We start from the raw sequence: 144,179 nt of genomic DNA, 5'->3' as shown, positions 1-144,179 counted from the left end.
TTTTATTCAAATAATGGTCCTTTGTTTAAAGAAAATCAGACTTAAACTTGTGTATTAAGTGATTAAAGTAAAAGCTCATTATTATGTTTTCCCTTTTACTTCACCTCTGATCTTTCAACTATGACCTTTGCTTCTGATCCATTTCCAAAGTATTAAAATATAACCACTATAAAGAACTTGCCTTTTAATAGCACAATCACTAACATGGCTCTTGGCTATTTCTGATTATTCAGGCCTTGTTATTCAGTTTTGAGACTACCTAGTATTTTTTTGATTCACTTCGTATCAGTGGTTACCCAACTTTCTCTTTCAAGGGGCTCTTTCAGCATTCACCTTACTACTTTGAACATTACAGTCATTAAAACATTGTAAAATTCTGTTTTTTGCCACCATGCTTATAAAAGGAAATAAGTGAAAAATGAAAAAATATATTAAGATAGAAGGTGATAAGTGATTATTTCCAGAATATTCTTGAATATTGTTGCTATGTCAGCAGTAACTAATATATACACAGAAATTAAATTACTAACATGGATTAAAAATATCAACTATGTCGAAATCTCTGAGTAAATATTTATATTTTAGAGTCATCTTTCACTGATCATTCTTGGTAACCAAATCATTATTCTGAAACTTATCTATAAAGGTAAAGAGGAAAAGAAATATTCTATTTTTTAAGTCTTAAAAATTTTAAAATACTATCTATTACTTTCCACCAAATATTTAGAAATTACCATTTCCTCCATCTTTGGCCTCCAGATTGATTTTGTGTCTGCCACATTTGCAGTATCACATGTGCTGGGATTGCAGGGTTTTGCATGATAAATTTTGCAAAATTTAGGGACTAACTGAGTAATGTTTTTCAATGTTAGATGTCAACAAAAAATTAGCAGTGCTATTTTTAAATCAAAGATGAAATTATTTTTTTTCAAGGCTATGCATTCATGGGTTAAAAGGAGAGGGTCAAATGTGGGAGAATGAAGATTTCACTGTTATTTTCTGCCAGCACTTGTTAGACTCTCTACAGACCTTTTTCAGGAAGAACCTTCCTAGAAGCTGGGTGCCAGCTCAAAATAAAAAAGCTCAAGAACTCCATAGCTTTTTATGGAGCCATGCATTTTAGCTTGAGTTTATGGTGGCTCAATGGTAAAGAATCTGCCTGCCAATGTAAGAGACAAGGGTTCGATCTCTGGATCAGGAAGATCCCCTGGAGAAGGAAATGGCAACCTGCTCCAGTATTCATGCCTGGAGAATGTAATGGACAGAGGAGTCTGGCAGGCTACAGTCCATAGGATCACAAAGAGTTGGATATGACTGAGCAACTCGGTTATATGCATAACAACTCTGAAACATCAAATGAGTAGCTTTGGGCTCCATAATTCCACGACTCCAGGTAATTGTTCTATACCTTTTTTACTTTTGTAGATGTGTGACATTGACATTTTTTTCCCTTAAGGTCAAACCACATGTTTGGATGAATCCTGACCCAGAACATATGTCCTAATCTACTCAGCTACCTGTCGTTGCCATGTATTGTTCTCCTTGTGGTTTTGGCTCTCATTTCGGTGGAAATTCTATGACAAACTTCTTTTAGGGCACATCTCTTCTTCTAAAGGGAAAAGACAAACTCCTGTGTTAACCTTTCTCCTTAGCTTGGCTGTAATCACATTCACTCCTATTCAGCAAACATGTTCACTTAAAATAGTCACTTCTGAAAAACTTCCAGATGCAGTTGAAATATTCCTGTCTTCACAAGGTCTTCCTCAATCTCCTCAGATGGAGTTAACATCTCCATTCTCTTGAATAGTCATGGAACTTGATATCCAACTTTGCTGTAACATTTACTGTGTCTTCTGGTCATAGTGTGGGTTTCACTAGACGTGAATTTTTCAGAGGCCATGACTTATTTACCTTTTCCTCTAGCACAGTTCCTGACCCTTAGTGATTATTTAGTAAACATTTGATGAAAGACTAAAAGAATTGATGGACAGCTAAATAAGTGAATGGTCATGTGCATTTTTGTTGTCTGTCTGTCAAATAATTTCTTCCTGGGTTTATGGCAGTTTTTTTGTTTCATGACTGCTACGCCTTTATATTTATTAAGTGGAAATGTGGTCTTCAATCTAAATAAGTAACCCTAATTCTCAATTTCCCCCTAAGTCCAACTTGAATAGTACATGCATTAGTAAAGTACTAGGGGAACTTCATTTTATGTTTGTCTATACTGGAAAAATTGTGACTGAATTCCTACAAAAAAGCAAAAATTAAGATTGGTCAGGAGAATGAGAAAATCATTTGATTTGTGTATTAGAGGTTGTCATCAACATAGCATTTGATTTCCGATTCACTTGCCACAACATTTCTTTCTTCTTAGTTGATGTTGATACTCAGAGAGAAAGCAGCAGTCCTCTAAGATAAGTTTCAAAATGTTTTCTACCAACTTGCTAGAAGGGAAGTCTTGAGCCAAAGGACGGTATTTATATCTTGGTAACCTCATCTCAACTCTGTCCCTCCTTCCATACTGCTCTGCTCATGCTTTATCTAGCCCTCCATTTCCCGTTTCCCTTATAAAAGAGTTTTGGCTTAATGATAGTGTGGGCTAGGAAATATCTGCAATTATGTGAGTCACAGTTTCCTCATCTTTAAAGGGGTGATAATAGATCTAGATGCTTATGAAGATCAAGTATGAAATGCACATGAAAGTTCTCTGTGAATTTTAAGAAATTATGTAGACCTAAGGACTGCTGTTTTTAATTTATTAGAGGGATCACCTGTGGCACCATACTTTAGTACATAATTGCATCTCTGTGTCTTTTAAATTGACAACTAAGTAATGCAGTAACTCAGTCTTGTTACAATCAGGATGTGCTTGGGATGTACCCTTTAGGCATTTTAACAGCAGCCATCTGGAGAGGATGTCTCTGTAGTTTAACCCTGAAGAGCCACGCATACAGGTGGGGCTTGGGGGCAGGTGGATGAGACTGACAGAGGGGCAGGCGAGGACAGGCAGTGAGGGCTCAGGGACATCAGGCAGGAAGCCAGAGAACACGTCTTCACCCTGAGATGGCTGTATGATCAAAGGACCAAGAGAGTAATTGGACAGTTTTCTTTAAAAAAATCACTGTATGCAGATTACAAAGGAGATTTATGTTGTAAACTAAGCCGTGGAAAAGTGTAGACCATCAGAGTAGGGAACCTCCCAAATTAATAGAAGGGTGATTTTTACCTACATCTAGCTTTATTAATTGGAGAAGGCAATGGCACCCCACTCCAGTACTCTTACCTGGAAAATCCCATGTATGGAGGAGCCTGGTAGGCTGCAGTCTATGGGATCGCGAAGAGTCGGACACGACTGAGTGACTTCACTTTCACTTTTCACTTTCATGCACTGGAGAAGGAAATGGCAACCCACTCCAGTGTTCTTGCCTGGAGAATCCCAGGGACGGGGGAGCCTGGTGGGCTGCCGTCTGTGGGGTCGCACAGAGTCGGACACAACTGAAGTGACTTAGCAGCAGCAGCAGCAGCTTTGTTAATAGTATTCCAAACCAGTGCATTTGAAAATAGGTGCTGTTGTAGGTTACCTTTCAAGACTGTTTATGGAAAGCCAGGGTTGAAAGCTAATATATTAAGCAGTATGTCTACTAGAGTATATAGTGTGCTATTTTCACTTTTAGGGGAGAAACTATATGATTAAAGAAATATATTAAAGAGAGCCGTGCTGAGTGTGTGTGCACGTGTGCACACACACATGCTATGTACTTGTCAATGAATATGAAGATGAATGAAATTTTATGTTAATGAAGTCTGTCTTTTATGATCATTCAGATGATTTTAATTACTTATGTATTGTAAAGTTCACAATAATTCTTGTTAATTTTAAAACAAAAATTTTGCAGATAGCAAAATCACTGCAGATGGTGATTGCAGCCATGAAATTAAAAGACGCTTACTCCTTGGAAGGAAAGTTATGACCAACCTAGATAGCATATTCAAAAGCAGAGACATTACTTTGCCAACAAAGGTTTGTCTAGTCAAGGCTATGGTTTTTCCTGTGGTCATGTATGGATGTGAGAGTTGGACTGTGAAGAAAGCTGAGCACCAAAGAATTGATGGTTTTGAACTATGGTGCTGGAGAAGACTCTTGAGAGTCCCTTGGACTGCAAGGAGATCCAACCAGTCCATTCTAAAGATCAGCCCTGGGATTTCTTTGGAAGGAATGATGCTAAAGCTGAAACTCCAGTACTTTGGCCACCTCATGTGAAGAGTTGACTCATTGGAAAAGACTCTGATGCTGGGAGGGATTGGGGGCAGGAGGAGAAGGGGACGACAGAGGATGAGATGTTTGGATGGCATCACCGACTCGATGGATGTGAGTTTGAGTGAACTCCAGGAGTTGGTGATGGACAGGGAGGCCTGGCGTGCTGCAATTCATGGGGTCGCAAAGAGTTGGACATGACTGAGCGACTGAACTGAACTGAACTGAACTAGGGGAGATTGTGGAATATCATGGAAAAGACATTAATGAAACTTCAGTACACTGGACAGTTCCAGAGAAATGAAAAATAGTAAGACAGTATAAAGAATAAGTCCAAAAAGAGAATCAGGGAACTCTGATTTTCAGTCTTTGCTATTTTGTCAAAAAAACTATTTCTTTAACTACAAAAATGTCCCCTTAGCTAGCTAGGCCATGAATGCTTTAAGTGGTAAGCAGTATATTTTCTAGTATGTTTATTTTAACTTTGCCCTCCTCAAAAATGGGCCCTATATAAAGAGTTTGGTTTGGACAAATGAAAAGGAAGTGGAAAAAGTAGGAGAAATCCCTCAAAAAAATTTCTTCCTAAGTGAGATCTGGGATAATTTGCTTATTCCAGTGTTGTCATTCTTTAATTTTATTGCATTGTAGCTCATTGTCTTGTTAAATTATTTTGCTCAAAACACTCTCTCAGATGATGAATGGTGAGCTATTATTCATCGGTTTATTATTCATTTTTTATTCAGATCATTTTGCCTGATATGTAGTAGGTGCTCCAGAAATGGATTTTAAACAAATGAATAAATATTAATACTTTATGTTTTGAAGCAATTTCGTATATATTGTGTCAGTTTTTCTTACCTCATTCTATGTATGTATGGTAATCACACATACCCACTTTTGAAATGGTAACTTTAGTTACCGACAGTAGGGGCTACTCTTTGTTTCAGTGTGCAGGCTTTCTCATTGGAGTGGTGTCTCTTGTTGCAGAACCGGGTCTCTAGGCACGTGGTCTCAGTAGTTGTAGCACAAGGGCTTAGTTGTCCTGCAGCATGTGGAATCTTCCTGGACCAAGGAAACCCATGTCCCCTGCCTTGGCAGGCAGATTTTTAAGCACTGGACCATCAGGGAAGTCCCAAGCTGCTGTTTTTAAGTGGAGCTGGCCCAGACGAGCAAGGGCTCTGCAGTGGGCCTAGGCTGTTGCACCATGTGGGTCAGCAGATCTAATGGTGCTTAAAAAGGCAGGGGCAGATAGGGATGCGGTTTGGAGGCCTCTGTAGCTGAACTGCATCGCAAGCTTTTAGAATTTTTTGGAGTAAAGCCCTGGCATTTTCCATAGGTAGCTACTCTGTTTTTGAGAAATAGCTCCTGGCCTACTACTGGGCCTTAGTTGACACTGAACACTTGACTATGGACCATCAAGTTGCCATGTGACCTGAGCTGTCCATGTGAACTGAATGGTATCTGACCTATCACGCCATAAAGTTGGGTGTGCAAACAGCACTCCATCATCAAATCACATCATCATCTGTGTTTGGGCCCTGGGCAGTTCTGAAGGCACAAGTAAGTTATGTGAAGTGGCCCTGATGTGCATGGTCCCCTCTCCTTCTGCACTGCCATCCCTCCCCAGCCCAGCTTCATGGGAAATTCCCTATTGAAGAGGAACTTGAAGGAGGAAGAAGAGCCTCGGGCTGTTTTATAGATGATTCTACATAATAAGTAGACACTACTTGAAAGTGGACAGCTGTAGCACCATAACCCTTTCTGGGACATCCATAAAAGACAGCAGTGAAGGGAAATCCTCTCAGGAGGCAGAACTTCAGGCAGTGTACCTGGGTGTTCACTCTGGTTAGAAGGAGAAATGGCCAGACATGTGATCATGTACTGATAGATGGGCTGTAGCCAAAAGTTTGTCTGGATCATCAAGGACCGAGGAGGAACAGGATTGGAAAACTGGTGATGAAGAACTCTGGGGAAGAGGTATGTGGATAGACCTCTCTGAATAGGCCAAAAATGTGAAGTTATTTGTGTCCCATATGAATACCCACTGATGGGTGACCTCAGTAGTTCAGTTCAGTTCAGTCGCTCAGTCATGTCTGACTCTTTGCGACCCCTTGAATCGCAGCACGCCAGGCCTCCCTGTCCATCACCAACTCCCGGAGTTCACTGAGACTCACATCCATCGAGTCAGTGATGCCATCCAGCCATCTCATCCTCTGTCGTCCCTTTCTCCTCTTGCCCCCAATCCCTCCCAGCATCAGAGTCTTTTCCAGTGAGTCAGCTCTTCGCATGAGGTGGCTAAAGTACTGGAGTTTCAGCTTTAGCATCATTCCTTCCAAAGAAATCCCAGGGCTGATCTCCTTCAGAATGGACTGGTTGGATCTCCTTGCAGTCCAAGGGACTCTCAAGAGTCTTCTCCAACACCACAGTTCAAAAGCATCAATTCTTCGGCACTCAGCCTTCTTCACAGTCCAACTCTCACACCCATACATGACCACAGGAAAAACCATAGCCTTGACTAGACGGACCTTTGTTGGCAAAGTAATGTCTCTGCTTTTCAATACACTATCTAGGTTGGACATAACTTTCCTTCCAAGGAGTAAGCGTCTTTTAATTTCATGGCTGCAGTCACCATCTGTAGTGATTTTGGAGCCCAGAAAAATAAAGCCTGACAGTGTTTCCAGTGTTTCCCAATCTATTTCCCATGAAGTGATGGGACTGGATGCCATGATCTTAGTTTTCTGAATGTTGAGCTTCAAGCCAATTGTTTCACTCTCCTCTTTCACTTTCATCAAGAGGCTTTTTAGTTCCTCTTCACTTTCTGCCATAAGGGTGGTATCATCTGCATATCTGAGGTTATTGATATTTCTCCCGGCAATCTTGATTCCAGCTTGTGCATCTTCCAGCCTAGCGTTTCTCATGATGTACTCTGCATCGAAGTTAAATAAGCAGGGTGACAATATACAGCCTTGACGTACTCCTTTTCCTATTTGGAACCAGTCTGTTGTTCCATGTCCAGTTGCTTCCTGACGTGCATATAGGTTTCTCAAGAGGCAGGTCAGGTGGTCTGGTATTCCCATGTCTTTCAGAATTTCCCACAGTTTATTGTGATCCACACAGTCAAAGGCTTTGGCATAGTCACTCAAGCAGAAATAGATACTTTTCTGGAATTCTCTTCCTTTTTCCATGATCCAGAGGATGTTGGCAATTTGATCTCTGGTTCCTCTGACTTTTCTAAAATCAGCTTGAACATCTGGAGGAGGACTTTAATCATCAAGTGGAGAGAATGACTCACTTTATGGATACCCATCAGCTTTGTTGTCCAGTCACCCTGCCCCTCTGCCATCTCCCAGTGGGAGTGGCTATGAAGGCAGAGATGAGTTACACAGAGGCTTTGCAGTGGACTTTCACTGACCAAGGCCAGCCTATCTACAGTCACCACTGAGAGTGCCAGCGTGTCAGGAGCAAAGACTAACAGTGAGTCCCCGAGACCCTGGGTATGATTCCCCAGGTAATCAGTCAACTACCTGGTGGCAGGGTGATTGCCTTGGGCCACTTCCATTGTGGGGGAAGCAGCATTTTGTTCTTACTGGAATAGATGCTTACTCTGGATACAGATTTGCCTTCCTTGCTACCTGTGCACTCACAGAACAGGAGCCCCATCTGTCCTGTTCGCCTCAGGGCCAAGATCAGTGCTTGAATTAGTGGGTAATAAGGATGGAGGAGCCTGGAAGGCTGCAGTCCATGGGGTAGCTGAGGGTCGGACACGACTGAGCGACTTCACTTTCACTTTTCTCTTTCATGCATTGGAGAAGGAAATGGCAACCCACTCCAGTGTTCTTGCCTGGAGAATCCCAGGGACGGGGGAGCCTGGTGGGCTGCCATCTATGGGGTCACACAGAATCGGACACGACTGAAATGACTTAGCAGCAGCAGTAGCAGCAGCAACTGCCTCTCAGAGTGTTTGCCACATACCCAGAAGTGCTCTCAACACTTTACAGACATTAACCTATTTAATTTCCCATCAATTCTAGAGGTAGCCACAGTTAAAACCTTCATGTGCATGTGAGGAAACTGAGGTGCTTCGGTAATTGAGGCTCTTGCCTAAGCTGGTAAGTGGACATGCTTTAGAGCAATACTTCTCCAATGTCAGCACCCCTGTGAATCACTGGGGTGCTTGTTAAAACAGAGGTTTCTGGGCACCCCACCCCAGTATTTCTGATTCAGCAGATCTGGGGTGAGGTGTAAGAATTTTCCCAAAGGATGTTGATACTGCTGGTCAGGAACCACCCTTTGAGAACCTTTGTAGTAGAACTTTTGTTGTCATTCTTCAGTCACCAAGTCATGTCCGACTCTTTGAGACTCAATGGACTGCAGCATGCCAGGCCTCCCTGTCCCTCACCATCCCCCTTTCATGGGCCACTGCTTTATCATGGTGAAGGGGCTTGTGTAACTCTCTGAAGCTATGAGCTATGCCATGTTGGGCCACCCAAGACAGACAGGTCATAGCAGAGAGTTGTGACAAAACGTGATCCACTGGAGGAGGGAATGGCAAGCTACCCCAGTATGCTTGCCGTGAGAACCTCATGAACTGTATAAAAAGGCAGTTACAACATTATCTGTTGTAATATTCACATTCCTATAGTCCGTTATTTTGCCCGTTTTGTAGATGAGGAACCCGAGGCTCAAAGAAGTTAGTAATGCTTCCCGCTGACCACAGAGGGAATGAGTGGAAAAGCTGCTTAGGCTCAATACTAGGTCTAAACCAATGCTCTGGCAGTGCCCTAAGAGGCCTCTATTTGGTATTGAAGTTTTAAAAATACTGTTCTTGGGGGTAAATTGTGACGACTTCACAAATTTGGCAGATAAACAAAGGAACCCCATGGAAACACAAGGAACTTACATCTTCTACTGTTTCAGCCTAATTATTCTGAGTAACCAAGATGGTTTGTAGACAAAGTGACTTGATGGAAATTTATGTTCATTCTAATTTAAACCCATCATAAATATAATCCAACCACTTTCTCTTTTAATACAATTAGATTATAGTACTGCAAGTGAGGTTTATCTGGCACAAAATATTATTAAAAAAACTTTCTTACAGTGTGAAAGGAGAAATTTAATAGTGTTTATTGAAAATTGTGATATTTCAATATTTATCTTTTAACCATTTAAAAATAGCACACTTGTACTTAAAATCACACATGTGGCAATTTTCACCAAGATTTCTGAAGAAATGCCTGAAATCTTTTTCTTAGATGGGAACGCTACTACACACCAGAGACTTGAAGCTATAAAATTTTGTTTTCCTCAGGTTCTTTCAGTCATTAACATTCTGGTGCCATATTCTTATGACAAAGACTAATAAGAAGAGAAAATGGCACACCCTGGATCTATTTTAGTGATAAGGATAGGAGTGGGAAATGGTGAAAGTCTACCTTGTTCTCATTACTACAGTGCTAAAACTATCATCAATTATAATCACTCACCACATCCCCAACTTGAGACTTTGTTGGTAACCTCTTCGACACAAACTCAATCTCCTTTTATCCAGTGTAGGTATGTGAAATATGTGGAAATATACCGATAGAGCTCACATTGATGACATTCTCTTCAATTGTAAAAGCTTGTGCTGAGAAAGCGATATCAACTTACAATAGAGAGGTTTCTCTAACACAGTCCTTTCTGTTTTATGACCCATCACCTCAGAGGCAAAACAGAAAATGTTCTAAGCATTTACTTGACCTGTATTTCATAGTCATAGTTAGCTTCACAGAAGTTTTCTCTTGTCCTTGCCCAGTATGCACAAATGTCAGGCTACTTCTACCCTGCCCTTTGTTGATGGCCTCAGGTTCATGTTCAGTTTGGCTTGGCTCATTTCTTCCTTCTTTAATGTCTCTCCTTTTCTCCTTCCCACTCTCTTCCTCCTCCTCTCCTGTTTGTTTTTTTCAGCAAAATAATTACTGGGTCTATCATGTTCTACATTTGGAATATAAGACACTTAAAGTCATGCTAGGAAAGGTGATATGAGCATATAAACAAGTCCCACGGTTCAGGGTGATCCACTGTATGACAAAGAAGCAAGCCATTGTACACGGGAGGTGTAAAATGCATTTACTGGGAATAAAGGTCCTTATGGAACTGGTTTGTAAGGGTGGTTTCATAAAAAAGCATTTATCTATTGCTGTATAATAGTGAAAGTGAAAGTGGAGAGTGAAAAAGTTGGCTTAAAGCTCAACATTCAGAAAACGAAGATCATGGCATCCGGTCCCATCGCTTCATGGGAAATAGATGGGGAAACAGTGGAAACAGTGTCAGACTTTATTTTTCTGGGCTCCAAAATCACTGCAGATGGTGACTGCAGCCATGAAATTAAAAGACGCTTACTCCTTGGAAGGAAAGTTATGTCCAACCTAGATAGTGTATTGAAAAGCAGAGACATTACTTTGCCAACAAAGGTCCGTCTAGTCAAGGCTGTGGTTTTTCCTGTGGTCATGTATGGGTGTGAGAGTTGGACTGTGAAGAAGGCTGAGTGCCGAAGAATTGATGCTTTTGAACTGTGGTGTTGGAGAAGACTCTTGAGAGTCCCTTGGACTGCAAGGAGATCCAACCAGTCCATTCTGAAGGAGATCAGGCCTGGGATTTCTTTGGAAGAATGATGCTAAAGCTGACACTCCAGTACTTTGGCCACCTGATGCGAAGAGCTGACTCATTGGAAAAGACTCTGATGCTGGGAGGGATGGGGGCAGGAGGAGAAGGGGACGACAGAGGATGAGATGGCTGGATGGCATCACTGACTCGATGGACGTGAGTCTGAGTGAACTCCGGGAGTTGGTGATGGACAGGGAGGCTTGGTGTGCTGCAATTTATGGGGTCTCAAAGAGTTGGACATGACTGAGCGACTGAATTGAACTGATTGCTGCATAATAACCACCCAAAATGTGGTGTCTTAGAACAATAGCTTATTATTTGTCTTGGTTGTACCTTGTGGGCTGGGCTCAGCTGTCTTTTGCTTTAGCTGTTGTATGCTGGTGTAATGTTCAAGGTGGTTTCTTCACTCATAGGTTTGGCTGAACAGATGGGAGCTGACTTGGCACAGGAGAGACCATTTCTAGAGTCTGAGGCCCAGCTTGCAAATACTTAACAAGGCTTTACTTGTCTCCTACTTGCTAATGTCTCATTGGCACAAATCAGTGTGGAGGCAGTGAATACTGAGCGGCTTGGTGTACTGAGGGCCACCCAGTCCAAGCAAAGTATTTGGAAGACCTGATGACGTCTGGGTCATGAGAAAATAAGTCACATGTGGAGAATTGGAGCTTGAGTGATTAGAGAAATTGTGGGATCATTCATTACAAGAGAAGTGACATGAAAGAACTAGCTATAAATATGCTAAGTTTGAGACAATGAAAATGTCCACTAGGCAGATATTGAAAATGTGTTGGAATAAGGATGTGAGTTAAGGGCTGAGGTCTTAAACTCTGGAGTCATATGCAGAAAAGAGATAGTTAAAGTTGTGTGACTGGGTGAGTTCTGAGACAGAAGTTGGATCAATGAACTTTGAACTATGCTTATAGTTAGAAATTGGGAGGAGTTAGAGGAGCCAGATTGGGCTTCCCAGGTGGCACTAGTGGTAAAGAAGCTGCCTGCCAGTGCAGGAAACATAAGAGACTCGAGTTTGATCCCAGGGTTGGGAAGATCCCCTGGAGGAGGGCATGGCAACCCACTCCAGTATTCTTGCCAGGAGAATCCCATGGACAGAGGAGTCTAGCAAGATAGAGTCCATGGGGTCACAAAGAGTCAGTCACACTACTGAAGCCACTTAGCATGCATGCACACAGATGAGCCAGTTTAGGAGACAAAAATACTGCATATTCCATATTCCTCTTGTATTTTATGACACTATTTGAATTTTTATATTGCTAGTTGAATTTGGTTCTTATTTGTACACATCTGTGATTAGACTTTAATTAAGAAATAGTTCAGTTATATTTCAGCAATGTTTACTGTGTAACACCTCTAGTGCTTTAAGTTATTGATTTAGGAATATATATTTATTAATAATAGTTACTATCTTTAAGACTTCCTCATGATTCTCAAGTGGGTGAAATCATTGCATTAAAACTAAAGTTAATGATAGAGCTTGAAAGAGTTAAGCTTCATGAATTAATTTTATTTTATTAATTGATTTTAAAATTAAATTTTATTAACCTTTCTGCTGTCCTTCTGGAAGCTAAGAGTTGTATAAGAGCTTGGTTTCTATGATGAATTAATTTTCCTCTTATAAAATAGACTTGATATTGACTGTATCAGTGCAAGTACAGATTAAAAATACGGTGCAGAAGTACTTTCCTTGTGCCCACTGCCAAAGTTAACTTTTAGAGGCAATGGATAGGTTTCTATGAACTTTTTGCACACATAAATGAGAACTGTTGGTTGAGGAACCATGTTCAGAAATTCCCTGAGGAAGTATCAGCAAGTTTTTGTATCTAAGTACTGTCTGGTTTTGCTGAGTTACCCTGATAGGCCTTCTTATGTAGTAGGTACAGTTAATATGACAGTTAGACCCCAAAATGTGTAGGCAGTTGACCCTCTCACACTCAGCCAGAAGGGATGGATACACCACAGAAATATGTGGAGGGGATTATTTTTACTCAGTCTTGTTCTTTTAGAGAAAAATGTGGAGGCCAGGAATTTAGTCAAAACTTAAATATTTGTGGCTGAATTGTTTCATGGTATCACTGATTTCCCCTTTCTCTTGTGCTTTTAAATCATTCTGGATTTATTGTATGGATGACAACTATACATATTTGCTTATCTGTAAGACTATAATGAAGATATAAAATGTGGTTGTAATTTTATATGCACTGTGTAACAATTTTATTAAGTATGTTACTTGTTTCCCTCAACTTTTTAAAGTTTTCATGGTAATGTGATGTGTTATACAGGCCACATCTTTTCTAGTGTGCATCATTGTGACCTAATACAAATAGGTAACATGTATTAAGCTCCTGCTTTGCCCAAGGTCACAGAGTTATTAAGTGGTAGGGTCAGGATTCAGATTCAAGCCATCTAACCGCAGAGTTTATGTGTTTAACTGCTATTCCTTCTTCTTTAGTTTTATTTTTTAAAAAGCTACCTCTTTTCACATAGTAATTTTGATGATGACAAATTGAACAATCAAAATTAGTTTCGCCTGTATAAAGATTCAGCTACATTTCATGCCTCCTTTCCCAATTTCTTTTAAAAGCTAAGATGGTTTGAACTGGGATAATAGAACTGTTCTTCGTGTTTAATAATAATTTGTGGTTAATAGAGTCCTTTATAGAGACTCTTAGAGTCCTTTTGCTTGTTAAGAGTCTACTTGTTTAATCAGCTCATACTTGGGGCCTGGATATGTGGATCTTCACTCACCAAAAGCATCGAAGAATATTTGAATTTAGCCTAAATATTGTTGAAATAGAATCTGCTCCTGATCCCATTTGAAAACAACAACACTAAAATTAGAATCTTCCGTGAATCACCTTTCTACATATTTAGTTTAGTTCAGTCGCTCAGTCATGTCTGACTCTTTGCAACATCATGAACCGCAGCACACCACCCTGTCCATCACCAACTCCTGGAGTTTACCCAAACTCATGTCCATTGAGTCAGTGATGCCATCCAACCATCTCATCCTCTGTCGTCCCCTTCTCCTCCTGCCCTCAATCTTTCCCAGCATCAGGGTCTTTTCAAATGAGTCAGCTTTTTGCATCAAGTGGCCAAAGTATTGGAGTTTCAGCTTCAACATAAGTCCTTCCAATGAACACCCAGGACTGATCTCCTTTAGGATGGACTGGTTGGATCTCCTTGCAGTCCAAGGGACTCTCAAGAGTCTTCTCCAACACCACAGTTCAAAAGCATCAATTCTTCAGTGCTCAGCTTTCTTTATAGTCTGACTCTCACATCCATACATGACTACTGGAAAAACCATATAGGTATCCCTTAATCTGCGCATAACATCCTGTGTTAGCGGAGAAGGCAATGGCACCCCACTCCAGTACTCTTGCCTGGAAAATCCCATGGACAGAGGAGCCTGGTAGGCTGCAGTCTATGGGGTCACGAAGAGTTGGACACGACTGAGCGACTTCACTTTCTCTTTTCACTTTCATGCATTGGAGAAGGAAATGGCAACTCACTCCGTGTTCTTGCCTGGAGAATCCCAGGGACTGGGGATCCTGGTGAACTGCTGTCTATGGGGTCGCACAGAGTCGGACACAACTGAAGCGACTTAGCAGCAGCAGCAGCATAAAGATCAAAAGAAGCTTTCCTTGTACAACTGTTTAATGCCCCCAAACTGAGCCAATTTATGTGATAACAGGCAATTCTTTTTAAACAACTTTTGAAGTTTTGTGTTAGAGAAAAGATAGCTTATTGACTTATCGTCTAGAAAAAATTACCAAAACAATTGTTGGGAATAATCCCAGAAACTAGACGAGGAGGTCCTTTCTGCAAAGCTCTGGTGACACTACTGACAAGGCGAAAATGTTGTGTTGACACTGTCCCCCAGCCAAAGTGCCAGTGTCTGACGCCCAGAGGATTCGAGACAGAGAATGGATGCGCCTGGAATCTCATCTCTGTAAAGAACATGGTGAACATTTGCAAAAGAATTTTAGTCAATGGGGCTCAGAAGTAACGTCCAAATTTCTGACTTATGTCATGGCCTCCAGTGACAAACAGAAATTTTGGTAAGGAGGTAGTGGTTTAGTCACTAAGTCGTGTCTGACTCTTGCAACCTCATTGACCGTAGCCTTCCAGACTCCTCTGTCCATGGGATTCTCCAGGCAAGAGTACTGAAGTGGGTTGCCATTTCCTTCTCCAAGGGATCTTCCTGACCCAGGAATCGTACCCGGATCTCCTGCATTGCAGGCAGATTCTTTACTGACTGAACAATGAGGGAAGCCCTTTTGATAAGGAGAGCTCCGCTTAATATTAGAATGCAAAGGAAGTGAATTACTTAAATAACATGAAGTTCATACTATGCTCAGCTTTGGATCATCTCCTTCCCATTTATTATGTTACTTAGACTTGGAAATCTTACTGTTTTCAAAATTAATTCTTACAGTGTTACTTTAGTCATTAGCAGAATATAAATTTGTTGTTATTGTTCAGTCACTAAGTTGTGTCTGACTCTTTATGACCCCATGGACTGCAGCATGCCAGGGTCCTCTGTCCTTTACTATCTCCCAGATGTAAATATTCACTTTAAAATCACTGTAACATTCTTTAAATTCATAGGATCTGAAAATATAGTGGAATGTGATGCCTCATGTAGAGTATTTGTTTGTGGTTACAAATTTCCCCAGCTTTAAATACATTGGAAATTCTAACGTACTTTTAATACAAAAGTAACTTTTGCTGAAGCTGAAGCTCCAAAACTTTGGCCACCTGGTACGAAGAGCCTGCTCATTGGAAAAGACTCTGACGCTGGGAAAGATTGAAGGCAGGAGAAGGGGATGACAGTGGCTGGATGGAATCACTGACTCAGTGGAGAGGAATTTGAGCAAACTCCGAGAGGTAGCGAAAGACAGGAAGCCTGGCGTGCTGCAGTCCATGGGGTCGCAAAGAGGGGGGTATGACTAAGCAACAACAACGACAAAGGACAGCAAAATTGGAGTCAGGAGTCACTAACAAAGGCAATCTCACGGGGCACTGGAAACAATTCAAATTAAGAAAAACACCAGCCCATAAAAAAGTAACTTTTATTGATTAATTCTTTGGTGTTAGCATTTTAAATGCTTTTATTTAAAAAGTATTCAGAATTAAGTATAACTGATAACCTATACATAGTGACTAGGTATACATTCTAATAATTTGCAGGATGCAAAAGTAATTATATATATTATACTAGTAGATTTATGTTCTCATTTTAAGAGGGACTATAATATATACAGTCATACAATTTATAATTTATAATTTAATTTGTCATAACTGAAAATTCTTTGGGATTTTTGGTGTATATGAACTAATGAATAACAAAATATCCTTTAGTCATAGTCTTTCATTCCGTGAGCATAGAGTTTAGGCAACTTTCTTGTAGGAATATGAATCATCTAGTAGAAGGATTTTTTTGCTAGCTACTTGTATCCCCATAGTGATAGGAGGTATTAAACTGAAGCTGGAAGAAAATTCCTTACTTTCATATGATCTTCAAATAATTTGAAACCAACTAAATTCTTTTCAAGCTTGAATTTTCTATGTTCCAATAACCCTAGGCTCTTTTTTGAATCTTGTTATCACAGGATATGTGATTTTGGAAATGTTTTTATTTAAGTCATAAAATAAAATGTTCCCCTGCTATAGCATGGATATTGCATGCCTTTGGATTTAACATGAGCCAGTCTTCTCTCAGCTAACAACATTGTGAGAACAGAGTTCCCATGGAATCACAGAAGCTGAGAGCTATATTTTGTATGAAGTCTGTTACTGTTTCTACAATGGAGGCTTGTTCTTTTCACAGTGGATTCCAAGCGAGTAGGACCCATTAGGTCCCATCAACTCAAGTTTAGTGATTAGTGACAGACTTGAAGATTAGTGATAGACTTAACTGGTGGCCTGTGTCTGCACTTCAAAAACAAACTCAAGAAGGTTATTTGGAGAATTGATCAATAAAAGTGTTTTTTTCTGAGTTAGTAACTCAATATTCCATTTATATGATTTTGTATTTTAGTTCAGTGTTAAGTACTGTTATCTTATTTTTTTAATAGAAGTTTATAGCAATAGTCCATCAGTGTAATTAATCTGTTTTACTGAGATGACCCCAAAGGGTCAGAGAAGGAGTGTATTTAAACATTGTCAATCATCCACTCATCTGTTCTCTCATTAATTCACCCAGCAAACTTTCTGTTGCCCATATAATATGGGTTAGGCCCTGTGTTTGTCCCTAAAACACATTTATAAGTGGGAAAAGTACAAAAAACTAAACAGGCATGATTCTTGTTTTCATAAAGTTTAGACAAGTGCTTCCATTTACATTAATCAAATCACTATACTAATGAAAGTATAATTACAAAGTTATTTCTTATAGGGCTTCTCAGGTGGCTCTAGTGGTAAATAATCCACCTGCCAATGCAGGAGACTTAAGAGATGCCAGTTTGATCCCTGGGTTGGGAAGATCCCCTGGAGAAGGGTAGAGATGGCAACCTACTCCATATTCTTGCCTGGAGAATCCCATGGACAGCAGAGCCTAGTGGGCTATAGTCCCATGGGGTTGCAAAGAGTCGGACATGATTGAAGTGATTTAGCACGCACTGTAGCATGTTCTTTTATTCAAAGCAACTCCATACTCAGCATAGCAAAGGAATCAAGCTTTGTCTGGGGGTGAAAGAAAGACTGCTGAAGCTTTAGTAGGGTGGAATATGAGATAGTTGTCTATTGAGGGGAGATGTAGATGTAATTAAGTTAAAGATCTTGAGATGGGGAACATCCTGGATTATCCCAGTAGGCTCTAAATCCAATGGCAAGTTTTTATAAGAGACAAAAGAGGAGAAAAACCACAAAGGAGAAGGCCAGGTGAAGATGGAGGCAGAAATTGGAGTGCTAAACTACAAGCCAAGGAATGCTGATACAACAGAAAGTGAAAGTGAAAGTTGCTCAGTTGTATTGGACTCTTTGCAACCCCATGGACTGTAGCCCACCAGCTCCTCTGTTCATGGAGTTTTCCAGGCAAGAATACTGGAGTGGGTAGCCATTCCCTTCTCCAGGGGATCTTCAACCCAGGGATCAAGCCCGGGTCTTCTGCATTGCAGACAGATTCTTTATCATCTGAACCACCAGGGAAGCCACATTAAAGAGTTGTGTTTGGAGAGTGAGTTTGTAAGTCCAACAAAGTTAGCCTAGGTACCTAACTAACACAATTCGCTATATAGTACTGTATGTTCAGTTCAGTTCAGTCGCTCAGTCGTGTCTGACTTTTTGCGACCCCATGAACCACAGCACGCTAGGCCTCCCTGTCCATCACCAACACACGGAGTTTACCCAAACTCATGTCCATTGAGTCGGTGATGCCATCCAACCATCTCATCCTCTGTCATCCCCTTCTCCTACTGCCCTCAATCTTTCCCAGCATCAGGGTCTTTTCAAATGAGTCAGCTCTTCTCATCATGTGACCAAAGTGTTAGAGTTTCAGCTTCAATATCAGTCCTTCCAATGAACACCCAGGGCTTATCTCCTTCAGTCCAAGGGATTCTTCAAGAGTCTTCTCCAACACCACAGTTCAAAAGCATCAATTCTTCGGCACTCAGCTTTCTTTATAGTCCAACTCTAACATCCATACATGACTACTGGAAAAACCATAGGCTTGACTAGATGGACCTTTGTTGACAAAGTAATAGCTCTGCTTTTTAATATGCTGTCTAGGTTGGTCATAACTTTCCTTCCAAGGAGTAAGCGTCTTTTAATTTCATGGCTGCAATCACCATCTGCTGTGATTTTGGAGCCCCCCAAAATTAGATCAGCCACTGTTTCTGTTTCCCCATCTATTTGCCATAAAGTGATGGGACCAGATGCCATGATCTTAGTTTTCTGAATGTTGAGCTTTAAGCCAACTTTTTGACTCTCCTCTTTTACTTTCATCAAGAGGCTCTTTAGTTCTTCTTCACTTTCTGCCATAAGGGTGGTGGGTTTATAATACTTTTCTCACAAATAATACATAAAAACAAACATAAAATTTTTTAAAACACATTTTCAATCTTTTAGTGCAGTACCTTGAAAAGTACAGTAGTACAGTATAACAGCTGACATACGGGGGCTGGCAACAAGTGAACAGGCAAGAAGAGTTACTGACTGGAGGAGGAGGGAGATGGTAGAATTGAAGAATTGTCAGCAATAGGAGATGGAGAGCAAGCTGCAGTTTTACTCATGCCTGATATTGATGGCACAGGTTCTGGTTCCTTGGTGGATTAAATTCTATCAACTCTCTGGAAAAAAATGATTCAGTGATATCTGGGTGGTGGTGGTGGTGGTGGTTTAGTCACCAAGTCGTGTCTGACTCTTGCACCCCCATGGATCGTAGCCTGCCAGGCTCCTCTGTCCATGGGATTCTCCAGGCAAGAATACTGGAGTGGGTTGCCATTTCCTTCCTCAGTGATATCTGGGTAGTAGCTCTTTTTTTTTTCTCATCGTAGATGACACAGTAGCAGTGATTGCATTCTGAATGTCTGTGTGTACCACTCTATGCTTGGGTTCTTTGCCTCAAAAACTAACCGTGTTTCAAATAGAGAAAATCCCCTTGCCATTTCCTGCATCATGAATCTCTTTAGTTCTTAGTTACTTCTTCTTGTCTCTCTTTGTCCTTTCCCTGGGACTCCAATTCTTGGCACTTCTTTGCACTACCAGCTGCATCACTGCTGCTTTTACACTTGCTCTTGGACATCCTGGACTTGAAGTAAAGACACTGTACTGCTGTCCTCTCTATAGTCCTGTACAGTAAAGTACACAAAGCACGGCCACTTACAGAGGATACACACACGTGACAGTGTGCACCAGACACATGAGCTTAACGTGATTGGACGTGTGACTACATGTTTGCATCTTGGACATTTCCCAACTTGAGGGTTATGTGGGAAACTTACTGTAGTCGATAGTCATCAGGATCTTGGAAGGGAAAAGGAACCGATCCTCTTGCAGAACCTCTGGAAGAAGTACAGCCCTACGGATGCCTTGATTTCAGACTCTGGCCTCTGGAACTGTAAGAAATGAATTTCTGTTGTTTTAAGCCACCAAATTTGTGGTAATTGGTTGTAGCAGCTCTAGGAAACTAATCTGGGGGTAGTGACCTAGTCTGATTTTTACTTTTTTCGTGGGTGATTCAGCTGCAGGATGTGGAGACCTAATCCAAATCAAGTCAGAGGATATTAGGGTGAACCAAGGAGTAGGTTTTCATTTTATCTGAGGCAAGAGCTAATGGTAACTTGCTGGCCCAGGGGGTTGATAGTGGAAGTAGGTAGTGAAATAGTGAAGAACTGTTTAGGAGGTAAAGTTGAGAGGACTTGGTGGTGGACTATTTATCAAGATGAGGGAGATAGAAAGGTGTCAGTTGAAAGATTCATCTTTTGTTTTTGGCAGGAAAGTTGGTGTTTTATTCATCCAAGGACTTTTTATTGACCATCCATTATGTATCAGGCACTGTCCTCAATTCCAGTGACAGTGTATAAGACTGACAGAATTATACCCTTTAAGAGATTATAGTAAGTAAGGAAAGGAGGATGAATTATAATTCATAAATACACACATGCATATAATTCAAGACTATGTAAACAGAAATAACAGTAAGAACGTTGGCCTTCTTTACCTTGGACCCAGAGAAGTCATTATATTGTACTTAGATACAGCTGAGCAGGAAGATCTCATGGGACAAAGGAGGTATCCTTTTAGTAAAATGGCTTTTTAAAAAGGTAATCCCGGACACAGTCTTATTATGTTGAGATGAAACAGGAAGGCTTACAGGTTAGGTGTCAGGGTAATCTGTTATGTCTAAACAAAATACAAAGCTGCCTTTTCCTCTGTTTAAATGAGAGGATCAAACAAAGTGATTCCCTAAGGACCCATTTAACTAAAAAAATTTTATTTCTTCCATTTAATAAAGTTCAGTGTCAAGATCTATATTTAGAAAGAATTTTTAAGTGTAATTTAAGGATAAGCATAATTTGGAAATAAATAATTTATAAATATATTTGTATGTATAAATATATGAATAATTAAAGAAACTGTGAACTGTCATATTTTTCATAGATCGCTTGTAGATCATACTCAACTTTTTGCCTCAGGCACATTATCATTCCATGAATTGGGGATATATCTTTGGTCTTCACTATAGATTTTGTGTATTCATACCCACTTTCTTGTCTAGAGAATCCTGTGGACAGAGGAGCCTGGTGGGCTGCTGTCCATAGGGTCGCACAGAGTCGGACACAACTGAAGCGACTTAGCATGCATTGGAGAAGGAAATGGCAACCCACTCCAATATTCTTGCCTGGAGAATCCTAGGGACAGAGGAGCCAGGTGGGCTGCCATCTATGGGGTTGCACAGAGTTGGACACGACTGAAGCGACTTAGCAGCAGCAGCAGCAGCAATATTTATGTTAGCATTTTGAAGAAACAGAGGAGTTGTGAACAGTTTGAGCTTTGGAAGATCATCAGTCCAGTTTCAGGTATTACATCATATGAGTTTCAGTTTTATTCCATCAATTGCTGGTTGGTAGCTTTTAGTCAGCTCTCTGCTGCTGCTGCTGCTAAGTCGCTTCAGTCCTGTCTGACTCTGTGCGACCCCATAGACGGAAGCCCACCAGGCTCCCCCGCCCCTGGGATTCTCCAGGCAAGAACACTGGAGTGGGTTGCCATTTCCTTCTCCAATGCATGAAAGTGAAAAGTGAAAGTGAAGTCACTCAGTCATGTCCAACTCTTAGCGACCCCATGGACTGCAGCCTACCAGGCTCCTCCGTCCATGGGATTTTCCAGGCAAGAGTACTGGAGTAGGGTGCCATTGCCTTCTCCGAGTCAGCTCTCTAGTTTGAGCTAAATTTAAAAATTGTGCTTGGTATATTCTTACTTGTTTATTTTTGCTTTTGTTGTCTGTGCTTCTGATGTTATACCTATGAAATCACTTCTACATTCAGTATCCTGAAGCTCTCCCTATGTTTTTTCTTGGAGTTTGAGTTTCAGGTTCTTTTTTTTTTTTTAATTTTATTTTATTTTTAAACTTTACATAATTGTATTAGTTTTGCCAAATATCAAAATGAATCCGCCACAGGTATACATGTGTTCCCCATCCTGAACCCTCCTCCCTCCTGCCTCCCCATACCATCCCTCTGGGTCGTCCCAGTGCACTAGCCCCAAGCATCCAGTATCGTGTATCGAACCTGGACTGGCATCTCGTTTCTTACATGATATTTTACATGTTTAATTGTCATTCTCCCAAATCTTCCCACCCTCTCCCTCTCCCACAGAGTCCATAAGACTGTTCTATACATCAGTGTCTCTTTTGCTGTCTCGTACACAGGGTTATTGTTACCATCTTCCTAAATTCCATATGTATGCGTTAGTATACTGTATTTATGTTTTTTCTTCTGGCTTACTTCACTCTGTATAATAGGCTCCAGTTTCATCCACCTCATTAGAACTGATTCAAATGTATTTTTTTTAATGGCTGAGTAATACTCCATTGTGTATATGTACCATAGCTTTCTTATCCATTCATCTGCTGATGGACATCTAGGTTGCAGGTCTTAAGAGTTTCAGGTTCTTAAGTGTTTGTTTTTTTATTTTTATGTTTTTGGCCACACTGCACAGCATGTGGCATCTTAATTCTCTGATCAGAGATTGAACACATGCCCCCTGCATTGGAAGGCAAAGTCTTAACCACTGGACTACTGGAGACATCCCCAGGTCCTTCAGTCTTTAATCCATTTTGTGTGTACTGTAAGAAAAGCATCTACTTTTATTCTTTGCATGTGAATATTCAGTCTTCCCAATACCCCAGTACCCCAGTACCATTTGTTGAAGACATTATACTTTTCCCATTGTGTATTCTTGGCACCCTTGTTGAAAGTCAGTTGATTGTATATGTGTGCATTTATTTCTGAGCTTTTTTTTTTTTCTGTTTTATTGGTCTCTGTCAATATGCCAGTATCAAGATGTTTAAAGCTCAACATTCAGAAAACTAAGATGGGCATCCAGTTCCATTGCTTCATGGCAAATAGATGGAGAAACAGTGGAAACAGTGGTTGACTTTATTTTTTTGGGCTCCAAAATCAATGCAGATGGTGACTGCAGCCATGAAATTAAAAGATGCTTACTCCTTGGAAGGAAAGTTATGACCAACCTATACAGTGTATTAAAAAGCAGAGACATTACTTTGCCAACAAAGGTCCATCTAGTCAAGGCTATGGTTTTTCCAGTAGTCATGTGTGGATATGAGAGTTGGACTATAAAGAAAGCTGAGCACTGAAGAATTGATGCTTTTGAACTGTGGTGTTGGAGAAGACTCTTGAGAGTCCCTTGGACTGCAAGGGGATCCAACCAGTCCATTCTAAAGTCAGTCAGTCCTGAATAATCATTGGAAGGACTGATGTTGAAGCTGAAACTCCAATATTTTGGCCACCTGATGAGAAGACCTGACTCATTTGAAAAGACCATGATGCTGGGAAAGATTGAGGGCAGGAGGAGAAGGGGATGCAGAAGATGAGATGGTTGGATGGCATCACCAACTTAATGGAAATGAGTTTGAGTAGGCTCTGGGAGTTGGTGATGGACAAGAAGGCCTGGCATGGTGCAGTCCCTGGGCTCACAAACAGTCGGACACGACTGAGCAACTGAACTGAACTGAAGCTGTTTTGATTACTGTAGCTTTATAATATATTTTAAAATCAGAAAGTATGATAACTTCAACTTTGTTTATTCTCAGAGTTGATTTAGCTATTTATGGTCTTTTGTGGTTCCAATGAAAGCAAAAGTAGACAAGTGGGATTACATCAAACTACAAAGTTTCTGCACAGCAAAGAAGACACTGAAACAGGAACCTATGAAATGGGAGACAGTATTTATAAACCATGCATCTGATAAAGAATTAATATCCAAAATATATAACAAGCTCCTACAACTCAACAACTCAACAACAAAAAACAAGCAACTTGATCAAAATTGGACTATAAACTTGAATAGACATTTCTTCAAAGAAGACATACAAGTGGCCAACTGGTGTATGAAAAAGATGCTCAGAGTCACTAATCATCAGGGAAATGTAAGTCAAAACTATAATGAGCTATCACTTCACACCTGTCAGGATGACTATTATAAAAAAAAATAAACCAAGGGCAACCAAGGTCAATGATGTGGAGAAACTGAAACCTTTGCACACCATTGGTGAGAATACAAAATAATGCAGATACTATGAAAAATATTATAGAGGCTCCTCAAAAAATTAAAAATAGAAATACCGTAATCCTACTTCAGAATATTTATCCAAAAGAATTCAAATCAGGATCTTGAAAAGTTATTAGCACTCCCGTTTTCATATTAGCCAAGGTGTGGAAGCAACCTCAATGTTCACTGTCAGATGAAGGGATTGAATAAAATGTGGTATGTACATACAATGTAACATTATTTAGCTCTCCCAAAGAAAGAGATCCTGCCATTTGCAACAACTTGGATTAACCTAAATGAAATGTTAGTTCACAGAACAAATCCTGATGATTCCACCTATAGTAGATATCTAAGAGTCAAACTGATATAACAAAAAAGAGGAATGGTGGTTGTCGGGGACTGATCTGCTGTACACCATTGAAGCTGTAGTCAACAATACTGCATTACAAATTTGTTAAGAGGGTAGATCTCATGTTAAGTGTTGTTACCACAGTAAAATGAAAAATTAAAAACTATGCTAATTTGGCCTTATTTTGTAGGAGTTTTCTAAACGGGAAGGAGCTGATTGTTAAGTACCCACTTAGCGAAGTTTAGCAGTTTCAGCTTCTGAGGGAGTCAACAGGAGGTAGAAGGCATAGCCTCCAAGGATGGAGGCTGAGGCCTTGAAGGTGAATCCTGCTCCAACACTCACACTATATCTTCTGTTTTTGTTTTCTTAAACCTGTAAAATACCTATTTTGTAAACTCATTTTGAAAGTTAACACATCTGTTTATGAAGGGTTTAGCACAGTTCTTGGATTGTTGCAGGAGCTGAATAAATGGTGTTGATTGTGGTTATGGCAAAAGTATTAGGAAATGTCATCTTAAATCTCTGTGAAATCTTGTTACTGGTTAGCCACTTTAATTAAATGCTGTGGATTCAAGTTTGAGTAGCTTAGTTCATTTGAGGAGACTGGCTGAAGGATGTGAGACAGAAACCCAAGAGAATGAAGAAAGATAAAGATCTCCAGGATTTTCAAATAGCTTACTTCTGCTTTATTCAAATAGGTTTAGGGTGTTTAAAAATAACATTGTGTTTAAAATAGCATATTTTCAAAACATCTGTATGTCATGCAATGCTTATTTTAAATCTAGTTTCATGTAATTTTGTATATAAAGAAAAGAAAAAATATTCTCCCAATGTATTGACTTCCTTGATGTTCCTTGGCTACTTTTGAAAGCTGAATTTGATGCTTTCCTTTCATCAGTGTTATTTAATATAGTATTATTTACTTAGCAAATGACTAAATACTACCTTAGTGCAATGGAAGAAATACCTTACCATTTTTCCTCAGAATGACCATATATTTAGAATGACCAAATATATATATATATATTTCAGGAAAGATCCATTTATTTTAAACTAAGTTTGAAACTCACCTAGGTTCATATTTTCTCACATTTTATCTGAGAAATGCACAATGTTTATTTGTAAAATGGAAATGAATTTTAATACTGCACTTCTTACTGCTGTGGGGTTTAAAGTTGGCTTCGTATCATTAAATGCATGGATGAATTAGTGTATTTATTTGCATGTATGATATATCTGTATTTCAAAGCAAACATTTCAAAGGAGCACCAAAATATGTATGTAAAGTTTGTATTTGCCTCCTAGTAATGTTCATAGAGAGGATATGCATTACACAGATCTGGGTTTATAAGAAAAAATTGGACTGTTTGGAAGTCCATTACCCAATTTTCATGGGCATACATGTAGGCAGATTTATGTATGCAAAGTTTGCAAGTGTTTATGACATAACTTTAAAATCTGACAATAAATAGCTAAGATCAAATTCTATCCACAGGTGACTTAATATTGATCAAAACAGTGACTTTGCTCTTCTGTACGCATAACAGAGCCAAGACACAAGGGGCCAAGTATAGTTTGTGAAATAGTCACTCATGCGCATTTCATTGTATAGTGTGGACAGTTTACAGTAGATAACCTGAGACCAAGGACATTTGAAAATACTGCCAGGGGGCTGGTATGCCATTTTAGTCATCCATAAATGTAAATTTCTTTAGTTAATCACAACACAGTCTCATATTTTTCACATGTTTTCCCCCAGACTTTAGTTCTTAGTTTTTATTTTATGATAAATAGATTTTAATCATTATTTAAACACATGAGGGCCTGGTTTCACTCTAATACATATGTGTTCGATTCCCATGGAAGTTAATGGAGGTTAGGAATACCTACAGAGGAAAGAATACACCCACAGCCTCTAAAACAAATTTAGAACAATTTAAAATGCCCTGGAGTAACAAAGAGCTAGTTTAAGGGGTCAATAAGAGGGTAAATATATGTTTTAAAGATTATTTTTGTGAAAATTCTAGTGGCTTTGAGGCTCAAGGGAGGAATAGATGGGTGTGAACAGAAAAAAGGGATAAACTAACAATTTTGCCTAGGGTAAAAGTGTAAATTACAGTTTACCTTGACAGAAAGCATGTGCATGGAAACATTTTTTTATGAGAGCTATTTATATTTCCAAGAGCAGTGTAACTGTTGTTTATCTCTCAGAATGTCCTTGTGAGGTGTGCGTTTCCTACCAATCAGCCTTATGTGACAGTGACATGGAGACGCATTAATCATTCAGCTTCTAGGATCTAATATTTTAAGTGATCAACTAAGCTACTGTCAGTATACCCTGGTGCAAATGAGAAAATGGAGAGTTAACGGGGTTTAGAACTTTGCTCACACACTTGAGTGGCAGCACCGGGATTGAGTTTTATAAGGAATCACTCTGTTGTGTTATGTAAGAGACATGGAACACATTTGTTGCCATGTACCATGCCCGCCTCCCCATCCTTCCACCTCACTCCCTTCTATTCTGTAGTCAGCTGTGTTATTAGTCATCAAGGGGCTAGGAAAACACATATTTAGATCCTCAATCTTAAATGCTATTTAAATGTTGGCAATCCTACTGTCTCCTTGAAAACCATCAGAAAACATTTGTTAGGTCAATGGAATCAAATAGTAACATTTACTCCCACCCTTCCTAAGGCAGCATAATAAGAATAAGCTACTACCAACACCAGTTGTAGTGTAATGTTCTCAGTCACTAAATTGTGTCCGACTGTTTTGAGACCCCCACGGACTGTAGCCCGCCAGGCTCCTCTGTCCATAGGATTCTCCAGGCAGCATACTGGAATGGGTTGCATTTCCTTCTCCAGGGGAATCTTCCCAACCAAGGGGTCGAGCCCATGTCTCCTGCCTGTGTCTCCTGCATTGCAGGCAGATTCTTTACCACTTGAGCCACCTGGGAAGCCCAAACCTTTTAGTATAATATAGACTACCTACTTTGCTTTGGCATTATAAAACCATTATAAAACCCATTGCACTAAAGTCAGAAGACCTGGGTTCTAATCCAGTGCTTCTCAACTCTTGATGCCCTTTGGAAACATCTAGTGAGCTTCCGAAACCCACAGACACCCTTCCTTTCCCCATTCCCAAGAGCCTCATTCAGTTGGCTTGAGGTAAGGTTCAGGTATCAGTATTTTACAGACTCCTTAGGTGAGTTCACTGTTCTACTTCCCATTTTGTAACATTTGCTTTTTGTGAATCCCTTTCAAGGATGCAAACACCATTAGGTTTCTATTTTCATATCTCTAAAATTGGGGCAACACATACCTAGCCTGTTTGTCTCATACAGTCATGAAGATCAAGTGGAGAGATGATTTTAATACTTGTGAAAACTAGGACATGCTGTACAAGCATGAGACATGATGACGACCAGACTAGCTTTCTTATAATTTAAAAATTAAATTCGAAGAAGCCTTGGGAAGACCTTTTCCTCCCATTTCCAGTTTCTGTGATTTTGTACATGGGTTCCTTGATAAAACTTCAGTCTGTTTTTACTTGAGTATTATTCTGTGTACTTATGTATAATGTTTGCTAATTGATTTATGTCAACTCAGTGGTAAGAATTGATAGTGAGGAATGTTGATTTTTTTGTGCGCGTGTTTGTGTATGCATGTACAAGTTTGTTGACATAGATATCTGGGAAAAACTCTCTTGATAGATTTAAAGAGTAGATAGTGGTAAACATATAAAAAGGCAATTGGCCAAAGCGTGTCATGGTTTTGTCATTCATCCAAAAAATACTCTTTTGAGCGATAAATATGTGCCAGTGCTTCTGCCAAGCCAAAGAAATAGATGACATTGTCAATGCCCTCAAGGAATTCACAGGCAATTGACAATGACAGACAAGTAAACCAACACTTATAAACAGAGTCTGGAATGCTGCAATTGAAGATTTTTGAGCATCCTGAAGAAACCTGTAAAGAAAAGTGAAGGGCATGAGAATGTGGTCATGAAGTCATAAGAGAAGGTATAAAGTATGAGCTTAGTCTTGAGCGACATGTAGAAATAAGTTCGGTGAATGCAGGGGATGGGTCTTCCAGGCAGAGGGAAAATTGCCAGAAGAGAAGTGAGGGAGCGGGCCCATTCAGGAAAGTGTGTGAGGTTCATGTGAGAGTATGTTGTGAAAATTAGTATTGGATAAGGCATGAGAGAGGTAGCCAGGGGCCAAACATAAGTGGATTTAGAATTTATTCTGGAGGCAACAGGGTTACACTTTATTTTACACAGGGAAAGACGGATTAGATTGCTTTTTTGTAAACTCACTCAAATAACCATGGAAAAGGGGGGGAGATGGACTCGAGAAGGTAAGAGACCAAAACATTTACCACTGATGTAGTCCAGGCAGGAAATGATAAAAGACCGAACTGTCCTTACAGTGACAGTAAGAGGAAGGAGATTAGTAGGTTGAGCCATTTAGCAGAGTGGAATCAATACAATTCAGTGACCAATTTATAATAATAACATTAAGCATTTAGAAATAAAACCAATACATGAATAACAGGATGCGACTGTATTAGGCTGAATAATGGTCCCCTAAAGAAATTCAGGACCCAATCCTTGGAGCCTGTGAATATGTTACTTTGCATGGTAAAAGGGACTTTGCAGATATAATTATTTTGAAATTATCCTGGTTTACTTGAGTGGGCCTGATGTAATCACAGGTTTTTAAAGAGAGCAGCAGGAAGCTCAAGTGTCAGTAGTCTGAGATGTGAGAAGGAAAGCAAGAGTTGGGAGCAAGGCAAGGAAGGGATTGCAAGCGAAGGAGAACGCGCGGCCTCTGGAAGCCAGAAAGGTAAGAGGACTCCTCCTCTAAACCCTCCAGAAGAAATGTCACTGTCAGCGCCTTGAATTTAGACATCTGACCTCAATAACTGCAGGGGAATACATTTTTTAAACCTCTAAGTTTTTGATAATTTGTTAACAGCAGAAATGGTGCCAGGATTTTGTGTCTCCCTGTGGCTCAGTCATTGGATGTAGGGCATGATCTTGGGTGAGGCGGCTTCCTTTAGCCAATGCAATTCCCTTAGAGCTTTCTGCTGGCAGCTCTCCCAGCATCTCTGTGGTCCTTGTCAGCATCCACCACATCTGTTTTGGTTTTTAGGTTAGATTATTAAGTTTCGCTTGTTCAATTTTTTCTTTCCTTTTTATGCTGTTGTGTTTCCCTCAAATATTTGGTATGTTTAGGCTTTCATTTATATGTATGAATGAAAGTCTAGGCAAGGGAATATACTAATTCTCTAACCATGTCGACAGCAAGGTTCTTCGCGGAAATGAGGGTACTAACACAGAGTTCTATATATGTGATTGCGGCGAGTAGACTGGCAGGACTTATTTTAAGATGTTCAGGCAGGAAACCATCTGGCAATCCCAAATGCCAGAATGAGGACAGCCTTATCATGGGGTGTAATCTCTGGTAGGTGGCCCAGACAACTTAAATTTTTCTTTGTAAATTAATTATCTGATTTTAAGCCTGGGGGATAATTGCTAATCCTATATGGCCTAGAGATCTGTGGGTGTGTGGTGGGAGAGTGGTTCCTGAACAGAGTAGACCACAGTCCAATATTGCTGAAAGTTGTTTTACATAAAAAAATCACCTGAAACTCATGTCAAAAATCCAGAATCCTGAGTCATAATGAACCAGAGTTCCCAGAGAAGAGTCCTGAGATTCTCTGTTTAATAAGAACTCCGAGTAATCTTAGGATCAGCCAAGGTTAGGAACACCACCTATAGATAGTCCTTCAGTCGATCACTTTCCCCATTTGCCTGCACATCCCACTCTCTGCTGTCTGCTCTGTTAGAGTCTTTCTGTGACTCCACAGCTAGGAACAGTGCCTCAGTTTCTGTCAGAGCTTTGTTTGAGATGGAGGATCCCACCTTTAATCGCCTCTTGATATGATAGCTTCCACCTGTGTTTCGTGCTGCAGCACATGGTCAAACTCTCTAGTCTTCCTGTTCTAAATTTATTCCCTTTTTTAGCTTCTTTGCTGTTTCCTCAATGGGTTTTTAGGAAAGAGGGAAGGTAAACATGCACACTCAAAGTACCCTCTTAAATCAAACCTCAATAATCTCTCTTTGGAAAAATCTCCTGAGCTAGGCTATGACTGATGTGCAGTGTGACAGACTAGATGTGGGGTAAGGGAAAGAGAGCTGTCTTGGACAATCCTCACCTCACTGTTTTTAGCAGTTGGGCAAATTTTTATGTGCTTCACTGAAAAGAAGAATTGAGGGGCAGGGATAAAAACCATTTTGCTGGGGAAAGATAATGAATTTAATTTTTTTACACGCTCAGCTTGTATGAAGACCTAGGAAGGAGGTCTGACCTGGAAGCATATATCTGTGAATCATTCAATCATTCATCAGTTTGTATTAAACATCTTCTTAGCATGTGCCAGGATATGGAGCTGGATATATGGTATAAGAGATAGAAACAAGTAAGTGAGCTTAGTACCATAAAAATGTGATAAGTTCAATGATGCGAGATATCTGGAGTGCCTGAGATCTCACAGGAGAGGCACCAAACTTGGACCCAAGTGATCAGGGAAGGTCCTGACATCTAGGCTGAGACATGGTAAGCTGGATGAGTTTGGCAAAGTGGCCTCAGCACAGAAGTGATTTGAGAAAGACTGAAGAGCCAGTAGGGAAGCTGAGAGCCAAGAGAAAACACCAGTGAGAGTTTCTGTATGATTAGCTCTGGGCTTCCCTAGTGGCTCAGATGGTAAAGAATCTGCCTACAGTGCCGGAGACCCAGGTTTGATCCTGGGATCAGAAAGATCCCCTGGAGAAGGGAATGGTAACCCACTCCAGTATTCTTGCCTGAAGAATTCCATGGACAGAGGAGGCTGGCAGGCTACAGCCCATGGGGTTGCAAAGAGCTGGACACAACTGAGTAACTTTTACTCACTCACTACTAGGAAGGAAGGCAAGAGAAGAGACTGGAAAGGCCAAAAGGGAAGATAATGTGGATCTTCTACACTGGGAAGCCATGGAGAGTTTCATCCTAAAAGTAGATCTGAAACCTTAGAAATGGATGAGATCACCAGGTGGTTCTCTAGCTTTGGTCTACATCAGAATCAACCAAGAAACTTATCAAAAGGCATCTACTATGTGTAGTACTGCATTAAACCCTTTACATAGGTATCTTCTTTACCTATATTATCTCTGAAACCTCACAATCTCAGAAAGTAAGGAGAATTTATATTCCCAAGGTCACTTATGGCTATAAAGTCCCAGCCCTAACTGCCACAGTGTTGCTTCTAGATAAAAATGTTGTATAAAAAATAGACCCTCTAATTTCACAGAGGACATATAATGAGGTCTTTGAAAGTACTGAGATTTGCAGTGCCACTATAGAAAACATTTACTCTCACCCATACCCAGAGATTTTAGTTCAGGAGACTGAAAGTGGGCCAAGGAATATGAATTTTAACAAGCCTAAAATTGTCCCTGTTGTTGCACATGGTTCGTTGACCCTACTTGGAGGAATGGAGAATAGAGAAGAGCTCTAAATTTGGTTTCTTAGGGCAGAAATATTCATGAAAATGACTGAGAAGAAATGTCTGGAGAGGTAGGCAGTAAGCTTCAGTTCAGTTCAGTCGCTCAGTCGTGTCTGACTCTTTGCGACCCCATGGACTGCAGCACGCCAGGTCTCCCTGTCCATCACCAACTCCCGGAGTCTACTCAAACTCATGTCCACTGAGTCAGTGATGCCATCCAAACATCTCATCCTCTGTCGTCCCCTTCTCCTCCCACCTTCAGTCTTTCCCAGCATCAGGGTCTTTTCAAATGAGTCAGCTCTTCGCATGAGGTGGCCAAAGTACTGGAGTTTCAGCTTCAGCATCATTCCTTCCAAAGAACACCCAGGACTGATCTCCTTTAGAATGGACTGGTTGATCTCCTTGCAGTCCAAGGGACTCTCAAGAGTCTTCTCCAACACCACAGTTCAAAAGCATCAATTCTTCGGCTCTCAGCTTTCTTTGTAGTCCAACTCACATCCATACATGACTACTGGAAAAACCATAGCCTTGACTAGATGGACCTTTGTTGGCAAAGTAACGTCTCTGCTTTTTAATATGCTGTCTAGGTTGGTCATAACTTTTCTTCCAAGGAGCAAGCATCTTTTAATTTCATGGCTGCAGTCACCATTTGCAGTAATTTTGGAGGCCCCCCCCCCGCCCCCCGCCAATTCTGCCACTGTTTCTACTCTTTCCCTATCTATTTCCCATGAAATGATGGACCAGATGCCATGATCTTAGTTTTCTGAATGTTGAGCTTTAAGCCAACCTTTTCACTCTCCTCTTTCACTTTCATCAAGAGGCTCTTTAGGTGAGCTTCAAATGCAAAGGAGAGCAGTTGGAGAAAGGTCAGTGATATGACAGGCAACAGGAGAGACAAATTAGGGAAGGGCTCGCCAGCACTCATCGGATCAGATTATCAATTCACTGATAAGTCTGAGACCTGTTTCCCCAAAACCACGATTCCCACTTTAGAAGAGCTCCTGTTCCTGCTTGTCCACACTGCAGGAAACTAAGCCTAACTTCTGTTTTTCTCATAGTCCTCCCTGTCTGATAGAAGCAGTTAACAAATAGTCTCTGAAGAGTCATTTCTCTATAGCTTACCTGTGTAGGCACTGAATTTCAACCACAGCCTAGCTGGGAAGGGCAGAGTCACTGAAATTTCTTACGAATTTGTAAATATACTCCAGGATTTGACCCTTTAAATATGCAAAGATTATTTGTTTCACCAAGTGCTGCTCAGGCAGCCGTCTCTTTACATTGAGGATTCTACCACCCGCAATAATTGGACTTGAAGAGAATTGAAGTAGGGTTTAAGGAAAAACTCTGCGCCTGTTTTTAAATGTAGGCAAACAAAATTCTCACAGTTGAAGTTTAAGCTGGAGGTGGGTAATTTATTGTTTTGGAGTATTTAATGCTTTCAAAATCAAAATAAACAGATTCTGCTTTGAAGTTATGCTGCCTATTCAGATACCAATGTAAATGATATCTTTTCTTTTCAATATGTTGAAGTGTACATGTCTGATTCCTGCTGGGTTTTACTGTGATTGAGTCTCAGCACTGAGTTGAATAAAAAAACAGAAGTGTTAAGGCTTCACTTAACTTACTCCCAATTATAGAGGTCTATAATGTAACCTCCAATAGTTCTGATTTCTTCCTAGTAATGTAAAACATTTCTTCTGAACTGAATTCTAAACCTAATTAATACTTCTTCAGCATTCTTCCATTCTTATGTTACTGTACTTACCTTAAAGGGCCAAATTCTCAGCCCTGGAATTCACATAGAAGTTTTATGATAATAAAAATAAGTAATAATTATTGAGTAAAGTGAGATGAGTGCAATTCATTTTATACCCATCTCACATGCTAGCAAAGTAATGCTCAAAATTCTCCAAGCCAGGCTTCAACAGTATGTAAATCACGAATTTCTAAATGTTCAAGCTGGATTTCGAAAAGGCAGAGGAACCAAATATCAAATTGGCAACATCTGTTGGATCATTGAAAAAGAAAGAGAGTTCCATAAAAACATCTGCTTTATTGACTATGCCAAAGACTTTGTGTGGATCACAACAAACTGTGGAAAATTCTTGAAGAGATGAAAATACCAGACCACCTTACTTGCCTCCTGAGAATTCTGTGTGCAGGTCAAGAAGCAGCAGTTAGAACTGGACATGGAACAATAGACTGGTTCCAAATCAGGAAAGGAGTACATCAAGGCTGTATATTGTCACCCTGCTGTTTTTAACTTATATGAAGACTACATCATGTGAAATGCCAGTCTGGATGAAGCACAAGCTGGAATCAAGATTGCCAGGCAAAATATCAGTAATCTCAGACGTGCAGATGACAACACCCTTAACGGCAGAAAGCGAAGACGAACTAAAGAGCCTCTTGATGAAAATGAAAGAGGAGAATGAAAAAATTGACTTAAAACTCAACATTCAGAAAACTAAGATCATAGCATCCAGTCCCATCACTTCATGGCAAATAGATGGGGAAACAATGGAAACAGTGAGAGACTTTATTTTGGGGGGCTCCAAAATCACTGCAGATGGTGACTGCAGCCATGAAATTAAAAGATGCTTGCTTCTTGGAAGAAAAGCTATGACCAACCTAGACAGCATATTAAAAAGCACAGGCATTACTTTGCCAACAAAGGTCCATCTAGTCAAGGCTATGGTTTTTCCAGTAGTCACGTATGGATGTGAGAGTTGGACTATAAAGAAGGCTGAGTGCCGAAGAAATGGTGCTTTTTAATTGTGGTGATGGAGAATACTCTTGAGAGTCCCTTGGACTGCACGGAGATCCAACCATTCCATCCTAAAGGAAATCAGTCCTGAATAATCATTGGAAAGACTGATGCTGAAGCGGAAACTCCAATACTTTGGCCATGTGATGTGAAGAACTGACTCATTTGAAAAAACCCTGATGCTGGAAAAGATTGAAGGCAGGAGGAGAAGGGAATGACAGAGGATGAGATAGTTGGATGGCATCACCAACTGACACGAGTTTGAGCAAGTTCTGGGAGATGGTGAAGGACAGGGAAGCCTGGCATGCTACATTCCATGGGGTCACAAAGAGCTGGACGCAACTGAAGAATTGAATGACAGCAACATAGAGTACCTACTTATGTGGTATGTTATTGTGTTCTTTATGTATTGTGGAAGCCTCACAGATTTGGAAAGTGAATGGTATTTTCCCAAGATCATTTAGCTGGTAAGAGCTGAAACTGAGAGTTGAATCTGAAGAGTCTGGTTATAAAGTCTGAGTCCTTATTCCTGTACTGTATTGCCTCCAGATATAAGGATTGTATAAAATAGACCCCTAAATTTCAGCAGAGCTCTGAGAGACCTTTGAGAACTCGCAGATTCACAATGCCACCAAAGGAAACCACTTTTCCTATGAACAGTGGATAGTTTCCTAAATTATTCAAGACCTTGCTGACTCTCCTGTAGACTAGCCTCGTCACACACTGTGTGTATTCATTTATTCCTACCATTGCTGTATATTACACATTATAGAACACTGAGTTCATTAGCTGTCATCTATTTAATTTTCAACAAATATTGAACATCTGATATATAAGACAAGGTCCTTATCTTCATGGAGTCTTTAGCAGTATAGGAGAAAAGGCCAGGAATGATAAATCTGTAAATATCAAGAGTTTAGTAGGTTACTTTGTGGTTTTCATATACATGTGAACATTGTTGAGGTTGTAGAGGTCACTCAAACAATGAAGGCATCTTTTAGGATGTGAGGAGAGATGAATTTAAGAAGTTGCTAAAGACTAAGGGACTTCTCTTTTTAAATGGCTGAGAGCAACCATCTTAATCAGATGGAAGCACCATGGGAAAATTTTTGCTTGTTGCAAAGAAAGGAAGAGGTCATGTCAAGCCAGTGTTAGGCTGTGAATTTGGAGATATGAAGAACATCTGGACCACGAAGTTTTTTTTGGCTTGTGTATTCCTGTCAGATCAGAGTTAGACAATTGGCGGACATTTCTATATAACCTGAGGTAGAATTTCAGCTTCCAGAAGAAAAGGAAGAAAGAGTACTGGCAGTTGTTTCCCGAACTGCTTCCATATTCCTGACTGTGCTCATCTTTCAGCACCATTCAGGTCTTCTGAGATGGCCTGTCACTCATCTGGAGCATCTGGGGGCTCACAACCTTTTATATCAAACTCTGCAGATAAAGAAGGATGAGAACTTAGACACTTATGATTACTGCCATTAGAAACCAAGTAAAAAGTAATTTTCTGTTCCTTTGCCTTTATTAATCCTGGCATATAGCTTATTTCCTTGTATCTTTAAATTACTCTGTATTGTAGACTTTAGATAGGTGTTTTAACATTTTTTAAAGAGAATTATCATGAGAAACAAAGCTATTTTTCATAACTCACCAGAAAATCTGAATGAAAGGCCCATTAATTATTTTTATGGTAATGTCTACTGAAAATACAAATAGATTAACTATTGTGTTAGCAATTACCATCAGCCAACCTACTAGAAATCATATGATACGTGCTACCATAATATTCCGTTTTAAAAAATTTGAGGTATAATTATCTGTAGATTATTTTCAAGACAATCCATTTGAGTTATTTAACATTTATACTTTGCTCAAATTTATAAATAGAATTATTTTTTAAAAGAAGAAAATTAAATTAAGGAAATAAGAAATAAACATTTTGAACTTCAGAAATAGTGATTTTTCTCAGGAATGTATATAAAAATTCCAGTCACCTATATTTACATCCAAAATATTCAACTATGCTCTCATTCATTCAAGTTGTGGAAAAACTGTCTGTATAATACAATTTAGAAATAATCTGAGGGAAACAATGCTCTCTTCTTTACTAGAAGAATAAGTTTTTCTGTTATGTTCATATATTAATAGTTTAAAAGCACTATAACTCTGTAAATTATTCTTAATTTTAATTCTCTCTCTAGTACTTACTAGGTATATGTTCTTGGACAAATATCTCAATTTTGTAAAGCTCTTACCTTTTTATTTATAAGATGAGGGTAAGAAGGAAAAGTATTTCACAAGCTCATTGAGAATATCAGATGAGATACTGTATACGATGTGGATGATGTATATAAACTAGCAAACCCTACACATTATATACATAAACTTACTCATAAAACATTTTTTAGATCAGTTAATGGAGTTGGTATGAAAAGTCCAGTGCATTGATAATTACAGAAGAAATATTTTATGTTTTAAGATAAATCACTTTAGGAATTTCTACAACTCAATGATATAAGGAAGGAAAACACATTTAAATGAATATGTCCCTGTACAGCAATCAGAACAGAGCATGGCCCATCCAGGAGTCAGACTGAGAGGAATAACACTTCTTCAGTGGGTATTAGGATGCTAAGTCCAATCTTTTAATTCTTATCTCAAACAACCCTTTAATGCTTCATACAGTGTTGATTTTGTATTGATAGGTACATTTAAATTAATAGAAAGTAGTTGTCAACCTTATCCTCCCCCTCCAGTCCAAGGTCTTTATTCATTCCATTGCCGGTGCATCAGTACGAAGTTAGAGATCTTGTTTTGTTTAACCTGCCAGCACATATGGAGTCACAGTCTCACATGTCTGGGCAGGGCCACTGGGTGAGGCTGGAAGCAAATTCAATAGAACACATCATCACTACCCTTTAGGAGCTACAGATCCCGTTGAAGGAATGCATATCAACGTTCGAAACAAGGGACAACACATTTATGGATCAACATGCCAGGTAGAACAAATTGATAGAGAAACTGTGCTGGCTTGAAGGAGCGATGATGGGCCCAAATACTTTTAATCCAGATTGTTTTCTGCTTGGGTATGATCTGCAACCGTCAGTCATGATGTGTCTGAATGGTTGTCAAAAACATGATTTGAAACTTTCACATCTCACAATTCATCTCTCTTCCATTCTTTTTCCTGTTACCCTTGCCCTATAAATTGGACAAATTGTACATTTGTGGGATGATTTATAGTTCAGCTTATATATTTTCATACTTACTGCAAGAGATTACATTTATTCTTTTCTACAAAATAAGGAGGAAAATCCACAGTGTCAAATTCAACCGAAGAGATAGTTTATTATGTTGAGACTAATTATTATAGTAGTTGCATTAGGCAGCAACTGTTCTTTTGTTATGCAACATGAAAAAGTTCCATTTGATTCTGTTAAATAACTAAATAATGTGATTGACTCTAACCATACTTTTAAAGTTATAGTTTGTCTATCCACAGAGCTCCTCGGTGACAGGGCTTAATTAGCACTAATAAGCAACACCTGGTGGAGCCTGCCACATCAGTCAGGATGGGCTAGGGCCCCCATTTTTGTTCTCTGGTCTCTTTATTTTAAAAATTATTGACAAAAATTGTTTGTCGAAGTGGGCTTTCTCTCCACTGATTTTTCATATCAGAAATTAAAAATAAAATTTAAAAATATCTATAATTAAAAATATCAATAAATCCATCACATATTAATATAAAAAACACATTTTTGTGGGAAATTGTTAAATTTTCCAAGCAAGAAAAATTGAGGAGCAGAACACCATCATTATATCATTTTTTCAGAGCTCTTTACTGAATTCGTTTATCAGCTTCTGCATCAGCTGGTTGCAATATCACACACCATATAAACTTTGGAAAACTCTCCTTTGTACTTGTGAGGGGATAAGAGTGAAAGGAAAAATAAGATCTTCATATTATTATGAAAATTATTCTAACTTAGTGGATTCCTTGAAAAAGCTTCAGGAATCCCAGTACTCTTCAAACTGAGACCCACTGAGCTAAGTTATACTCTGATCATACACAAGTTAAATCTTGGTGATTTAACTGTAATTTTTTTTTCTTCTCTCTCATTTTAATACCACTGTATATCAGTTGGACTTCCTGTTCCATGTCATTGTAGCCCTCACTCTGGGATTCATTTTGGTGGAGCAGAAACTCCTTAGAACTTTGCTGGTAACCATGGCAAAGGAGAAGGCATAGCAAAATACGAGCTGACTCTTAAAGCTTCCTCCCTGTAAATAACACCTACTACTTCTACCCCCATGCCATTAGCCAAAGCAATTCAGGCTAGCAATATCCTAGGCTGACTTCATGAAGGCAGAGAAGTTTAGCTCTCCTATAAGGCTAGACACAAGCTATTAGTGAATAGTAATACTGTCTGCTACATTCACTAAAATTTTTTAAAGCATATTTAACTCTGTTGTGTCAAGTGATTAGATGCTCATAGACTTTGATCTTGGTCAGATTTTAGTAAGGTAATCTTTATCTGTGCCTCCAGATCTTCTTTTTCTAGGTTTCTAGACTTTAACAAATGCCTGACATGTATTTAGTGTTTAATAAACATTCATCATCTAGTGGACAAGTACCTGATAAAATATCATTTAGATATACTATATGTGACACAACATTTATATGTCTAAAATTTTAATAAGAGTGATATATCCAAATACTGGCCAGGTTAATTTTGAATCTGGGAAGGGTCTCATTGATAATCTAGCTCAAACCTGTCATTTAACAGATGATTCCATTGAAGTGTGAAGAAATTAAATAACATCATTTTAATCCTAGAAATGGAAATAAAGTTAACTGTGTTTGGGGTATTTTTTGACAATGGTGTTGAGTTTAGGATAAATCCCAATAAATACTCAAAATGTAGCATCTTACACATTTCTGCATCAGAGTCACGTGATGTACAAACTCTAAAATTTCTAGTACTCAAAAGAAAAGATAGTTTTAAAGCAACCATAGGGACTTTCCTGGAGTCCAGTGCTTAAAACTCTATGTTTCCACAGCAAGGGTCGTGGGTTCAATTCCTGGTTAGGGAACCAAGATCCCATATGCTGTATGCGGTGTGGCCAAAAAATTTTAAAAAATCAGCTATAGCTTAGAAACTTTATCTACTTTGCTTCCCTGAGATGCCACTGTAAATAAAAGTCTTTGCCAAATTTCTAGTTTTCATGGAAGTTTGACCTTATACTGAATGTTATCATGTTGACTACTTCTACTGCAAAAGCCATTTTCTAAAACCAGTTGCTGCTACTGCTGCTGCTAAGTCACTTCAGTCGTGTCTGACTCTGTGCGACCCCATAGACGGCAGCCCACCAGGCTCCCCCGTCCCTGGGATTCTCCAGGCAAGAACACTGGAGTGGGTTGCCATTTCCTTCTCCCTAAAACCAGTTACGCCCATAGAAATACCTTGCAGATGGTAACAAGGTTATATAAATTGCCAAGATGTAGGCGATTGATCCCACCTCCTGGAAGTCTAACCATTTGTTTTATTCTCATTAACCCTGAACCAAAAGTGCCAAACTTAAGTAAAAGAGATTGAATATAGACAAACACACGGCACTGTATTTTCCCACAGTATAGTAAAAATTAATCCATGAAAAAAATAAAAGCTTGCGATACTTTCTTCCTAAGAACATATGTTATTCCAATAAAGCTTTACAATAGCCCAATTAGTAGGTAGGTAAAGGACAGATACTCCCTTTTCAAAGATGAAAAAAGTAACGCACAATCAGGTTAGGGGAGAAGCCAGAGGTCACAGAGTGAGTCATTAACAAAGCCAAGAAGACATGATGATTTTTTTTTTCTTCCAATATGGTGCCCTGTGCATGTAGCTACCATAACCATGATTATACATTTTGATAAATAACAGAAATACAAAAAAGTATCTTGGTCAAAATATCTGCAATAAAATCTAAATTGTACATATGGCAATTATCTTTGCAGGAAATAAGAAATTGCTTCCATTTTCAAAAACATGCTCCCCAGCATTTTTTGCCATTTTCTTTGTATTCAAAAATATCTATTGTCTAACTTCAAATAAATGCAAATATAACTGTGGTACAAAGTAGCATTTGTGCTGCTAGTACCATTAAAAACCCTCATGTGTGAATGGGTTTTAATTAGGCTGTATTAGATTAATCCCATGTCTCCATTGGTTGTAACAAATGAAAAGATAGTATGCACTGTCATGGGGATAGACATTTAAAGCTCAATGTAACTTTCATATTTTTCCATGCGATTGGTCAGCTAGGACTTCCTTTTAATTTGATGAAAATTTGGTTTGTAAATCAGAAAACCTTTTAATTGCAAGAAATGCAAAGCAGGAATTTTTTTTTTTTTTTTTTTTAAGAATTGACATTACCTTTGTCATTTGATACATTAAAACAAGACCCATAAGGGACTACTCTAAACAATGAACTTCATATAAAATAGATAAAAGCTTGCTCCTTGGGCCTACATAGAAATTCAGACAGAAGCCTGGAAAGAACAACTTAATACTTCTAATATGATAATATTGCCTAGGTAGCAGTAGAGTATTTGTTATAAAAGGTCTTAAATGTCATTTCCTAATGACATTTTTAGGTAATTTTAACCACTTTTAAAATAATTGCATATAGATTATAGTTATTGTATAAGAAAAGACTTGCTTCCAATTTAAACAATGTTGGGAAGTTAAATGTAAATTTAACTTAATTTTTAAGTTTAAAAAAACCTAATTTTTAAATCAGAAAAATACTCCAGCCGATGTGTAAGTTTTGCTTTGTCACTGTACTGTATTCTGTTCAGTAGAACAAAGACCAATGCATAATGAGCCAATGTAAATGAAGTCAAATCAGCAAAAGCATAGTGGGGGAGGGGGAGGTGTAAAATATGACAGTCGGTATAATGACCAGGGAGTAGAGAATTTAAATGTTTAATGCCTACACATTCAGATTCATTTTTCTGTCATTGCTTTGAATGGGTACACTGAGGTGCTTAAAAGTCCAGAATGAAAACATCACCCCTGGACCAAAAGAATTATTAATATTATTTAATAGCACAGATATGGTCTGCATTCATAATCGTCCTCTTTCTGCCACTTCCCCCACCCGCTTCAGGAAAAAAAAAGAAACATGGTTATAATTAAAGATGGTCAGAAAATGCTGTAGGTGTTTATTTGGGGCTTTCTCTCTTACCCTGCTGCACTACATGCCAGCTTCCCATTTCCCAGCCATGATGGAAGCTCAGAACACAATAGGGACATAGCAACAATATGAATTGCAAATACATGTATATCTTTCTGCACAACCTATCTGATTAACTCTTAATAAAATGAGTATCCTCTAAAAAATATCCTGAGCTGTAAATTGCTTTACGACTGATGACGGGCTTTGGAAAAATACTACACATGCCTTACAATCAACTAGACAGAGTTGTGTTAAACAGAATTGCTTAGCTCTTGTCTGTAAATTACTCCCCTCCCTCTCCAATAAAGGAATGAATCTTGCTTAATAATCTGTGCTGCTTAGCATGTGTTAAAACTGTATGTCTGAAAATCTCCGCATTTTACATATCCCACACTTCAGGACTATAAGAAGCCTTTATCTTAATGTTCTCAGACTTAACATTTTCCTACACTGAGTGTGAATTTTTGAAAATACTGGCATAAAGATCATTTAACGCAGTGTCCTGCCATCATCCCATTTTCTCTCATGTGCAGTTCTAAACTATGGCTGTCTTGAAAGATACTCATAAATTCATTTCGGTGTCTAGGCAGTTTAACATACAGCAATTAAACTGGAGCTATAAACAGCAAAGCATATACATGGACTTTTCTTATTTCAATATTACATTAAACTAGAGAATATTAATCCCTAAAAATGAGTGCATTGATAATATGAAGGTGAAATTCTATTGGGGGGGAGATAGGTGGAAAATGAATTGAAAAATTATTGTAAAGTAAGTTAAATTTCTAGTTTAAGCATTAGTTAAATAATTGAAGATAATTTGTGTCTTTACAGTTTAAAAAAAGGGAGAAAAGATTTCTTTGGAGCTGGTGACGTGTAATAAAAGGCTTCGGTTAAATTAGCTCTGCATATGGGAGGGGTGTGTGTGGAAGGTTGGGGAAACACACAGGAACCTGAATACTTGCTTTGTAAATATTCAAGCTTTTTGCATGTTAGAATCTAAGGAAGAAATAAAATGCTAGCCTTTTACCTTTGAACCCTTTGGTGAAATATCTTAATGTGGCCAAATGTGAACATAGTGAACTTAATCAGTAAATTTGACTTAAGATTTATGAAGTGTTTCATTCTAAATGCATTTACATATACACAAGCACATATATGTACATAAATTTATTTTATTACATCCATTTTACACAAACTGAACCTTAAGCAGTTGAAGTAGTAAAAAAAAAAGCCAATCAAAGTACTCTTCATATATCCTTAAGTCCATAAACCTCTTTAAATTGTCTCTTTTAAAAAACAACTAAATTATGGAAATGCAGACTGCATTACAGAATATTTGCCAGTTATATCTTGATTCTTATTTGAAATTCCCACAAGAATATAGGCATGACAGTAATATAAACCATAGAAACAGGCAAAAAAAGTAGAACACAGGGACTTGTAAATAAATCCATGAATATCAAGAAGCACAGATGCTGAGATTATGCATTTTTACCAGTACAGTTCTGTGCTTGTAAACTATAAGGCCAGACATTTGTAAGATGCAGTGTAGCAGGCCTTGCAGAGGGAGAGAGAAGAAGGAGAGACACTGAGAAAGGTGGGGAGGAGGGAAGAAGGGAGGGAAAGTGAATGAGAGGGAGAGGGGGAAAGAGAGGGAGAGGGAGAGAGAGAGAGAAGGGAGGGGGGCCGATAGCCAGACACAATAACGCATAATAATGTTAACATTCCTGCATGTCTAATGGCTTAAATATGCTGTGTGCCTCACTCTAGCCCCACACAGCAGCTGATGTCAAAGAACCATTTAATATTTTATCAATAGTCCTTCTTTGAACCAAAAAAATTTTCTTCCCTATAAAAAGAATTCAGGGGCTTCCAAGCATGAAAAAAAAAAATTAAATCTCTTGAATGGCAAATTTTAAAACACAACGTATTTGTGCATACCTCATGTTCAGCAAGATTCACACCATTCTCCAATGCATCTTACATTATTTACATCTTAGCAATGTCAACATGTCTTATTTACCAAGGAAACATAAAGTCCTATTTTTAGCATCTCTGTTTTTCACATTAGGAATGTGTAGCTTTACTTTTTAATGTAAAAGAATCCCATTGATTGAATTATTTTAATATCGGTTGGACTTTTAGGTGGTGGTTGTTGTCTTCTGGTGGAAAATATTGTGTTCCTGTTTGACGGATACTATGCCTGTAACAAAGAATGACTGAATTGTCTTAACAAAGAAGATGAGGGCTGTATGTGTTGGTTACAATAGAATAACCACCTTCCAGATCTCTTAAATCCACAATATATGTAGTGTGGGTCCTGAGTGGCTTTTGTTTTCAATGTCTTTTGTAAGCTTTTAGGGTTTTTTCTGCATCAAATGTCAAGTTAATTTACAGGGCGCTATTACTGATATGTTTCCTTGGCTTGTGGTTTTCTGTGAAAGGCAGGCAGCTGAGACCAAGTCTTAGGCTGGGGGGGGGGGGGGAGGGGCAGCCAGCAAGCCCATAACACATACACTGTGCCAGGGTCTGTAAATTGGCTGCCTGTATGACAGCAGGCCCAGGGAAACCTCTAGTCTTCATTTGCATGCTGAAGAATATCCAGGATTAAACCGGACTGATTTTCATACAGGATTTAGACCTGACATTTATTATTCGGTTCACAGACCTCTTGAAGGAAAGTTTGTTTTCCACTCATAGATGAAAAATCTTCTAGGATAAATAAAGACTGGCTTAGCAGTAACAGTAAATAAATATCTTTCCTATATTTCGTATGAATTTATCATATATGATTACCAGACAGATGTTTGCCACCAAATTACTGTATTTTTCTCTTTAGCAGTACTGAAGGAAAATATCTATCAAGGCTCCTCTCAGTATTTATAAAACATATCCATTTAATTCTGGAACTTGATTTTTCATAAGTACAATCAAGAGACAGATAGTTGCTTTTTGAAACAAATTAAAACAGTATTGGAGTCGTAAAATACTCTGAAATGCTTAATTTTGTATTTGTTTCATGCGTTTTTATGAGGATGGAGAGGATTTTGGTTATAGTGTAAGCATCAATTACACACTTTTATATAAAACATGAAAATTACAAATGAACACCATACCTGAGCCCTATCTACCAAATTTATAACATAGATAGTTCATTTTCATTGTCAAATAGATCCATAAAATATTCTAGTGTCTTTTAACATTTAGGTATTAACTGTCCAGACAAACACTTGTAACCCAAGACTTAGACAATATTTTAACTAAATCAAGGTCTAATTTCTAATGTTCAAACAAAACATATTTTGACACAATGCCAATATGAAGAAACATGGTAGAGCTGCTTTACCTTTTCTGGAGTTCACTTTCTATGTGGGCCAGAGTAAAGACTGCAAATTGTGATTAAGCAGGCCCAGAAGAAATTTAAAATTCCTAGTGTATTAATAAGCACAACAGACTTTTCAAATGCATTGAAAACATACTTTATATATTTAATAAATGTATAGTAAAATAATACAAATATCAGCAATTAAATATATTATTGTTTCTGTCAGTGCATATGGAGAAAACACTGTAAAATCTGCTATATATTTGAATTTTTAATGTGTCAGTGGAACTTTTGAAAATGTGTTCTTGTATTTAATTTCTTTATGAATATTAACTTATTCATAACAAATCTTAAACATGGACTATATAAGATGTAGTCTTTGGAAATTTTTGTTTGCTTTAATGTTGCATTTTATTATACATGTACAGATGAATCGCATTTACTTTTTCAAATCAATTTATGATTATACTCAGTAAGGAGCATATATTATTTAAGTTTTAGACAGAATATATCAATGAACTTCTTATAGTATGATATCAATATCTTATATACAAATTAGATTATTAAGCAAGCACTTAATAAATGAACAAATGAGTCCATCTAGTTTTGCCTTAATTCAATTATCATACATAACATGCACATGAATAATCAGACTCTACCAAAAATTAGGTAAAACCAAAGAGGAATTATTGCTGGGAAGATTTCGGTCATCTTTAGCGTGGAAATATATCTCCTTTATATGTATGTAAATTAAAAATGTTAACATAAATATTATTGCAAAATGTGTCTACACATGCAAAGTGAAGAGAATCAGACACTTATTTGAACAATTCAGGCTAAACCCCTCACTTTCACTTGCAGTAGATAATTGAGGCAAAAGTGTTTTTCCCTTGAATTATCTGGATGATTGCATCAATTCTTCACTTTGCTTTATACGAGTATATAGACATAGCAATTGTGTGTCTTTAGAAATTGGCACTTTAAAAACATGCAAATACAGAACACATTCACTTACAGCCCTGCTACCTTATAGATAATACACCAATGGACTTGTTTGTTAATGAAATACAGAACCTTAAAAAAGGGGAGGAGTTAAATATATTTTCCTAAGTAATTATTTCTAAAGCAACGTATAGTGATATTTAGATGTAACATATAATTATATATGCATCATGCAAACTAGGTTTCTCCAATCTTCTCTGGCATACTAATGCCCCAGTCTTCTTCATTACTATTTCTATTAACAGTCTACTTCCACAGTAGGCCCTGATAATTGTATGGACAGTATTCATGATGGTGTGTTACAAATATAGTCCTGAGAAACATATAATTGTGAAAGTTTGACCCTCCACCTGAAATCCTGAAAGTATATACTTGAGAAAAAGGAATTCTGAATCCAGTTGGTTAGAATGGGGAGGATCATTTTCAATCAAACCAATTTTTAATGACTTTATTGTTAATACACTAAAAATATGGCTGATATAATGACTTGAACTCATCCAGTTATTTCGTCTTTTCTAGTGACTGCATAAGAAATAGATATTAATTGCTTCGCCATTTGAAATTCTTGGTACAATTCACATTTACTCACTTTAAACTCAAGATGTCTCTCAATCAAATTGTGGGCTCTTTATATCCTCAATGTAATTAGTATTATACAGTATTCATGACAAACATAAGGAACAAGGAAGAGGATTCCTACTTGGTAATCATTGTAAATATGAAATTGTCAAGCTAGTCCTAATTAGTCACTGAGATAAAGATAATATGCAAGTCTCTTTAAGAGATGCAACAAGAGTTAGAACAAAATTCAGATATTCCACAATTAGATTATTGTTTCAAATGCCTGTGCTTAATAAAGTTGGTGGACCTGTTGGCCAAATAATTCTGCCAGGCAAGCCGTCATAGTTTAAAAGTAATTAAGCAATTCGGCCTCGTCTTAAAATGGCATGTGAGAATGTCCATACTTTTGTTGGTTTGGATATGTGTAAGATGCTTGATAAAAGTATCCTCTAAGAAAATTCAGTGTATTGTACTTTTTAAACTTCAACAGGTAGAGAATCACTTTCAAACTTGCCTTTAAAAAACATTCTAGTAAAGTATTTGATTGTGTAACATTTTTATTATTCAAGTTCTTACCATTTCACACTAGTCCCTAGAGAGGGGCCAAGAAAATATTAAAAATACTATAGAAATATAAAGGATAAGATATTTGTCACTCTCGTTTAAATTGATGTATGCTGCTGTCCTATAAACGTCACATCGGATAACCCTGAAAAATTACCATGAATCTCCATAATTACGCATATTCATGATGCTGTTTTGCATAGCGCTAACAGCAGACTGCGTGTGGGGTGGGGACGAGAAGGGGGGTAGGGATGATGTGACAGATTAAAATTATTACCAGTATCATGGAAATAGACATAGCAATAGTTCCATTTTGTTAGGTCTTGGAAAACAAAAGCATATCATAAAATTGCATAGTAATTAAATAACTCGAAATTTTTCTCCTACATATTTCACCATAAAAAGTTAACCGCGATAAACAGACTAGAAACCTCACTGTGAGTTGAAATGTGCTTATATTTATCACAGATTCCTAGGTACAGGACTATGGCAACTGAAAGGGGACGGTGCTTTTTAACTTTTTTTGAGGTGGGGGAGGGGAGATGGTGAGGTGATGGAGAATTTTCGGGCCTGCGAAGTAGCCCACAGGTTTTTTACCATGGTTGCAAAGCTCTTGATGAGCTGAGTGCAAATCAGGTAGGTGCATTTCTTCTGATAAATATGAGTAGGGAGTCATATTTGGTAAACTGTTAAAAGGCTCTAAGAGATAGAAAAGTTGTCTGGTGTCTATCTCAATAGCGTTTTTGTGCTGAGGCAGAGAGCAGAGTTAATCAGGGACTCTAGAAGTAATTATCGACAGAGTTTGGGTAATACAAATGCTTGGGTAAACAGCGATTGTTCTTTCCACAAGATTGCGAGTAGAAACAACAATACTGGTATTGTCCTCCACTTCTCATTAAGGGGACTCGGGGAGGGAGTGCTGCACTGCGAGGCGGATGGGAAACTGACAGGCAAACTGTGCTCCGAACGACTCCCTTCTGATCCCACTACCACAAACTCTGGCTTTTGGCATGAGGAGTGCCAGCTGCATCGGGAGAAGCCAAGCCTGTCATACCATCTTCACATCAAATCTTCAGGATACAAGAGCTAAAGCATAGTTAGCGCTTAATGAAGAAACAAATACAAAAGGGAAGATTAGGCCTTGTTAACACTTGCATTCATTTGTTCTTATAGAAACTGCATTGGATGGGTTGTTTTGTAGAACTCATTCTTTTTTTCTCTTAAGCAGAAAAGTTACATTGAGGATGCATTTTTTTTTAATATTGTAAATACATAGGAAAAAAAATCTTTCAGTTCCCCTGTAACTATCAGCCAGCAAATTGTTTTGTCAAAAATGCCACTTGAAACAGTGATGTCCATGACAACTGTCAAAATTGGTAAATAAATACTTTTCATTTTTTAATATTAATCATATTATACTTTTTGCCTCATGAAGCATTTCCTCACATGCTTAAGTGGTACCATTGCCTTCTTTTGAAAAACTGGGATGTGAAACTTTATCTATTGTTACTGGGTAACAAACAATCTCCTCTTTGGAGCGAAACATTTATGTTTCATGGCACCACGTTACTTTTATCTTCAAATTAATTGCATTTGAGAAAAAAGAATCATATTTTTGAAGTTCACTATAAACTAGCCAGAAAGTTTGACAGCAGAATGCTACAATTATTTTTTATTGTTGTAAGCAATCAGTCAACTGTACAAAGGTGTATTGTGTACAGCTGCAATGTAAAACCTATTTTTGTTTATGCTATCTGTCAACCACTTAATATGGCTTAGGTACATTCTAAATGATATTATTTCAAAGGAAACAGGAATACTTTAAAGAAACAATACTTTCTATTCTACACTTTGTATGGAGGCCTACCCAAGAAAGGTTCATAATGCATCTGTGGTTCTTAAAATTTAGATGCGTGTTGAAAGAAAATGGGCAAGATTTTGAAGACAGGAATATGTAATACCTATACTGGCACTAGAGATTCTTGATTTTTGCAAATTCTCAGATATTTTAAATGCAAACTCAATGAGGAGACCCTTCTTGGGCTTTGCCTTGCTTCTGATGGAAAACATAGGAAGATGGACAGCTAGGTATTCTTTCAGAAAGTAGCTTTCTGTAGACATGTGAAAAGACAGTACTCAAACAGTGCAGCCTAATTACTAAAAAATTATTTTTTATGAGAAAGACATTTAAAAAATGTCCTGTGTTTTCAGTGTGGTGGGAATGGATCCCTTTATTCTGTTAGTGTCAGGAAATATCACCAATATGGTGTTTTGTGCTAAGTTCCTCCCAACTTTTACTTGGGAGGTTATTATATTATATTAACCTCCCAAGTGGTTATTATATTATGTTTGACATGGGTTTTGTCCATGGTATATAAAATAGACAAACAAAAATGGGCCTTGAAATACTCAAAAATATCTAATATTTCCTAGTGCTCATACTTTTCAATACTCTGAACTATGGATATCACCTTTTTGAAGTGACTGCATCTCAAAATGTGAGGTCATGTTGTAGGGATCTGACCTCATTACAAACACTTCTCAGAGAATTTGTTACAATGAATTCATTGATTAATCATTTAAATGGCACTTGGTATTTATAAGTGGCAATTCTCATATGCTTTCAGACCAAGAGCAGTTAAATACTGAATATTGCTATTTTTATTCGTTAATTTTATTAGCAGTCTCCTCAGTGGTTTATAATTAAATATGACAGGTAGATTTGCATGATGTCTCCAAATGTGCTTAGCTGCACAATAGTAGTAATATAACTTTGGGATAACAAGTAAAATGAGACTACATTTTTCTCTCTGATCAATAGAAGTCCTTTTTAGGATTTTATTAATAATTATGTCAGCATTAATGTGACTACACTTTATATTCATTTCTAAAATTGTCCACCAATTTTATGAATCAGTTGTGTATCAACAGGACATGCAGCTAGAGAATGTACAAGAGAATCTTTACTGCTGGAATTCACTGCATCTAAAGTATAACATTATAAAATATGTGTGTGTTTATTTGGATTTCTTTGAGACAACAGCATAATAGCATGGGGTAAAATAGTTCATGTTACTTAAAGCAAAATTTGACAAAAATATTTCTGCTTCAGTTCAGTTCAGTCGCTCAGTCGTGTCTGCCTCTTTGCGACCCCATGAATCGCAGCATGCCAGGCCTCCCTGTCCATCACCAACTCCCGGAGTTCACTCAGACTCACGTCCATCGAGTCAGTGATGCCATCCAGCCATCTCATCCTCTGTCGTCCCCTTCTCCTCCTGCCCCCAACCCCTCCCAGCATCAGAGTCTTTTCCAATGAGTCAACTCTTCACATGAGGTGGCCAAAGTACTGGAGTTTCAGCTTTAGCAAAAACGTCACACGTGTATATTACATGTATTTAAATATTTTACTGACAAAATAAGTGCAAAGAAGTTTTCTGTGTGAAAATGTTTGAAGCTGAACTGAAGCTGTAGAGTTGGGGTGAGAGTAGATAAGGCTATGAGTATTAATATTACATATATTTGATTGATAGTGATCTGGCTCTGTTTTAGATCACAAAACATTTAAAGAAGTTTATATTTTTATAAATATTACTGTTAATTTGCACAGGTTAATAACTTATTTGAACAAAAATAAAAGAAGAAATTTTGCTTTTATTTAGATCAGGAAATATACACCATGAATTTAATTAAACTTTCCTTTAAAATGAGTTTTACGTTATTTTCCATACTATATGAAGAATCAACTTTTCTCTTAATGTGTTGAAAAAATTTGTTTGGTAAGAATAGAATCATTCAAATGTAGCTAAAGAAATTAAATATATAGAAATACTGAATATTTGGGCAGTGGGCAAGCTTCTTTGAGTTCTCTTTTTTGAAAGATGTCATCCCTGATCAGAGCTCTAATGAGAAAGAACTTCTGTGGTTGTTCTCACCTAGCCCTGTACCACTCCAGTGTGGTACCACGTAGAGGCAGAGGGGGATGTGTAGGAATAAAATCATGGCTGGGCCTAGTAGCAACCGATTTCTGCTATAGCATCATAACCTCAAACTTGCTAAATTTAGAGGCACAATCTCACTAAAACTTCCTCCTGGTTGTCACCCCTGTTTCAGAGAAGAAAGGCACAGTTTTCTTGGAGGAGAATTGAGTAAAGGGATGGGGTGGGGGAGTTAGAATGTAGTCAGAGTTCTTTTAACCTGAGCTCATGCTTATATGTACTGAATAAGTGTATCTTTGTTCACTCTCTTTTCCATAGGCTTCTCTATTTAGGAGCTTAAGAAAATCCATTCATCCAGATTCTAGTTGGCTTAATATTTCCACTCAGTAGAGATGCTGCTTGGCTTGAGTGAATCAGGTGGTCTTTTTGGCATATAGGAATTTATCTGTAAGAGAGCTGGCTTTGGAGTGAGAAGATCTGGATTAGAATTGTAGCTTTTCCTTATTTGGAGCATTGTCTTAGCTTTAGAAGTTCCTCCCTTACACAGTGACTCTAAAGATTGCATAAAATACCATCTGACAGAGTAACTAGTTGTATGTCTGGAACATAAGAGCTGCTGTAGAATACTGGTTGGTTGAACTAAAATTTGAATGTGTAGATATAGTCCAGGAAAATTCAGAGCTGAGTGGATTTTTTTAAGAATGAAATTTTTAATCTTGAGTGATACATGGAGTGGAGGCGGGGTGTAGGCATAGAGCCCCTTCATCTTCTGGGAAAAGAGGTGAGGCCCTGCGTGGGGCTGCTGCTTGAGTTTCAGGTCAGAGTTACATGTTTAACCAAACCAGGTGAAACTTTTCAGTCTTTTTCTCATAGCTGAAAGAGTTGAAGAACTACATGCTAAAAAGCAAACAAAAAGAATGAAAATTGGCACAGAAATCCAATTTTTTTTTCTAAACATAGAACCTAACGTATGATAGATTAAGCATTTGCTGAATGAATATACAAATAAATGAAGGTAAATTTTAAATATGTAACCCAGAAATTTGAAAGTAATTCCAAGTTCACTTTCAACCCACTCTTTTATTTATTTATTTATTTTGAGAATAAAAAGTTCAAGGGACTTTAAGAAAGTGAAGGGCATTCTAAAATGACCCATCTTTATGTTCATGTATGTTGAAGAAAAACCTACTTGATATACACATTTATGGAATGTAGCTTTAAGTACAAGGATAATCCCATATTAATACATGTTTGTTGTACAATTTTAAATACAAATTCTAGCATAGTTAAATATTTATTCACAGAATAGTCTATCATTTCTTCATAGAACAAACATCTATTTAGAATATTTTCCTAAATAATATAATCAACTATTTACCAAACATGCCCTTTAATTGTCTTATGAAGAAAGATACATTTTCAGACATCCACATAAATTTGGGTCTAGTCAAGATTGCCAGTGTATGTAGGCCAATAGAAATGAGCACCTCGGCTGTAGGCATTGTGTTGACATGTTAACCTGAATTTCATTTCTGACAACTTTTGTATTTAAACTTAAATTCCATAACTTATATATTCACAGGGGGTTAATTCTCATTTGAGAATTATCATCCTACTTTAAAATACATATAACAGCAAAAATCGGTGTTCATTTCAACCATCAAGATATTTTTTCAAGATTTGGAGCTTGTCTTCTTGAGAGTTCTGTACAGCAGAGGAGGCAACTTAAAATGATGTCAATAAGAGTTTGCAGAGATGTCACTTCATAATGGATGGTGGCATCTGTGAAGTTCCTTTATTCTCTGGCATTCATAAAAATTATACCACGTCTATATACATGGTAAGTGCAATATAAATATAAAAACTTCTAAATGATTTTTTCCTAATGCATATAATTCATATAAATCTCAATGATTCAGAGTAAAACTGAGTGATACTAATACTTTCTTTCTGGTATAAAACATATTTGGAAAAATTATAAAAATAGTCATCTCAAACTCTCATAAGTCAGTGAAGCAGATTAATTTTTTACAGCTGCCAATGTACCAGCCCACTTATAAGTAATAATAGTAATGTAAAAAGGTGTACATTGAATTCTCAACTTTGCAGTTGTACCCATAAAGAGTAGAAAGGGACTTATCCTTTTTTCTAAGAAATACATACATAAAACTTAATGCAGAAAAAATTCCTATTTTACTCTGTCTTCATTGTACATTGAATTTAAGGTTCCAAAGAACCTCTTTATGCACTAAATTTAATTTTGCCCATTTATTTTATCTTAGGGAAATTGATGATGGTTTTCAGTCTTTATTTGACTATCTGTCTTAAAAGTATTCTTTTTTTTTTTTTTGGTGGCTTGATAACATAATGAATATTTTAACCAAAATGATAAAATCAAGATGATGTCGTTACCTTTTTTCTATAGTATTGTACGATCTGATAAAATACACTTACTACTAAATAAATAAACAAATAAGGAACTTCTTGTTCAAATGTTTTCTGGATAGTAAACATTTCTCAGAGTAGCATGCTTATTTTTAAGATATGTTCTGGCTATTTTTAAGACATACATATGATTTCCTCTTTTTAGGAACTTACTGAAAAATTTTTGCCAACATTGAACTTTTTTCAAGTAAAAGGCACAGGTTTATTCTTTACGGGTTTCCTTTTCCCACTGTATGTGGTAAAGGACTTAAAAGGACATATTTAATCAGGCAGTTAACTATTTACAGTATATAAGAGCTTGAGATAAGCACAGAGAAACAAGAGGTCAGTGGTGTCCCCATTTTATTTACTTCAAAGACTATTGTGTCACACAAGTTTTTACTGATGATTAGGACTCAAAGATGTGCTAATTAAATGAAGTGTGTGTGCCATACCTCACTCGTATCAACACCCAAAAACTTTCTAGTAACAAATCTGTGTTTACAAATCTTCATAATTATAAAGTTAATCATTTTCTTTATATTGTTCAGTCTTAACACACGTTCCATTTACTTTAGAACGCACAGTCATCAGTCTATTGTGCTTTCATGTGAATACCGTGTTTTAATATGAATACCGTGTTTTAATACCAAAACCATATTAGCTATCCTTCCTACAGTATAAGAATGCCGATTTTCAGAATTACTGCTCTGTGCTGCATACACATGCTTATGTGTTTCTCACCAATCAAAATCTTCTTTTTCTCTCTCTCTTTGCCTTTTTCCCTCTGTGTCCTGCAGTCTCTCCCCTTCTCCAGCCAGTCCCCTGCTTCCCTGCCCTCAGTTCCCCACTGCAGAATACAGTGAATGTATTAGGAACATCCAGTTGTATTTGGGCTTCTAACCTTGCTCAACTCCAGCATTAGCAAAGGGATTCAGTTTCTTGAATTCATTAATGGTATTTTGCCACAAAAGCCTTTGTAGTTCTCTCCTGAACATTGAGCCTAGCTTAATAACATTCCATTTATGTTAAAGACACACTTAATCTGTAAATGTGACCTTTAGAAGAATTCTCTTGTTTTTCATTAAAGAAACACTGCATTACAAATATTAATTATTCCTTGATGCCATATTTTAATTAACTAATCATGTGCTATTTGCAGCAATAACGAATGCAGTTATGTATGTGCAATAATGCTATGTAATGCAAGATCGATATCAAAGAATTCATTGCTGCAGAAAAGACATGTTTTGAGTCTCTTCTCTGGATGAGTCTGCTTATATGAAACATTTAGTCTAGAATGATGCTTTGTTTTGCTTTGTGTTTTGTATTTTTAAATGCCAACGCAAGTCTGATTAAGATGCTGAACATATCGTTAGCCCCATCACTAATAAGTGAACGTTCACTGATGCATATTAGCAGGGTCTAGCAATGTGGTGAAATTGTCACTTAAGTGCTTGGAATCTGAACACAGAAAATGACAGGCAATGCCGAAGGTCCGGCTCCAGTGCATGTCTCCACTGTAGCTGGAGTCACTGGAATGGTGAAACCAGTTTAGGTTCAAGGTCGCTGCTGACATTCAGCTGTCATGGCTTCATTGTCTGCAGGCCTTCTCTCCATTGACACATTCAAGAGTACTTTATAGCAACCACAAAGAGCTAGTCAATTGATACCATTACACTTCATGCACACACAAACCACAAGCCTGTTCAGGACTGTTGATACAGTCTAACATTTATTCATTAAGGGATCTATTGAAAATGCAACTTGCCCAGCCCCACTCTTAACAACATAGACTTACTTGTTTAGTCCAAACATTTAGCTATGTCTTTTTCAAGTTTTGCACAGCATTCTCTAATTGAGGTAACATTATCTGCATTTTAATGCTACACCATTTATGTCCAATGAAAGATTACCTGAAGAACCCTGCCATTACCACACTAGTTTAAATACGGGCAGTCGTACAGAAAAAATATACACAAAAGATGTAAGCAGGGGGAAAAGGGAGATATTTATTTGTTCTAGGAGTGCCACGGAAATCCAATTGCTCAGAAATGAAATAAGAGTCTGAAGTGAAAGGAGGGAAAACCTAAGCTTGGGTCAGGGAAGAGGCAGTGATTAGCTCCATTGTTAGAAGCTCTTTGAGCTTCGTTGGTTGTAAAGAAAAACCCACTAATGAATCTATTGAAGCTTGCCAGAACTTTGTGTGGAAGACAACTTAAGTTATAGTGCTTATCTAAAAAATGGTAGTAAAGCATGTGGGTATATAAAACAGCACATATGTCTCTTGATTAACAGCTTGCCCATAAAAACAAAAAATTGTTTAAAGATGGTATGTTGCACAAATAGCCTACTTTACATGTGTATGTTTAATTCCATATTCACAGGTCTTGAAAATTATCACGTCAATGTTGAGAAGATGTAAGAAAACATATCCTATTGAATAGTTAAAAGACAGGGAAATAGGCAGAAATCTAATGTAGCTAATTTCTTCTTGGTTTACTATCAATACTTGTAAAGGAAGATTGGTTTAAAAGTCAAGTTCAAAAGCTGATTCATGCTTTGCATATTTTTAAAAATGCAAAAACCATGTCATTAAGGAATATGATCAACTGATAGAAAAAACAATAGACTTTGGAAAAAAGAACTAGTATGTCCATTTACTGTATTTAGTAAAAATGTTTATCATGTTTCCATCATATGTGGCATTTCCAACATAGAATTGAGTCCTTTTTGCAGTTCACTATAATATTTAATTATGTATGTCTATTTAACTCTACAGTATACTCGCAGTGCTTAAAATAAAGCTGTCATTAATAGAGGAATTCAATTAGGTAGCAGTATAGTAGAAAAAAATCATTGTGGCCAATCATTTGGTCAAGATCATCGCTAGTACCGGAAAACTTACATAGTAAGAAGAAACAGAACATATTCTTCTGAAAGTTTTGCCTTAAGTTTGGAGTTCAAACACTGAATGAGAAGAGGTCCTCCTCTTCCTCCCCTTCCCCATTGTCAAACTCATATATGATTTCATGCCTATATCATAGGAATGAAGTTTTGTTACTTGGGAGGTGTTATTCTTTGCCTCAGAGGAGTTGTTTTTATAAATGAGTGTTAGATCAATGAATTCACTCTTTTTTTTTCCATGAGCACTAAAGCATTATTCCTCCAAGGGATACTATTTGGGGGCCATAGGAGTAAACATTAAGCAAGTTGTTCTTATAATGCCCAATGCCTCTTTATCTTTGGCATCTCAGATTGCTAACTAAGGCTCTGGGAGACTTTTTGTGGAGATTACCTTGTGGGTTTTATGCCATTGTCTCTTTAAACATATGTCTACATGAGGGAAGATACCATTGCCATGGTATTAGCACCTTTTTTCAGGTCTTTATTAATTTGCTTCAGTGTTCAAACTAGTATAAGCAAAGGCTAAATATAACCAAATAAAAACTAATTATATGGGTATAGTTTTTATCAAGTCCAAACCATCAGAAATCCATTGTAAGATTTGTTACCAGGAATGTCTCTATTTCTTTAAGATTTTATATCAGAATTTTGACTTATTTGACCAACAGAAGAATCTAAGGATGAGAATTGCAAGAGCCATATAAAAAAAATTAAGATAAAGAGAATTAATATTTCTAGAATACTACATTCCAAATGTTATATTGGGCACTTTACTTTGTTGGTTAGTCTCCATAACAACCATGAATATTTTGGGATTATTATTATTTCATTTTATGAATGGGAAGAAAGATGCTCCAGGAATTTTTAGAAACTTACCTGAGGCTATCAGGTAAGTATCACAAAGTAAGCTAGTGATAAAACTGCAATTTAAACTCAAAATTATATTCTCCTGAAGCTTATGCTATCTTGAATACCTATTTTAGCCAAAGGACTTTGGTAAAATTTGGCTAATGTTGCTGATGCCATTTTTGGTGAATACTGCCTTCTCTCTGTATATATTGCCTCACTTCAAATTCACTCTCTATAAAGAACTTTTCATTTGGCCTTTCTTTCTCTTCCCTTCTTTCCTTCAACCTGAGAGAACACTGAAGATTGACCATCTTCCATATCAGACATCTTTCACAGCAGCTTAACAGAAGCAGCTTCACCAACAAGTCAAGATGGTCTACCCATGTACAACTGTTTCTGCTGGGTTACGTCTTCTCAAATAAAGGATGTGAATATGTCTGTCAGTCTGAAACTCTGGGTCTGGAAATTACATAAAATAATTATGGCATACTATAATCCTTCAAGCTTCCCCCCAAGACCATCTTTTATTTCTGTTTATTAATTTAACAATATTTTCTTAGAAATTTCTTCTGAGATGAGGAAATGAACTTTTATAGTTAGTTAGTAACTCTGTATTTCCAAATTTCAGATGAGATGTGTGTTAAGCTGTTTAGCCTATACTGTGGTATACGTCTATACATTGTGTTCCTGGTGTGTGTGTGTGTGTGTGTGTGTATGTGTGTGTATGTGTGTATGTGTGTGTGTGTGTAAACTTCCAGGCATACTCTTCCCATCAAACCATCTTCTGCTCTCACTACTTTTGCATGGGGGATTTAAAAATACACTTATGACATATTTCTTCAAGAAAAAAAAGATTTATTGCTTAAATATCTTGGTCAGTTTTTGGAGTATTCACTCACTTGAATGGCAAAAAATTGTCCCATTTGAAAATTGGAAAGGGTGTAATGATTTTGACATAAACACATTTACTTTCTCTTATAATGCAATTTTTCTTTGTCTAGCCTCATTTCCAAAATCCATCCTAAATGAGTACCTCAAAAGAAACGCCTTACTAAGAGTGACACCAAATAATATTCAAACATTGGCAGAAGGAGAGGGCTGACTAGCGCAGTCGCGTTTCCTTCACAAACTTTGCTGATGTGAAATATATTTGTATTTTTAATGATGTAACTTGGTCAAAAACACTTTGAAATTATATTAAATGATATGTTAGAAAGACAGAATTATTTTCCAGAAACTCTCTCCATGTGGAATTTTAATTTTTACTCTTCTCTGCTAGTACACAGTTAAAGTAAACATTACTTGGAACGGTTTCCATTTGTATTTCACCTTTTTGGCAAAAAGAAATTTTTTTAGATGTTACAATAGCTTGGAGAAAAATACTGAACTCTTTCAAGATAGTGAAATATGCTTTTAAGATATGCTTTGAGTTAATTTCTAATCTAGAAGGAGGCTTATTTGATGGTGGTACCCTATAATTAGTGAGATCAGTAATCAAGACAACTGTGATTTCTTTTACTGGGATTGCTCAGAGACTGAAGACATCTGGCCTAGATGACTCTGATGGTAAAATTCAAACTACACCTAAATTTGCTTTGTTACATGATTTTCATCAGAGGGACAAGAGAAGAGGTTATATTCTCCTCAGGAGGACAATTCTGCAATGTCCAAAAAATCAAATGATATTTGTTTTCTGGCAGCAGAATGTATCATATGTCTAAGGACAGTAAGGACTTGGGTGGACATCAGTGAATACTAAACACTAATTGATCTGATACATCCATATGCACACACACAGATACACATGGTGGCTGATAATAGCTGAGAATTACATCTTGCTTCTATTAAAAGATCTGTCACTTTTAGGTCAGAGTGGGATTTTGGAGGGTAATCTCCCACAATAGAAAACTATACTGACAACACCAGTATTTTAGGGTTGTTTGTTGTTTGCCTTGTTGATGATGCTTAGCCAAGGAGACACTTCCTTTCAGATTCTGTCTTGCAAACCCCAGGGCTCTGTTCTGGGCAGTTCAGCCTAATGGAATTAAGCCTGACACGTTTCAACTCTATTTTTCTATAAAATAAACATAAAAACAATGGTTTAGATTTCTGATAAAACTTTTGAAGCATGTGGAACTCCAACTTTTCCTGTTCTTTACACATCTGTAAATAAAGTGCATAAAAGGGGAGTGCAACAGGATAAATCAACATAAATTTGAAATCCACTGCAGCACGTTAAATGGCGCAGCCTCAGTCAAAGAGAGGCTGACCCCGCGGCTTCGTGTGGTTTGAAGCTAATTGTTTTCGTCAGGATGGGAACGTCTGGAAGTCCATGGCTGAATCCCACCAGTAAGGCTCCAGTAACTGAGCCGGCCCACAGAGAATGGACCCACTTTGTAGCGACACAGCGGGCTCAGACACCACCTATTCTGCACTCCAAACTGTCATGCATAACAACTTTATTGTGCTAAATTGAACTTGAAAGCAACCAAAGGCTATGAGAAGGAGAGGCTATGAGAAAAGCGTGCTGTCAGCGCTGGCAAAGGCTGACCTGGAAAGTAGGCTCAGAGACAGGGGAATAAAAGACCAGGCCCCATGAACACAGCATATTGTTTCATTTTAAAGTATGATTCCCATACCAGAGAAAGTAGTAAATGTGATGTAAATTTATTTAAATAGATTCGACCGCTTAAAAGTTTGCCAGCCGCTCTTATCCAACTTTCCCAGCTCTCTGATTCGTTACTTACAGTGGGAATATAATGACATATAGTCATCATTGTAACAGCTTCTTTGCAGGGGCACAATGATGATTAATAGCCAGCAGCAAATTTTCACATGGGCTCTGAAGCACTATGGCATTAAGCAGCCAAACAGTCCCAAATCCCCCTTTTCTGTTCCGCTGAAAAGTCCCCTCCTTGTACCTTGCAGATAGGAACAAAGCCTATCTTAATTCCAATCAGCTTTTCCTCATTCAAAGGGACCTTCTCTTTTTCATAATTGATTCATGTGCATTTTTTAGTGTTTCACTGAGCTGAAGCCACTTTTCTCCTTTTCTCTGTTCTGCCCCCACACCTGCACCCCTCTTTTTTGGAGGGGGTGAAGAGTGGGAAACATTGTAACAATAACAACAACAACAATTTTAAAAAGGTATGTTTTTTCTTCCCCAAATATTTGCTAGATAAATTTCCCAATTAGTAATCATTTGTGCTTTACATGTAAAGGGTTTAAGACAAAAATTAACTCTGGGATTCCTCCATCCTTGGAAACGGTTTTAGTTATAAAAAGTATGAGCTCACAGAAATAATTCTGGTAGGAACCCCCCAAGGATGCCCTGTTCAGCTGGGAGAGTCTGAGCGGTGGGTATTCCCATGAGAGACTCACAGCTGGATTGAAGACAGAGCCTCTTGCTCTGGACAGATTCCTTTTTCTCCTCTGTGCTGGTAGCCATCCAGAAAGGAACAAGGGGCCAGAATGGAAGGCAGCAAATGAAACCCTCCAAACCCACTCTATCCTTAAGTATCATTTTACCCCATAGCAATCGCACATTATAATTATTAGCAGAAGCTCCTGTGCTGTTTGCAGAAGTGCTCTCTCCCATCTACACTTTCCACCTCCTGTGATAACGACAAAAATGACATCAACCAGTGCTGTCTTGGAAGGGGATTTCCACATGCAAACTCATTTGTGTTTCTATGACAATATAATGGCCATAAAGTGCAGAGTTTTAGTAACTCTACTTTGCATATTTGTTTATGTTTCTTACAATCCTGCCCTCGTTTTTATATATGATCACATGCCCCCGTTTGCTTAGGAAGCACCTCATGTACGTCTGTTTTCTGACATAATTATTAAAAGTGCTTTCTTTCAGTCTCAATTTGATCTGAGAAATTTGCAAAACGCATACATTTTTGCTATTAAAACTGCCCCCCCCAAAAAAAAGAACTACCTCAGATGACTTCTGCAAACCCAAAGGGAGGGGGTTGTTTTTCTCTTACTTAGATGGCTGTGGATTGCTTTACCCTACTGCATATTGGGGGAAAGATTCTGACTTGAAATCCTGCAGCTGATGTAGCAGCACTGACTTTTGTCTCTCCCACTTTTAAGAGGTCAGTTGACCTTTACAGCTTCTTTGATATGTAGCAGAAAGGAGGTCATCTGCTGAAATGAAAGACACATTGCAAACCAGATTTTAAGTGTGACACTCTCCTTTGGCTGGGTCACGGTTCTCACTGTGAACCAGGGCAACACACTTCACTGGTCAGATAAAAATACTATGCCGTGTTTTTGATAATGACCTTTCTCTTGCTTTGGTGCTTTCAAATGGTTAAATGAAGAACATGTCAACTTGATAGGAATTCTGTTCATCATTTTCACTCTAGTGCTTACATCTTCTCATAAAAAGCAGCATGTAAAAGTGATATCGCTTATCTACATTGTACATTTTTCATACAAAATTTCATACAGGTGAGCATATTCTAGTCTTTGGATTATAGAACCAAAGCATCTCAGGGTGTGTAACAAATCCATATGGCAATGTCCTTAAAGGCTGGATTTTACATTTGGATTTGAGTTAACTGAGAGATGTGTCATATCATCTGTAGGCAGAGAAATTCCTACTGATGGGGCCACCAAAGAGGTTTATATATGTTGTTTATTCCCGAAAGTGTATGGAATAAATGGACTCCTGCTATGCTAGTTTGAGAATAACTTTAGCAAAATTATAAAATTTCCCACTTCCTATCAAACCATATTCAAATACTGGAAGGACATGAATGTAAGAATTATGATTCCATTCTCCAGTTCAGTTCAGTTCAGTCACTCAGTTGTGTCTGACTCTGTGACCCCATGGACTGCAGCACGCCAGGCCTCCCTGTCCATCACCAACTCCCGGAGTTTACTCAGACTCCTGTCCATTGAGTCCGTGGTGCCATCCAGTTATCTCATCCTCTGTCATCCCCTTCTCTTCCCGCCTTCAATCTTTCCCAGCATCAGGGTCTTTTCAAATGACTCCATTCTAAGTTCTTGTGTAAGAGTACAGTTCCTTGGTGAAACCATCATTCCTAGTCATACTGGGAATTGTCCAATCTTTCTTGGTACTTGCTATCCCCCCTTTAGATAATTCTTTCAAAAATGAAATGAACAAAGTAATGAATGGTGTTTTGTGATGTATTCTTATGCCCTTATTTTCTTGTGATGTTACTACTGTGTGGAAGTATAGTTAAGACTGATACGAATCATCAGCTTTGTTAGATTATGGTGATGGATCTGGCTATGAAACGCCCACATTTGTGAAGAATTCTGCTTTTTGCTGGCTAAGACAGGATTTTTAAATGCAGTGAACCTTGGGACTATCAGATAAGTTACTTCTTCAGTCCTGAGGTTCTTGGATGAATTTCTAGGGACAAACAGAAGGGTGGACCAAGGATACAGTGCTCATCTAATCTACTGGCACCATTTGAGGAACTGAAGAAGGTCAGGGTGCCTCTTTAAGGCTTTGATTTGAAAATATAATGCTGCCCCTTGCTTTGCTCTAGTATATTCTTACCTACTCCACAACTGTCATCTTCTGAATGCAATAAAGCACTTTTCTTGCAGGAGGTAAAGATTTTTGTGCACACCTTGTCAACTGAGTACCACTGTCATTACACAGGAAGAGTGAACTCCTTTCCTACACAGGCCTAATTTTTCCTGGACACCTAAGATATTTATTAACATACACTATCCTAACTCGAATCCCAAGCCAACTAAAACAAGTATGTCATACCCAGGATGATTCTATTTTATTTCATGCTGTGTACATTTAGAAATTAAGATCTTTTAATTGATATCTATCCTGTTCCTTAATATACTCAAGCTTTTCAGGTCTTTCATTTCCCAAATTTTTCTTATGTCTTTTTACTTGCTAACAAAACTGTTTTCTTTTTCAGGTGTCATGCAAAAATAGGCTCAGAGAAGGTGAGCATATCCCCAGGAGATGAATCATAGTTTAAATCTTTCATCATGATTCTGTTCTCCTTTGCCAGAGATTGGATTAGAGATGGGCATGTGACACATCACACTAAGACATATCATAGTCAAATTGCTTAAAACCAGTGATAAAATAATCTTAAAAGCAGCCAGATTACAAAAGCATATTGAACAGAGGAAAAAAAATTAGGATGACAGTAGACTCTTCTTTGGAAACAAGGCACGTGAGAAGACAGTACTCTTTACTCTTTGAAAGACCAAAAAAAAAAAAAAAAAATCTGTCAACCTAAAATTCCATACCCAGAAAAAATAACTTTCAAAGATAAAGATGTTTCAGACAAACAAAGTGACCCACACACCAGCACTACAAGATATGCTAAAGAAATTTCTTAAGGAAGAAAGAGAGGGAGACCACATGCAAATGAAACACTGGAAATAGCTATGTCATATTTTTTTTTCTTATTTAAGCTCTTTTAAAGATAATTGACCTGACAGTTGACTTGTGTATGTTTTATAAGGAACTCTCAAAAACTCAACAGTAAAAAAGAAAAATACAATTCAAAATGTGCGAAAGATATAAATAGACATTTCATTGAAGAAGGTATACAGATGGCAAATGGGCACATGAAAAGATGTCTGACATCATTAGGGAAATGCAAATTAAAACTGCAGCGAGCATATCTATCAGAATGGCTAAAATTAAAAATTAGTGATAGCATAAAATGCTGGTGAGAATACAGAGAAACTGGATTATTTGTACACTGCTGATGGGAATGTAAAATTGTACAACCACTGGGAAATATTTTCCAGAGTGCCATACTATTCAATGGCAGTCTTAAAAAAGCTAAGCATACACTTACCATGCAACCCAGCAATCATACTCCTGGGCATTTATCCCAGAGAAATGAAAATGCACATGCATGCCAAAACTTGTACACAATTGTTCACAGCAGCTTTGTTTGTAATAGCCCCAAGTTGGAAACAACCCAAATATCTATAACATCTGAAGGGCTAAACAAATTGTGGAATATCCATACAAAGGAATAACTATTCACACGTACAACATTGTGGGGGAACTGTTAAGATGGACAACAACATGAATGAATCTCAAAATAAATATGCTGAGGAAAAGAAGCCAGACAAAGAGCACATCATGTAGAATTCAATTTATATAAAATCCAGAAAATGCAAACTAGTCATTAGTGCCAGAAAGCAGGCAGAAAATAATTGCTTGTTATTCGGGGAAGAAGATAAGGGAGGATTATTACCAAAGGGTGTGATAAAACTTTTAGGAGTGATGGGTAAGTTCATTACCTTGGTTCTGGTGATTGTGTCATGGGTTTATACATTTGTCAAAATATCAGATAGTTCATATCAGCTTATTGCATGTCAGTTATTTTTTTAAGTTAAATCAGTAAGACTTTAGAGGTGGAGTCTATTTCCCTTTCCTTTGAGACTGCCTTAACTAAATGAACATTGCAGCCTTGAGTTTGTGTGGTCTCTGAGATTAGGTAAGGAAAACTCATGCAGCTTCTCTCAGTTTATTTTAAGGCACTCACCAGCCATACTCACTGAGCCACCATGGAAGAGGCATGGCTACTCTGCTGAGAAGACCTTGTATTGAGACCACTTGGAGAGGTCCTAAGACTATAAGCAGGCAGAGAGCTGCTCAGCCAGCCTCCATCTGACAGGCTGTCTAAATGCCAGCCATCATATGATGTCAGTTATCCCCAACTGGAACCACCTAGCTGAACTCTGAGAGACAAAACAAGTGTTGTTGCTCCCCATCATTAAGTTTGGGGATGATTTGTTACACAGCAATAAATGACTAGAATTCTACCTAGTCCAGGCTTCCCTGGTGCCTCAGAAGGTAAAGAATCTGCCTGCCATGCAGGAGACATTGGTTCAGTCCCCGGGTTGGGAAGATCCTCTGGAGAAGGGCATGGCAACCTACTCCAATATTCCTGCCTGGAAAATTCCATGGGTAGCGAAGCTTGGTGGGCTGCAGTCCATGGGATCGCAAAGAGTCAGACACGACTGGGCGACTAGCACACGCACTACCTAGTCCAGGGTTTCTATGGTTGTAGTATAACTTCCTTTCTTTTCAGGAAAAACTGTTTTGTGTTAACAAATGACTAACTGTGGTCTGTGTTTTTTATGATTTTCCATATAAAGAACTGTGTAAATTAGAAAAAATTATTGTCCTCATACATGTCCTAACTTTTAGTTTAGAGAAACTAGAGAAAGCCTATCTATGGATTAAGAGAATCACTAGTTTCAGCCAGAACCCTTCAGATTTAGCTAAAATTCACAAAATGGTCAGTTAATAAACTACTAAATATTGGATTTTTGTGGAGGATACAAAATATATCTGGCCTGCCACGTGCTCTGAGAGTTTATCACCTGGGTGATGAAACAAGGCCTTTTTGCATAGGATGTGGTGGAAGGTCTTTATGGCAGAGAAAGATTTTGAGCTATAAATGATAAAGTATGAATATCAAAATTGTTTGAATGATTTTGAATGACTTAATTTGTCTCAAAGGAAAATTTGTTGTACATGATTATGCTATTAATATTGAACATCAGAAAACACAACCTGAGGACTCTTATTTGCTAATGAGGCAATTTTCCTCCCACAATTTATCCACTTCCTTCAACTCAGGATTATTCCTGGGTGTATATTTTTCAAGCACATTGCTTTAATTTGAAATAATCTCAGCAATGGGACAGTTGTAATCCAGCTACTGTGAGGATGAAGAGAGGTGCTGCTTAATGCATTCAGGTAGCGAGGTAATAGATCTGATATATATAGGACCTATAGTATTAACCTGTGTTAGGTCGAGAAAACAATTTCCAGTGGTTTTGCATTCAGAATTGATATAGCAGATATGTATCTCACTTTGTACTCAGGTAATCCATATTGCCATGTCAGGAAGCAAGGACCAGGAGTGGAAGTGAGGGCTCCAAAACTTATGGCTGGGTGGCCATATGAGGTAAGTAAATTCTCTGCTTCGAAACTTGTTATGTGCTATGTAATACATTTAAATTTAAAAGTTGGTCTAATAAGCTAAGTGTTCCAGGGGTGTGTTGGGCACTGTCTACACTGGTTCACATAGGTCATCATTTCTTTCCAGTTCTGCATACATTGGCATCACACTGGAAGCTTGAAACCAGCCAGAGTGGAAGTATTTACACCACAGAAGTGGGAGTTGCCACAAGTCAGGCCTCTCCCTACCTCTGTTCCTCCCACTCAGAACAAACTGTTAAACATTTATTAATACAGCCCTATTTAAACTTCAAGTTTTTTTGATACAAATCAATTTCAGTAGGTTTGTCTGAGCTGGGACTGGTTTGAAAGATGATGGACTCTATCATAGAATGAGGCCAGTCCCAAAAGAGAGAGGGTAAGAATGAGTATCTGGGAAGGAAAAGAAGCAGGTAATTAATTTTCAAGATAGTATTTATCACACATGGAAAAAATATATATATACACATATACACACATTTTTTTTCCTCTTTGCCAACTTCTGCTAATTCTTGTGAGACATAAAGGTGATTTGCTAACTCCTCCAGGAAAGGAAAGAGGGAAATGGGGAAATGATGGTCAGTGAGGCAGTAAAAGTTCTCACCACCACCAACTCTGAAAACACAAGAGAAGGAAGTTGAAAGCTTCTGAAGAGGAAGCATGGTGCATATAAGAGAGAGATTTGACCAGCAAGATCCTGAAAGTCTGTCGTGTGAGATTCTAACGCCAGGAAAAGTTCCAGGGAGTTTGGTGTGAAGTTAGAACAAGTTAGTGATTAACACTGAAGCTAAGAGCTGAAGGATACAGAAGAACATTCATTGTAACTAGGGGCCAGCACATTTTTTTAATATTTTCATTTTGTTTAATATCCTTTTAAAACATAGTGTGCACATTAATAGTAATATTTACATATATCACTGTTGTAGGGAAAAAGCTTTATTTAATAGAGAAAACTGTAGAAAAAATATACTCTGAATTCTCACCTGACTGTGTGGTAGACCATGATGGGAGAAGTAATCACCACCAGCTGGTGAGGGTTCTAATACTTCTTACTAATCCCAGACCCACATGTGTAGAAAGACTTGAAACTGGTCTGCTTATAAAATTGTGTAACAGTCTCAGAAAAAAATACCTTGCAGAAGAATTAGATCGAAAGAAACTGAAGAATTTGGGAGTACTGTTGCTGTGTGTCTTTCTCTAGGACAGTGGTGAATTTTAGAAGCAGATTTGAACCATGCACCTGCAATCATCAGCATGTTTGCATTTCTAAAGGTAAAATACAATGATACCAGGTGTATTGCTTTCCAGATCCCTTTAATTGACTGCAGCTAACTACTGTCTCTGTTCCAGGCCCTAGTTAAATAAACATACCTGTTGCCCTATAGAAATCCATTCAGCTCTAGACCCTTTAAATAAAGAACCATATCAGAAGATTACAAATCTTGACTATGAAAGTATATACAGTGCAGCAATGTGTGTACAAGAGTGCATATGCATAAGTGTACATATGTACTCTTGTAAAGTTTGCAAACCTTTAGAAACAGTTTTCCAGTTGACCGGCCCAGCAGACAGCATCTGTCCTCGGCATCGCCTGCGTATTTCCAAGCGGAGCTTCTCTGGGCTGTTGCCTCCTGATACGTGTTACTTCCCTACACCTTTGCACTATTTCCTCCTCTCATAGGCATTTATAACTCGCAGGTTGTATCATTTATGGATTTCATTCATGTGCCATTTACCTTTTTTTCCAAATAATTAAGCCCAAAATTACATTAGAGCTTGCTCAAGCTGCTTGCCACTTGGATAAATTATACATCATGGCTTCTCCAGTCAATCACCATCTAGCATTTGCAACATTCTGCAAGTCGCTTAGCTCTATTAGTTGTCTTCCTTGGCAGCCCTCAGGAGAATGAGGCTTACCCAGGGAATTACAGTAAGAAAAACGTGCAGCAATTGATTTTGGTGTTCTATTAACATTTCAACTTGAATGTTCTTCCAGTGTCTCTAGTGAAAAAGAATATTATTATTCTCTTATCCTATAAGAGAGTAGTGGTCAACACTACTATTTTAGAAGTCAGAAAAATGGAAAATACTTTCACTAGTGTTTGGCTAAGTCTGACTATATAGAAAGAAATATGGAAATCATTTTCTTATATATTGCACCTTTATGGACTGTTCAGTCTTAAAATTTAGGTAAATAACAGTTATATTAGTTATGTGTAAGTTATCTTTTTTCCTTATTTGGAATTTGTGTAAACTGAGATAAATATGGAGTATTTGTTCACTGTTATATCCTTGTTACTTGACATAGTAGGCACTTCATAAATACTTGTTGAATGAATGTTAATAAAATTATTGACCCACAAATTTAACAAATTTATCATCCTGTGGTGATAAAAATTATAATACAAGTTTCATGATTATAGAAACCCTGCCTACATTGTCACTTGATGTCTCCTTCTTGACTTAGTGCCTTGGTATTAATAATATAGTGTATCCTCAATAAATGAGGATATTGTACAAGTACAATATTCCAGTATAAATCACCCAGGTAAAACATGCCTGTCAATCTTAGTGGGAGTTCCCTAGCACTTTGTGTGGTTACTTATCTGAATCATTGTTGTTTCTACTTGGCTCACCTTCAAGTCCAGAGTACTTGATTTTGAAGCCATAATTTCATAAGTGCAAAGTCTCTTAATTAATCTTTTTTAATTAGTTATTTTCTTATTATAAAGTAATACACATTATAAAGATAAATTTTCTTATAATAGAAAACTTACAAATCAGTGATAAATAAAAAGAAAAGAAAAATCACTCAGATTTTCCACACTCAAAATAGCTACTGTTAAAATTTTGGTATCTATCCTTCCAATTATATGTGTGATATACATATTTATAGATATTATTACTATGTTACATATGATTTTGACACTTGCTCATTCCCCAGTTGTTTTAACATAAACATTTCCCTGGGTTTTAAATATTCTTTATGGAATTATTATTTTTATTTTTAAGTGTTAGTCACTCAGTCATTTCCTTCTCTTTGTAACCCATGGACTGTGGCCCACCAGGCTTCTCTGTCCATGGAATTCTCCAGGCAAGAATACTGGGTTGCCATTTTATTTTTAATTGGAGGATAATTGCTTTACAATGTTGTGTAAGTTTCTGCCATACAACAATGTGAATCAGCCATAGGTATACATATGTTCCCTTCCCCTTGAACCGCCCTCCCAGCCCCCACCCACCCCACCCATCTGGGTTATCACGGAGTACCAGGTTGGGCTCCCTGTGTTACACAGTAACTTTCCACTAGATCATCTACTTTACATACTGTAATGTATATGTTTCAATGCTACTCTCTCAATTTATCCCCCCCTCTCTTTGCCCGGCTGTGTCCACAAGTCTGTTCTCTCTGCATCTTATTTCTGTCCTGCCCTGCAAATAGTTTCATCAGTACCATTTTTCTAGATTCTTTATGGAAATATTTTAATGACTTGGAATTATCTTTCTCCAGGTCATTGCATGCCTGATTTTATTTTACAGATCTCACCTTTTTCATCTCCTGAGTGAGGCCTACTGGATTACTGTAGCAAGTAGCTGCCACTCCCCAGCCCCAGCTTTTCCCTATCCTATGACCCTCCTTGAAGCATAGGATGTATCTTTATTCATTATTGCATTCCCAGTGCCTAACCAGTGTCTGATCCTTGCTTAAATTATTTTTGAAAAAGTGAGTAAGTGAGGGTATGAAAGGACGAAGAAAATCCCATTGATACATTTACCACAGTGACTTAATGCCCCATCTGTATACATGCAGGATATTTACATCTCTTTCTTTATTGTGAACATCACTTTCATATATTTCTTTGAATAAATTTTTGTGCACGTTTGTGACGATTTTCTTAATTTATGTTCTTAGAAGTAAAATTGCTGGGTCTAAGGATAAGTAAAATGTTAATATTTTAAATAAATATTAGCAGAAAGTTTGTGATGGAGTACACACTCATCAATAGTATTTCAAATTGCCATTTTTAATTGTAGTTGATTTATAATGTTGTGTTAGTTTCAGATGTATCGCACAGTGACCCATGTACATATGCATATGTGTTCTTTTTCATATTCTTCTATGATTTATCACAGGATGTTGAGTATGCTTCCCTGTGGTGTGCTCTAGGATCTTGCTGTTTATCCATTCTATACATAATAGTTTGCATCTGCTAATCCCAACTCCCAATCTTTCCCTCCCACCACAGCAACCACAAAGCTGTGCTCTATGTCTGTGGCTCTGTTTCTGTTTCATAGATAAGTTCATTTATGTCATATTTTAGGTTCCACATATAAGTGATATCACATGGTATTTGTCTTTCTCTGACTTACTTTACTTAGTATAATAATCTCTAGGTTCATCCATGTTGCTGCAGATGGCATTACTTCATTCTTTTTTATGGTTGAGTAATAGTCTATTGTATATGTACATCACATTTTCTTTATTCCTTCAACTGTTGATGAACATTTAGGTTGAACATTCCATGTCTTGGCCACTGAATATAGTGTTGCTTTGAACACTGGGATGCATGTAGTTTTTTGAATTAGAGTCTTAATTTTTTTTGGATATATGCCCAGGAGAAGACTCCAATACTCTCAGCTGGAAGATCCCATGGATGGAGGAGCCTACTGGTAGGCTACAGCCCATGAGGTTGCGAAGAGTTGGACACGACTGAGCGACTTCCCTTTCACTTTTCACTTTCATGCATTAGAGAAGGAAATAGCAACCCACTCCAGTGTTCTTGCCTGGAGAATCCCAGGGACGGGTAGCCTGGTGGGCTGCCATCTATGGGGTCACACAGAGTCAGACACGACTGAAGTGACTTAGCAGCAGCAGCATACTATTTTCCATAATGACTGCACCAATTTATATTCCTGCCAACAGTGCAGTTGGGTTTCCTTTTCTCTGCACCCTTTCTAGCATTTATTACTTGTAGACTTACTAAAAAATACATTATTTTAATATAGTTGATTTACAGATTTTTCAACGTTTTGGTGATGGCCATTCTGACTGGTGTTAGGTGATATCTTATTGTAGTTTTGATGTGCATTTCTCTAATAATTAGTGATGTTGGGCATCTTTTCATGTTCATATTGGTCATCTGTATATCTCCTTTGGAGAAATGTCTATTTAGGTAGGTCTTCTGCCCATTTTTTAAAGTGATTTTATTTATTTGTTTATTTTTGGCTGTTCTGGGTCTTTGTTGCTGTGCAGCTTTTCTCTAGTTGTGGCGAGTGGGGCTACACTGTAGTTGTGGTACGTGGGATTCTCATTGCAGTGGCTTCTCTTGTTGCAGAGCAGGCTCTAGGGTGCGTTCGGTTCAGTTCAGTTGCTCAGTTGTGTCTGACTCTTTGTGACCCCATGGACTGCAGCTTCCCTGTCCATCACCAACTCCTGGAGCTTGCTTAAACTCATTTCGATTGAGTCAGTGATGCCATCCAACCATCTCATCCCATCATCCCCTTCTCCTCCTGCCTTCACTCTTTCCCAACATCGGGGGCTTTTCTAATGAGTCAGCCCTTCGCATCAGGTGGCCAGAATACTGGAGTTTCACCTTCCAGTGAATATTCAGGATTCATTTCCTTTAGAACTGACTGATTTGAACTCCTTGCAGGTTGCATGGGCTTCAGTAATTGCAGTTCCTGGGCTCTAGAGCACACCCTCAATAATTGTGGCACACAGGCTTAGCTGCTGCATGACATGTGGGATCTTCCCAGACAAGGCATGGAACTCATGTCTCCTGCATTGGCAAGCAAATTCTTTATTACTAAGCCATCAGGGCGGCCCCATGCCCATTTTTTTTTTGGGCTTTCTGTTTTTTTAATATTGAGCTCTATAAGTTGTTTGTATATTTTGAAAGTTAATTCCTTGTCAGTTGCATCATTTACAAATATTTTCTCCCACTCCATGGGTTGTCTTTTCATTTTGTTTATGGTTTCTTTTGCTTTGCAAGAGCTTTTAAGTTTAATTAGGTTCCATTTGTTTATTTTTGCTTTTGTTTCCATTATTCTAGGAAGTGGATCAAAAAAGATCTTGTTGTGATTTATGTCATAGAGTGGTCTGCCTGTTTTCCTCTAGGAGTTTTATAGTATCTGGTCTTACACTTATGTCTTTAATCTATTTTGAATTTATTTTTGTGTATGTTGTTAGAGAATGTTCTACTTTCATTCTTATACATACAGCTGTTCAGTTTTCCCAGCACCACTTATCGAGGAGACTGTCTTTTCTCCATTGTATATTCTTGCTTCCTTTGTTATAGATCAATTGACCATAGTGCACTGGTTTATTTCTGAGCTTTCTATTCTGTTCATCTGTGTCTTTGTTCCCATACCATACTGTTTTGATTTCTAGCAAACTGAATCCAACAATATATTAAAAGGATTATATAACATAATCAAATGGAATTTATCCTAGGCATGCAACAATTTTTTTCCATATCTGGAAATCAATCACTGGTTATACACCACATTAGCAAGTTGAAGAATAAAATGATCATCTCATTAGATGCATAAAAAGCTTTTGATAAATTCAACATCAATTTATGACAAAAACTCTCCAGAAAGTGGACATGGGGGAACATACCTCAAATAATAAAGACTGTATATGACAAACCCTGAGCTAACATAATACTCAATGATGAAAAGCTCAAAGCATTCCCTCTGAGATCAGGAAAAAGACAAAAGTGGCCATTGTTGCCACCTTTATTCAACAATTTTGGAAATCCTAGCCACAGCAATCAGAGAAGAAAATGAAATAGAAGAAATCCAAATTGGAAAAGAAGAAGTAAAACTGTCACTGTTTGCAGATGACATGACAGTATATACAGAAAATCTTAAAGATGCCACTGGAATACACATTATAAAGATAAATTTTCTTATAATAGAAAACTTACAAATCTTAAAATCTAAAACTTAGAAAATCTTAAAGATGCCACTGGAAAACTACTAGAGCTCATCAGTGAATTCAGTGAAGTTTCAGAACACAAAATTAATATATAGAAATCTTTTACATTTCTGTGTGCTAACAATGAAATATCAGAAAGAGAAATTAAGGAAATAATTCCATTTACTGTTATTAAAAAAAAAACAAACCCTAGGAATAAACCTACCTAAGGAGGCAAAAGATATCTGTAACCTGAAAACTATAAGACACTGACTAAAAAAATTGAAGATCATACAAACAGATGGAGAGATACACTGTGTTATTTGATTGGAAGAGTCAATATTAAAATGACCATATTATATAAGACAGTGTACAGATTCAGTGCCATCTCTATAAAATTATCAATGGCATTTTTTTTTAATTAGAACAAAAAATTTTTAAATTTGTTTGGAAACATGAAAGAACCCAAATAGCCAAAACCATCTTGAGAAAGAATGGAGCTGAAAGTTAATCATGCTCCCTGACTTTATACTGTACTAAAAATCTACAGTAATCAAAGCAGTATGGCCCTGGTGCAAATGACCATTTCACTCAAGTCAGAAATAAATTTTTGTCATTTTGAAACAGAATTATTAGTTGAGAAATTTCATCTCATTTTAAATAAAATTTCTTCAGTTTTTAGACATATTTTATTATATAAGATACAATTACTTTCATATGCTTTTTGGTCATTGTCATTTCCTTTTTTGCTTTGGTGGATTGTCAGTTCATGTACTTGCCAAGTTAATAGTTTTAATAGATTTATAAGTTCATTATATACTAAAATTTATTTAATTTCTTGTTCATTTCTTGTTCTTGTTCAACTGTGGAATTATTTTCCACAGTTCGTGGTTCTCTCTCACTTTTGTTTACTGTATTATAATTTTTATATGATGTGAACTTTAAAACACATACAAAAAAACAGAGATAACACACATACATAAAACCATTTTTTATTGCCCAGCTTCAACAACTATCAGCTCATGTCTAATCCCTCTCCTCAATTCTTCTACCTTATCTATTCCCAACTTCTGTGTATGTTGAAGAAATCCCATGCATTGTATCATTTAATCAGTAAATATTTCAATATATAAAAGACAAAAGACTTTTCCCTTTTAACATAACCTCCAAACTAATAATTTATAGTGTAAAACAGAATTATTTTTATGTAATTTTAATCTTCTTTATGATTTCTCCTTTTGTTATTTTAAGAAAAATTTTCCTTATGTTATGAATTTATAAAAATTTACTTATTTTGCTATAAGGTTTTAATCCATAGCCTTTGTAGAAAGCTTTGAAGGTACAGATAAATTAAAGTGACAAATCTCATAACCCATATGTATCACTTTCAATCTTGTATGTGTAGGATATATCCTGAAACAGTTTCAAATTTATTTTAAAAAATTAAACTGTATTATTTTTAAACTTAATAATTTATTTCAAATGTCATATCATGTTGATAAACATTGTAACATTTTCTAAAGGTGCATAATATTCTGTTGAAAAACTATAACATTATTTTACTCAATGCCTTAATATAGGTATTTAGATGAGTGATATCTTTTGACAATGTATAGTAAATCATATATTAATCAAATATTGAATCCCTGTGGTATGTCAGGGAGCTTCCCAGATGGCTCAGTGATAAAAGAATCCACCAGTCAATGCAAGAGACACAGGAAATGAGAGTTCAGTCCCTGAGTCAGGAAGGTCCCCTGGAGGAGGAAATGGCAACCCACTCCAATACTCTTGCCTGGGAAATCCCATGGACAGAGGTGCATGGTGGGCTACAATCCATGGGGTTACAAAGAGTTGGACATGACTAAGTGATCAGCCCTGGGATTTCTTTGGAAGGAATGATGCTAAAGCTGAAACTCCAGTACTTTGACCACCTCATGTGAAGAGCTGACTCATTGGAAAAGACTCTGATGCTGGGAGGGATTGGGGGCAGGAGAAGGGGACGACAGAGGATGAGATGGCTGGATGGCATCACTGTCTCTATGCACGTGAGTCTGAGTGAACTCCAGGAGTTGGTGATGGACAGTGAGGCCTGGCGCACTGTGATTCATGGGGTCACAAAGAGTCAGACACGACTGAGCGACTGAACTGAACTGAACTGAACTGAGTGATTGAACTCAAGCACAAGCATGGTATGCCAGACACTATATTTGACACTGAAAAAACAATGGTGAGAAAACACATACACGCACACACACACACACACACACACACACACAATGCAGGTTTCTGTCTGATATATGGCTTAATGTAGTCATGAACATTTTTGTTCAGATATTTTTGTACTTTTTAAATTATTTCTTTTAGATACACTTTTTAATTTATTTTTTTATTGAAGGATAATTGCCTTACAGAATTTTGGTGTTTTCTGTCAAACCTCAACCTGAATCAGCCATAGGTATACATGTATCCCCTCCCTTTTGAACTTCTCTCCCATCTAGGTTCAACCACCTCATTAGAACTGACTCAAAGGTGTTCCTTTTTATGGCTGAGTAATATTCCACTGTGTATATGTACCACAATTCCTCTATCCATTCGTCTGTCAATGGACATCTAGGTTACTTTCATGTTCTAACTATTGTAAATAGTGCTACAATGAACAATGCATTTTTAAAAATGAAAAAATGCTTTGAAAATTTGATTTTTATAGATACTGTTAAATTCTCTTACACAATTGTAATGACATTTTACATTTCCTCTTGTACTATCTCAGTGTCAATACCAAGTATCATTGCTGTTTTCAATCTTTGGTAATCTGGTAAGTGAAAAATAATTTATCACTGTTTATTTAGTATTTCACTTATTATTAGTGAGAGTACTTACTCATATGTATATGTTGAATCTTTGTATTTTTCTTTTGTGGGTTACCTGTTCATGTTCTTTGCATATTTTTTTCTCATTGAGATGTCTGATTTCTCATCTTTTACAGTTTTGTTTTTTAAATTTAAATACTTAATGCATTGCAGCAAATGGTTGCATAGAGATCATATGTGTAAAACTACTAAAAAAAACTTTTGACTAAGTAAAATGATTGTAAGTCTTTATATTTGAACTTTATCTACAATAATATCCCCCCAATTTGAATACTTTCCTAATTTTCTCAGTAGTGTCTGCATAAATAGTCTCACACTGGAGGACTCAGTTTCAGGTACCCATCGGGGAATAGGTCAAATGCTTATTTAGAGGTAAATATGGGGTCCCTGGTGGCTCAGATGGTAAAGCGTCTGCCTACAGTGTGGGAGACCTGGGTTCGATCCCTGGGTCAGGAAGATCCTCTGGAGAAGGAAATGGCAACCCACTCCAGTATTCTTGCCTGGAAAACCCCATGGATGGAGGAGCATAGTAGGCTACAATCCATGGCGTCACAAAGAGTCGGACCCGACTGAGCGACTTCACTTCACTTCCTTCATAAAAAAATTATAGTATGTTGAAAGACAGAAGAAATGGACCTTCAGTGCTTGTGGAATTGCTAATGACTTATAGAGTCTTCTGGTTCAAAAATGGTAGTATTGGAGGTGATAAAAAGTCATTGCTATCTGCCAGTTACAAGATTATACAAAGTGAGAATAATTCTTAATGTCAGTTTAACAAGAGTCATCAGTGCAGTTAGCACCCTTGTGGGCAATCTCAAGAGAAAAGCTAAGGATTGAGTGATTGTGGAGTACAAAATACATTTTCACCTATGAGACAAATTGGTGTGGAAACAGACTTCCTTAGATTAGACTCTCTAGTTGGTAAATGGTGAACTGATTTCAATTTCTAGGGCCATTAATCTCTTACCTTTTATGAGTAGTAAATTACCTTTAAATTAAAACAAACAAAGAGTATACCTGTCAGACCATGTGTCAGAATAAACACAAGTCGCCAACAAGTTCTAATTAGGACCTCTAACCTGATCTACTTAAATGGCTTTGACAAGTAGAGGACCATAAAACCAATTTTCATTTTCAAGGAGGAAAGTAGCTTTTAATCAAGAATTTGAAAAAAAAAATGACCTACTTTCAAATTTTTTCTACAAATAGTGTATCACATTGAATTTCTTTAACCACATTTTTATGCACTAACTGAGTGATATCTCTTATGATTATGTCACTTTTGGTGTTGCTTTGGTTTTTATTTTTGTTTTAATGTCTCATATTCGAGAGTAGTAGTTTGAAAATGAAAGCCCTCTCACTCTTTGATTTTCAGCACATGTGGGATCTGTCACACCACATTTAAAATCATGTTATCAGTTTGTATGAGCACTGTCTTGAAAATGTTCTGCGTGTCCCCTTCCCAGCATGCCCTGGTGGAAGCCCTTACCCAGCCTGCTTTTGTGGAAAAGGGCCTTCCTTTAACTCTTAACCAAGGGGAAGCCACCAACCATAAAATTGCTAACATGGAGGAGTGGCACAGGTTTTAGCTATTGTAGAAAACCTCCTAGATTTTATTATTGTGGTTGTTCTGACCATTTGCATTGGATAGGGGGAGGGCATTTTCATTTTTCCTGTGCTGTCATTTTTAAAAAGGTAAGAAAATAAAGGTTATGGTAGGGCATCCGTTAAGACCATTTATGCAGCACGTGGCGAGATAGAAAACCTGTCTTAAACCTGAGTCACATAACACAAAATTCCTGAAGCACTCTGGCTGCAGATACAGTTGGATATAGGGATCAAATGATTTCACTAAGATTTTGTTTCTCTTTCTGAGACTTTTATCCTCTTTCAGCTGTTTTCACAGGCAGCCTCTATCGTATTTCCTTTCAAGCTCTCTGCCTTTTCTCTGACAAGACTAGCTTAGTTCAGATGCCCATTACTGAATCAACATGGTCATTAGGGAATTAGTTGAATGAACCTGGTCCTTGGGCTTCAGTCAAGAATCGGAGGGGTGAAGTCTCTTCCAGTCCACAAGGAACTGAAGTAGGGGATAGGAGAATACCCAAATAAATGGATGTAGGAGGAAAGGAGAATCGATGTTGTGGAGGCCAACATGACACTGTCTAGGGCTGTAGATTTTTCCACTATTGGGCTCCTGTTCTTTTGCACTTTGGATGCTCCCCAAACAAACAGACGTAGCTATAAAATGAATTTAGACCAGTTTTCTTCTCCCAAATCTAGAAAGGAGTCGGAGTTATAGTGGCAATGCTAAGGGGGTGAATCTAAGAGACATCAACATCCAGAAAGCATCTCACATGTATTGATGATGTTGTCTAGATCACCTTAATATCCACCAACTCTTTGTAAAATTTTTCATACCCAATAACTTTGGTAGAGTATTTCACTTTACTGAAAGAGTACTGAAACAATCTGATTGAATTGTTTGAATATTACTATTTTGTAGAACTACCTTCAATCAATTAGCTATCCTAGGAAAGCTATATATATTTTTTGTCCATGTATCAGTATTTAAGGAGTTCAAAATGTATAAATGAGTGTGGTTCTTTCATTCTCTGAAGAACACCCAGTTGTAAGTATAGGACTACTTTGGAAACCATCATACACCCTATGAAGGGCTTCCCAGGTGGTGCCGTGGTAAAGAATCTGCCTGCCAGTGCAGGAGACACAGGAGACGAGGGTTCGATCCCTGGGTCAGTAAGATCCCCTGTAGTAGGAAATGACAACCCACTCTAGTTTTCTTGCCTGGAAAATTCCATGGACATAGGAGCCTGGCAGGCTACCATCCGTGGGGTCACAAAGAATCAGACGTAACTGAACACAAGCAGGATACACTTTATGGGAGAAATACCAAAAAGATTGACTGTATCCTCTCTAAAATATCAATAGGAGACCATCAAGATTTCTCAGTTCCTTACAAAATGAGGAATGAGTTTCCAGAAGTAAGTGACTTCTTGTCACTTATGTAGGCATTTCACCCTACATAAAATGCTTCCAGTAGCTTCTGATTTCCAAAGTTAATCCTTTTTAAACACTTAATCCTTCGATTACGTCAAGAAGAAAGTCACAGTCTGGTGTTAATGTATCTTTAACACCTAACACTCACTAATAGCCCTTTTAACAGAGAATAAGCGTTCAGTAAACAACTGAATCTCTGATGAACCTGGGGCTGGGTTTGATAAGCCTCATTAAGAGAACAGGAATTATCTGAACTGATGCTAAAGAACACTGTAGATATTTGCTGTAGTAGATGGGGAGTTCACAAATCCATGGTGTTTGCCACGTTAGTTTACTGAAAAAGTAGTGCATATATGGAACTTTACATCATGAAAACCTAAAATAGGTTTGAACCTATAATAGGCTTCAAGAAAGGTGAATCTAAATTCACAAATGTCAGGAAAATATCACTAAACTTTTGAGTTTCATATGCTAGAAGGCTACTATCACATGACATGCCCCTTTATACTCCTAGAAGAGACAGAATATTGGATGGACCATGGCTCAGAACCACTAGACTAATTCTTGTGCTTTTAAGTAAAGTCCTTTATTTCTTTGAAAAGACCTCTTTTAAATTGCAGATGATGCTGGTCTGGGGAAAGGTGTCCCTAAAGAGACAGCAGCGTAAGTGCCCATGTTAGTACTATCTTACTGTGTGCACAGGCTAAATCTAATGCAGATTGAACTAATCTAAAGTTCAACATCTGTTTCATTCAAAGTGGAACATTTGAAATTCAATGCAAAGAAGGACTTTCAAACCGGGCTTTTATTCTGCACAACTAATTGCAATAGTCAGTTTCCAGTTTTTGAGTCTATAAAGCCCTTTAGCTAGCCCCAATTAAAGTCCCATAAAGTAGCATTACAATTTGATGAATGTTTTATAGGTTTCATTATATTTTTACAAAGAACTGTTGTATATAATTTTATAAATTTAGTAATATTGAATATCAGTAATATATTGAATACTATGGTTAAGAACCTGTACTTTGGAGCTGGACAGACTTTTGATAGAATTTCTCATCTGCTACTGAGTGACTTTGGACAAGTTATTTACTCTCTAAGTTCCAGATTCTTTTTGCTATAAAACAGGGATATGGATAATATCTGTCACATAGGTAGCAAAATAAACTAATGCTTGTTGGCTGTATTAAGCAAAATAATTTAAGTAATCTCTTACACAATACCTGGCAAAGAGTTAGGGGTCAAACATATTAAGTGTAATGAATAATCATCAAAGTAGCAGCTTTATTCAGTGCTGACGTTTGATTTAATAGCTTTGTTTATAGAACACAATCACTCAGGTTAAATGCATATTTAAAAAGTACCTCGATGTTTTCAAATGTGCAAATGTTTGCACAATGAAAATGAGAGTAAAAAAAGTAAAAGTAAGAAGTTTTACTTTTTTTCTGAAATTTTTGATTTTCCAACACTCATAACACTGGCTGTATGGAGTATATCCAGCTTAGTCTTTATTTATTGAATTTTCTCATCATCTTCTTTGGCTACCTCTGCCCTGGGCTGTGTTCCCCTGCCCACTCAACTGAGAGGATGGAGTGTTTAGAACTGGAGGGCAGGAGCTCAGGGCTCCTCTCTAGGATGTCCTTACCAACTCTGCCCCCTTTTATAAGGAGGAAACTAAAGCCCAGAGTGGATCGGTATTTACACAAGTTCAACTGAATCAGAATTTAAACCTTGCTTCTCACACTCATTCCTTTGTACTATACTGATTTTCAAAACTGATTAAGACTCAACAATTTTTTAAATCACTGTGGCCCATTTAAGAAAGGTCATTAAGAAAATGACCTTGAAGAAAAAAGCTGTAAATGATGAAGGAATAGAAACATATTTTGGTTTTCTAGAATCAGTTGATTTTTTGTAAGCCATGTTCCTCAGATCATATTTGGAATATATTACACATAGAGCAAAGATATCACTGCTGACAAAGGTCTGTATAGTCAAAGCTATGCTTTTGACAGTAGTCATGTACTGATTTGGGAGTCGGATCATAAAGAAGCCTGGGTGCCAAAGAATTGATGCTTTCGAACTGTGGTGCTGGAGAAGACTCTTGAAAGTCCCTTGAACTGCAAGATCAAACCAGTCAATCCTTACTTCATTGGAAGGACTGAAGCTGAGGTTCCAATACTTTGTCCACCTGTTGTGAAGAGCCAACTCATTGGAAAAAACCCTGGTGCTGGAAAAGATTGAGAGGAGGAGAAAAGGATGCAGAATATGAGATGGTTTGATAGCATCACTGAGTCAATGGACATGAATCTGAGCAAACTCCAGGAGATAGTGAAGGAGAGGGAAGTGTGGCGTGCTGTAGTCCGTGGGGCTGCAGAGTTAGACACAACTTAGTGACTGAACAACAACAAATAGACACGATGATTATATATGTATATAAATATTTATTTAATATTTTCTTGATTATTATCCATACAGTAGTAATTAACAGTAACCAATAGCCAAATATTAATAATAATATTAACTCAATATTTATATTAATCATTATATATTTTACTGTTAACTAGAATATATGATTTTCTTTTCTAGCTAAAGGAATATTGTGATGTTACCAAAGAGTGTGCCATTTTTATGAAATTTCCCAGCAATATTGAGAAAAAAATTTTCTTTTTAAGATGGTATACTAAACCTTGAAAAAAAGAAAAAACAGTTCACGCTACAAAGTGTATGGGGAGAAGTCCTGCTCTGTAATTCTGTGTATGATGCTAGGATTAGGCAAGCAGCTGATGGATGGCTTGATCAGCCAGGGGCTAACCTGAAAACTGCCGACTTCCTGGATGTGAGCCAAAGATTGCCCTTGGGGTTGAGATAAGCCAGTTAATCTCCTGACTGAAACAGCTAGTCTAGACGTTGAATTGCTCTGGCACAGTACTTGTCAGGGATCTTGTGGACTGCCTACATGCTGATTTCACCCACTGCATAGTCCTGGGCTTGCAAGGGTATTTGGGGCAAGGGTATGGCATAGTTGCTATGAGTTGACAGATTCAGCTGCCAAGAGAAGGTTATACAAGGTGGAGTGGTGGTTTGCCTGAATTTTTCTTAGATCAGTTCCCAGTCACCAGTGGAGAGGAAACAGCTGCATAATAGGTCTAGCTTGTTTTTATTCATGCGTAAGGATGTAATAAGGAATCCGTAAGCTGGTATTAGCTGTTTCTGATCCTCTGAGAGGTTCTTCTGGCTGTGAGGATCCTTAAAAGTTGTTGAGAGAGTCATTTGGGACTGGCGTATGCTGATGAGTGAACTGCAAGGCACATACAAAATGAAAAGACTTTCTAGAGAGCCAGCAAGAAATAAAGGCGGTCTTTGGATACAGAGCAGAAATTTGACACAAAATGCTACCATTATCTGATCTTTTAATATAAGAAATGCTAAAATAGATTAAGCAGCAAAATATGTGTTACACAAGCTTCAAAGTTTTCAGAGCAACCATCTTCAGCCTAGAAAGAATTGAAGACTTCAACCTACATTTTGGACTTGCTCTGTTTTAATATTTGTACCATATCTTATTCAGTATTGAATCCCTACTTCATTTGTTTTGGGCTACAAAGATGAGCAAAATCAGTTATTTCCTTTAATGAGTTTACATTCCAGTTAAGGTGAAAGTGACAAAGAAAGTGAAGTGTTAGTCAGTTGTGTCCAACTCTTTGCAACCCTATGAACTGTAGCCTGCCAGGTTCCTCTGTCCATGGGATTCTCCAGGCAAGAACACTGGAGTGGGTGACCATTCCCTTCTCCAGGAGATCTTCCTGACCCAGGGATTGAACTCGAGTCTCATATTGTGCGCAGATTCTTTGCCGTTAAAGGTGGTCACAACAAATAAGAATATCACCAAGAAAAAGATGAACATCCATCATTACACAATGGCTTGGAGATTGAGATTGTACCTGAAATGACTAAGGATTTGGACCCATTTAGAAATCTGTCTTCCTTCATTTTTTCCACCTTACTCTACACATTCATATTCTCATATGCATCTGGACCTATAGATATTATTTATGTTCTACAGATACCAAAGGTTTTCTCTGTACCCTGTTCTCACTCATGTTCCACTAGCCAGATGCATAGTGAATATTTTTTTTTTAATGTCCAATAGGAACTTTCACCAGAATCCATTCTTCTGTTACCTTTGGATGTGATCCACTTGAGTTGGCTGTACCGTATATCACCCTGGCATCAATCTAAACTCTTGGAGGCCTCAAATTCCTTCATTTCTCTCAACTCCACATATAACTCACCTCTAAGTTTAATTGCTTCTACTCTGTCTTGCCTGAAGAACTATGGACAGAGGTTCATAACATTGTACAGGAGGCCGTGATCAAAACCATCCCTAAGAAAAAGAAAGGCAAAAAAGGCAAAATGATTGTCTGAGGAGGCTTTACAAATACTTGAGAAAAGAAGGGAAGCTAAGGCAAAGGAGATAAGGAAAGATATATCCATCTAAATGCAGAGTTCCAACAAATAGCAGAGAGATGAGATAGCCTTCCTAAGTGATAAATGCAAAGAAATAGAGGAAAACAATAGAATGGGAAAGGCTAGATATCTTCAAGAAAATCAGAGATACCAAGGGAACATTTCATGCAAAGATGGGCACAATAAAGGACAGAAAGAATATGGACCTAGCAGAAGCAGAAGATATTAAGAAGAGGTGGCAAGAATCCACAGAAGAATTATACAAAAAAGATCTTCATGACCCAGATAACCACTCACCTAGAGCCAGAAATCTTGGAGTGCAAAGCCAACTGGGCCTTAGAAAGCATCACTACAAACAAAGTGGAGGTGATGGAATTCCAGTTAACCTATTTCAAGTCCTAAAAGATGATGCTGTGAAAGTGCTGCACTCAATATGCCAGCAAATTTGAAAAACTAAGCAGGGCCACAGGACTGAAAAAGGTCAGTTTTCATTCTAATCCCAAAGAAAGGCAATGCCAAAGAATGTTCAAACTGCTGCACGATTGCACTTATCTCACACACTAGCAAAGTAATGTTGAAAATTCTCCAAGCTAGGCTTCAACAGTATACACGAACTGAGAACTTCCAGATGTTCAAGCTGGATTTAGAAAAGGCAGAGGAACCAGAGATCAAATTGCTGGCATCCATTGGATCATAGAAAAAGCAAGAGAGTTCCAGAAAAGCATTTACTTCTGCTTCATTGACTACGCTAAAGCCTTTGACTGTGTGGTTCACAACAAACTTGGAAAATTCTTCAAGAGATGAGAATACCAGACCACCTGACCTGCCTCCTGAGAAATCTGTATGTAGGTCAAGAAGCAACAGTTAGAACTGGAACAGAACAACAGACTGTTTCCAAATTGGGAAAGGAATACCTTAAGGCTGTATATTGTCACCCTGCTTATTCAACTTATATGCAGAATACATCATGCAAAATGCCAGGCTGGATGAAACACAAGCTGGAATCAAGTATCATTAACCTCAGATATGCTGATGACACCACCCTTATGGCAGAAAGTGAAGAGGAACTAAAGAGCCTCTTGATGAAAGTGAAAGAGGAGAGTGAAAAAGCTGGCTTAAACTCAACATTCAAAATCTGAAGATCATGGCATCTGATTCCATCACTTCATGGAAAATAGATGGGGAAACAATGGAAACAGTGACAGACTTTATTTTCTTGCTTCCCTGGTGGCTCAGAAGATAAAGCGTCTACCTGCAATGCAGGAGACCTGGGTTCAATCCCTGAGTCAGGAAGATCCCCTGGAGAAAGAAATGGCAACCCACTCCAGTACGATTGCCTGGAAAATTCCACGGACGGATGAGCCTGGTAGGCTACATAGTCCATGGGGTCGCAAAGAGGCAGACACGACTAAGCAACTTCACTTATTTTCTTGGGCTCCAAAATCACTGCAGATGGTGACTGCAGCCATGAAATTAGAAGATGCTTGCTCCTTGGAAGAAAAGCTACAACCAACATAGACACCATATTACAAAGCAGAGACTTTGCCGACAAAGGTCCATCTAGTCAAAGCTATGGTTTTTCTAGTAGTCATGTATGGATGAGAGAGTTGGACCGTAAAGAAAGCTGAGTGCCAAAGAATTGATGCTTTTGAACTGTGGTGTTGGAGAAGACTCTTGAGAGTCCCTTGGACTGCAAGGAGATCCAACCAGAACATTCTAAAGGAGATCAGTCCTGGATGTCCATTGGAAGGACTGATGTTGAAGCTGAAACTCCAATACTTTGGCCACCTGATGCGAAGAGCTGACTCATTTGAAAAGACCCTGATGCTGGGAAAGATTGAAGGCAGGAGGAGAAGGGGACAACAGAGGATGAGATGGTTGGATGGCATCACCTACTTGATGGGCGTGAGTTTGAGCAATCTCCGGGAGTTGGCAATGGACAGGGAAGCCGGGCATGCTGCAGTCCATGGGGTTGCAAAGGGTCGGACATGACTGAGCAACTGAACTGAACTGACCCCTGTCTTGACACCTCTTCTCTTACAGGTTGGGTTCTTTGGGATGTAGATTCTGCTTTGAATCAGCATCTGTGGAAGAAAAGGGAAGGAAGCAGGATTGGGTAGAGGGGGAAGCTGAGCTGTGAGGCAGGCCCTATAACCTCAGCCACAAGGATCTTGGGAACTATAATGGCTTCTGAGTTGTTCCACGTCATATAGAAGTGGCAAAGGCTTCATCCTTAAAGAGGTTCTGGGCTGTACATTTCTATTTCTGTTGCACCTGCCTTTCTGTTTCCTTATCAGTCACCTTATTTTAGGTTTTCAGAACTTCTTGTTTGAACTTCTCTGGAAATTTTCTAATTATTCCCATTTCTTTCTTCTATATATCCTTTGATTAAATATAAAACAAATTCACGTCACTCTACTGCTTACAATCCTCCCATAACTCCTCATCACTTGCAGGATAAAATCTTGATTTCATAGCATTACTTGCAAGGAACTATGATTTCAGACCTGTCTACTTTTTCAGACTAATTGCTTCCAACCAGTCCTGGACCTACCCTGAATGTTAGCAATATGGAACTCCCTGCAGTTCCCAAAATGTACCGCCATCTTCTTTAGGTCTCTGTCCTTCTATTCATCTGCCTAGAAAGTCCTTTTCTCACCCTATTTGTCTACTAAACTCATCTTAACCATTCTTCAAGAGTCAATTCAAATTTGTTTTCTTAAAATGCCTCCCCCCTCCCCCATTTCTAGACAAAATCAAGCACTTTCATTTCTGTAGGCTCTTGTCACGAGCTGAGTTATTTGTTTTTTATTTATTTCAACCTTTATGATGCAAAAGCCTAAGGGCCCAATAACATGTGTTTGTGCATGTATCTTATATAAATTTATCTTATATTCCTTGTACTTAGCACAATTTCCAGCTCAAGCTGTATCTTTCAGAGTAAGAAAGAAAAAGAAAAGGAAGGAAGGAAGGAAGGAAGCCCTATCTATACTAATTATAAAGTGTATTCTAGTCGACATCTGTAATTTCTTCATTAAGGTGTTCAAGAGCTGTGTATTGAATTACTTTGCAAATGTAGAAACAAAGATTTTGTGAAATTTATTTTTGATATACTTTGATTTCTTCTTTTTTTTAATCTTTCTGTATTATCTTTTTTTCTGATTTTTTATTTTTAGTTGAAGGATAATTGCTTTACAGTATTGCATTGGTTTCTACCAAACATCAACATGGGGAAACCTATGGCTGATTCATGTTGATGTTTGGAATACTTTGGTTTCTACAGAATTTTTGCATCTCCGTGAAAAAAATCACATGTTCATAGTTAGAAACCACAACTGTTTGATCACTGGTAAAATAGACCTGCCTGGTAGGGCTCAGAACTAAGAACCCAAACAAGCCCTCCTGGTGAGCTCCGGGGAGAAGTGCTGGCAGTAGCTATTCAGAGGCCTTTGGAACAATTAGGCAGTCAGTGTGAGACTGACCCACAAATAAGCAAGATATGCACATATCAGCAGGTGACTAGAATAGGATATTGAGGAGGGAGCAGACAAAGGCTATTTTGTGACTGCTGGTGGCAAAGAAGGAATGATGCAGGCAGATATAATAAAGGCTTCTTCCAGGAGATCCAGCCATATATAATGGGCACTCAGTCACACCAACTAGTATTTCAAGGCCGTTGACAACCCTTGGAAGGCCTGGACGTCAAAAGTGCTGGCTTTTTAGGTATCAGGACTGAAGCAGAGAGTAAAGCAGAAAATTAGCATGGAGACCCAGGATATTAGGATAGGGCTATGTGGCAGAGGCTTGGCCACTGTGGACAAAATAAGAACTCATTATGGAAAAGTAGACACAGCCTCATTGCAGTGTGGCAGGAAAACTGACTCCATGTGGAGGGACTAAATGTGGCCTCTGTTGTCTCCTCAGATCCAGGTTATGGGAGCTGTTTGGCAAAAGCCGGAACCTATAGCTTGTGAAAATGACCCTCAATACTCAAGCGAGAATGGACAACAAATCAAAATGCATTTTAGTCAGGATCCTGGGAACCTATAGTGTCAAAAGTTTCTTCCACTAGTAAAGATGAATTATCAAGAAATACCAGAAGGTCTAGTTAAGTTTATTTTGTGACTGCACTGAAAACAAATTCCTCAAATAGCCCAATCCTTACTGTGCTTTGACCTGTATATTCTGTACAGTTCAGAAGAGTGAAGAAAGAAACAGTGGCAGGGAGAATGTGTTTTAAAAATACACGTTGAACCTGTTCCCCAACGCCAAGCTTAAGGTGAGAAAAGCACCGCAAAAGCGTAGGAGAAGGGCCCAGACTGACTTCTAAGGAAGGCAGGAAAGCATCCTTTGTCCAAAAGGAAATGAAACGTAGTGATGTGGCGATGCTGTTTTATGTTCAAACTAGGGCATCACTAGCCGACTGCATTTCTAATGGTCAGGACAGGCGGGGAGCACGGTGACGAAGGGCAAGTCTCCTCCACGTGTGCTCTACCTCTGAGGACCAAGTAACCAGAGAGAGGTGGTGTTGTCAGAAAGAATGGATGCAAGAGATAATGTCTGGGGTGGGCAGGGGGAAGGGAATAACAGGAACAGAGAATGACCCCCTGGGCCTTGGTGTAGTAGACTCTTTCTATTTGCCTTCTCATATAGAAAGTATTCCCTTTGTAAAAATTGAAGTATAGTTGATTTACAATGTTGTGTTGGTTTCCGGTGTGCAGCGAAGTGATTGTTATACATACCTGTATATTTTTTTCTTTTTCATATTCTTTTCCATTACAGTTTGTTGCAGGATATTGAATGTAGTTTCCTTGTTGTTTACCCATTCTGTATATACTAGTTTGCATCTGCTAATCCCAAACTCCCAATCTTTCCCTCCCCCCACAGCAACCACAAGTCTCTTCTCTATGTCTGTGAGTCTGTTTCTGTTTCATAGATAGGTTCATATATATCATATTTTAAATACCACATGTATGTGATATCATATGGTGTTTATCTTTCTCTGTCTGACTTACTTCACTTAGTATGATAATCTCTAGGTCTACCCATGTAGCTGCCAATGGCATTATTCATTGTTTTTTATGGCTGAGTAATAATCCATTATATGTGTATGTGTGTGTGTGTGTGTGTATGCCACGTCTTCTTATACCAATTTTCTGTTGATGAGCACCTGGGTTGTTTCCATGTCTTGGCTATTTATGTAAATAGCTGCTATTTATTTAATACTGCTGCTATAAACATAGGGATGCATGTATCTTTTTGAATTACAGTTTCATCTGCATATAAGGGGCTTCCCTGGTAGCTCAGATGGTAAAGAATCTGCCTGCAATGCAGAAGACCTGGGTTCAATCCATGAATCAGGAAGATCCTTGGGAAAGGAAGTGGTAACCCACACCAGTATTCTTGCCTGGGAAATCTCATGGATGGAGGAGCCTGGTAGGTTGCAGTCCATGGGGTCGAAAAAGTTAAGACACAACTGAATGACTAAAAACACACACTGGATATATGAGTGGGATTGCTGGATGACATGTAACTCTAATTTTTAGTTTTTAAGGAACCTCCATACAGTTTTCCATAGTGGCTGTACCAATTTACATTCCTACCAGTGGTATAGTGGGGTTCCTTTTTCACCACACCCTCTCTATCATTTGTTATTTTGTAGACTTCATTGGAGAAAGCAATGGCACCCCACTCCAGTACTCTTGCCTGGAAAATCCCATGGATGGAGCCTGGTGGGCTGCAGACCATGGGGTTGCTAAGAGTTGGACACAACTGAATGACTTCACTTTCACTTTTCACTTTCATGCATTGGAGAAGGAAATGGCAACCCACTCCAATGTTCTTGCCTGGAGAGTCCCAGGGACGGGGGAGCCTGGTGGGCTGCCATCTATGGGGTCGCACAGAGTCAGACACAACTGAAGCGACTTAGCAGCAGCAGCAGCAGCAGACTTCTTCATAATGGCCATTCTGACTGTTGTGAGGTGGTGCTTCATTGTAGTTTTGATTTGCACCTAAGATATAAATTATTAGTACAGTTTATGGGATGGCTTTGAGGTGTGTTGATTCTGCTGAACTAGCTTGCCCAGAACTCCCTTTTTAGTTTGCTTCTAATTCAGGAGGGCTTCAAGGGTGTTGCTTTCATAAGACCTGTAGAGTAGAAGAGAGACAGCAGCCATTTTGTAGTGTGTGTGCGCACACGCACACACACACACACACACACACACACCTTCCCCCAGATATTTGGGCAAGTACTAGTTTAGTTGCTTCAGAGAAGAAGTTTTTTAGATGTAATTAAAATCCCAAATCAGTTGATTTTGAGTTAATCAAAAGAGATAATAGCCTGGGTGGACCTGACCTAATCAGGCACAAGTCCTCTAAAGAGAAAATAGGGCATTGTATGCCAGGTAGCAGATAGGAAGGAATACTGCAATCTACATTTGCCTCCTTGTAATGAAAGACCAAGTGTGCCTACAATTGCCCTCCCTTTCCTCTGATCTTTTTTCAGTTTCTGACTCCCTGAAACAGGTGCCCACATTCTGCTCTGTGGTGAGGGGCCTTCAGTTCTGCAGCATACCCTTCTCACCAACATCAGAGGCAAGAATAGACATGTTTTAGTCTCTTCTTTCTTTTTGGGGCTCAGCCTTTTATGATCTTCACTCCTGCTTGGCTATGCACTTTGGGCTCCAGTAGGTGATGTGGTTACTGCCTGGCAGAGACTACTGAGCCAGGATTCCCCTGTACTAAACATACAGACATGCACACAGGTGCATGTATGTATGTATAAATATTTATTTGGGGATGTATATACATGTATAAAACCCTGGAGTAGGAAATGGCAGCCCACTCCCGTTTTATTGCCTGGAAAGTTCCACAGACAGAGGGGCCTTGTGGGTTTTACATTCCATGGGGTCACAAAGAGTTGGACACGACTAAGCATGAGCACATATTTGTATAATTATTTATGTAAGAATGTATATACAAGTAAATACAAAAGTATAAAGTACATATATATTCTGGTTGAATCTTGACTGATACAATACCTTATTTTACCTTATTTTTGTATATCATTTTATAGTTTACTATCTCTGCATATTTTACTGTATTAATATTAATAGATGAAAAAAGTGGTGCCCAGAAACACTAAATGACCCAATCCATGCCACACGGTCAGCAGGTGGCCTAATCAAGATGTGAATTAAAGCACATGATCCCTTACCTGACTACCCACCTTGTAACAGCAATGTGTTTGCAGGAAAACAAGCTTGTAAAGTGCAAGAAAGCTTTTTTGGAGGGATGGGTGAAAAAACATACTGTAATTTGGGTTAAAATGACTTATCTCTTTAGTAATAGATTCCAAAAATTATATAGAATTTCATATTTGAGTATTGAGGTTTGTGATTAATTCCCAGTACTTATGAAGAAATGAGAGGGGAAAAAAAATACCACAGATTATTTAGCAAAGTGTTTGTGATTAATTCCCAGTACTTATGAAGAAATGAGAGGGAAAAAAAAATACCACAGATTATTTAGCAAAGTGTTTGCTATTTACACGGAGAAGGCAATGGCACCCCACTCCAGTACTCTTGCCTGGAAAATCCCATGGACAGAGGAGCCTGGTAGGCTGCAGTCCATGGGGTCGCGAAGAGTCAGACACAACTGAGTGACTTCCCTTTCCCTTTCCCTTTGCTATTTACAATTAGTACGCTTCTTGAGGTGAAAGTGGAGTGGGCATGGAGTTCTGGGTGAGGAGAGCTCTTCTAGCGGCGACAGATACAGAAAGTCAGCAAATAGAACAGTAGGCCTTTTATGTTCTCACGTTGTGCTTGCATATCACAGTTCTGATGTAAATTAATCAACAGTAGGCCTCATGTCCCAACCCGGCCACTCTCTAAGAATATTTAATCTCTAGATTAATAGAGATTATGTATAGACAAATATCCTCCCCCCCACCATGGAACAATAATAGAAATAGAATACAGGAATAAAGGGACAATTTTGGAAACAATGTTTATTTTTAAATTGAAGGGGGGACTTCCCTGGCAGTCCAGTAATTAAGACTCTGTACTTCCACTACAATTCCTGGTTGGTGAACTAAGATCCCATATGCCACATTTGGTGCAGCCAAAAATAGATAGATAGATAGACAGATAGATTAGATAGATAGATAGATAAATGAAGGGGAAAAGATGAACAAAGAAACGCTTGGTATCAAGTATCACTATTTAACTCTTAGTTGTTTTTCTTCCCGCTTTCTTGCAAACTCAGAAAGCCATAGCCCATGCAGAGCGGAAATATATTGCAGTACACTCCCTCCTGCCATAGTGAGTGGTGTGAGGAGGCCCATGTGGGGGCAGCATCTGACTTAAGCAGGGCCAAGGAAGGCCCTCCCCCAGGACATCTTATGCCTGCCCCTAAGGACCATTTCTTCCCGCGCAGTGAAGCCCTGGACATGGGTTGATAGTGGTTTGCACTGAGAGTGGGGGAAGGTCTGCAGCAGGAGAGCATAAAGCTGCCCTGGAGAGAGGCGAAGGAAAAGAGCCAGTGAGGAGGGGAGCTTGGTAGTTCCAGTGGGTTGTCCCCGCTGTCCTTGAAGGCCTGTCCCACCTGGGGAGAGCTAGTATTTTGGAATATTACAAACTTCCTTTCAAAGAGCAACTAAAGAGCCCTGGGGAACAGGTCTCTCTCTCTGTCTCTCCTCTTTTGCATTCCAAGATATGAAGTTTGGAGTCAGAATTATGTCCGCTCAGGGGTCAGGTCAGGACTTGGATCTATGTTGCCAGAAGAGACTTAGGTGAAATGGGACAGTCCTGGTGGTCGACCCTTATGTACAATGGGTGAGACCACAGAACTGGAAGCAAGCACACGTACTTGGTGAAAAGGTCAGCATGTCTTGCTTTGAAACAGAAGGGCAAAATTTGGGGCGGGGGGGACCATTTAATGGAAGAAGGAAATATTTATGAAAATTTTCAATGCCTCCTGTTATTTTGTAGTTGTGCAACTTGGGTTGAATTTGAATCAGTAAACTCTCAGAGGGCATCTGTAAGCATTTAGACAAGGATAGTTAATTTGCAGCAGATACTAGCTTTTGTGCAAAGGCAGAAAGATGTACTGTAACATATGATGCAGATCACTTTAGAGTAATTGAACCATGGCTTTTGCATGCTTGCCATCCTAAGCTTATCTCTATCTGAAGCCTGTAGAAAGTCTTTTCCCATTTACATAACAGGGCAAGAGATTATTACAACTAAAATTAGATCCACGAATTGCAATGCATAGTGCTTTGTAGCATAATCAAATTATGATAAAATAGCCTTTATTTCTTTATGGCTATATAATATAGTTAGGTTCTTCAGTTATTTGTTTAGAAGTTAAGGAGTGACAGTACCATCTTATTATATTAAAGCATTGCTGATTTTTAGCCAAATTGACAACTTGCTTGATTGTTTTTTAGAAATGCTTCTTCGAAGAATGGCAAGGATCCTGATAAGGTCTAATTTGTTTTTCTTTCCATGCCCCTGTCCCTGCCTTTTTAAAAAATGTGGGCCACTGCACCTGAGTCCTTCCTGCTCACCCTTATCACTTAACCTGATAATACCGTCCTGAGAGAGTGGTTCCTGTTCATTTGATATGACCAGATAAAGGCAAAAGCCTTGTGCTTTCCTAGCACTGGAGAATCTTTTGCTGTTTTCTCTCAGATTCTGAACAACAAAAACCAAAAAAACCTTGGCCTTAGTTAAACTCTTTATTGTAAAGATATAAGAGGGGGAGGAAAACATCCAAACTGTTGAGAAAGACAGGAGGAAGTGGGGAAGGTAGGAACATGGGAATTTAGACTAATAGGACAAAGCTAACAGAACAAGAAAGGAGGAGATACACTGTAAGAATATGGCTGTGAAGGAAAAGGATGAGCGACTGGGGAAATACCACTCGATGGAAGTTTATAGCACAGCGTAGGAGCAGATTTCCTTGCCTGAAAGTATGGCTCTGAGAGCTTGTCCATGGCTTCCACCCCATCCTTTATTACCATTAATGCTAAAGATAGCGGGAGCTGCAGAGGTGGCATTTTCTTCTAATTTAATTTTCAGTTACTGAACTCACTTACCGACTCTTCAGAGCCTGAGGGAGGACGAGCCTTTGTTAAAGCCAAGGCCGTTACCTTTCACTTTTCTCTTCAACCTCATTAGATTTCCCAAGCTTTCTTTCTGGTCCTAAAGCACCGCTGCACGGTGGCTAAGCTATGTAAAATAACGTGGATTTTGTGTGTGTGTGTGAAAAGCAGCACCTGCAAAAAGGTCACACAAATTTCGACTTCAGTTGTATCCAGTGATGTCACCAAATGAAATCCTAGTGCAGAAAACGCGAGTAATACGGTATTAAATTGGTCACAGGCTTCGTGGAAGTCACAGCCTGCGACTTGGTCCACGGCCTCCTGCGGTGCAGTGATGAACCAGAAAGGCTTCTTGTCTGGTGGGCCCTTCATACATGTGCCCGGTGGGGAGCACCGCCACACACACGTTAGCTTCACTAACGCGGGCTTTGAAAAGGGGCTGCTAACCTGTGTCAGTCCACCGTGGGCATCAGAATTCTGACTTAATCAATGCGGATAACCCATTTCCCCTATATGGGGAGATTCTTTACAAAAATGGCATTTTTTGATTTCTTGAGAATGACTAAACTCTGGAATAAGAACTATGGTTGACTCCGACCAATAATGCAAATGATCCATAAAGGTTATATAAGGACCCTGTGATGTGTCTCTGCTTCTGGGTCTTCCAGGTCTGTGCTGTCTGTTGGACCCTGCTTTAGTGACCTCGTCCCAAATGGGCAGGCAAGCCAGGAAGGTGTTACTGCCTCAGGACTCAGCTGCTCATAGTCGCTGTGCCTCTGGTCTTTTTTTTTTAATTAATTACTTTTTTAATTGAAGGATAATTTCTTTACAGAATTTTGTTTTCTGTCAAACCTCAACATGAATCAGTCATGGGTATACATATATCCCCTCGCTTTTGAACCTCCCTCCCATCTCCCCACACCCTGCTCCCCACCTTCCCACTGCCTCTGGTCTTTGTGACAGCTGTCTTCTTTCCTTTGGTGCTATATTCTGTCCTTGATGTGAGATGGAAACATTTAAAAGGCGTTTACATGGGCAGGTCCCTCCGTTGAAGGGTGTACCTCTAATTGGATTCACCATTTGCTCAGTGGGTCAGCAGACACTTGGGGTGTGTGCACATCACTTCTTATTCTCTGTCACGTAGACTCACTTTATGTGAGCTACCAGGTGCATAAGAAACATTCTAAAGGATACATAATGATACAGGAGTTACTAAAGAAAAACTTGGCTTGAATGATAGCAAAAACATTTTATATTTTATTATTCTTAATTAAGAAGATGATGAGATAAAATCAGATATATTTGATAGTAGAAAAATATACCAGATTTCGCTTGGGTTTGTTCTGGAAGAGAATTTTACAAACTTAAAAAAAAGTACTTAGTATGAAATAGAATTTACATCATTATGCATTTATTGCAAAGTTACACTATTCTTGTTAAGAAACCATGTGTTCTGATTGCTTCTATTCTATCCCATCTATTTATTTCATTAAAAAATGCTAGTTACAAGCCACTCATTTATTTCATTGCTCACCAGTGGGTAGTGACACCCAGTTTATAAATGACTTTTTTATAATTTTGAGAAACATTAGCACAAAAGATAATAAAAATTCAACCTAATGGAAATTAAGTAGTAGACTTAGATGTCTAAATTCTAAACACACAGTATGCATTTTGTTCTTATTTTAAGTATTGAATTTAATTGCTGATTATTATTTTCCAAGATATTGATAACATGTTACACTGACTTCAATATGATGTTTCAAACCAGTCTGTGAGTATACACAATATTAAGACTCTTTATGATTATTATCTTATTTCACGTTCAGAATAACACTAGGAGATAAATGATGTATCAGATGAGGAAACTTGAGGCTGAGAGTTAGGTAATTGCTGCAGGCCATGGTAGACCTAGTAAGCAGTAGAGCAGAGTTCTCCCCAAGTGCTGTGATTTTCCCTCCAGTCCACAGGTCCTTAGCTGGGACTCTGTGCAGGGGTGTGTGTGTGTGAAGTGGGAGGAGCCTATCAGAATCACCAGGAAGTACTTTCTAACCACACCTCCTCCCTCCCCTTCCACCCAAACCTCATACCACACTTGGCTGCTGCTTAGACTAAAGGGGAAGGAAAGGAGGTTGATCCAGCTTTCCTTCTCTAAACAGACCTCACCTTGACACCTCCCCAGCTTGACATTTTTATACCATAATAGTTTGTTATATAACTTCTCACTAATGATTCAGTACATATCATAGGCAGATTGAAAAGTATACCAATTAGTCATGGAAATATAAAAAATAAAATAAAAAGCACAATGTCTCACCTTTTCTAAAGACAAAAAACTTTTGGAGGTGTTATAGGTATTTGAAAGTAGTTACTTCTAATGAAGAAGCCATTCATTAGGAAAGTAAGTCATTATACTGACAATATGTGCACAGTCATGTCCAATTCTTTGTGACTCTGGATTATAGCCTGCCAGGTTCCTCTGTCCTTGGGATTTTCCAGACGAGAACACTGGAGTGGGTTGCCAGCATCTCCTATGTCTCCTGCATTGGAGGCGGATTCTTCGCCTGCTGAGCCATTGGGGAAATCCCTATATGGAGAGTATAATGGCCAAGAAAAGATATCCCCTTCTCTTTCCCTAGTGACCCAGTTGTTGGACTGGAGCTGTTGTTTATTGTAAGCAGGCTTAAGTCAACAAAATTGGGCCTGGGATAGGGTGTATTGAGTAGACAGGTGAATAAATGCACACAAAAATTCAACTCATTTGTAGAACATGTATGGACACAAGCTGAGATATGACACATATTCAATAAATATTTTGTTTGACGAAACTAGTTTGTAAGCCATAAACAAAAGCTAGAAGAGAGCAGCATAAAAATTGAAATACAGCTAAATATAAAGTAGATTAAATAGGCACCGCTTTTGGAGTTCAAAAATGATTTTGTTTAAAAAAGTTTAAGTTAACAATAGACATTGAAAACTGGAGTTAGTAAAGAAGGTGGGGTGGAGTAGAACCAGGAGAAGAAGAGAAAAATGTCAAAGAATATTATTGGATAGTTTTTAGAGTCATTTTTCAAATACAAAATATTTTCTGGTTGAACTTTCTGAATAGCAGTCACTTAAAGACTATCATATTGGTAGTCAATTGCTAATAAATGGATTTTTTAGTAGAAGGGGTTAATGCATCAGTATTCTATAAAAGTAGAGTGCATGATTAGGAGAATATATTTTATATTTTGATGACATAAATTATGTGGGCTGAATTAAACTTTTGGAGGTTCTTGACTGAACTATTATTTAAAAGTCTTCGCTGGAATTGCTTTATTTGGTTACGATCTCTCAGAAATAAAGAATAGTTTTGAAAATATCACTAATCTATCAAATATAGTCACTAGTCAGTCTATCTAATTAACTGTTCATTTCCATTATTTAAGGGAGAACTGGTGTATTTCTCTGCCTCAAACTCCTTCACTTAGTCGAGCAGGTGTCCTCCTATTCTGTATGCTAGGGACAGCGGTAGGTTGGTGTGGTGAACATCACTGCTCCTCTCCAACATTTCCAACTCTCCTCACCTTCTGGCACTTGGGAAGACTAGCCTTCCCCACCTGCTTGCATATAGGTGCAGCTGTGTGGCTTTCTTTGGCTAAGATGGAGCAGTGAAGAGTACCACTTAGAGGTGGCATCAAGGAGCCTGTTTAGGATTTCTCATGTTTCCTCTTCCTCTTTCATGTTTTCCTAGAAGGGCACATGCCTCATATGGTAAATGCTTTGGCCGGTCATCCATGGAGAACAGGCTTCCGGGAGCCGAAGTCTTAGAGAGAACAAGAAATAACATTTGTTGTATTATTCACTGAGGCTTGGGGATTGTTTGTTATCACAGCATAACCAAGACCTATCTGAGTTGGGAAATAAACAATGCTGGTAAAGAATCTTAAAACATATGTATATATAACTCTAAAAATTGTTTTAAATTGATAATAAGTAGATATATATAAAATAACCTGTATCTTAGTTGTTATTAGCCAAGGGCTTTTCTTTGATTATGAATTTGCCGACTGGAGTTCCATATTGTCTTCTGTGAGGTACCACATAGGATGCTTTATATATGATTTTCCTTGGAGCAAGAATGTAAAGTTACGGGTGATACAATCTGAGTACAGGTTCTTCTGGCTTTTTACGTTGGCTTCTTACAAATATTTTACAGTTGTCTCCCTTAATATACCTACTCTGACAGCACTTTTTATAAAGACATACATTTATTAAGTCTTCCCAAAACACTCCTTAGTTTACATACAAATACCTCTCATTCTTTTTTACATTCATATTTTATCATCTTATGTGATATTTAACTAAATTGTGATTATAATAACAAGTGCAAATGGCAGGAAAATTTAGGAATAGACATAACAGATTCTTAACAAGCATGTAATTAATCTAGTTAGACTGGAAGAATGGAGAATACTGGTCTTCTGTGATGGCTCAGATGGTAAAGAATCTGCCCACAATGCAGGAGACCCAGATTTGATCCCCGTGTCAGGAAGATCCCTTGGAGAAGGGATTGGCTACCCACTTCAACATTCTTGCCTGGAGAAAACCATGGACAGAGGAGTAATTTGTCTGGTTAGACCAGATGACTGGAGAATACTAGAGAATAGCCTACTGATCATGAGTTTTGACACAGCGAGTTATCCGTCCAGTCTTTTAGACAGGCAACTAGAGAGTCAGGGTAGTGGACACAATTCTCTTGCATCTTCTCAGGTTGCGTGGATGACCTTCCTCCTCCTTTCTGTTGGTGGCACCCGCTCACACCAAGTCATCTTCCCTGGCTTTTGGAGTGGTTACTAAGGCCCCTGGTAATGCACGTTGGAAGATGTCTCCTTGTGAATCGTGACAGGAAACGAGAGCTGGGAGGGATGGGCAGGTGAATCTAGTCTCCTTTCTTCCCTCCATGGAGGGGACAAAGTGAGCTTCTCCTTGCAGCCTCTTAGGAAAAAGTCCTTTGTGCTGAGTAAACAGGCCTGTCCAGCGAACCATGCATCTTTGGAGCTCAGAATGAAGTGGTGATCATCATGATGATGACTTGCATTACTCCACATTTTCGTATTGCTTCACTTCTCACTTTCTCCTCCTCTTCATCACTCTGGGCTTCTATGTCCCTAGTGCTATTGCTTTAATCCCTCCGCCAACTAGCAGAAACACACAAGGACAGTCAGTTAATCTGGTGAGTCAGTTGCACAGAGGTTTGTTTTAAAAAGCTTCTAGGGAACAGTGCTAGCATCAGGCAAGGAAGGACTAGGAGCCCAGAGGGGTGGTGGAATACCTATGGTGATTTACAGTTTGTAGGGCTTATCTAGGGAATGCAACATATATTGAGACAACTAAAATTAATATAAGTCCTGAAGGACAGAGATGGAAAAATAGACCACTATAGAAAACAAGGTTTCTAGTCTGATATGAAAGCATAGCAAAGAGGAGGCATAATTATGCTATTACTAAAAACAAGAACTAACATTTAGTGGTTCTTACTATGTTCCAGCAACTATGTTAACCACTTACTTATTTAAGTGTTATAAAAATCCTCTCAGCTAGCTACTGTTAATTTTACCTCTTTTTAGATGAGGAACCTGAGGCCTAGGAAACTTCAGAGGTTTTCAAATGGTCACCCACTAGGAAATGGTGGAGTAAAGATTCCAACCCATACTGTCTGACTCCTAACCACAGAGTAAGAGAGGACAGGAAAATATTTAAATGGAGCACAAGGCACATGACAGCGATGGGGTACAGCCCAGAGAACTGAGAATATTTCAGGCCCCAAACAGAAGGACCACTTCATCAAGTAAAATGCCTGCATGCTGGATGCTGGTCAGAGCCCCTCTGAATAATCACTCAGAACTCAGCCAGCCTTCAGGTAAAGCGAAGCAGAGCTGGTGTAAGCCTTTTAGCAAGAGCCTGCTTCTACATTTTATAATAATTTCTGCAGATAGCTAGATCTTCCTGACTTTATTATTTCACTTATTCAATCACTCAGCAAATATTTAATAAATATCCACTCTGGGCCACGCAGAATTATAGGTGCTATGGATACACAGAGGTAATTAAGGCAAGTCCAAATATTAAAGAACTCCCAAGCTGGTAGAGAGGATTGCCAAGCACTTGAAAGATCAGAATAGAACAACAGTAAACATGGGGTGTGAGGAATTCAGAGGAGTGTATCAAACCCATTGTCTGTAGCTAGAGGACTGGGGAGATTCCCAGAGACAATGAAGCAGAGCAGAGTCCCCCAAATTGGACGTAATTTTCCCAGGAAACAAGGGAAGTAAAGGACATTTAAGGCAGAAAGAACAGCACACAGGAAGAAATGGAATCCTGAATGAGTATGGTGCATTCCAGAAACAGCTGATAACATGGCGGATTTAGAGAGCAGGAAGAGGGGGCTATACTGTAGTTCACCATCAAGACCAGGTTGATACTTTTGCAAGTGAAAGGAAGTGTTTTTCATAATTAATCTGGGATAACAGGAGCAAGCAAGCACTGTCCCAGATAAACTAGGATATTTGGTCACCCCAAGTAAGCAGAGCACAGATTTGAGAAGGTTTAGAAATCACATAGACTTGGATCTGGATCACAGCTTGGATAGTCAGAGGCAGAGTAATTGTGTGTAGTCAGTTACTAGCTGATGATGCCTTAATTCTTCATCTGTAAAATGGAAATTAATAATTCCTTCCTTGTAGGTTTGGGTGAATGAGGCAACTCGTATAATGTAACTAGTACACCACCAGTCTATAGTGAGTGTGCAATAAGTGTTGTTTCCCCGTGTCTACCCTACTCCCACCATGGGTCAAAAAAAGGGAGATGAGGCTGGAGGATTAGATAAGTCTGAGATCAGTTCAGTTCAGTTGCTCAGTCTTGTCCAACTTTTTGCGACCCCATGGACTGCAGCATGCAAGGCTTCCCTGTCCATCACCAACTCCTGGAGCTTGCTCAAACTCATGTCCATCTAGTCAGTGATGCCATCCAAACATCATCCCCTTTTCCTTCCACCTTCAATCTTTCTCAGCATTAGGGTCTTTTCAATGAGTCAGTTCTTCGCATCAGGTGGCCAAAGTATTGGGGTTTCAGCTTCAGCATCAGCCCTTCCAATGAATATTCAGGATTGATTTCCTTGAGGATTGACTGTTTAGATCTTTTGTATCATGCTAAGGAGTTTAAATTTCAACCTGAAAAAAAAAAATAAGCAGAGAAGCTGTCCAACCATGCTTGTGCTTTAGAAATAATGAGTCTGGCATTCGCATATAAAATGTGTATCAGCAGTGAGTCTTATCCAGGAGCTCCTGGTGACCTCTGGCACCAGAAAGCCTGGAGATTTTCATCTTTCTGAATGGGACTCATCCTCTTCTGATATTTGAAAATGGGGGTAGGGAAGTTATCAGTCTTTTGGAGTGGCAACAAGCCACAGAAGGTGATTTAAAATGGGAAATTTTGATAAATTTTGAAACCTAGGAATCAGATTTTCAACGAGTGGTCCCACATTAGCAGCATCTGGGAACTTGAATTTGCTAGAATTATAAATTATCAACCCTATGTAGACTACTGAATCAGAAACTCTGGGGTGAGAGCCCAACAATCTGTGTTTTAACTGGTATGCAAAAAGATTCTGATCTGTGTCAAAATTTGATAATCACTGTGCTAATTCAAAAGATTCTGCAGAGCTCAGAATCCAGGGGCAGATGAAGGTCAGTGAATCAGAGAATAGGAATGAGTATGTGACCAAACTAAGGGAGAAACAGAAGTAGTCATTAAAGTCAAAGTATAAAGGGAGGGACTTAGAGTGCCAGAGTGGTGAGCGGGGGGCCTAAGTGAGAAAACATGCAGTTAAGATGGTCTCTGGAAAAAACCAGGGAGAGTCATTGTAGCCTGTGTTAGTTTCCTGGGGCTGCCATAACAAAGCACCTAACTGGGTGGCTTAAAGAACAGAAATTTGTTCTCCTATTTTGGAGGCTAGATGTCATAAATCAAGATATCAGCAAAGCCAGGCTCCCTCTGAGGTTCTAGGTAGAATCCTTCCTTGCTTTTTCCAGCTGCTGGGGGATATCCATCCTTGGCATGCCTTGACTTGTAGATGCTGCACCCCAGTCTTTGCCTCTATCATCACATGGCCGCCTTCCTATGTGTCTCTCCCTCTGTGTCTCTTCTTCTAGGGATACAAGGCATATTGTATTACAGCCCACCTTAATGATCTCATCTTAACTAATTACATCAACAACATCCTTATTTCCAAATAAGGTCACATTCTGAAGTACTGGGGATTCAGACATCAAGATGATTGCGTTCCTAGGTACTGTGGATTAGGACTTCAACATATTTGGGGGGCAGAGTGAGAGACAGAAATTAACCCCTAACATATCACATTGGGCTCTTCTATATGACAGTGCATAGTTTGGGTTTTCTTAGACATAGATCCTGAAACAGATTTGTTTCTAAATAGTTTATTTAGTAGGTGATCCCGGAAAGCACTCGAGGGAAGTGGAAGGGTGGCACAAAACAGGAAAGATATTCAGTGAAGGGTGTGGGCAGCCAGAACTCAATCCACTAGAGAAGCTGGGGAATGCACAGAGCTCACTAATCTGAGACAGGGCTCAGGTGTTTGCTCTGCCTTGGAGGAGGGCTACTCAGTAGAGCCGTTAGTCCTTGGGCATTCCCAGTCTGTTAACAGCCATGGAGGAACAGGCCTCGCTGCTCAGGAAAGCCCTCAGGTGGAGGGATGCTGGCAGCGGCAAGTCAGGTCAATGTGCACAGAAATGGTTGAGACCGAGGGCAGAGTACCACAGGCATCCCTGGGAGGGCTGGGCTTTAAGGGGGAAGAAGGAAATAAAGAAATGCACACCCTCCATACAGATCAGTAAATGAATCATGTCAAGAGGTCTATACAATATGAAATAGCCAATTTGATTGTTTAAGTTTCTCTCTCGGTTGAATTGATTTATTTTAGTCTAAAGCTGCCTGGCCTGTGAATAGTTAAAAAAAAATTCTTACATTACCTGATTTTAATTGTTGTAAAATTACTAATAAGGATATTTGGAGTTTTCAAGGGACTTCATTTTTCTAAGTTTGTGAGAATTTGAAAAATAAGAAGACATTCTGACAGCTCCCTGGTACCACAGAAGGACACACCCAGACAGAGAGAATTTAAATAACCTGCCCATGGTCACTTAATATAATGCAGAAAGAACTGGAAAGAGCATTTCCTGTCTTGGCCTCCTCCCAATCTTTAGCTGTCCAGCTGTGTCTCACTTACTGGAAGATTAACGTAAACCAAATTGCTATGTTGGTATATGCTGCTCTTTCTTAAAACATGGTGGATTTCTTAGCATTAAGGTTTATTTTTAAGGTGATACCCTGCCTTTTCACATGGGTAGAACTTAATGCCACCTGTATCTTATTTTTTAAAAAAAGGAAACAGGCTCAGAGAGTTTTCTTGCTTACAATCATACAGCAAGTTTTTTTTATATAATCAGAATTACAATCCAAGCTTGTTTTCCTCTGATTTGTATTATTTTTACACAAACACAACTATTTTCTGGTTATTTAAGAGATATGCACATAGTGTGATCTCACCATCGAGATTGCTACTATAAAATACATTTTACTAGAGAAAGGGACTTCCCGGGTGGTCCCGTGTAAGACTCTGTGCTCCCAATGCAGGGGGCCTGTGTTCAATCCCTGGTCAGGGAACTAAATCCTACATGCCACAACTAAGACCTGGTGCAGTCAAATGAATAAATTAAAACTTTAAACAACACTCTAAACGTGAAAATCACTTTATAAAAACTTAAAATATATGTATATATATATATATTTTTTTTTTACTGGAGACAGAGGCACTCTAACATGATTTGACCTGCTCATATTTAAACTGTGTGCCAAGAAAGTTGGCAAAGTTCAGAAAGAATGATTTTTCCCCTTTACATACTGTGTTTTGTAATATGAAGATTTTGCATACAGAATGATATTCCTTTATATATGTAATATAGTAATATAAAATCCAGTGTGGTTAAACCACTATAATTTTGGGTGATAACCTAATTGAAGTTGCATGCAAAGAAGTTTCACCAACAAAGAATTATTTTTAACACTAGACTACGTGAGTAGTCCTGGAAGAGTCAAAGGAGAGAAGAGAATCTAGTTATTACTTTCTCAACACAGTATTTAATGGGTAATCATGCTTTCTAGGCTCATAATTTATAATTGTCTCAAAAAATCATGAAAATTAGATTTATGACAAAATTTTAGCAAAGTTATGAAATAGATGTGAATTTCGTATTTTCTTTTGACAAAAACTGGATCTAGGAGGATTTTGTATGAATTATTCTTTGGATTCTTATTGACATTGTTTCAAATCCTATCTCCTACTTAGTAATAGCATGGACATTTTATTACTCAAACTGTTTTGTCATCTGTATTTTCAAACTTTTATCCCCAGAGAGACTGATCTGATCTGATCTGACTAATGTAATGCCTTATACACATCGTGTCAAGTCTTCTAAATAAAACTATTTTAAATGATTATGGTTAAGATAAACGACAGTCTGATATATTAAGTGTGTGTGTGTATGTGTGTTTGTGCACATGGACGTGTGCTCAGTCCTGTCTGACTCTTGCGGCCACAGGGACTGTAGCCCGCCAGGCTTCTCTGTCCATGGGATTCCCCAGGCGAGAATACTGGAGAGGGTTGCCACGCCCTCCTCCAGGGGATCTTCCCAACCCAGGAATTGAAACTGCATCCCCTGTGTCTCCCACATTGTAGGCAGGTTCTTTACCTGCTGAGCCATCAGGGAGGCCCTGATATATCAAGTAGACAGTCAGTAAAAAATATTTTTATTCCCAGTCATGGTATGTGCTCTTTGTGCTATATCATGACATGTGTTGAAAGAGGTATAGAAAGACAGAGACTTGGGAGTTGGACAGACTGGGATTTATCAATACCAAATATGGTCTTTATCAACCTTATGACTATTGATATGTTACTTAATCTCTCACTACTTCAATTGTTTCTTCTCTAAGACAAAAAACAGAAACAACCATCCTTCAGTGTTGAGAATCAAATGAATTTATGAATATATGTGGTTCTTCAACCTTAGTTTTTTCATCTTTAAAATAGGAACCCTATTCATTACTTATCTTAAAATGTTATGAAGTCCAACTTAATGTGTTTGTAAGTAAATTTTTAAAAAATCTGCTGAGTGTTATACAAGTGTTAATTTTTGTTGTCATTAAAATGTCATTAAAATTACTAAATATGATATTAATATCATTAAAATAGTGAAAATTAAAAGATAATTTAAAATATTATAATTTCTTTCTGAATAGTAATTTATCATAGAAGTTATTTGCTTAACTCCCAAACTTAATCAAATCATGAAGTTGTTGAATATTATAAATCATGACCCAGTTTTTTCTTTTTTTGGCTGTGCCCCATGGCTTGTGGGATCTCAGTCCCCCAATCAGGGATTGAACCTGGGCCCTCAGCAGTGAGAGTGTGGAGTCCTAATCACTGTACCACCAGAGAATTCCCATGACCCAGGATTTTTAAAAATTTATTTGTGAATATTTAAGTTTCTAGCAAACCAAAACCTATCTGCTAATGATTATTAATATTACAATTTTATTTTCATTTTTAAAACGATTTGTTATAAAGCTTCCTTTAATCACTCAGCCCTGCTGCTGCTGCTGCTAAGTCACTTTAGTTGTGTCTGACTCTGTGCGACCCCATAGATGGCAGCCCACCAGGCTCCCCCATCCCTGGGGCTCTCCAGGCAAGAACACTGGAGTGGGTTGTCATTTCCTTCTCCATTGCATGAAAGTGAAAAGTGAAAGTGAAGTCGCTCAGTCGTGTCCGAATCTTAGCGACCCCATGGACTGCAGTCTAGTAGGCTCCTCCATCCATAGGATTTTCCAGGCAAGAGTACAGGAGTGGGGTGCCATTGCCTTCTCCGCACTCAGCCCTACTCTCTGTTAAATATGTGATTTAATCAGTAAAATTCCAATACATGACTTTTTAGGGTTTTGCAGCTTTTTGAAATCATGATAGTGTAAAATGTTTTCCTGTAATTAAAATGAACAAATTAGAAACATTGATGAATTCCTGTGGCTGAAGCCCCACAGGTAATCTCTGAATTGCAGGATCTGCCCTGATGAAGCTTATGTACTAAGTAAGGTAGAAGGCAGACAAGACTGATGATGTCACTGAAACATTCGTGGAGGAATTGGTACCTGAGTGAGATACTGGAGGCAAAGAGGATGGGAAAGGAGAGAGTGGTAGCCTGTGTAAAAAAGAGAGCTGGGATGACCAGGCATTTTCAGACACTCAGGCATTGGTCATGAGAAGAAATAGGAAATCAGTTGCTTGTGGGAGTCATTATTTCCCAGGCTTAGGAGGGAGTGAACAGACATGGAGAGTTTTTAGCAAAAGAGATGCCAACTAAAAAGTAAAGTTCTGGGGGATTAGCTTGTCAATGAAGTCAAGCTAAATAGAGTGGAGAGAAACAGAAAAACTTCTTGGAAGAGTATTGACAGTTTGGGTATGACTTGAGTCTAATGACAGGCATGGATAAAAGGTTAGGAAGTGAGTTATTACAAAAAGTTAAAAACATATTGTACTTGTCAGCTGATCCAACTGGAAATGGAAAGAGTTTGGGATTTTTTTGGGGGGGGTGAAGGGAGGGACTTGTGGATGATATGGTCCACTCAGGTATAGAAACATTGTGTTTCATCTGATGGGGCATCCAATTAGAATATTCTTGTAGCAGAGGAAGGCTAGAGTCTTGAAAGTAGGCTAGTTCTGTGAAGAAGAAAATGTGGTCATGTATAACTAACCCTGGTCCCAGGTCCAGAGCTCAGGGAAGTAGACCTGTGTGCCATGAATTTTCTTGCTATTGTGAAAGAAAGAAAGTGAAAGTGTTAGTTGCTCAGTCATGTCAGAATCTTTGTGACCCTATGGACTGTGGCCCGCCAGGCACTTCTGTCCATGGAGTTCTCCAGGCAAGAGTCCTGGAGTGGATTCTCATGCCCTTCTCCAGGGGAACTTCCCAACCCAGGGATCAAACCTCGGTCTCCTGCATCGGAAGCAGATTCTTTACTGTCTGAGCCACTAGGGAAGCTGTACTGTAGTCCTACTGTATCAAAGGATTTTCTCTAAGAGGTACTTTGTTCAGATTACAGGTAAACTTTCTAGTTCTGAAAGTCGTTTCAACCTTCACACTGTCAACCAACATACTTATATTCTGTTGAACACCAAGAAAAGCTGTAGGTTTTCACATTTATGGTAATAGAATGTTCTTTGCAAAGCTTTAGCTATGGCCACTTAAATGTCAACATTGTTAACAATACTGTCTCTAAATTAGGTACCTACAGGAAAGCTCTTTTAGTGGAGAGGTCTTGCTTGTTATAGTTTTCCTATATTTGAATATATTAGTAATAAGAGGTATATTCCAAAGTACAGGTTCTTCTAGTCCACTATCCTAATCATCTGGGTTTAAAGTCAGTTTTGTACTTAAAAACTTTATGATTGGTTAGGAAAATCACCCCAAAAGTGAATACATCCAAAGGGAACTTTAGGGTTTTAGGCATTTAAAATATCTTTCATTCACCTTGGAATTAATTTTAATAAGAACACAGTTTGAGATAATTCTAAAACTGAAACATTCAATTTTTCAGTTTGTCAGTTTAGCAAGGTATTGGGATTTCTCCTTCCCTGCTAAAGACGGAGCTCTGGGTTTGTGGCTTTTTTCTGATATAATCCTGTTGTGTCTCTTTGCCCACTTTAGAAAGTCATGTGTGAAGATTTCAGGGCCATGTGCTTATATGATGGAAAGTAATTGAGAATATGGTGTCCTGTCTCCCTTCCGCTTTACACAAGTCACATCTCATGCTCCCAAAGTCATCTCCATTAGTCTTCCTGGCTTACTCTTAGTACCTCCTCCAGGTAGATTCTTGGGTCACTGAGAAAGGTACTTCCTATCAGTTGGGGTGTTCCCTTTACAGACATCCAAAAACTAATCAGACAGTAGGCACAGATCTTCTAACTATTGAATTTCTTAAAAATAAAAGTAAAAAAATTCTACCTTTTTTCGTCATCAGGCTAGAAAGGGCCAAGAAAAATTTGTGTTCTCAAAGTCACAAGATCCTCTAAAATTATGATTTTTAAAAAAAATTATATACGTCCTTCAATAGCAGGTAGTTTACATTTATAGATCCTAGTATTATTGTTATTTGAATACTAGTATCATAATACACATGTTTGCATCTAAAACCTAATACAATTTTAGTTGTTCAGGCATTAGTCAGAATAGGATTTCTCACCAGTGCTCACACGAGTTAAGTAAAAATAATCAGTGGTTGCTAATTTTCTTCCTTTTATATACTTGGACACACTTCATTTTATTTTTAAACATTTTTATTAGAATATTGTTGCCCTACAATGTTTTGTTAGTTTCTGCTGCACAGCAAAGTGACTCAGTCATACCTATACATATACATATACCCACTGGTTTTTAGATTTCCTTCCTCGTTTAGGTCAGCACAGATCATTGAGTAGGGTTCCCTGTGTTATGCAGTAGGTTCTCATCAGTTATCTATTTTATACATCATAGTGTATACATTTGGATACAATTTACATAATTGAAATAGAATCTCTAGTTGTTTAAAATATGCATAAAACAAAAAATTACCTATTATCTCTACTATCTGCATATCTATTTCTATATATCTGTATATACATATCGGAGAAGGCAATGGCAAACTATTCCAGTACTCTTGCCTGGAAAATCCCATGGGCGAAGGAGCCTGGTAGGCTGCAGTCCATGGGGTCGTGAGGTCAGACATGACTGAACGACTTCCTTTCACTTTTCACTTTCATGCATTGGAGAAGGAAATGGCAACCCACTCTAGTGTTCTTGCCTGGAGAATCCCAGGGACAGGGGAGCCTGGTGGGCTGCTGTCTATGGGGTCGCACAGAGTCGGCCATGACTGAAGCGACTTAGCAGCACCAGCAGCACCAGCATATATACATATACATCATATCTATATATACATATATATCAGTCTGTATCCATATCTATATATTGTATGTGTGTGACTGTACATGTCCACACATATCACATTTTTTCATGTCTTAAAGTTAGGTCTATTTTTACCCAAGTTATACATGCACACAAATTGCATCTATCAGCACTGAATTTATTCTTCTAGCCTTCCCAGTATTCAGGCAGCAACATATTTTGAAGATTGAATAATTATGGTTTTCTTAATATGAAAACTGAAAATTCAACTGGAGTTCAAAGCTGGAGTTATATCTAGAGTCTTCACTGATGCCTCTTTTTTAGTTATGGTAAAATGTAAATTGTGAAATAACGACTGAATATTTCATTCTGTCATATTTCACATGGCCTCCAGACTGTGTGCCAAGTTGGCGGAAGAATGTTGATAACTAAATGCCAAGAACTAGCCAATAGCTTGGCCACTTGCTAATGTAAAGCATCTGCTCAGTTGCAAATCTCTCCTTCCTAGAGGTAAATGTGGACCAGCAGGCTGGCCAGGAGTAAGTCCTGCAGGAGCCAAGTGACCCAGGCCACAGGAAGACTCTTCCTACTAAAAGGCCTCACTTTCCCAGTAGATAGGCTTTGGACCTCATCCAAAAATCAGTCCAGTTGAGCAATATTGACCTAAATGATTATTTTTAGCAATAATATTTATAAGAAGTTTTCAATCTGAAAATGACATCTAAAGTAGATACTTGCATTCTCCTCCTCCTCAAGCATCCTCACTACTAGTTTCTTCAACAAGGAAGAAACTGGAACTGCTCAGTGTATCACTGTATATTAGGGCAACCAGCCTCCAAAAGCAGTTGATAAACTCAGTCTCAAATTAAATCGATAGGACGGTTATGCTTAAGTACTTTTTTTGCTGGAGATTTCACCTGTGTGAGATCAGTCTTCATGACTGAAGTCCTTTCCTTTCACTTTCACTGGAGAAGCTCTGCAGGAATTTTGACTAACCCTAAAAGGTTTGCAAGTGTTCAGTGCAAGGCTACAGGATGTCTCCTCCTCCACCACCTCTAGTAATCATTGTTATTTTGAAGCCATTTTAAATCGACCACAGCATCCCTTATTCAGGAAAGCTCTCCTGGCTTGTGTCACTTCACCCCCATTGTTCTCTCTGGCAGGTAAGACTAATCCTACAGCTTTTTAACTTCAAACCTAAAGGAGGAAAGCGGCATTGCCAAGACACATGTGAATATCATTCATGTAACTCAAAGCAATGTGTTGCCACAGAGGTAATACAGTCATGAACGCTACCCCCAATTCCTGGGCTTCCCTTCTATTTAGAATGACTTCTATTTTCACACGCTAACCCTTGGTTCCAAAATGCAGCCTGGGACTGGCTCTCTGACAACATCGTGGAGAAGCTGTAATTATTGTTTAGTTAGGTGCCTGCTCCATTAAACCTGCGTGAGTCACTTTTGTTCTCTTCTTTTTTTTTTTTTTTTTTGCCACAAGGCTCCTGTCCCTTTAGATTCCTTGTCTCTGTGCAAAGGGTGAAGTCTCTCTAGGCTGTTCCCACAGTGTCCTCAGTCCAATAGGTTACAAAGGTACTAACACACTAAATAGAAGTGGTGCCCTTGGGAAAATCCATCTCTTCTGAGTTTGTTCCTGTCCCAGTGAATGAGGACCTCTTTGAGGTTACAAATATGTTTAGCAACATCTCCATACAAATGATTACAGGTTGTTTCATTCAGACTCCAAGGAGAAAGCGCTCCTATCTTGGACATGCGTGAGGTGATGAATACACTCTTTTGGAACAAGGAAGCTTTATTTAAAGGACGCTTTTATTCTGCTGAGTACCCTAATGAGCTATCCAGGGTGGCGCATCAGTGTGGGAGCAGGCGGAGAAGGCCCGTTACCCTCTTTTCATTAGTCCTGCTCTCCTTTGTAGCTCTGCTTGTTGTTGACTCACAGGACTCCTCGTTCCTGTGACTGCACAGAAGAAAAACCATGACTTTCATTCTGTGGCCCAAACCACCAAAACTATCAGCTTTCATGTATGGCAGACAGGTTATGGGAAACCTGAACTCTTGCCTCTCTGCCTATGACAGAGTCTCTCCTGGTAGGGGTTTTGCTCCTTCAAAGATGGATGCAGAAAACACCAGTCTGAGAGCTTGAGGGATATGCTTGTTTGTTAGGTTTGCCGTGTTTAACGATCCTCAAATCACTGGTGAATGAAGTCAGATACAGTCGGGTTGGATCTATAAAAAGTGAATAATTAAGATCCTTATCCAGATAACCTGGGCCCAGTGCATATTTCAAGAGTCACTTTTCAAAGCTTGCATTATTCAGATAATGCCTCAATTTTTCATTGTCTGTAATATTTGTAGATTTGCCCTTAATGGCAATGTTTTCTTATCCTGATAGTCTTGGACTTAAATTCACACTGCAGTTCAGTTGAGACAAAATTTTTAATTACACGTCTACAAATTCATCATATTTTAGTAACATAGGACCTGTGGAGATTTTATTTCTCCACTTTCAGAGAAAGGTGAAATAAGTTTCTTGCTTAAAATATATAGATATTTAAGGCCAGATGTAAGATTTTCCACATGATTTATGTTGACCGTTGCCTTGAGTCTCCATTTTCCTTTGTATGTGTAATAACCTAAATGATACACTGGCACGATACTCAGAAACTCCGCTATATCTACAGAGATCCAAGAAATAGACATTTGCACCACATGAGTATAGATAATTTATTTTTGTACAGTGTCATTTGTGCCAAAATATGAAACACCTCATGGTTGATTTGATTACAAGGAGAAGAAGTAAGCGTGTCACACTGTTTCATTCAGCTGGTAGCCACAGACAGATGTAGGCAGTTCAACGTGGACAGCATCCTCAGCTTTGGAATATGATTTTACTCAGGGAACTCAGAGGCTCAGTGACTTTTTATGGCACTTAGCCATGCCGTCATTTCTTTGCTCGCCCTATATAATAGGGCTCGTCTATATAATACTTTTCCTTTTAAATGACAGACTGAAAACTCTTGGCAGAGAATAGAAATGAATTGGAGAAGATGTGTACAGGCAAACTCGAAACCTCAAAACACCATTCTCATACTTCTTAAAAAAGAAAGCTGTTAATTCTTCCAAATTAGTTAGCCAGTGTGAATTACAGGGTGTTTTATAACATACACTCCAACCTGTACTTTTTGTTGTTGCTGTTGTTTTAATACATTTTATTGTTTAAAAATTTATTTATTTTTAATTGGAGGATAATTGCTCTGTGATAACCTCGAGGGGTGGGATTGGGGACGGAGGTGCAGAAGAGAGGCTTAAGAGGGAGGGGCCTTATGTATACCTGTGGCTGCTTCAGGTCGATGTACGGCAGAAACCAACACAGCCTGCACCTTTGAGGCAAAACACAAAAGCCTTGTTTCCTTCTGACCATCAGGTAGCCCCTTGGCGTTTTGGTATTCCATTCTACTTGTTTTTTGTATTGAAGCCTCCGTTAGAGTGAAACCCTGGTGAATGAGGGTAGGCTGCCACTCCCTGAGCCCAGGTCAGTTTGCCTGGAGTTGGTATACAGGAGTGTTTTGTGAAAAACCTGATATCACATACAGCTGACACATTCTGTGCTAGTCCCCAGTAACTATGTGTCCACTGTAATTCAAACCTCTGTCCTTAAAAAGGCAGCTCCCAAAGTAAATGAAAATGGTGTTTGAGGGCAAAGTGACAGGAGCTACCGAAATAGGCAACAAAAGAAACCCCAAGTTCCTGTCGTATATTCCTGTGTTTGTGACCATTGTGCCAATTACACTAAAACCAAAAATTAAAAGGGAGAAAATAGAAGATTCCGATCTCTGAGTGAGGCCTGGTTGTATTTAAAATGATGAAGAGAGACAAGATGGGAGAAGACAAGAAAGGACGGGTAAAAACTTCTCCAGTTAGTCTTTATAATTAGTTAGGAAACATTTAATAACACAATCCGAGAAATGCAGCATGTGTGGCATATATCACATTTTAAATTAATTCTTGAAATAGTTACTGGTGTCCTACTTTATTTCAATTTTGATAAATTAGCTTACAGTCACTTTTTGATGGGTGTCCCATAAAGTAAAAATTAGTCTCTCATCTGCCATTAACTACTCTTCTTGTAGCAAACTAATGTTATTAATAACATATATAAAAGGGAAGATTTAAAATAGATATTGAAAGTTGATCCTATTAATTTATAGGTTTAATGATGGCATTAGAGGGGAAGGAAGGGGGAACAAGTTTTATTAGCTTCTGTGTATAGCTCTATAGAAGAAAAACCCCTTGATTGTCCATGTTTGATATAAAATCAGTCACTTGCCTTCATTATTCTTCATTGATATGATGTAACAGTCATCTCTGGTATTTTGGAATTTGGAGAAAAGGCCTGGAATTATAGGACTGCCTTTAATAGGCTAGTTTTTGTACTAGAATTGTATAAAACCATAGTCTGCTGATTACACTATTAGGGAGCTGCAGCCTCACTGGCCTGATGTCATAGTTACCTCTGGAATCCTTAATGTCTCAAGGCAGACTTTGACGTGATCAAGGGTTGTGCTTCTGGAAATTCTCTAATGTGATTTTGTCTGGATCCATGTATGTGCACACATGTATTTAAGTTTGAGCAATTAGGAAAAAAAAGACTTTTGTGCAACCCAGTTTTAAAATCTGTGATCTTTAAGCCTACCAGTGAATCCAGCTACTTTTCTGTGTGTTTGTTTTTTAAATTTATGTGCTTTCACACCTAAAGATACAACCAAATCAAACATAAGTAACAATAGAAGACCCAGTATAGACTAAATAGTGATCATACATAAAGTTCAGACAAATGATCTAGGGACAATTAAGTGAATTTAAGAAGTAGCTGGAAGAATCATCAGCTTTATTTCTTAAGTTTTCTGATTTTTGGAAATGTATTACAACTCAAGAGGGTATAAGCTCATTTTCATCAAATTGGTGGAAAAGAAATCAGAAATGTTTCTTTTGATTTGCAACTCTGTCACCAATGCATGCCTGTTCATGAGTACATTCTTTTTAAAATATTTCTTTAAGGACCATTATTTATCACTCACCACCCCCACCCCCCAAACACACACTCAAATCCCCACCTCTGCATTAATTGTTCATTCTAACAATACATATATGTTTTAATCATATATATTTAACCTACTCAGCCTTTTTTAAAAGGACATATTTATGCATCAGAAAACCAAATAATTCCACTTTGTTCTGAGAGAACAACTTACATTTCATTCAAGTGTCTCTTTTTACGTGATATTCTTAGCAGGGATTTTATTTACTAAATGACATTTCTGCTAACCTGGAAAGGAAGATATCCATTCTTCAAATACTGTCATTACCCAGCTTTAAAAAGACTTGATTGTACCATATTAGGAAAACAGTGTCAGATTTTCCATCAAACTTTCTCAGACTGTAATAACTGAGCATAAAAATGAACTTCCAGTAATGAAATGACTACAAAGCAAATTAATGCAATCAAGTCTTTAGTAACAACTCTGTCCATATCTGTTAAATATTTTCAAACTATTCTAAAAAAACACACCCAGAAGGCAAACTAACAGTGAATGGAAACAAAATGGTCAGCAGCGTGTGTCGCATGTTATTTGAATGGAAAGTAATTTATCGCGTCTGAAATAAAAGCTGTTTATTCTTGTGTTTCACTGTCTGTAACAATCTTTACCATTTATCTGTGAAAAAGTGAGAAACTGTACCGTTATTAGCATATGAATACTTGACACATCAAATTGGCTGTACAATAACAGAAGGGCATTTGCTATTGGTGTATGCACACAGACAAAGCAGCCATTTTGAAAAAAATGAAATGGGGTGGGTGGTTTAACCCTTTGCTTATCTTTTAGGTTTCCCACTCCTGATTTTGACCGGAACAGTTTAGCAGTTAGCATCAGAATATTTTTATAACAAAAAAAAGTAATCAGGAGCCATTATGCTTATGATAATTATATTGATACATTCACTCTACTAGAAAAATAGAAGCAGAATGACAATAAAGGAGTTTGTGTGTGTGTGTGTGTGTGTGCGTGCGTGTGCATGCATGCACAGGATGGGGGAAGGGCGTGGAGTCTGGCAGTGAGTAGACGGTACAGAAATGAAACAATGCCCACGTACAGTTTTATTTCATGGCAACAACATAGTGGGCCTTGGGTCAGATGTGTGAAACTATTTCTCAAAGAAGCTGCATACATAATTGAGGCCCTCGAAGGGTTCCCAGTTGAAGTTGCCAGGCTACATTCATTTCAAAAGCAGAGCCATTTGTTATCAAATTTAAATTAACTCTCTGCACACTGAACTTGAATTTTAGAGCCCTGCTTACTTACAGTTCTTGAAATAGTAGAGAAAGGAGAAAACCTGCATCTGGAGAATGGAAATAAGATAGTCCCCACAAGGAACTGCAGTGATCCTGCCTAGGCCTGCAGTGTAGCAGTAATTTAGATTAAAGTGAGAAAGATCTATTTGGAGTGACTAGAAACAAACCTGAATCTTCCCCTGTGATTTTTGTAGATCCAGACTTAATGCAAAATCATTTTATTTGTACATCTATATTTCAACTACATTTTATCTTCATCAAGCATTCTAGCTCCATCCCCTCTCCCAGTTAATTACTCTTTGCTGTGAAATTTAGAGTAAGACAATTTATAAACTTGTACAATAGTTGTACTATATTAATATGTCAGTATCAGTATTTTTGCTGTCTTGGAATACAGATTTCCCCCCCTAATCTGCATTGCTTTATCCTCTATTTTAAACCAGGTTTATGAAACTCACTAGATCATTTTTTGGTAACTGCCAATTGTTGATCCATCCATTCACTCAAAATGGAATATGTAAAATGTCTTGTGTTAGGACCTTTCTACAACTACACAGAGGAGAAACTTTCCTCCAAAAGAGTGGTGTGCATGTTTTTTCATAGGATGCATGCAGACATAACTGCACACAGTTCTGTGTCTGGCAGAAGTATTTAAAATTGAAGCTATCTTGATTATCAGAATTTTTTCATCACATGTAAGTTGGAAAAGTTAATTGAAGGACAGACTTTTATTCTTAAGTTTGATCCACAGAGCTAAATAGTCCATTCTGAGTAATCTATGTATTTTTCTTCTCTTTTGAAAAACAAATTCAAAGGTTTTAATCACCATTCCTTTATCCTTATAAGATATTGATTTGCTATAATCAGGTGAACCTGTTTTCATTCTTGTAATGAAATTTTAACATTTTAGTCTGAAACACATGTAAACTTTGCTTTTAAGGAACTAAAAAGCAAACAAACAAAATCAAACCAAAGCAAAGCAAAAAAAAACCCCACAAATATGAAATACTATTAATGGCTGTGATATTAAGTATAATGTTCCAAATATCTGGTGAAAGACCCCAAAGAACATGAAGAACATTTGTTGTTCTCTATAAATAACTAGTACTTGTGAAGTACAATTATAGCCATAGAAAATAGGAACTAATAATTCTAATGGCAATTTCTGTTACTGATATAAGAATAATTGATATGCAGTGTGAAAGTAGAGAAGAAAAAGAGTTATGCAACTTTAAATTCCTCTAAAATTGCTGAGTGAATACATAGAAGCAGCCATTAGTCTAACTTTCTTTTCTTTTGCTAGGATATGTTGTATTAAAACCACAAACCATTTGCTTATTTAAAACCCTCTGCCGCTAACAATACTGTAAGTTAGTATGTCTCCCAAGTGCTCTTTGAGAATCTTGTTTACTTACTGGTGGAAGTGATGTCCCATATTGTGAACCCATGAGAAAAGTGCAACATGGTGGAAAGTGCCAGATCTTCTTTCCTTCCTCCCTCCCTTCCTTTTCTTTTTTTTCGGCGACTGCAATATGAGATTAAAAGTAAGACACTAAATCTTGTTAAATAGCAAAAGCTTTTTAAAAGATGATACATAAACTTGATGGGAATTTGTGTGCTTAAGGGGACACATTTCTGCTATTCCACAACTTTACCCCAGTTTAATCCATTGCCTGTGAAGAGTCTAAATGGTAGTGGGTAAAGCACTGTCAATTCTCCTAAATTTTTTTTCATCATAGAAGTAATGTGGTTTGGCTATGGAAGACTGAATAATTAGCAATATTAATTCTACATCTAGTATTTACATTAGAATTTTGTCTTTGGAGTCCTTCAAATTATTTTTCATATGTAAAATTATTTTTAAAAACTGTTAACTGCTCTAGGGAATTATCAACATACTTGCTTATTAATATCTAGACACTATTTACTACCAACAGTTTGCCCCATTGATATGTTGTATTTTTGTCAGAATATCTTAATTAATGTGCAGAATAGAAACTTCCAAAAAAAGTATACATTTTCCTTTTTCAGCCTTGTTTTTGCTGGCTAAAAGGATATTTTTATTATTCTGTGGAATTATTTTAAAATTTAGAGTTATTTCAGTGAATCTAAGTACCATGTTTGCAACCTTTTTATCCTCCCCTTTGACGGTTAGAATTACTTATTTGGTCCAGCAAGGTTATTTTGCATTTGAGGTTTTCTCTCTTGGAATTTGTCAAAATATGACAAACTTATAACTTTTTATAAGTCCAGAATTAAAATTTAAACTCAAGTGGTTATTAATGTTTGTTCTATTTGATAATTTGATCACATATCATAGAAAAAATCAGAGATGACTAGATATCAAAATATCTCAAGTGTTAGGGTTCATCTATATGACACCTTTGCTATTTTGACATTCTATAATTTTGGAAATTACCTAGTAGCAGTAAAAACACTATAATATGACCAGAAATTTTCTTATTAACATTCACTGAAAAAGGAAGAGATTAAGTTTTAAAAGGAAAATGAATGAAGAAAATGAAAAGTAATTCTCATTTCCTTTCCCTTTCTCTCTTCCTCTCTCTCACCCTCTCCTCATCTTTGACTTCTTTCTCAATCTGTTTCCTGCTTGTTTTCCTTCTCTGAGTCTCTCAGGCTAAGCCAATCAGCTCCCATGCATCATGCTCTGGATAAACTGTGGGACACATATGGCAGGGAACTGGTTTGGTAAACATATGTCTTCTCGGGCATTGGACGTCTTGCCAGGAATGAGATATTCCATTTTGGGGAATGAGGGTGGGAAATGCTTAACCACCTACAGATGTTTTGCAGCAAAAGCTAAAGAATTGCAGTCAAAGAGCTGCAAAATGTGTAATTTGGAATTTTTCCAGGCTGCTTTTTTTAATAAGAAAAAAGTTAACAGCTTTCCTATTCATCTCTTTTGAGAAAATTTACAGTCGTTTCCCAGTTCTGCCCCATTCTGAAGTAAGGACAAAAGACTGAAGCCGAAGCTGTCCATCTGCTCCATAGCAGTAATGTTATAATGGGTGCTGTCCATTTTTATGCTATTGCTCGTGTGTGCCCAGGGGACTGGAACTATTTAATTCACTGATTTCACAGCTCTGTTGTGTGTCACAAAAGGTTAAAAAAAATCCAACACACTTTTTAGCACCCTGTTTACAAGGACTCCCTGTAAATCTAACTGAAGTAACAGATTCCCACCCTGCCCCCACGCTAGCGCCCTGTTTTACCTCCTGATTTGGTGCATTTGGATAACAGGTCATAGATGGAGCTCACACCACTCACTTGGCCTTTACCAAAAATGGAAACCTCAAATCTGCTGTGAATGTTGCTTTCCAAAGCTCATAAATTCCAGGAGTAGATTTGAAAAGAAAATATGTTTGCCTTTAAGAACTCAGGATTAAACAACTCTGTTTCCCCAGAAGTCCAAGAATGAATTCTCTAGGTTAGCAGAGAGTTTATGAAAACCTGCCGAGCAAGACTGACGACGTCTATGCCTCTTAGCTGGGCAAGAGGCCGAGCAGTCCCACACACAGCTGGTGTGAGCTGGTGTTTTGCCAAGACTGTAATGAATCCTCTGTTCTTGCGGGCATCTTCCTCGGGAGACAGAGGTGGCCAGCAATACCCACTTGGGTCCCTTCTGTGGTCTTCTCAGAGCAGTGATGTGTCGTGTTGAAGCTGGCACTATGCTTACCACCAAAAAAGAGAAGGTGGACCTAAAGTCAAGGATGTTTCTCTCTCTTCCCACCAAAAAAGAGCCTCCACGAGAATGCCTCCGAGTACCATATCCTTCCAGCAGCCCACATGCCATAGTATGTTTCTCTTCTATTTTGGGCAGTTAAAATATTAGCCATAGATGATGTGCTGTGCTGTGCTGTGCTTAGTCACTCAGTCGTGTCCTACTCTTTGTGACTCCACTGACTGTAACCCACCAGGCTCCTCTCTCCATGAGGATTCTCCGGAGAATCCTCTGGACTCTCCAGAATACTGGAGTGGGCAGCCTTTCCCTCCTCCAGGAGATCTTCCGAACCCAGAAATCGAACCCAGGTCTCCTGCACTGCAGGTGGATTCTTTATCATCTGAGCCACCAGGGAAGCCCAGATAATGTGCTGTCTTGGTGCAATTGTCACTTTGATTTTTATAACATTAACCCAACTCACATCCAACTATGGTGGCTGTGAAGATACCTATATAGTCCCTTGAAAACTAGTTCCTGAGTAAACAAGTGTAAAGGGCAGTGGGGTTCTCCTCATATACCACTTTAAGAAATATGATTATTAAAAAGCTGTATTTCTTCATTTCTTTTTTCAGTCACAATAGCAAATATTTATGTTGGGTTCATAAGTTACATGAAACCATTGGATGCTGCAGGCACCTGAAAAATTTAAATCAGAAATGCTCTCTAACCTTAGAAAAATTCCATAAAGTAGTTTGTTAACACTTCTCACACTCAATGTGTTCATTCATTTATTCATTCATTTATGTATTCATCCAAACATTTCTTGAGAATCTACTGTGTACTTGTGTGTTGTGTGTTAGTCACTCAGTCATGCCCGACTCTTTACAACCCCATGGACTATAGCCCACCAAGCTCCTCTGTCCATGGGATTCTCCAGGCAAGAATATTGGAGGTTGGCATGCCCTCCTCCAGGGGATCTTCCTGACCCAGGGATTGAACCCTGGTGTCCTGCACTACAGGTAGATTCTTTACTGCCAAGCCACCAGGGAAGCCATACTGTATGCTTCAGTTCAGTTCAGTTCAGTCGCTCAGTCGTGTCTGACTCTTTGCGACCCCATGAATCGCAGTGCGCCAGGCCTCCCTGTCCATCACCAACTTCCGGAGTTCACTCAGACTCACGTCCATCGAGTCAGTGATGCCATCCAGCCATCTCATCCTCTGTCGTCCCCTTCTCCTCCTGCCCCCAATCCCTCCCAGCATCAGAGTCTTTTCCAATGAGTCAACTCTTTGCATGAGGTGGCCAAAGTACTGGAGTTTCAGCTTTAGCATCATTCCTTCCAAAGAAATCCCAGGGCTGATCTCCTTCAGAATGGACTGGTTGGATCTCCTTGCAGTCCAAGGGACTCTCAAGAGTCTTCTCCAACACCACAGTTCAAAAGCATCAATTCTTCGGCACTCAGCCTTCTTCACAGTCCAACTCTCACATCCATACATGACCACAGGAAAAACCATAGCCTTGACTAGATGAACCTTTGTTGGCAAAGTGATGTCTCTGCTTTTTAATATACTATCTAGGTTGCTTAGCCTACTATATTTTTCTGCTTTGAGCCATCTTAAATATCTTCATGTCCCAGGAAGGCCTGTTCTACTCTATTAGATCTGAGAAATCCTTTGTTTCATTCAAACTTTCATTCTGTAATTTTTGGAACCTTTGTTTCCTCCAAACTTCTTTTCCCTAAACAAAGCAATGCCAAAATACTTGGTATCCCAGTACTGAAAGATGAAGTTTGGCAAGCATCAGTATAATATCGAGAAAATAGTGGCAGTTAGGACTATTCTTTTTACTTTTTTTTCTTTTTTAAACTTTTTATTTTGTATTGGGATAACATACCAAACCTCTGTTTATTTATTTATTTATTTATTTATTTTCAAACCCCTGTTTAAAATGCAGAAGTATATGAAATTTCTAGAACTTGAGGTTTGGGCAATGAATGAAAAACAAAATGGTCTAGCCAATATGTCTGGATACAGGCCAGGCTAATAGTATATTCCAGTCTTTTATTTTAAAATTTGAACGTTTGTTTTTACTCTATAAGAGGTAATTTTACAATGAAATATGGCTTTGTGAATAGCCACTTTTTCTGGACCACACAAGTTTTTTGGCACTCAGGATAAATGATAGTTTGAGCTTTCAATTCAACTTACAGTACTATGCTGAAAGGAAATTAAAATATGTATTTAATAGAACAAGACAGTAACAGTGATGTTCTACAGATCTGTGTCATTTATGAAGAAGAGGGATCCAACTAGAGAAGTTTATGAATCTCCAAAATAATCAATTAATGAAGATCTCATCTTAGAACTATGGATATAATCTTTCTGATACTTTACTGAAAGTGAAACACATTCACCAATTCTCTAAAGGCAAAATTTCTCTTCACCCCAAATAAATCTTCCTTATAGGCCATTTAAATAGAATTAAGCTGGTTTGTAATGTTTCCAGAATAAACTCATTAACGTTAAGTCTATTAGGAAATGATATTAAAGCATTTAATTGCTTGTGCATATTAAATATACTTAAAATTTATGAAAATAAATATCTTGAAATTGAATAGATATTCTGCAAAAACAGAAAAGTGAATGTGGACTTAATACAAATCCATCAGGTGGTGTAGACATACAATACTACAATATGTAATGTGTACCTCTAGGAAGCATATGGAAATTCTAGGATAGAGAATCTAGACAAAACAAAGGCAAAAATCTGTTTTTAGTAGCATGTGTAGAATTGTTAATAGATTATAAATGGCAATTTAATTTTTTTAGACAATATCATTGGATGAAATATTGTATCCATGATAATGATGAGAAATTTACTGCAATAGGCATGGTGTTTTGTTGGCCGAGGCATTCACCCCCAAGAGAAAAATGCATATTTGAACGTGTGTCTTTACACTTTCAGAATAACATGTTTCAAACTTGCCTGACTGACAGCTGCCAATTATCAAAAGTTTCTGTGAAATGAAGAACCAGTTAACAATTTAACACTAATTAGGCGCATAAACAAAACTAATGATTAAGTAAACTTAATGAAGTCCCAAAGTCCTGGAACCTAGCCTTGACTTTTGTTTTCTCAAAAGCTTCTGTAAGGATTTTTATGTTTTAGATTTTATGGCTAGACAATACTAAGAAGGAAAACTTGAAACTATTTTGGAAGTCAGGTAAGCGTTTTTATAGAAACCTTGCCTTTATTCTCACACAATATCTATGCAAGACTGTCTAATACATTTGCTGGAACGGAACAAAATTGGTGGAATGAAATGGGTCCAATTCAGAAAAATGAATCCAGGCTTAACTTTGTAAGGTAATTTTTTTTCAAAACAGGGTTCCTCAGGACAGTTTGAATGGGAACACGAGTGATTAGTTAAATTCTAATTTTCTGTGTGTTCTGTACTAGGGGGAAAGAATTGAAAGAAAGAAACCATGAAAAATATATACATACTTGGGGAGACTTTGGATTACATATACAAATAGGTAATTTTTTTCCAGAAAAATATTAAACCACAAAGACATAAAACTTCAAAGATGTGGTTTTAAAAACAGCCATTGTACTTTCTCTCTTCAGTTATTTTAAAAAGTGAGACAAACTTCATGAAGTAGGATGAGCTAGTTTCTGTCATTCTAACATCTAGTCTATTTCAGAAGGCAGAAGTTTCTGTTAAGTAAGAGGTGCTGGGTCTAGTGTTCTTTGATTTACAAACTGCTGGATTGGTTTTGTCCTTCTTTAACCCCATTTTTCCTATATTTCATTTCCCTGAGGAGAACACCTGTGTTCGCTTGGTGCTGCTTAAATAGAACCACTGCCAAGATTCCGTCATGTGATGGGCATGACGATTTTACTCCCTGTCTGTGATTCAGCCACAGGCCTGCCTGAGATGGCATGTCCTTTACGGAAATTGTGCCTTGTCCATTTCTGATTTCACAGTAACTCATATGGCCCATGGAACACAGTGGATGCTCAGTAAATGTTTTCTGAATAAATCAGGTCGTTTAACAAAGCTTATAGTAGACTTCACTTAAACCTGGGCAAGAGGTTTCAAGGGCTAATGCTGTCCATTAGAAATTTCTGTGATGGTGGAAAGACTGTATATCTGCCGTGTGACTAACATGGTCATCACTAGCCACAGGTGGCTACTGAACATTTGAAATGTAACTAGTGCAACTCAAGAACTGAATGGTTAATTTCACCAAACTTTTATTAATTCAAAATGTAAATAGCCACAAGTGACTAGTGGCTAGATAGCTTTAAAGGGTCCTGCTCCACATGTCCGTCAGGCATGCCCCTCCCCCGGCCAGAGGACATGTCCTCCAGGGCCCGTGCTCTCCCTTAGAGAACCTGCTTTGGATGCCCAGAGCACCGGAGTTTCCCACCCAAACAGTCTGTGCTCACTTCCAGGCATGCATGGCCTCTTCCCAGCAGGGCAACCCCTGTTGCTGGTGGACACATCCTGTACCAGAGGAGTTTCTGGAGGGGGACAGTTTGCCCCAAGGGTGGCAGGGTGGAAGAGTGTGGCCAAGGGCTTAGACAAGCAGCTGGACTGTCCGACCATATGTACGCGGCTCCTTGCAGTGCAGGAGGCTGGGACTGGAAGCTAGGGGTGGAGTGGGAAACTCCCTAAGCTACCATGTTCCAGCATCTATATTTAGCAGTTTAGTGATTTTATTACAAAATACATGCAAGAAATAAACTCTTAGTACATCATATGCATGCGTGCATGCTAAGTTGCTTCAGTCATGTCTGACTCTTTGTGACCCTATGAGGCTCCTCTGTCCAGGGGATTCTCCAGGCAAGAATACTGGAGTGGGTTGCTGTGCCTTTCTCCAGGGAATCTTTCCAATACAGGGATTGAACCCACGTCTCTTAAGTCTCCTGCATTGGCAGGTGGGTTCTTTACCATTGGGGCCTTCTGGGAAGCCCACATCATATGCAGTATGATCCAATGAGTTCATCTGTTCAGGGCCCCAAATATTTACCGAGCACTTACTGTGTTCCAGGCACTTACTCTAAGCACAAGAGATATAGCAGTGAACAAAACAGAGTCTTTGGCTTTCATGGGGCTTATATTCTCTTATCTTGAGCAAGATAAAAAGCAAATAAGCTAAATAAATGCAGATGCACGTGTGTGTAAGAAAAAATAAGGCATCCTGCAAGGACAGAGAGTGACAGAAGCGTTCTTTTAAATACGTTGTGTGGAGAACACCTTTCTGAAGAAATCACTTTTGAAGAAAGACCTAAAAGAAAGCAAGACGCAATGGAATATCTGGGGAAAGGGTTTCTCAGCTAGGGAATAGCAGATGCGAAGGCCCTGAGATGGGGACATCCCTGCCCTGTTCCAGAGAGCGCAAGGTCAGTCTCCTTGGAGTGCAGTGAAGCTGAAAGGAGGTGGCTCGAGTTCAGATCATGCTGGACTATAGAGGCTAAACTAGGAACTCAAGATTTACTCTGAGTTTCACAGGAAGGCATTCCATCAAAGCTGTGATATTTGCATTTTAGAAAGAATCACTATAGCTGCTTTTGGGAGAATAGGTGGCAGGGTGCAAGGGTGGAGGCAGGAAGACAGTTCCAGTGGCTCTTGCAATAATTCAGGTGGCAAAGGCAGGGACTTTGATAATGCTCTCCATGTTGTCTCAGTGGGAAGACACAAATTTAAAATGACACAATGAGCTTCTTTCAATCCTGGCAGTTTCGCTCTGCAGCTGCATGGGTGACCTCATTTGGAAATAATGTCTACAGTCTAAATTTGAGATCTTCATGATTGTGAGTCCAGGATTGAAAGGACCTTCTACTTACCCCCCTTAAGACACTAGAACTGGCCATGTTAGCCTCATAGAAGTGATTGTACCTCTATTGACACACCCTGACTTGTAGACACCCATGGAGCCCGGACTACAGTCCATGGGGTTGCAAAGAGTCAGACACGATTGAGCAACTGAGCATGCACGGAGCCTGGACTCACTGCATCACAACAGTCCATGGTTCTGCTCGCAGCACTGCTGTTTCCATGCAAAGGCCTTATGGATTCTTCTTGGTGTGACATGAATCTCTTCATTTAGACATGAATACAAAACCACTCTTTAGAACTTTTCAAGCCTTCCTGTCCCATCGCTTCTCCCTCTGCTAAGGCTTTTGGGTCAAGGAGAAGGAGTGGTCACACTGTGGAGGAGGGGATGGATTAAACTACCCATGTTTTCCCATTACAAAGTCAGTCTCCTCCAAATAGCCAGCTTGAAGTAGCTTCTATAGAGAGGAGCAGAAAGACTTTCCCTCCGTCTTTTCAAAACCGCCTATAAAAGACAAGTAAAAACCTTAAAAAAAAAAAAAAATGGGAAAGAGCAGTTTTGTACATACATTTCTATGCCTTTTCTAAAGGTTTTGTTATATTAATTTTTTGTAATTTTTGAGTCACTCACTGTGATGTGAAATTTTTTTTTCCTTCTCACTTTCCTCCAAGGACATAATATTATTGCAGGCTTTCTACTAAAAGATAAAATTACTGCCACAAGTAGCGCGAAGTCACGGAGAGATCATATTCCAGATTGAATAGTTTCTGAACAAAGAAGATGCTTTTTAAAGATTCTACTAAATGTGACTTTTCAAGGGCCAGTGTAGGCAGTCTAGACGCTAAAATTACTTAGTCCATCTGCAAATGGGAGGGGCCATGGCTCTCTGAGAAGACCTCTAGCTATACATAGGGCGGTGGGCTGACAGTATGAAAGAGCTTAATGAGGGTCAACCTTCAGAAACACTAGTTCACTTTCCTGTCCTATCACCTTGATTCTCCGTGACTTTCACATGTGAAATATTATGTGGAAACATTTTTAAATGTTGTATTTATCTTGTGGTTTCAGTGTTTCAAAGTCCTCTCACATTTATTGCAGTAAAACATATATGAAAGCATCTTGTAAATTGCAAAGCACTATGCAAATGGAAGTTGTTAGAATTGTTACTGCCTCATTTTTTTTTTTTTCATAAAATCTTAGGAAAGGCAGGTGTTAATACAACCCTCATCATATAAAAAAGAAATTGGGACAAGATCAGAAGATGTTAACTCTGTGTCCTTTTAGTGAATGATTTGGGGATTACAGAGAGCCAGTTAAACATTCTTTGTATCAACTTTCTTCTAACTATAAAACAGGTTTGATGGTAAATCTGTTTATGAATAGAAGAAGGATGCTGTGAAGCCACAAGGGAAGTGACATAATCCAATTTGCATTTGCAAAGACACAGAGAATACATTACAGAAGAAAAAAGCTGGAGGCAGAAGAACCAGTTAGTAGGCGGTTGCAGTAGGTCAAGAGAGAGAAAATGCTGAGGCTCGGTGAGGTTGGCATACATTGGGATGCAGAGAAGTGGAGGCATTGAAAAGACATTTTGAAGTTCGTGTTTGCAGTTCTTGTGATGGATAAGGGGAGGGGAGTTAAAGAAGAGGTATCTGGATGTAACTGGATTGTTGGTGGTGCCCTGTCCTAAGATATAAAACAGAGGAGGAGGTAAAGTTTAGGGAAAGAAGATAATAAGTTACAGTTTGGACATGTTGGGTTTGGGGGGCATGTGATAGAAGTTCAGTAAGTAGTTGGCTCTAAGAGTCTGGCATAGAGGATAACAGATCTTAGCTGAAAATCTAAGTTTGGAAATCAGCATATTGATGGTAAGTGAAGATTACACTTCCAAATTGTGTGGAACAGAAGAAGGTGTCTTGTGAACCAGCTTAAATAATTCACAAAAGCTTTTTGTGTGTATCTATGTTCATTTTTCTGGAGAGTGAGAGCATAGTTTTGTTTTGTTTTTTCAGATTCTCAAAGGCGTCAGTGCCTCCAAAAGAAAAAAACAAGAAAACCAACATTGAGAACTCCCAGTATAAAGTGACCAGAGAGGAGAGCCTAGGACCAAATGCTGAAAAACACACATTTGAAAAAATAAACTTATTAATTTGTTTCTCTTTTGGCTGTGCTGGGTCTTGGTTGCTGTGCATGGGCTCTTTCTAGTTGCTGTGTGTGGGCTCTTTCTAGTTGTGATGAGCAGGGACTACTCTGTAGTTGTGGTGCCAGGGCTTCTCCTTGAGGTGGCTCCTCTTATTGCAGAGCCCGGGCTCTGGGAAGTGTGGGATCAGTAGCTGTGGCACACGGGCTTAGTTGCCCTGCAGCAAGTGGGATCTTCCTGGACCAGGGATCGAACCCATGTCCCCTGCACTGGCAGATGGATTCTTAACTGCTGGACTACCAGGGAACCCCCTGAAACACACACATTTTAAAGAAATAGTTTTATAAGGATATTGTGAAAGAGTGACCAAATGGGTGAAAAGTAGTCTAGAATCATGTAAGTCAAGGGGTGACAATGTTTCAGGAATACCGGCATTGCCAACGAGGTCAAATATTGCCAAAAGCTCAAATAGAAGAAGGATGGAAAGGGTCCATTGGGTTCATATCTTCAGGGTTACTATGACCTTGTCAAGAGTGATTTAAAATGAACTGGTGGGAGCAGAATTCCTCACGTCAAGGGGCAAATGAGAGGTGAAATGGGGGACTCTCAAACTTTAAAATAAGAAAAGCCTAGGCCTTAGCTAATTCCAAGGTTAACAACTAGGATTGGTTTCATATTTTTCAAAATTGGTAAATCAGCTTTCAACCTTTCTTGTACTCACATTCTCCTTTCATTTTTCTTGGAAATCCTGATTATTTCCCCCTATTATTTAGTGACATTCTGTTTCCTCTTGAAAGAAAAGTCAGAAAAAAATCTACATGCAAAACATTGTCCTTAAGCCTACGTATAAAGTAAAAGCACTAGACTTTTTGTTGGGTTCTAATAACAAACTTACAGATGTATGTTTTCATAGCGACAAGATAGCACTCAAATAATAGTTGAACTGAATTCAGTTATATTGAGGGGATCACCCAGCTTAATATTGCAGAGAAACTCTGTAACTTCAGAGTTTAAATCCTGCCCAAACTACTTATTGTAATTATCAATCAAATGGTTTGAGGAGAGCATCCTCGTAAACCAGAAACTGAGTCGTTCATTTTTTGAAAGATTGCTTTGGCATCATAGACAAAACAGTGTTAAAGATAACTTTTTAAAGATAAAACTATTTGGTGAAAAGGATGAAGATTATGCTGAAAATGTAGTTTGTTTCCCTTGATAACACAAAGCTTTAAGAAGACACTTTTTCTATGAAGTCTGTTATGATGGAATTGAAATTTCTTCCCCCTCTCCACCTATCACCATCTCAGTTCATTAAATATTTTGTCCTTATTTTTTTATATGTCTACTTTTCTTCACTATTATCTGAAGCCTCTTGGGAGCAGGTACTATATCATATCATCTTTATATTCCCAATCTCTAGCCCATGGGATGTAATAAATGCGTTGAATGAATGAATGAATGATTTTTTAGTATTTACCCAAATGTATCTGTTAGTCACATTTTGAGTTTCCACTAGTGTAATAAGAATTGGAATTTTCTGTTGTCGTTAGAGATGACTATTTTTCCCACAATGCATTTGGATTATTATTAATAAGACAATGGGAAAGAAAATGTCACAATTCATTTGAGATGCAAAGAGCAAATAAACAGCAGTTAAATAACAGACATTAAATGTTGCACATATGTCAAGTAATAACAAGGAAAATTTTCCTGGAACTTGAAACACTGATGAGGGAGATTGTTACAGCATCAGAATTTTTTTAGCCTAAAAGGAGTCTGATACAAATTAATCGTTATGTGTATTAAAAGAAAGAAGAGAACAATGAAATGATATCATTAGTTCTACTGACAGAAGACTCCATGGCTTCAGAGCTTGTTATCTGACATTTTACAAGAGTGATTGGAATGCATATGGCTGGGAGGGGTTGCACCAGCTACACTTTTGTAGCTTCCTACCTCCCTCTGGGACCACAAGTGCATCCCTTTCAGGAAGGACTTACTTCTACACTAAAAGAAAACATAGTTCAACAAAGAACAAGACACATACCCACCACTGGGTGAGTTCATTGCATTGAACATTTATTTATTTGTCCAACTCTAAATCACTACAGATGGTGACTGCAGCCATGAAATTAAAAGACGCTTACTCCTTGGAAGGAAAGTTATGACCAACCTAGATAGCATATTCAAAAGCAGAGACATTACTTTGCCAACAAAGGTTCATCTAGTCAAGGCTATGGTTTTTCCAGTGGTCATGTATGGATGTGAGAGTTGGACTGTGAAGAAGGCTGAGCGCCGAAGAATTGATGCTTTTGAACTGTGGTGTTGGAGAAGACTCTTGAGAGTCCCTTGGACTGCAAGGAGATCCAACCAGTCCATTTTGAAGGAGATCAGCCCTGGGATTGCTCTGGAAGGAATGATGCTGAAGCTGAAACTCCAGTACTTTGGCCACCTCATGCAAAGAGTTGACTCATTGGAAAAGACTCTGATGCTGGGAGGGATTGGGGGCAGGAGGAGAAGGGGACGACAGAGGATGAGATGGCTGGATGGCATCACTGACTCAATGAACGTGAGTCTGAGTGAACTCTGGGAGTTGGTGATGGACAGGGAGGCCTGGCGTACTGCGATTCATGGGGTCGCAAAGAGTCAGACACGACTGAGCGACTGATCTGATCTGATCTGATCTTTAGTCATAATGAAAGGGGCAATGGAATTTTCAAAGTGATTCTGATTTAATTATGGCAATGATGCATGGACATACAAAACCTCTTTTTTACATTCTAAAAGCCTTTATTTAATATGGCAAGATGTACTTGGTTAAAAAAACTAAATTTGTATAACATGCACCCCAAAATTCTTGTGGAATTTTTAGAATATGGAATGATGGTTTTAGCAATTATGCAAAATACTTAATTGTAGAGTCACCAAGTTATACATCTCTGCAATACTTAAGACACTTTACTAAAAAGTGTCAAGAAATGACAGTGGTTTTTCATTTATTATGTTACTCTACATCTATTATGTTATCATGCATCTATGCCTGGTCTTGATATCACTCCTCTAGTGATAATAAGCCAAGAAGCAATTTTAAAGATATACAATGTGGGATTTTTTCTATAGAAAACCATGCAAATATTTATCTGCTTATTGGAATTCTGAGCCTACTTTTCTATCTATTACATCTGTCAGGAAATCTTACAAGAATAAGTTTGCGTGTGGAATTTCTGACCCTTGTTCTTGGATGATATACTGTGATGTCAATAATATTTGCAGCTACTGTGTGAATAGCTTTTCCTACCGAGATGCTTAAGTCAGAATCTGAGAGTGAGGGGAAGGTTCTCTTTCCCTGATCACCTGAGCACATCAAGATGAAGCTGCTGTGATGAATTTTCCATTGTTAAAATGAAAATACTTGCCAAAGAGTTACCTCAAGAGGATGGCTTTCTGCAGACCCCTCTACTTTCAGAGCAAAATGATTAGTTCCCTCCCCTATCCTCCCACCCACAAAAGAGATCATTTCAGTGCTATTTTTAAAAATGAAGCTTTGAATGTATTGTTTTATTTTATCTCCGTTATCCTTCCCTATTTATATATCTAGCCCTGACCTCACCTGACCTCCAACTCAAAGGCCAACCATCTGCCTGATAGCTACACTGGAAATTTCACGGGCATTTCAAACTTAACGAGTCCCAAACTTGAGATGGATGTATACACTGCTGTATTTGAAATGGATAACCAATAAGGACCTACTGTATAGCACATGGAACTGTACTCAATGTTATGTGGCAGCCTGGATGGGAGGGGAGTTTGGAGGAGAATGGATACACATATATGTATGACTGAGTCCCTTCACTGTTCATCTGAAACTATCACAAGTTTGTTAATTGGCTATACCCCAATACAAAATTTTTAGAGGTTTAAAAAAAATGAAAAGAACAGCAACAAAGAAGTCCCCAACTTGGTGTTTGGCCGCCACTTCCTTCAGCTTCCTTTGTCATAGCCGTCTCCCTTTTGGCAAACTGTGCCACTGTCCACTCAGGAGTCCAGGCAGGCAACCTAGGAATCACCTCTCACTTAATAATTCCTTTATGTGCAGGCAACCCTTCAGAATTATTATTAGTGTCATCTTCAAAACACATCCTGAACATGTCCGTTTGTAGGCATCTCCACAGCTACCACCTCAGGATAAACCATCATTATCTCTCACTTGAGTGATGGTAAACGGATCTTTCTGTTTCCCCCTTTGCTGCTGTATAGTCTGTTCTGCACTCAGTAAGTGGCCTTTTATAAGTATTAATTTGAGTGGAAAGTGAAGTCGGTCAGTTATGTCTGACTCTTTGCGACCCCATGGACTGTAGCATACCAGTCTCCTCTGTCCATGGGATTTTCCAGGCAAAGGTACTGGAATGGGTTGCCGTTTCCTTCTCCAGAGAATCTTCCTGACTCAGGGATCGAACCCAGGTCTCCCTTATTGCAAGCAGACACTTTACCGTCTGAGCCACCAGGGAGGTGGATGTTTAAATAAAACCTTTGGATGGTTTCCCACTGCTGTCTCCTTCCACAGCCTTCAGTGCCCTGTGTAATGTGGCCCTCACCTGTCTTTTGTTGTTGTTCAGTCGCTTAGTTGTGTCCGACTCTTTGCGACCCTGTGGACTGTAGCCCTCCAGGCTTCTCAGTCCAAGGGATTTTCCAGGCCAAAAACTGAAGTGGGTTGTCATTGGGGCCTGCTGCTGCTGCTGCTGCTGCTAAGTCGCTTCAGTTGTGTCTGACTCTGTGCGACCCCATAGACGGCAGCCCACTAGGCTCCGTCGTCCCTGGGATTCTCCAGGCAAGAACACTAGAGTGGGTTGCCATTTCCTTCTCCTATGCATAAAAGTGAAAAGTGAAAGTGAAGTCGCTCAGTCTTGTAGGACTCTTAGCGACCCCGTGGACTGCAGCCCACCAGGCTCCTCCATCCATGGGATTTTCCAGGCAAGAGTACTGGAGTGGGGTGCCATCGCCTACTCCATCACTGGGGCCTACCAGACTTCAATTCATTCCACTCTTCCCCTCACTTACTGTGTTCCAATTAGAGGGACTGCCTGTGAACACACCAAGCTCACCCTTCCTTAAGGCAGTTGGATTCCTTCTAACACTCCAAAGCTCCACAGGGGTGGTACAGGTGTTTGGTCCTTTGGGGATCAATTCAAATGTCACCACTTCAGATGTCTTCCATGACCATCCAATCTAAATCTTAACCTGAAAATGTACCCATTACCCTGTTGTTGTTTTTCTTACCTTTATCACAATGTGATATTTTCTTTTTTATTTTGTTGTCCGTCTAACTTTCCTAAGTAAACACTATCCTCTATGAAAATAAGCATTTGGTCTGTTGCGTTTAACTACAATATCTACATCAACTGGAATGGCTTTGCCCCATAGTAAACACTTCTTAATATTTGCTGAATTTATGAATAAATGGATGCAGCTCTAGAAGTTTTAAATAAGTGTATTTAGAAATGTAGCAATTAATAACACTATATTAAAAGTAACATGAGGCTTAGCCATGTGGAATAACTAATATTTCTACTGCAAAGGGCCTAATAAATCTAGGTGATAGCATTTCAGTGGTCAAAATACATTGTACTAGCTCTGGGAAATGGATCCTGGAAGTATGCACAAAATACTCAGATCAGATCAGATCAGTTGCTCAGTCGTGTCCGACTCTTTGCGACCCCATGAATAGCAGCACGCCAGGCCTCCCTGTCCATCACCAACTCCCAGAGTTCACTCAGACTCATGTCCATCGAGTCAGTGATGCCATCCAGCCATCTCATCCTCTGTCATCCCCTTCTCCTCTTGCCCCCAATCCCTCCCAGCATCAGAGTCTTTTCCAATGAGTCAACTCTTCGCATCAGATGGCCAAGTTTCAGCTTCAGCATCATTCCTTCCAGAGCAATCCCAGGGCTGATCTCCTTCAGAATGGACTGGTTGGATCTCCTTGCAGTCCAAGGGACTCTCAAGAGTCTTCTCCAACACCACAGTTCAAAAGCGTCAATTCTTCGGCGCTCAGCCTTCTTCACAGTCCAACTCTCACATCCATACATGACCACTGGAAAAACCATAGCCTTGACTAGACGGACCTTTGTTGGCAAAGTAATGTCTCTGCTTTTGAATATGCTATCTAGGTTGGTCATAACTTTCCTTCAAAGGAGTAAGCATCTTTTAATTTCATGGCTGCAGTCACCATCTGCAGTCATTTTGGAGCCCAGGAAAATAAAGCCTGACACTGTTTCCACTGTTTCCCCATCTATTTCCCATGAAGTGATGGGACCGGATGCCATGATCTTCGTTTTCTGAATGTTGAGCTTTAAGCCAACTTTTTCACTCTCCACTTTCACTTTCATCAAGAGGCTTTTGAGTTCCTCTTCACTTTCTGCCATAAGGGTGGTGTCATCTGCATATCTGAGGTTATTGATATTTCTCCCAGCAATCTTGATTCCAGCTTGTGTTTCTTCCAGTCCAGTGTTTCTCATGATGTACTCTGCATATAAGTTAAATAAACAGGGTGACAATATACAGCCTTGACGAACTCCTTTTCCTATTTGGAACCAGTCTGTTGTTCCATGTCCAGTTCTAACTGTTGCTTCCTTACCTGCATACAGATTTCTCAAGAGGCAGATCAGGTGGTCTGGTATTCCCATCTCTTTCAGAATTTTCCACAGTTGTTTGTGATCCACACAGTCAAAGGCTTTGGCATAGTCAATAAAGCAGAAATAGATGCTTTTCTGAAACTCTCTTGCTTTTTCCATGATCCAGCGGATGTTGGCAATTTGATCTCTGATTCCTCAGCCTTTTCTAAAACCAGCTTGGACATCTGGAAGTTCACGGTTCATGTATTGCTGAAGCCTGGCTTGGAGAATTTTGAGCATTACTTTACTAGCGTGTGAGATGAGTGCAATTGTGTGGTAGTTTGAGCATTCTTTGGCATTGCCTTTCTTTGGGATTGGAATGAAAATGACCTTTTCCAGTCCTGCGGCCACTGCTGAGTTTTCCAAGTTCGCTGGCATATTGAGTGCAGCACTTTCACAGCATCATCTTTCAGGATTTGGAATAGCTCAACTGGAATTCTATCACCTCCACTAGCTTTGTTCGTAGTGATGCTTTCTAAGGCCCACTTGACTTCACATTCCAGGATGTCTGGCTCTAGGTCAGTGATCACACCATCATGATTATCTGGGTTGTGAAGATCTTTTCTGTACAGTTCTTCTGTGTATTCTTGCCATCTCTTCTTAATATCTTCTGCTTCTGTTAGGTCCATGCCATTTCTGTCCTTTATAGAGCCCATCTTTGCATGAAATGCTCCTTTGGTATCTCTGATTTTCTTGAAGAGATCCCTAGTCTTTCCCATTCTGTTGTTTTCCTCTATTTCTTCGCATTGATCGCTGAAGAAGGCTTTCTTATCTCTTCTTGCTATTCTTTGGAACTCTGCATTCAGATGTTTATATCTTTCCTTTTCTCCTTTGCTTTTTGCTTCTCTTCTTTTCACAGCTATTTGTAAGGCCTCCGCAGACAGCCATTTTGCTTTTTTGCATTTCTTTTCCATAGGGATGGTCTTGATCCCTGTCTCCTGTACAATGTCACAAACCTCATTCCATAGTTCATAAGACACTCTATCTATCAGATCTAGGCCCTTAAATCTATTTCTCACTTCCACTGTATAATCATAAGGGATTTGATTTAGGTTATACCTGAATGGTCTAGTGGTTTTCCCTACTTTCTTTAAGTCTGAATTTGGCAATAAGGAGTTCATGGTCTGAGCCACAGTCAGCTCCTGGTCTTGCTTTTGCTGACTGTATAGAGCTTCTCCATCTTTAGCTGCAAAGAATATAATCAATCTGATTTCGGTGTTGACCATCTGGTGGTGTCCATGTATAGAGTCTTCTCTTGTGTTGTTGGAAGAGGGTGTTTGTTATGACCAGTGCATTTTCTTTACAAAACTCTGTTAGTCTTTGCCCTGCTTCATTCCGTATTCCAAGGCCAAATTTGCCTGTTACTCCAGGTGTTTCTTGACTTCCTACTTTTGCATTCCAATCCCCTATAATGAAAAGGACATCTTTTCTGGGTGTTAGTTCTAAAAGGTCTTGTAGGTCTTCATAGAACCGTTCAACTTCAGCTTCTTCAGCGTTACTGGTTGGGGCATAGACTTGGATTACTGTGATATTGAATGGTTTGCCTTGGAAACGAACAGAGATCATTCTGCCATTTTTGAGATTGCATCAAGTACTGCATTTCAGACTCTTTTGTTGACCATGATGGCCACTCCATTTCTTCTGAGGGATTCCTGCCCGCAGTAGTAGATATAATGGTCATCTGAGTTAAATTCACCCATTCCAGTCCATTTCAGTTCGCTGATTTCTAGAATGTCAACATTCACTTTTGCCATCTCTTGTTTGACCACTTCCAATTTGCCTTGATTCATGGACCTGACATTCCAGGTTCCTATGCAACATTGCTCTTTCCAGCATCGGACCTTGCTTGTATCACCAGTCACATCCACAGCTGGGTATTCTTTTTGCTTTGGCTGCATCCCTTCATTCTTTCTGGAGTTATTTCTCCGCTGATCTCCAGTAGCATATTGGGCACCTACTGACCTGGGGAGTTTCTCTTTCAGTATCCTATCATTTTGCCTTTTCATACTGTTCATGGGGTTCTCAAGGCAAGAATACTGAAGTGGTTTGCCATTCCCTTCTCCAGTGGACCACATTCTGTCAGATCTCTCCACCATGACCTGCCCGTCTTGGGTTGCCCCACGGGCATGGCTTAGTTTCATTGAGTTAGACAAGACTGTGGTTCTAGTGTGATTAGATTGACTAGTTTCCTGTGAGTATGGTTTCAGTGTGTTTGCCTCTGATGCCCTCTTGCAATACCTACCGTCTTACTTGGGTTTCTCTTACCTTGGGCATGGGGTATCTCTTCACAGCTGCTCCAGCAAAGTGCAGCCATTGCTCCTTACCTTGGACGAGGGGTATCTCCTCACCACTGCCCTTCCTGCACAAAATAATACACGAAATCAAAACTTTTGAGGTTGTTGGTTGAACTGAACTCTTTATTTTTTTTTACATTAAAAAAATGTTTGGGTGCACGTGGGCTTTCTCTTGTTGTGATGTGTGGGCTTCTCATTGCAGTGGCTTCTCTTGATGCAAAGCACAGGTTTTAGAATGCACAGGGCTCAGTAGCTATGGAGCATGGGCTTAGTTGCCCTGCAGCATGTGGGATCTTAGTTCCCAGACCAGAGGTCAAACCTGTGTCCCTTGCATTGGAAGGTGGAATCATAACCACTGGACCACCGGGGAAGTCCCTGAGCTTAACTCTTAAAAAAAAAAAAAAATGAGGATAGAATAAAAGAAACTGACAAGGAAGCAAATACATAGGGTAGATGGAGAGAGAACTGTTCAAAGTCCTAGCAATGAATGATAACCAGGGAAGTAGAAATTCACCAGGTTGAAAGAGCAACTTTTAAGAGAATCTTTATCAGGGCTGACCTGAATTGGGTTTCGAGTACGATGAAGGTTTAGGAGGAAGATCAAGAATTATTCTTATGTAACAATGTCTTGTAAATACAGTAAGCATTAGGAAGAGTTTTCTTTTAAAGGATCTCTCACTTTTGATCATGATTGATACTCTCATAGAAGCAGAGACGATAATACTCTTAGAGAGTATGAAAAACAAAGCCTCCAAAAGCAAAATACATAGTGTATAAAATTTGTGAAAGGAAAGGTGAGATCCTGACAAGATCCAAAAAGGGATTTAAAACAGTAGATGGTGACCTGGACTCCCTAGAATTGATACCAAATTTAAAGACATACACAAACAGCCCTAATTAACCCTGGAAACACGACCACTGTTAACCCTGGGTACTTCTCATCACCCAGCAGTCAGAATTCAATGTGTGAATTTGGAATAGAAACTCATTTCACTCCCACACAACATAATTATGAGGTAAATTTTCTGGAAAAACAATGCATGTAATACATTCCAAACTCAAGTGGAAGTGATTTTAAATTATTTGCTATTTTGGGGTTATTCAAAACAACCAAACGTTGATTTCATAGCTATATCATCACATATTTGAAATGAATGGAAGAATAAATGAATTTATATACAGTGAAACATTAGGTTGGGTGGTAATTGGCTGCAAATAGAAAGATGAGGCAGTACTGTATATAAGCTCTCATTGCTAGTATAACTGTGCTTTAAAATTTATGAATGTTATATATAGCATATATATATATATATATATATATATATAATCAAATTAATTTCAGGCTAGAATGCACCTGATAGATTATCTGTCCAGTCCTTCATCATTGTGGGCTTAAATATTCAGTTTTATCATTAGATATGTACTTAAACATGATCAAAATTACTGTGTAAAGTGTGATAAGGAAACAACCTGGAGAGGTTCTGGGTTTTGCTCAAGGTCACACAGTTGTTTTAGGGTTGAGTTGGCATGGCTCTTGACTCCTAGGGGAATGGTCTCCTAAGAAAACTACATCAGCATATCCGTCACTAGATGATCCAGACCAATTTAGTTAGAACTATTTGAATATATTATTTGTCTATCAAGTGATTATTTTTATTACATATGAATTACCTTTTCAGTGTCTTCTAAAAGCACCTGCTAGGGGAAGAAAGCAAGAAGATTGGGCCATTTTCCCCAACACTCTATTTATAATAATTCTAAAATCCTAATATTGAAGGGAATATTTTTAAAATTTATTTTATTGAAATATAGCTGATATACAATATCTACTGTACACCAAGTGAATCAGTTATACATATATATATATATATATATATATATATATATACATCTTTTTCATATTCCTTTCACAGGATACTGAATATAATTCCCTGTGCTATACTGTAGGACTGTGTTGTTTATCTGCTTTATGTATAATAGTTTGCATCTGCTAATCCTAAACTCCCAATCCATCCCTCCCTGATCACTCCCCCTTGGCAACCGCAAGTCTGTTCTCTATGTCAGTGAATCTGTTTCTGTTTCACACTAGAATCCGCCTGCAATGTGAGAGATCTGGGTTTGATCCCTGGATTGGGAAGATCCCCTGGAGAAGGAAAAGGCTACCCACTCCAGTATTCCGGCCTGGAGAATTCCATGGACTGTATAGTCCATGCGGTTGCAAAGAGTCGGACACGACTGAGCGATTTCCACTTTCAATAATAACTTTGAATCCTAAACTCCGAATCCCTCCCTCCCTGATCACTCCCCCTGGGCAACCGCAAGTCTGTTTTCTATGTCAGTGAATCTGTTTCTGTTTCAAGGATAAATGTATTTGTGTCATGGTTTAGATTCCGTATATAAATGATACGTGGCATTTGTCTTCTCTTTGTGGTTTACTTCGCTTAGCAGGATAATCTCTACATCCATCCATGTTGCTGCAAATGGCGTTTCATTCTTTTTTACTGGTAAATAGCATTCCATGATATATGTACCACATCTTATTTATCCATTGATGGACATTAAAATTGTTTCCATGTCTTGGCTATTGTAAATAATGCAGCAAAGAGTACTGGGGTACATGGATCTTTTTGAATAATAGTTTTCTCTGAATATATGCCCAGGAGTGGGATTGCAGGATCAAATGGCAACTTTATTTTTAGTTTTTTTTTGAGGACTTCCATAATATTTTCCATAGTGGCTGCACCAAATTACATTCTCACCAACAGTGCAGGAAGGTTCACCTTTCTCCATACCCTCTCCAGTATTTGTTATTTGTAGATTTTTTAATGGTGGCCAGTCTAACTGGTATGAGGTGGTACCTCATTATAGTTTTGACTTGCATTTCTCTAATAATTAGCCATACTAAGCATCTTTTCATGTGGTTTTTGGCCATCTGTGTGTGTTCTTTGAAGAAATGTCTGTTTAGACCTTATGCCCATTTCTTGATTAAGTTGTTTTTTATTGTAATTGAGTTGTATGAGCTGTTTGTATATTTTAGAAATTAAGCCCTTGTTGATTACATCATTTGCAAATATTCTCTCCCAGTTGGTAGATTGTCTTTCCATTTTGTTTATGGTTTCCTTTGCTGTGAAAAAGCTTCTAAGTTTGATTAGGTCCCATTTGTTTATTTTTGCTTTTATTTCTATTGCTTTAGGAGACTGACCTAAGGAAACATTGGTATGATTTATGTCAGAGAATGTTTTGCCCATGTTATCTTCTAAGAATTTTATGGTGTAATGTCTGATATTTAAGTCTTTAAGGCATTTTGAGCTTATTTTTGTGTATGGTCAGAGGGAGTGTTCTAACTTCATTGTTTTACATGTTGCCGTCCAACTTTCCCAACACCATGCCAAAGAGACTGTTTTTTCTCCATTTTATATCCTTGCCTCTTTTGTTAAAGATGAATTGACTGTAGATGTGGGCTTATTTCTGGACTCTTTGTTCTGTTCCATTGATACATATGTCTGTTTTTGTGCCAATATCACAATGTTTTGATTACTGTAGCTTTGTAGTATTGTCTGAAGTCTTGGAGGGTTATGCCTCCTGCTTTATCTTTTACCTCAGGGTTGCTTTGGCAATTCTAGATCCTTTATGATTCTATATAAATTTTAGGATTATTTGTTCTACTTCTGTGAAAAATGTCATGGGTGACTTGATAGGGATTGCATTTGGATAGTATGGCCATTTTAATAATATTAGTTCTTGAAGGGCATACTAAGTTCCAAACCTCTCTTTGTTCTCTGGCCCACCTAACTATGGAAGAACTTGTATACATAACAAAATTATACTGTAAGTTTAGGATCCTTAAGTTAAAAAATGTGTTTTAAACATGCTATAAGAATTTGTCACTTTTTCATAGTTTTTTTTGAACCAAAAGTATATGTCTTTATTTATTTTAGGAACACAGAGGTAACTGTTGACACCTGATTTCCTTGTGGCAGATGACCAGATAGAATTGGTATTAACATTGTGCATAAAATGCCAAATGCAGGGGGAATGACAAATGTGCCAAATGATTTAATATCAATATCGAGTAAAGGTAAAGGTTAACAGAGATGATCTTTTCCTCTTAGTTTGCAAAATAATTTGAAAGTGCTTTTTGCCTTAGAAAAATACTTTACAAAGCATGACTTTAAAATGAAGATAGTGGTTTTTATATATGTTCTAGTGGTTTTTATATATGTTCTGCAAAAGCACTATTGTATACCTGATAGTCATTTAGCAGTTTTGATTGGTATATGTTTAATAGTGAAAAAGGATATTTAAGTCCAATGTTTGGGGAAAAAACTAAATAATGATAATCAGAAAAGATATTTCTTACACTAGGTTGAGCAATCTTAATCAAACCTGAGAGTGTTTCAGAGATAGGCTCATAGCCTGTCCTCTTTTCTCACTTTTCCCCAAGGGAGCTTGGTGGCAGAAGAGGGTGGATGAGCATGAACCAAGTATCATGTCAACTGACAAAGTATTGGCTGTTGCCTCTGTACTCACTTAGCCCTCTTCCCTTTAATGAGGCGATCTTAATAACTGTCTCTCAATTTCAAAAATACTGAACAGCCAATGCAGATAACTTTTAAAATGCAGAAAAATAGAAAGGAGAGATGAAATTTTAAAAGTCAACATCAGTCTTCCTGCTGCTGCTACTGCTAAGTCGCTTCAGTCATATCCGACTCTGAGCAACCCTATAGACTGCAGCCCACCAGGCTTCCCCGTCCCTGGGATTCTCCAGGCAAGAACACTGGAGTGGGTTGCCATTTCCTTCTCCAATGCATGAAAGTGAAAAGTGAAAGTGAAGTCGCTCAGTCATGTCTGACTCCCAGCGACCCCATGGACTGCAGCCCACCAGTCTCCTCTGTCCGTGGAATTTTCCAGACAAGAGTACTGGAGTGGGGTGCCATTGCCTTCTCCATCAGTCTTCCTACTCAGATATAATTCCTGCTAAGATCTTGGTATGTCGTTACCACTAAGCCATTCTATATATTCTGATTTTACTTTTCTTATCGATTGTGCCATAACCAATTTCCCACAACAATAAATACTCTTCTACAATATCCTCTAACACAGCTGCATGCTATTCCATTATATGGGTATACTCTAACTTACCCAGTCTCCAAATTTGAGATCTGGAATTTTTATTTGGGGGCATTATTAATAATGTCAGCATATTAATTTTTATTCTTTTGTCTTCTTTTTTCAAATAAGGATACCAAGTAAAGAAAGAATTATTAAGGGAGGTGCATCTATTCTGTTTTCATTAATAAATGCACTCATTGGAATGAAGGGTTACATAAGTTATGAAAAGTGTCTTTTGTCATTTGACGTAGCTTGAGATAATATTGAATTAATCATTAAATTCTAGTTTAGTTCTAGTTTACTAAAAGAGACTGGACTGGATTTTTTCCATTCTGGGTTATGGTTTTATCATGTAATCATAATGTTAGAAAAATCAGTAAATTATTTTTGGTGAAGTTTTGATTCTCAATAATAAATGTAAAGTTTATACAAGAATCTTCTTTAGCAGCCTATTAAACACAGAGATGCTGGTGTTGGGCTTTGAATTAAAGTGAAGTTAGCAAAAAATTATGGATCCCTATTATCTCCTAATGACAAAGGAAATCAATAGGAATCATATTGTGGTGCCATTCTTATATTAAACCATATATTTTAAAATGATATTGCAATTTTTAGTAAAAGGGAAAGAGTTGGAAAATTTTAACAGGGAAAATAGGAACTGTTCAACCACAACACCTGTTAACAGTGGCTAAGCGGTGATGTGATAGAGGTCAAAGTGGATTTAAGGAGTAAGGATAAAACCCAAATAAACACATTTTCTGAAATATGATTTTAACCATAAGATAGCAGAATATGTTAGTTATCAAGACTCTTTCTGAAAATTTATTGTATATTAAACTACAATATTCTTTTTTCCCCCAAACAAGACTGACTTCGCAGTTTATGAACTATATAAACTCATGTATACACACACTCACACACACACACAAAGATTTTCTGCAAATGTAAAAAGATTTTTACTACCTTGATGAGTTCTACTATAGTCAATTATCTTTATAAACTAGCACATTATGAGTAGGGAAGTTCCCATATTAAGAGTGATGAAACAGTTAATAATTTCATATTAGATGCTATTGCTCTTCTAGACACATGCATTTCATAGCCAGTAACACAAAATCGAGAAACACATCTACACCAAGAACATATTTTGTTGCTATCTTCTAGGAAAAGAGATATTATTTATTTTCCGGGAGTGAACTTCTTAACTCACAGCTGTAGTAACTTCCATTTTTCTTTCCCCAAACCTAATACAAATTCCATATGTACAATGGATCAGAACATAAGCTTTTTGAAAAACCTATATAAACCAGCTGTTTGCAAGGTTCCTTTTTTGTTTTATTGGTTAGCAGCAAATGGATTTTTGCATAGACTCAGATGTTCAGAGAGAACTCCGTAGCAGCATCCAACACATGGTGTGGAATGATACTGGGGGAAGACTACCTATTGTTTGCAAGACTAGACTCTTTAAAGCAAATGTGGAGTACAATAATCTGATAATAAATGCCCAAACCCCATCTTTGAACACTTTCTGCATTATGCATATCATACAAGTACTGTGTGCATTTTGAGATTATCGTGACCGGTGGATAATGATGTCAGCAGCACCACAGTATTAAAAATATGAAAAAATATTCCCATTGCATTTACTCTCTTTTTGGAGATGCAATGCTAGTATCAACTTGCAAATGGACCAGAATATATCTCCATAAGCAACCACTGTTGCTTAAGACACCACAATATCAGCATATATGTGTGTATGTATGGATATATATGTTATATAGAGTTACATGCTATTTATATCCTAAGTTAAACTCATACTTAACTACTTTTGCAAAGGATTTTTGAATTATAATGACAATTTCGTAGATTATACGCATGGTGATTTTTTTCCTGAGTCTGTTCTCAATCTTTATATCCTCTAATCATACAAGCAGAATTGCATGTGATGCACAATAAAATATTAGCCATAAAATCTGAAACAATTCTTACATCTTAATAATACTGTAGTTTAACACAAAGGCAATACATTCTGCTTTTTCCATTTCCTGAAAACCACAAAACTCTATTAGCCCTCTCCGTATGCCTGCAGGAAGCAAGGTTGGTAATTTTAAAGAAGTATTTCAAAGTTCTAATAACATAATTGGAGGGATTCTGTATGAAAAACAGAGGAACTTAATTTCTACAAAGTAAGTCTCTTGAATAATCATTAACCAAAACTTATATAGATTTAAATATGAACAAATGAGTAAATAACCATAGTAGCCTTGTACTTTATTGACCTGGAGTCAGATAACCTGAATATGAGTTCTAGGTGGAGAAGAGGGGGAAAAGGGAGTTTATGGATGTTGATTGTCTGTACTCTGCTCTATCCTAGGTGTTTGTATGTCTCATCTCACATCTCTATAGGGTAGACACTATGTATTCCACTTAACAACTGTGCAAACAGGCTCAGTGATGTGATGCAGCTTGCCCCTCAGTTACAGTGCTAAGACGGGCACCTGAAATTGCAGGCAAGATCCATCCTTGGTCCTTTACAGTATACTTAAAATTGAACTTTCTGAATATTTAGTTTCCTCAGGTATGAAAGAAGGACAGGAATGCTGCATTACTTTAAGGATCAAATGAAATATGCAACAATTTTCTAAATTGTGGAACTCTACAGAAATAAGAATGACCAGAATAAACAGCAAGGTTTTATTAGCAATAAAGTCACAATCCATATTCCACAGCATTTCCTTCTCCCCTCCTCTTTCCATTTTTCCTTCTGACATCTCTCCTCTGATTCACCTCTTCCCTCCATGGTGAAAAAGTCTTTTTGGCAACTTAAAGTTGTTGGTGTTGTTCAGTCACTCAGTCGTGTCTGGCTCTTTGAGATCCCATGGACTGCAGCACAACAGGCCTCCCTGTCCTGCAGCTTAAAGTTGCCCAGTAGGAATACTGAGTTTGGGCCCTAGAATGTACCCGTTTTCTCTCCTCTTATTTAGTCTTCACCTCACTGTAGTAGGGTTTTGCCTCCTCCACTCCACTGAAAC

The 144,179-nt window shown here is 38.4% G+C and overlaps 1 long non-coding RNA gene across 1 annotated transcript; it reads left to right on the top strand.

Annotated features, from left to right (window-relative positions):
* Positions 1-63,528: 63,528 nt before the first annotated feature.
* Positions 63,529-127,054, top strand: LOC139183933 (uncharacterized). The gene is made up of 3 exons (XR_011567421.1): positions 63,529-63,560; positions 66,483-66,565; positions 126,943-127,054. It is a non-coding gene; the product is annotated as an uncharacterized lncRNA (long non-coding RNA).
* The last annotated feature ends 17,125 nt before the right edge of the window (positions 127,055-144,179 follow it).

Source organism: Bos indicus, chromosome 7 (genome assembly GCF_029378745.1).
Source record: "Bos indicus isolate NIAB-ARS_2022 breed Sahiwal x Tharparkar chromosome 7, NIAB-ARS_B.indTharparkar_mat_pri_1.0, whole genome shotgun sequence".
In the NCBI taxonomy this organism is placed as follows: domain Eukaryota; kingdom Metazoa; phylum Chordata; class Mammalia; order Artiodactyla; family Bovidae; genus Bos; species Bos indicus.
This window is presented reverse-complemented; position numbering and strand designations above follow the sequence as displayed.